This window comes from Hoplias malabaricus, chromosome 13, assembly GCF_029633855.1.
Source record: "Hoplias malabaricus isolate fHopMal1 chromosome 13, fHopMal1.hap1, whole genome shotgun sequence".
Classification (NCBI taxonomy): Eukaryota; Metazoa; Chordata; class Actinopteri; order Characiformes; family Erythrinidae; genus Hoplias; species Hoplias malabaricus.
In genome coordinates this window covers 33,685,156-33,803,368 of record NC_089812.1, presented here as the reverse complement: position 1 = coordinate 33,803,368, position 118,213 = coordinate 33,685,156, and the positions used below count along the sequence as shown (strand labels likewise).

The window sequence follows — 118,213 nt, the reverse complement described above, 5'->3', positions numbered from 1 at the left end:
ATTCAATTACTAAACCCGGTCCACAGAAACGTGGAAAGAACATCCCTGATGGAGACTATATGAGCATCACAGAGGAGAGTGAAGATGTAAAGGAAAGACATATCTGTTTTTGCAAAATGCTTATCCTACACTAAAGTAGGTCATCGTCACTACAGCAGCAGAGGTACGGCAAAAGAAATGTTTTTTTCAGTACAAAGACTTCAGTTTACATTTTATCTATTCATTTAGAAACAAGCTCTGATAACACTGCCATGGCAGAGTACACCGTATTAGCAGTCTCTTCTATCCCTACTTTCCACGTAGGTGCAAACAGTACTTATCTTAGTGAACTAGTGAGGAGGAGCAAGCTGTGAGGCATTGAATAACCTTAACCAGGCCTTCATTGTCTGTAATCACTTGTGGTTGCAGTGGGTCTGGAGCCTACCCGGAATTACAGGGTGCAAGACAGGCGCACACACTGGACAGGGCGCCACTCCAACTCATGCATTTGCTCACACACTCGACCACTGGAGGAAACCTGAGCTCCTGTAGGAAACCCATAGTGGCACAGGAACTACACCCCAAACCCTTCACAGACCCAAAGAGGGGCTCAAACCCACAACCCCAGGTCAATAAGGTGGCTGCAGCATGGTGCCACACCCTACTGGAACAGGACTTTGTTAATGCATATGAATTAGAGTACTAACATACACAATTATACTGTAACTGAAAAATAACTCATGAAAAATGCTTGTGCAAGGTCCCGGAAACTCAGAAAAAGCATATTCCATACTTCTAATGAATAGATACGACACAAAATGCAATTGCAAAGATCACATATGCCGGGAGGGCGGCATGGTGGCGCAGCAGGTAGGTGTCGCAGTCACACAGCTCCAGGGACCTGGAGGTTGTGGGTTCGATTCCCGCTCCAGGTGACTGTCTGTGTTCTCCCTGTGTCTGTGTGGGTTTCCTCCGGGTGACTGTCTGTGAGGAGTGTGGTGTCTTCTCCCTGTGTCTGCGTGGGTTTCCTCCGGGTGACTGTCTGTGAGGAGTGTGGTGTGTTCTCCCTGTGTCTGTGTGGGTTTCCTCCGGGTGACTGTCTGTGAGGAGTGTGGTGTGTTCTCTCTGTGTCTGTGTGGGGGTGCTCCGGTTTCCTCCCACAGTCCAAAAAGTAGGTGTGAGTGAATGTGTGAGTGTGTGTTGCCCTGTGAAGGACTGGCGCCCCCTTCCAGGTAGGCTCTGGATCCACCGCGACCCTGAACTGGATAAGGGTTACAGATAATGGATGGATATATGCCGGGTCCGTGCTAGATAGTTCTGAATCCTAATCCACTATGTGTTTCATATTGAGCATGAAGTGACAAAACAGGTTATACTTTACTCTTCTGAGGATGGCATGTCCTTGGTTACTATTATCCACTGATGAGCTTCAGATAACATTAGCACGATGTCTAGAGCTCCATTTAAATAAACCCCACATAAAATGGCACCTTCTTTTCACTGTTATTTATAGAAGGGTTTTGTCAGCACAAATGAGAAAATAAATGTGCGATCTTTCATTGCTATGTTTAAGGTACATGGTGTTATTTGTGATCCTCCATGGGCGTGGCCTTCCTAAGACAGCTCTCTAAGGACAAGAACGGCTAATTTCCACATGGAGCTGAGCACAGACATTCCGAACAGAAAGTGCACGCTGCTCAAATCAGGTAGCATGTGCAACAGACTCGTGATCTGCTCAACAAGCTCCCAGGGCCAACCCCACACCCCAAAGCTGTCATCTGCTATTAGACTACAGTGTATTCCAGCTTGAGACAACACAATGACAGCTTACTTGGACGACTTGAATAGGCTCCAGTGGAATGTGTGCTAACTGTGCACAATGCTATTCATCATCAGACAGTGATGCAGGCGATTTACACACGATAACATAAGGTTTTAAGTGATTCACTACCAGCACGTGTCAGATTGCTGATGGGTGGCCTCTGTAGAGCCTGCTCCAAAAAAGCTTTCCTCACTCATTTCTGTGTGCCTTGTTGCTCTGGTAACAACCAGTTTTTTGCCTGAGCACTATTTACAATGGGTTTTTAATAGGTGGATAGCTGGAAGATGGTGGGTAAGCCTGTAATTCCAGCATGATTTAAGGTTTACATTGTCTTCTAGAGTACATTTATATCGTATTAACAAGGCTATGCGCTGTCACATGTGAAGCATCATTCTGCAGAAAGTACCAGTTAAAATAAGAATGTTTCCACGTTCACAATCCATTTCCTTACCCTTCTGCTAATGTTCCCTGTATTTTTGAGCAACTTGGGACATCTTGTGCCATGAAGTTTATAAGAAAATGTAATCCAGATTTAGGTGATGCTACCAAGTGTATTTTTTTTAGGGCTGGACGACACGGCCAAAATTTATATTACGATATATTTCTTAATTTCAGCTGATACAATATATTTCCAATATCAATATGAACAATAAAAAAGCCAGAAAAAATGACCAAGAACCAATAAGAATCATGACATCACCGTCAAACATAAACATCTTAGGTTTGTCAATCTTAATAATTTTTAAAATATGAGGAGTGTGGTGTGTTCTCCCTGTGTCTGCGTGGGTTTCCTGTGGGTGACTGTCTGTGAGGAGTGTGGTGTGTTCTCCCTGTGTCTGTGTGGGTTTCCTGTGGGTGACTGTCTGTGAGGGGTGTGGTGTGTTCTCCCTGTGTCTGTGCGGGTTTCCTGTGGGTGACTGTGAGGAGTGTGGTGTGTTTTCTCTGTGTCTGCGCGGGTTTCCTCCGGGTGACTGTCTGTGAGGAGTGTGGTGTGTTCTCACTGTGTCTGTGTGGGTTTCCTCCGGGTGACTGTCTGTGAGGAGTGTGGTGTGTTCTCTCTGTATCTGTGTGGGTTTCCTCCACGTGACTGTCTGTGAGGAGTGTGGTGTGTTCTCTCTGTATCTGTGTGGGTTTCCTCCACGTGACTGTCTGTGAGGAGTGTGGTGTGTTCTCCCTGTGTCTGCGTGGGTTTCCTCTGGGTGACTGTCTGTGAGGAGTGTGGTGTGTTCTCCCTGTGTCTGCGTGGGTTTCCTCTGGGTGACTGTCTGTGAGGAGTGTGGTGTGTTCTCCCTGTGTCTGCGTGGGTTTGATACCAAGTATTAATCTCCAAACATCAGTACCAGACTGCACTAATGCTCTTAGGGCTAAAAATCAATTAAATACTGTAAGGTTTATAGTGAAAATCCCACTGGGTTGTGAGGTCAGAATGGGGCGGCAAAAAATAAATAAATAAAATAAAAATCGGACAATACTGAAGCAATGTAGGATGAGCAGGTATCAAACATCTGGACTAATGAGGACTATCCTGTTAACTGCAACAGCATACAGGGTACAGCTAACGATTTTTAATTGGAAAGTGTTACTGGCCTGTTTTTGTGTTGGGAGAGGTTTCAAAAACCTGTCTCTGCTCATTGAGCATCTAAAAGTGAGCGAGGTTCAAGAGGTGCATCGCATCTAAAAAGCTGCTGCAAGAATATTCTTGCTAATACAAAGAGAGAGAGAGAAAAGAAAAAAACACTCTTCGATGATTTGTAGAGAGATGGTGGAGCGGAGGCAAGATTGCACCTGAAATGGGGATCACATTAGCATTTCTTAGAGTTGAGTAGCATTAAGGCCTGGATCTAGAGAAGCTCACGTTGGCTGCCAGAGGCATCAGCATCATTATAAAGCAACCTTGTACACATGACAGAGGTATGTCTCGTATCTCTCCACTGTGTGTGGTGGAAAAAAGGAAAGATTATTTTAACCATGAGCGATTACTCAACACACCGTGGAAAAAGGCACTTAAAAGCAGGGCTTCAGTTGGGAAGCTATTATGTATACTGCTCAGTTGATGAGCTGCTGTGGAGCTGGTAAGGGCTGAGTCTCACTTACTGCAGCAAAAGCCAGTCTCCTGGGTCAAATAAGAACCCAGACACGGGCCTCCTTTTCCTAAAGCTCATTTCAGTTTGAATTCCTCTGAAACTGCTGCTCAGGGAGGTACTGCTGTTTTAAAACCAGTTGAGTGGAAGAATGATGTGCTTTTAAAAAATTGCTGTCTTCAAACCTGATGGTGGGGCAATGAATTAAATGCTAATACAGAGTGAAATTATTATTTTATGACACGTATTAGTTATGGGCAGCACAGTGGTGCAGCAGGAAGTGTCACAGTCACACAGCTCCAGGGACCTGGAGGTTGTGGTTTCGATTCCCGCTCCGGGTGACTGTCTGTGAGGAGTGTGGTGTGTTCTCCCTGTATCTGCCTGGGTTTCCTCCGGGTGACTGTTTGTGAGGAGTGTGGTGTGTTCTCCCTGTATCTGCGTGGGTTTCCTCAGGGTGACTGTCTGTGAGGAGTGTGGTGTGTTCTCTCTGTGTCTGCGTGGGTTTCCTCTGGGTGACTGTTTGTGAGGAGTGTGGTGTGTTCTCCCTGTGTCTGCGTGGGTTTCCTCCGGGTGACTGTTTGTGAGGAGTGTGGTGTGTTCTCCCTGTATCTGCGTGGGTTTCCTCAGGGTGACTGTCTGTGAGGAGTGTGGTGTGTTCTCTCTGTGTCTGCGTGGGTTTCCTCTGGGTGACTGTTTGTGAGGAGTGTGGTGTGTTCTCCCTGTGTCTGCGTGGGTTTCCTCCGGGTGACTGTCTGTGAGGAGTGTGGTGTGTTCTCCCTGTATCTGCCTGGGTTTCCTCCGGGTGACTGTTTGTGAGGAGTGTGGTGTGTTCTCCCTGTATCTGCGTGGGTTTCCTCAGGGTGACTGTCTGTGAGGAGTGTGGTGTGTTCTCTCTGTGTCTGCGTGGGTTTCCTCTGGGTGACTGTTTGTGAGGAGTGTGGTGTGTTCTCCCTGTGTCTGCGTGGGTTTCCTCAGGGTGACTGTCTGTGAGGAGTGTGGTGTGTTCTCTCTGTGTCTGCGTGGGTTTCCTCTGGGTGACTGTTTGTGAGGAGTGTGGTGTGTTCTCCCTGTGTCCGCGTGGGTTTCCTCCGGGTGACTGTCTGTGAGGAGTGTCGTGTGTTCTCCCTGTGTCCGCGTGGGTTTCCTCCAGGTGCCCCAGTTTCTTCCCACGCTCCAAAAACACACGTTGGTAGACAGACTGGTGACTCAAAAGTGTCCGTAGGTGTGAGTATGTGAGTGTGTGTTGCCCTGTGAAGGACTGGCGCCCCCTCCAGGGTGTATTTCCGCCTTGCGCCCAATGACTCCAGGTAGGCTCTGGACCCACCGCGACCCTGAACTGGATAAGCGCTTATATATAATGGATGGATGGAATATTTTCTAAGTAGAGAGTCCGTTATGTGCTTTTTACACAGGGTTGCTGTTGGAGATATTTTTATCCCTTATATTTCCTTCCTTTTTTTGTAGACCAGTAGACCATGTATTCAGTTTTTTGATGTCAAAAACCAACACAATATATAACTGGCCAGGCCTGACCCGTTTTGCACACAACTATATTTTCCTGGAACCCATGAACACATATCTGTTTTTTTCCAGAAAGGAACACAATGCACTGTCAAATTAACAGCGCCATCAACTCAGCAGTAACAACCAGCCTGACACATCTGGCTGCAAATGGCTGTTGTTACTATTTTTCCAACTCTAACAGCAGCTGATGTGGGCACATGGCATCTTTTGGTGGCACTGTAACAATTTGCAACCCCCCCCCCTTTTTTTCTGGCTTATCCATCAAAATTGATGCTCCTCCAGACAAGCCCACATACCACAACCCAACACAGCATCTCATCTCACAGCATCTCTTGGCATGTGACGTACAGTGGAGTCCAGCTGGTGATGCCATATCATCTAATATCATCTCACATGTTCACACTTCATGAGCGAAGCTGAGTGTATTCATCTGAGCAGGAAAAACACCAGCTGTTCACTCAGGCTGAGGCTGACCTGCTGAACTTCCGAACATCTTTGGTTCAAAAATTTACATGAGCTCACCCAGTAAACAAGGAACGTCCCTGGACATTCAAAATAGGTCTAAAAGTAGTCTGTCAGTCAAGGACATATTTCAAACGTCTCTGGACGTCCAAAATCCATCTTAATAAGTTAGTTAAGTGGTGACCAATCGATAACGTCAGTGGACGTCCAAAATACGTTTTATACAAGTAATTTATTTCGGGACCAATTAATAACGTCAATGGACGTCCAAAATACGTCTAATAGTCGTCTTTTCAATGTCTGTGTTTGGACGTCTTTTCAACTTTCATTTTCCACCTTAAGAGAACATTGATTAGACGGCAGTCGTTACGTTATTTCAACGTTGAACCAATGGCTAAATGTTTACTGGGAAGCCTTCAAAGGAGGCTGGATCCTACACCTCAAAACAGGAGAGATGTTCTATTCTGAGCTTGAAAACAGGACAAATAACCACAGGTCAAAATAACACCAGTGCTATTATGTGGAGCTGATCACAAACAGCAGAAATATAAGATTGTTTTGATTTCTCATATTACACTTGACCCTTCAAAGCACTGACTGAAACTTTGGCCTAAACAACCCACAACCGGATGAAAACTGATTGGAAGGTGGGTTTGGAAAAGAGGCTGAAGAGAAAGAGTAATATATTCTCATCCAAACGATATTATCTGAACACGACTCACCAAATATATACATATAAGCCCTTAAACTCCACAGGAAGCAGTTTGTGTATAAACCCCACTTCCTAAAACGTTGGGATGCTGTACAATATTAAAACTGACCATGACCTTGATCAGGATTAAGTGGTTACAGCAGAATAAATGAACGAAAGAAACATTTTGGCGCAATTCTGCAAACTGACTTAACTATGGAACTATAGCTCATGGAAATATAAACAGTTCTACAGCACCCTCTGCTGGATAAGATCAACACAACAACTCTTTCCGAATGAGAGCGTGTCCAGTGTGAGGCTCACTTTACCACTTATGAATCTTCATTGTTCTAAGATGGGCGACACGGTGTTGCTGTCACACAGCTCCAGGGTCCTGGAGGTTGTGGGTTTGATTCCCGCTCCGGGTGACTGTCTGTGGGGAGTGTGGTGTGTTCTCTCTGTGTCTGCGTGGGTTTCCTCCGGGTGACTGTCTGTGAGGAGTGTGGTGTGTTCTCCCTGTGTCTGCGTGGGTTTCCTCCGGGTGACTATCTGTGAGGAGTGTGGTGTGTTCTCCCCGTGGGTTTCCTCCGGGTGCTCCGGTTCCCTCCCATAGTCCCGAAACAAACAAACAAAAAAAAACAAAACAATCCCTGCTGAATAAAATTAAACATTGAAAAATTATATATTTCTTAATATATATCACTACTCAGGATACAACCCATTTCCCCTCCTAGGCTTTCTTCCTCAGATCTCTTCTTATGTAGTTTGAGTTCCTGAACGTTGTTCTATTGTGTTTTGGAGGATTTGAAGTCTGTACAACGCTGAAATGTATTGTGCAACACATTTAATGAAGGAGAACTTGGTTACAGATGGCAGCCTCATAAAACGATTAAGCAGGTGACTGTTGGCACTGTCTGTGTAACCTCAAATGCATGTTTAATAACCATGTATCTCCATTGTTTACAATTTTTAATGTATGTTTAATATTTTTAAACTGTGCTAAAATTTCATGCTGCACACGTGAGGCCTCCTGCACTGAACGGTGATGTGATTTCTGTTGCCAGATGTTTCTGAGCATGACTAATAAGCACCTATTGGCAACCAATGTACTGTTCAGCTGTGGAGGTTAATGTCTTCTATGACATACCACCAAGTAGCTGTTACACAGACCTACCTCCAGTCCAGTTGGGGCTGAGCGAAATAATAAACAGTAAATCTACAGGGGGTTAGACAATGAAACTGAAACGCCTGTCATTGTAGTGTGGGAGGTTTCCCTCTGACCACTGTGCAGGACTTGTGTATGTCATTCCCAAGACGAACTGACGCTGTATTGGACGCAAAAGGAGGCCCTACACCGTACTAATAAATTATTGTGGTGTAAAACTGCTGTTTTATGGTTAGCTAAAAATGGCTGTAATTTAGCTGTAGGCAGAAGGTCACAGGAAATGAGCGCAGTGCTGGTGTTAAGAACATGACTTTGAGTGCGATATTGATTTCTTCTCCATAGTTTTGAATTTTAATATTTGTATTTTTAAAGGGAATCTGAAAAAAAATAAATAAAAAGATTGCAATGGCATACAAATATTCTTAATGCATTTTATCTGACCAAATATTTGTGTGTGTCTACACACACACACACCTTGTATTGAAATGTCTTACCCACAGCAACAACATTCAGACTTCACTGTCTCAACAGGCAAAGCACCTGGAGGCTACAGTGAATATGTGCATTTTATTAATCTTAAAGATTAGTCTGTTTTTACTGAGGGAACATGAATAAGCACAAAAAAGCCCATCATAATTCTACTCATTTATTCCATTTTCTTAATTCGTACATATAACTGTAACAAAATCGGGTCTAATTCAGAAATATTATACAGACTGGACTCCACAAAACAATCCTGCATTCACTGAATTCTTGATTTATAAACAGCCTGGCGGACACTGCTAGGAAATTACAGCTCAGCAATAGGCTTGTGTGGCCAGTATGGATGCTTTTCCTTGTCCAGCTTGGTCTCAGGGAAAGCATGATTAAGATCTTCAATGGTCATCTGGTCAAAAGGAATCATGTTCTTGAACATCTCAAGCTGTGAAAACCAGGTAGAAGAGAGGTTACTTTTTTGATCTTGAATTTTAAGACGTTGGACTGAACTGCAGTGTTAATGCTGAATCACTGGACATTCTGGATCCGGGCAACTGACCCCAAACCACAAGTAACGCTATAAAATTGGTGTGTATGATATTTAACACACACTATACATTTATATAAAGACCTAGTTTTAAATCCTCTGTTAGTGAAATATTATTTACAGGGGTTGGACAATGAAAGTGAAACACTTGGTTTTAGACCACAATAATTTATTAGTACGGTGTAGAGCCTCCTTTTGCGGCCAATACAGCGTCAGTTGGTCTTGGGAATGACATACACAAGTCCTGCACAGTGGTCAGAGGGATTTGAAGCCATTCTTCTTGCAGGATAGTGGCCAGGTCTCTACGTGATGCTGGTGGAGGAAAACGTTTCCTGACTCGCTCCTCCAAAACACCCCAAAGTGGCTCAATAATATTTAGATCTGGTGACTGTGCAGGCCACGGGAGATGTTCAACTTCACTTTCATGTTCATCAGACCAGTCTTTCACCAGTCTCGCTGTGTGTATTGGTGCGTTGTCGTCCTGATACACGGCACCGCCTTCAGGACACAGTGTTTGAACCATTGGATGCACATGGTCTTACTGGTGCAGTATGGAGTTAATGAAGATTGTCCACCAGGCTCCTCCAATTTAGCCATGAAACCTCCCACACTACAATGACAGGTGTTTCACTTTCATTGTCCAACCCCTGTAGATAAAGGTGACTTTCACAAACATGCTCTTTCATTATCAAATGTTTCATGTTTGGACAAGCTGTGTGACATTAATATTCATGTGAAACAGTGTACTATGCAACATACCTCCTGCTCATACTGGGAAATGCGAGCTCTGGATGCCTGAATGTAGTCTGCAGCGTTTTTGCTCTACATCATTACAGGAAAAAGAAAACACAGTCAAGACGTTATATATGATGTCACAAAATACACATGCGTAATTTAATAATATTGAAGGCAGCTATCACTGTACTGGGGTCACATTTTTGTGGGCAATTTTAATCCAATAACCTTTTGTTCATTAGCTATCTGTTCTCTTTTTATGCGCTGGGTAAAAAAGTCAGGGGTAAGTCATTCTTATCCCTGTCTGTGTAAAATAGAAGGAAAATAAACAAGTGGCTCAGACTGAGAAACACCAATCATATCAGCCAATCAGCAACAGGATACAGGAAGGGAAAGGGCAGGGCAAACTGTATGTGGCACATGCTACATGTCGGACTACACCCTCTGTCGAGGAAAGACCAAGACACAGTGAAGACACTAAACATTGGTGAAGTGTTTGGACAGAGGAGACACCTCAGAATGTTGAAAGGCATGAAATTGTATGAGAATGTTGCTCTATTTCCTGCTCAATAAGTAGCTTACAGTAAGTTATTTTTGTTGTTTCACAGAATTAGCCACGTTTCTTTTCCTGTGCCGGTGCGCGCATGAACCTGGGGAAAACTGAAGTGAGGTGTGTGATTGTTTGCTGGTGATTTTAAATAACAAATAATTGTTCCCCAGAATCATATGCATTGCTTTTTAACCCAAGTAAATACTGCAGGATGATGGTAACTTTGTAACATCTAGGAAAAATCTAAATTATGGAACTGCAATCTGAGCAAGTGTCTTGTCTTAAAGCCCTGCTTTTTCACATCTCCACTTTCCAAGATTTCCTCTGGTGTAACTACAAGTTGGGGAAAAATCTCCCAACAAAACAATACTATGTAAGACATTCATTCTTAGAGCAGACTAATACTGTTAGCAGTGAAGAAACATGGGTTCATTAACTTTACAAATTGAAAGAGCATCACTCACAGACTCTTGTTCCTGTGCATCAATCTTAGCAGTCTGAGTGTCCACAGGCTCAGGAACAGTGAGAGCAGCAAACTGAAGGAGGGAGGGAGGGAGGGAGAGAGACACAGACGAGACACAAGAGAGAGAAAGAGAAAGAAAGAGAAAAGAGACGAGAGAGAAAGAGAAAGAAAGAGAGAGACCGAGAGAAAGAGAAAGAAAGAGAGAGACCGAGAGAAAGAGAAAGAAAGAGAGAGACCGAGAGAGAGAGAAAGAAAGAGAGAGACCGAGAGAGAGAAAGAAAGAGAGAGACAGAGAGAAAGAGAGAGATCAATACAGCAAACATACTTTGAGGTCAGAGATTCCAACTGTACGGAACCACAGGCCACTAGAACTAACCTTTTTCTCAAACTCATCCACCATGCCTGCTTTAACCACAGCTTTCCTGTAGTAACTCCAGTCAATGGGGGACGGCTTCTGTGGCAGTGAGGCGAGTCTGCAAATAAACAACAGATTAATGTCTGTCTGTGGAAAAAAAATGATAAAAATACATTATAATAATTTTTATTATTTTAATGGTTTTGTTCTCATTAGTCATTTAAACTTGAGAAAAAGTATATGGAACAAAATAAGTCATTTATTTGAATCATTGTTGTTAAAATGTGGACCATATTTCTGACAAAGCATCTTCAACTTTTCTGTAACGCTTATCCAGTTCAGGGTCGCGGTGGGTCCAGAGCCTACCTGAAATCACTGGGGGCAAGGTGGGAATACACCCTTCACAGGGTGACACACACTCACACATATGGACACTTATGAGTCACCAATCCACTGACCAATGTGTCTTCCCACGACCGTGGGAGGAAACCGGAACACCCAGGGGAAGACAGTCACCCGGAGGAAACCCACGCAGACACAGGGAGAACACACCACACTCCTCACAGACAGTCACCCGGAGGAAACCCACGCAGACACAGAGAGAACACACCACACTCCTCACAGACAGTCACCCGGAAGAAACCCACACAGACACAGAGAGAACACACCACACTCCTCACAGACAGTCACCCGGAGTGGGACTTGAACCCACAACCTCCAGGTCCCTGGAGCTATGTGACTGTAACACTACCTGCTGGCCGACTCTGTCACCTCTTCAATTTTTCACGAGGGTTAAAAACTCTGTTGAAATTTTCATTTCCATATCTTTTTTTAAACCGAACAAATCAGAAGACTGAATAGACTATGCAAGCATTCATCTATTATAGAAGTCAGTCATAAATTGTTTAGGCTGTATGTATGTGGTCACTGTTTTAGTACTGTCCCAGAGTACTTTACAAAACTCCTTCACTTGCACCTTGACTACAGCATGATTTGTTAAAGGGGACATATTATACATCTTTTTAAACAAGAATAGGAATAGGTTTACGGGCTATAAAAACATGTTCATGAAGTTCCTGGCCCCAAATCACTCACACAGAGATATCACCAGCTCTATTCTTGCCAGTTTCAGTCCCTTTTAGAATGACCTGTTTAAGAGCTGTCAATTTTATGCAAATAAGCTGTTGCTGGCCAATCCCTACCCATTCTATGTTTACACTGAGCCTTTACCACACGTGAAAATGACAGAAAACAGAGGTGCTCTCCAACCCTATAAGTTTGACCCTGAGTCAAACCCAGAGCAACGAGAAGAGGAGCTGTCTGCGCCGGTCCAGACTTTCCTGGGGCCCTAAACAAAATTTTGAACTTGTGAACATCTTTGACAACTGCACCTGACTCTCCACTAGTACTCTCCCTCCTTTTTTGGTTTAAGAATAAACAGCCAGCCATATACAGAAGAATATGAGGCATAACAAACAACTTACTCAAAATATACACACACATATACATACATTTTATATATATATATATATATAAACAGTTTTAACATAATTAACTTCGTGATCAGTCCTCCAGCATCCAAGTCATCATTTATCTGATTCCATTCTTAAGGTGGAGTAGAAGAAATAGAAGGAAACGCAGCTGTTAATTCTCCAGCTTGCAGCTTTGTGTCACATTAAATGAAGCAGTAGTTTTGTCCAGGCGCCTGTAACTGCTTCACTGTTTAAAGGTGTTTAATGAATATGCCGGTGTTACTGTGATTGTGTGAATATAGCGGCAACATTTAGGGTAGAACTCAACTTAGAACATCTGGAAATAACTACATTCTTTATTAAAGTGGAATGAAAGAGTAGGCAACTTTTACACTGTACTGGTGCATTCTGGGAAGTTTAAACGAGTACTAGACAGTATAAAAACATCAGTATAGACAGGGGGTCCTCGACTTACGACGTTGATCCGTTCCTACGTTGCGTCGTAAACCGATTTTCGGTGTAAGTCGGAACATTCGTACATACTGTACGTAAATAACATACTGTAAGCACTTATCCTATCCTCACACCTATCCTCCTCGGTCCCGAGCCGCGTAACCGTGTATTCTTCCGCCGCGCACACCACACACGAAGTTCACGTTACGACGTTTACGACGCAAAACCACGTAAGTCGAAACAAGGCTTTATGCAGTAAATGGGAGATGTGTCGTAACCACGAAACGTGTCGTAACTCGGGACTGACGTAACCCAAGGACCTCCTGTATATTTACTTTTCTGCTTCAAAGTTTGGTTCATGACACTGTGGCACTGCAAGGCGTTTAAAGCTGTGGAGAGCAGCTGAGCAGTGCACGCCACATCGAAATACTTCCCGCAGCTATGTACGTAGACTACTATTTATTAGCAATCCAACCTAATTGGATTTCCCTAGCGTGACATTACAATAAGGGAGCCATTCAAACGGCTCGTAGAAGCATATGATTTCTGACACCAAAATCTTTCAAATGACTCACACGGATGGACGGTTATTTTTTCGCACCTGGAGTGTTTACAGGGGCAGTAGAGACCCAAGTGGAAATGCAAAAGCACATAAAAAGTAAGTTTTGTATAATATGTCCCCTGTAAGCCTCCAAAACCAGTTTTCTTTTGCCGTGACCATTATTTGCACAAAACTATTTTTATATTTAAAGCTTTATAATAATCTGAAAAGTCTTTTGCTATCGGATTCATATTTTTAATACAGCTTTGTCATATTTAGAAATGCTTTCACACAAGTGAAATACGAGGTGGATACATGCATACAATTATATTTGATAAACAAGTAATGAATTAAAAAATGATGATTAGTAGTAGTAATATCTGAAGGACGTGATGGCACTCACTTGGCAGCGATGGCATCGCTGCGTGTCTTCAGGTTGTTGAACATTGTTCTCTGATTTGGGGGGACCCTCTCTGCAAACACCAGCCAGTCAATGGCTTTTACAGCAGCTCGTCTCCCTGCCATCTTTCAGCACCTGTCCAAACACGCAGTCGGTATTCAGCGAACATTTTGATCATAACAATACATAATGAACTGAGATTATGACCTCTGTTTACAAGCTGGGACACACACATGAAATTGATTCTTGAACATAAAATCGTATAATGGCCAGGGCTGATATTTGCAATTAAATTTGCACTCTAACTTTCACCAGCATTGTGACAAAAAAACAAGGACATTACTTCAGTCCATGCTGTGGCTGTTAGAGCAAAACCTTGAATGCCTATATCTGTCTCTGCATTTGTTCAGCTGCCCTTTATATTGTGATAATATGATGAACCAAACATGTCATATCAACAAATTATTTTAATTAACATTCACTGAATATGAATAGCAGCAGGTAGGTGTCGCAGTCACACAGCTCCAGGGGCCTGGAGGTTGTGGGTTCGATTCCCGCTCCGGGTGACTGTCTGTGAGGAGTGTGGTGTGTTCTCTGTGTCTGCGTGGGTTTCCTCCGGGTGACTGTCTGTGAGGAGTGTGGTGTGTTCTCCCTGTGTCTGCGTGGGTTTCCTCCGGGTGACTGTCTGTGAGGAGTGTGGTGTGTTCTCTCTGTGTCTGCGTGGGTTTCCTCCCATGGTCCAAAAACACATGTTGGTAGGTGGATTGGACTCAAAAGTGTCCGTAGGTGTGAGTGTGTGAGTGAATGTGTTGCCCTGTGAAGGACTGGTGCCCCCTCCAGGGTGTGTTCCTGCCTTGCGCCCAATGATTCCAGGTAGGCTCTGGACCCACCGTGACCCTGAACTAGATAAGGGTTACAGATAATGAATGAATGAATATTAATAATATTTGACTTATCTTGTAAATTTGTTTTTGAAGATGAACGGTTTTACACTCGACACTGATTATCTAAAGTGTACTATATATACCTTATGTAGTATGACGTGTTATGATACTGAAAAAATCCTGATCAGTCCAGGACTAGGCACAAACCCCTGTTGGAGAATCCAGGCTTTGAAATACGGTGTTATTATTGTTCTGCAATACGGCCCTCTGAAGTCTCTGTGGTCTCCAAATCATGTGAATTATGCTATACTAAATGCTAAAAAAAGGATTTGATTGTATTCAGCCACAATAACATTCATATAGTCATATAAAACACGTTTAATGATTTTATTCTTGTATCACAAACTCCACTGTAACTCAGTTGTGGATGGCTAAAACTAGGGTTTGTCTTTGGGCATTGGAGACCTTCAACTCATACACTCCTATCTGTGAAGATTATATACTTTAAAAGGGACAAAGAAACGCCCGTTTAAAACAATAATTCCACCTTAAATATAGCTGAGGTAACAAAATATGAGCCCTGTCAAACTGAATGTGCTCCAGTGGAGAAGGTCTCACACGGCGGCTTCAAAGGTCAGAACTGGCGCTCAGAGAGAGGTCTCCGGTGAGAGAGTGAACCCCGAGCGGTAAAGCGCTATAGTGCGGAGTGGTGGAGGCGGGAGGGTATTTAGTTTAGTTCAGAGAGAGAGAGAAAGAGAGTCCAGTTCTGCTCACCTGATCAACACCGAGCCGCCGGACACTCCGATGCGTGATGGCGGCGCTGAGCGGAAGTAGCGGCTATTTTTGTGCAGAGTTTATAAAAACCCATACAGCGTTACTGCCGCCTAGCGGCTCGGTCCTGGAACTACGACATAGTCCCAAACTTGAGGAAATCCAGGGTGTGTCAGATACTTTTGGGGATACAAATGCCTCACATAATTCTGAAATGAAAGAAATCATAAGTGTTTCGCCTTAGAGACAGACTTTAAAGTGTAGGGCACTGGTAACTCCACTGGCACCATGTGAGAGACCTGGGTTCAATTCCCAGTCTGTGCTGCACCAATAATAGTCTATGGGCAAGACTCCTAACTCCTACCTGTGATACTAGTAACTTTGTAAGTCGCTCTGGATAAGAGCGTTTACCATAAATGTAAACGTGCTCCTGCCTTGCGCCCAGTGATTCTGTTTAGGCTACGGACCCACCGCGACCCGGAACTGGATAAGCAGTTACAGACAATGAATTAATGTCATTATTATTATGTGGTGAAAATGTCATGATTATGACATCTTGTAATTATGATAAAGTATGTAATTAAGAGCTGTCGTATGACATTGTCATAATTATGACATACAGTATCTTATATTAACGACAATGTATCTTGGTTTATTTAATTATTGTTTTTACTATGGGCTAATGCACTAAAGAAACTATTTGACTCAACTCAATGTCAATTATAAAAAAAGGAGTATGCTCTGCTTAAAACACAGAGGAGTCCAGTGACCAGCAGAACACCTGTGAGCAGATGCATAATAGCTATTATATTAATATAATTTGTTCATGCCAATCTTATGCTCAAGCTGATACAAACCGGATTCCAGAAAAGTTGGGACACTAAACAAATTGTGAATAGAAACTGAATGCAATGATGTGGAGACGGCAAATGTCAATATTTTATTCGTAATAGAACATAGATGACAGATCAAAAGTTTAATCTGAGTAAATGTAACATTTTAAAGGAAAAATGTTGATTCAAAATTTCACAGTGTCAACAAATCCCAAAAAAGTTGGGACAAGTAGCAATAAGTGGCTGGCAAAAGGAAATTGAGCACATAACGAACAGCTGGAAGACCAATTAACACTAATTAGGTCAATTGACAACGTGATTGGGAATAAAAAGCTCTTCTCAGAGTGTCAGTGTCTCTCTGAAGCCAAGATGGTAAGAGGATCACCAATTCCACCATTGTTGTGCAGAAAGATAGTGCAGCAATACCAGAATGGTGTTACCCAGTGTAAAATAGCAAAGACTTTTAAGTTATCATCATCAACCGTGCATAACATCATCAAAAGATTCAGAGAATCTGGAACAATTGCTGTGTGTAAGGGTAAAGGCCGTAAAACTCTACTGGATGCTCGTGATCTCCGGGCCCTTAAACGTCACTGCACCTCAAACAGGAACGCCACTGTCAAGGAAATAACAGAATGGGCTCAGGAATACTTCCAGAAAGCATTGTCAGTGAACACAATCCACTGTGCCATCCGCCGTTGCCAGCTGAAACTCTACAGTGCAAAGAGGAAGCCATTTCTAAGCAAGCTCCACAAGCTCAGACGTTTGCACTGGGCCAGGGGTCTTTTAAAATGGAGTGTGGCAAAATGGAAGACTGTTCTGTGGTCAGATGAGTCACGATTTGAAGTTCTTTATGGAACACTGGGACGCCATGTCATCCGGACCAGAGAGGACAAGGATAACCCAAGTTGTTATCAACGCTCCGTTCAGAAGCCTGCATCACTGATGGTATGGGGTTGCCTCAGTGCTTGTGGCATGGGCAGCTTGCATGTCTGGAAAGGCCCCATTAATGCAGAGAGCTATGTTCAGGTTCTAGAACAACATATGCTCCCATCTAGACGTCATCTCTTTCAGGGAAGACCCTGCATTTTTCAACAAGATAATGCCAGACCACATTCTGCAGCAATCACAACATCATGGCTACGTAGGAGAAGGATCCGGGGACTGAAATTGCAGCCTGCAGTCCAGATCTTTCACCTATAAAGAACATGTGGCGCATCATAAAGAGGAAGGTGTGACAAAGAAGGCCCAAGATGATTGAACAGTTGGAGGCCTGTATTAGACATGAATGGGAGAGCATTCCAATTTTAAACTTGAGAAACTGGTCTCCTCTGTCCCCAGACGTCTGTTGAGTGTTGTAAGAAGAAGGGGGGATGCCACACAGTGGTAAAAATTGGCATTGTCCCAACTTTTTTGGGATTTGTTGATGCCATGAAATTTTGAAACAACATATTTTTCCCTTAAAATGATACATTCTCTCAGTTTAAACTTTTGATCTGTGATTTGTGTTCTATTCTGGATAAAATATTAGATGTTGTCGCCTCCACATCATTGCATTCAGTTTTTATTCACAATTTGTTTAGTGTCCCAACTTTTTTGGAATCCGGTATTTATAAGCACACAGTGTACATGAATCAGTGCAGTCCTCTGTGGTTTTTTTGATGTTGTTCCTGTGAGTGATCCTGAGCACAGGACGTTCCCCTCTGGAATGCAGATAAGTTTTTCCTTTTTTAAATGCACTTTATCCCTACCCCCAGCTCATATTTAGATGGTAAGATGTAGTTTATGGCTTTGAAAGTCATAAATAGGGCTCATATCTTTTTTTATTAATTTCATTTGCCATGTGTCAAGCAGAGAATTGCAAGTCATATCTGGTCATGTTACTAAATGACTGTGTTAAATTAATATGCATTATATTAGTTTTAACCCTGATGATTATGACCTCATTAGTGACCTCATTTTTCTGTCTGACAGTGATACACTGGTTTCCTGCAGGTCATTTCCTGTGATTAGCCATTTTACTTTTTAATAAACGAGTTTGTTTGGAGGAAAGAACATCCAATTTTCCCTACACTGCGTCCACAAGGTGGATCAAGGTGTGTCTAAGTGGACAGTGAGCAGGCACCATTTGTAAACACTCCAGCAGCCCTTGATATGATTCACTCACACCAGCACAGAACACAACAACCATGTGAAATGAATGGCCCTATGGTGATTGTAACCATAGTGTTGAAGTTTTTTTTTTTTTTTTTTGGCAGTCATTTTTAATCTATTAATGATTACACTCACATTTTAACATATTCACTGTGAATGAATGGCAGTACTGATTTAGATCATGTATTTACCTAGTTTACAGTTATTCTACACTTTTACTAAAAATATTTGATCAATTTTAGTAGTTAAATGTGATTGTTAATAGTAGAATAAGACACTGTTAACCAAGAAAACTAGATTTACTTGTAGTTATTCCACAGTATGGAAGTTGTGTTCGTATTTTTCCCATCTAGCGGCGACAGAATGCAACTACTGCAGCATATAACATGAAACTCATTCATTCATAATCTGTAACCCTCAGACACAGAGAGAACACACCACACTCCTCACAGACAGTCACCCGGAGGAGACCCACAAAGACACAGGGAGAACACACCACACTCCTCACAGACAGTCACCCGGAGGAAACCCACGCAGACACAGGGAGAACACACCACACTCCTCACAGACAGTCACCCGGAGGAAACCCACACAGACACAGGGAGAACACACCACACTCCTCACAGACAGTCACCCGGAGGAAACCCACGCAGACACGAGGAAAACACTAACGTGAAACAGAAAATCTTAATAAGAAACTGGCAAATAAGTAAACACCTTCAGGGTCGTGGTTGGATGTTGATGTTTGATTGGAGACAGAATCGATTGCTTATCCTTAGTGTCCCTGATGTGTATCTGAATTTTTAACTTGTATTTTGGCAACTGAAACTGGCCTATTGAGTTTAAGCAACTTCAATATTTTCAAAATTATATTAAGCTTGATTATTTGTACGATTATTATGATTATAATTAAGCTTAATTATTTTTTATATTTAATTATTAACCTTGAATAATAACAGTGAAAATGTGTTCTTGAAAATTCACAAGTTTAATACAAGAGCAATTACATTCAGGTGCATAATTGCGAAGCGAAATATTCAGAAGTGGAAATCTGAAGACTTAAATTCAAAAGCAAAAAAATTCAGATGCATAATTTCAGTGCAAAAAAATACTTGGACACAGAGTTCTGTGAACAGCCGGCCTCTTTAGCAATGACCTTTTGTGCCAGACCTACTCACAATCAACTATAGACAATACAACTACACAGAATACGGCACTATATCTATGAAATTAAATAACAGCAGCACGGAATGGCAGTGTGTACAAATAAATAGGTATACGCCTAGAATGTAATATACATATGAAGCAGAAAAATATTGCACATCAAGTAAATAAATGAATGTAAGTTGTGCCGTATAAAATATGAATATATTGCACGTCTACATTATTGTAGTATACATGGGTTTATATGAAGATAAGGGTGATGCGTTTTTTTGTGTACGGTGTCAATGGTGGTCTTTTAGACATCTGCCAAGTCAGCAGTCTTCCCCATGAGTGTGGAACCTACAGAGAGACCCTTTAAAGGCCTTTACAGGTGTTTTGAGTTAATTATCTGATTAGAGAGTGGCACCAGGTGTCTTCAACATTGAACCTTCTCACAATATTCTAATTTTCTGAGACACAGAATTTGAGGTTTTCATTAGTTGTCAGTTATAATCATCAAATTAAAAGAAATAAACACTTGAAATATATCAGTCTGTGTGTAATGAATGAGTATAATATACAAGCCTCACTTTCTGAATGGTATTACTGAAATAAATCTACTTTTTCATGACATTCTAACTGTATGACCAGCACCTGTATGTAGCTAATTACTATAGTTTCAAAGCGGAAATGCCCAGCCGTGGCGTTGGCTGTTGCTTTATGGAGTGACCTACAGTGTTTTTCACCGCTGTGTTTAACAGGTTCAGGTTGTCGTTAGTGAGTGAGGACTCCCCTCTGTGTTACGTAGCTGTGCTCTCAACGCCAAGCGCTCAGGGGTTGGTTTCCTCTGATCTATCACTCAGGGCTGCTCCATCTCAGAACGACCTGACCACTGCTGAGAGAGCAGTTCAGAGAGAGTCCAGTGTCCAGTACAGATGCCATCTTCATGAGAATGAGAAATGAGGAGAAACAAAACAAAGGTAGGACTGCTACAGCATGCGCTACGATTTTAAAGTTGATTCTGGAGGCAGTGTAAGATGGATGTATCTGTCCTTCAGACACAGGAAACATGTCTCACTGTGTAAGCTACTGCGGTTAAAGCCAGCCGCCGTTTGAGAAAACACGGTTAAAGTAGCCGCACGTCAGATTTTAGTGCGCGTGTACTAGTGACAGAGCGGTAATACTCAATGCGCGTGAAGACCTGACAGTAAGCCCTTAATTTTAACGGAAAATAACCGCCTTTAAGCGGTTTATATATTGGTCATTTCTAATAAGTGTGTCATACAACCAACAGATATAAGTTCAGTGTTTACTACACTATGTACCTATAAAATGAGGTTATTTTACTGTGTCGTTTTTGAGTAAATGATATTAAAAATCCCCTTGTCATTTTTTTAATGATGACTCAAGGTTGCTGCTTTATAAAATGGTTATTTTGAATAAGTAGTTCATACAACCAACAGATATAGGTTCAGTGTTTGCCACACTATGTACCTATGAAATATGAGGTGATTTTACTGTGTCGTTTTTGAGTAAATGATATTCAAAGTCGCTAACAAGTATCTTGGGCTGAGCTTGATGACAAACTGGAAGGGACAGAGCTGGCAGTATTTCCTGAGGAGACTGGGGTGAAAAATTACTTCATATTTTATAGGTACATAGTATGTTCATAGTTTGATAAACACTGTACTGATATCTGACAGTTGTGTGGACTACTTATTAAAAATAACCATTTTATAAAGCGTAAACTTGACTCATGATAATTAAAAACAATGGAATATTATGGGGAGTTTGAATGTTATTTACTCAGACTATACAGTAAAATCATTCATTCATTCATTATCTGTAACCCTTATCCAGTTCAGGGTCGCGGTGGGTCCAGAGCCTACCTGGAATCATTGGGCGCAAGGCAGGAATACACCCTGGAGAGTAATTTCCCCTGGAGACTAATACGCCGAAACACGACGCGTTTTAAACACGAGGTTCACACCTGTGAGGAGTCAGTGAGACAGCTGTCCAGAGGCTTTTGGCTTATAATTCAATATTATGGAGTTAGCATAAACGGGTGAAGTGCAAGAATACACGTGGCCAAAACCTCATTTATCCCTCACAGAGCCAGAAAGTAAAATGTGATGCGTCACCCCAGTGTTTCAGCCTAGCTGTATTGATTTCCATTCACCAATTCCTCTTACTTTCTGATCCATGCAGAAAGCAGCTGGACCAGGAGCTCCTCCGGCAAGCAGAATGACCGAGGGTGTGGAGGCTCCTCAGAGCCAGAGTGTCACTTTGAGTAACAACTTCAGCAGCCGCCAAGTGAAAACCTCTCCTGATGCCAGCCATGATCCAGGACAGAGCCAGAAAGACAGCTGTGAACCTGAAGAGCAGGATGGCCAGGAGGAGGAATCGGCCTGTCTGCCCGAGAACGTGCAGTACTCGGCTGTTGAAGCAGCGGAGAGGTGCAGTGGGCATTTGGCTCCAGACGGAGGGTGGGGTTGGGTGGTGCTGGCTGCCACTGTCCTTGTCCTGGCGCTAACACTAGCGTTCCCCTCCTGCATCGGGATCTTCTACACAGATCTGCAGAACCAGTTTCAGGCAAGCAACACGGAAACGTCCTGGGTGCCGGCCATCATGACGGCGGTGCTACACGCAGGAGGTAGGAATGGCATTGTGGTCAGAAATGGATCTGAAAACAGCAGTTCATCTCCAACTCTGTAAATGCCGTCACAAAGCACTCTGTACTGTACCACAGAGTAAACAGTGATAGTTCCCTTAAGAGCCACCATTTTAAACAGATTTGTGAGGGTAATAAATATATAAAAAGCTTACAGTTAAGGGCTTTTCCTGGAAACTCTACATTACAGTCATGTGGAAAGGGTTGGGTTCCTCTGCTTAATTATATTTTGATGATTTTGTCCGTTATGAAAATACGTTTTGAAAAAATAAGTGAGATATTTATAATAACGCGAACATGAATTCATGTATAACATACAATTTGGCACAGAGTGATGGACCAACAGTTGTTCTTCACTGGTACAGTTTCATGATGGAGAACATTGCTGGAGTGAGAAGGTCCGATGCTGTAATTTTATAATCATATCAGAGGAGTTGCTGATATGAGATCACAGGCAAGTTCTTTCTGCACCCTTTGGGAGATCATCAAGTTCCTGACAAAACCGAGCGAGGCAGGAGGGTGTTCTACCTGCCGTCACGGCCCATTGTTCTACTGTGAGAACGTAAGATCATCTTTCCACTGCTGTCTCTGCTGGAAAAGCCAAAGCATTGGCAAAACAAACGTGATCTTCCGAATCAATCTACGCACAGTGCTGCATCCTGCAAGTCTTTGTTTTTAACAGGGGTGGTGTTCACTTCTGGGTTGAGATTAAAGGAGATAAAGACACTGGTAATTTATTATTGGACCTTGTAAGTGCTTTGATGGCCACAGAAATGGCAAAGACAGCAGTGATTAGTCACGACAGTTTGAGCCTCATTTGCAGTCAGTACAGCGAATGAAAAGGTGATGATATACCGTGGAACTCTTAAATAAATAATTAATAAATATTAAAAAATAATCAACATTGGCGAATATTTTCAGGAAAACACTGGATATAAATAAGAGCTCACGGTTCCCGATATTAGTTCAGCTTTACTCTAAACAGCTTGATGAGATTAAGAATTAAACATGTGCCTTTATGATTTCTAAGAGAATATTTGGCGCTGTAGCAAGTGCGATGTTTAATATTCGCTTACGACGTACAGTGCCTTTTGAGCGAGGAAAGAAAATCATCGCTAAAAGAACGCTACACCGGTGTGACATCGTTCCTTAAGTATAAAGAGTAATTGGAGCTCATTTCACCCCACATCAAAGAGCCTTTGTAATACTGAAAGCCCAGTTCATTAATCTGATTGTTCACACTCAGCTTTGATTTGAGGGATAAGGATTATTTTGTTCATTTTAATCTGGCACTATGAACAGAGCAGGGCAGAGTGCCTGTGAAAGCTCAAGTTCCCTTTTATATTTATGACTGGGGATATTCATCATTGGTGCGAAGGACACCGAGTGCTGACCTTCCATTGCAACTGTCATCAATTGTCTTTACAGGGTTAATCTCCATATGTGTAATGATGCTAAAACGGATGATCTGTAATTCAAATACGTCCATTGTCATCTGTTAGTGTTTGGGTATTTGGCTGTGGTTTGGCAGGGTTTTTCTAACAATACCAGTTCTCTTCTCCAGGTCCTGTCTGCAGTGCCCTCGTGGAGAGCTACGGTTGCCGTGCGACTGTAATGGTGGGTGGGATCCTGAGTGGTATAGGAATGATAGCCAGCTCTTTTGCGCAGACCATGATGGAACTGTACATTGCTTCTGGTGTCATCACAGGTTTGTCTGACTCAGGAGTCAATGTTTCTCTTACCCACTCTTGTAGTAAAAGGTGCACATTGCCACGTATAACAGCAATTACTACACTGAACAACCACTGGATCATGAACACCTACCTTGTACCTCATTGGTCCACCTTGTAAGATGTAAAACCAGACACTGTAGTTCATCTGTTGCTGCGCAGATTGTTTGTCGTCCTTTAGTCCTTCATCAATGGACAGGATGCCGCTCACACGATGCTGTTGGTTGGTGGATAATTCTAAGTTCAGCAGTGACAAAGAGGGCTTTAAAAACTCTAGCAGCACCGCTGTGTCTGATCCACTCGCACCAGTACAACACACACACATCAGTGCCACTGCAGCGCTGAGAATGATCCACCACCACATCACACCTATTCTGTGGGGGTCCTGACCTTTTGAAGAGCAGAGTGAAGTAGGGATAAGAAAGTATGCAGAGAAACAGGTGGACTACAGTCTGTAATTGTAGAACTAGAAACGTAGACTTTGACTTGGACAAACCTTATTATCATTCTTTGTACACAAGTGTTTTCAGAATTTCATTGCAATGGGCTCACAAATGTACAGCAGCACAGGTTTTAAACAATAAAGTGTATAAGTGAGAGTTAAGATAATAAGATATCATATATAGGAAGTACAATGTAGGGTGTAAGATATATATTTATAAAAATAAAATAGTAAAAGGACTGGAGCCCCCTTCAGGGTGTATTCCTGCCTTGCACCCAATGATTCCAGGTAGGCTCCGGACCCACCGCGACCCTGAACTGGAGAAGGGTTACAGACAATGAATGAATGAATAAAATAGCAGCATTGGATAAATATGAAGATACAGGGGTTGGACAATGAGAGTGATGGCTTCAAATCCCAAAAGCCTGGTTTTAGACCACAGTAATTTATTAGTACGGTGTAGGGCCTCCTTTTGCGTCCAATACAGCGTCAGTTGGTCTTGGGAATGACATACACAAGTCCTGCACAGTGGTCAGAGGGATTTGAAGCCATTCTTCTTGCAGGATAGTGGCCAGGTCTCTACGTGATGCTGGTGGAGGAAAACGTTTCCTGACTCGCTCCTCCAAAACACCCCAAAGTGGCTCAATAATATTTAGATCTGGTGACTGTGCAGGCCATGGGAGATGTTCAACTTCACTTTCATGTTCATCAAACCAATCTTTCACCAGTCTCGCTGTGTGTATTGGTGCATTGTCGTCCTGATACACGGCACCGCCTTCAGGACACAGTGTTTGAACCATTGGATGCACATAGTCTTACTGGTGCAATGTGGAGTTAATGAAGATTGTCCACCAGACTGCTCCAATTTAGCCATGAAACCTCCCACACTACAATGACAGGTGTTTCAGCTTCACTGCTCCTGTACGGTCAGTGGAGCTGATAAAATGGACAATGGGTGCAGATACAAGGTAGGTGTTCCTAATCTAGTGATTGTTCAATGTATAACCAGCGGTGTAAAACATTCATGTCGGTATTCAAGTTAAAACAGAGTTCTAACAGGGTTCAATTGTGAAGCCTTCTCCAAAATGCTTGGTGAATGTCATCTAAGATTTCCCTCTCACTCCACAGGACTGGGATTTTGTTTGTGCTTCCAGCCCTCCGTCACCATGGTCGGTCACTACTTTGTGCGCCGCCGTGCCTTCGCAAATGCGCTCTCCTCCACGGGCACAGCGCTGGGCCTGAGCACGCTGCCTCTCCTGGCCAATTTCCTGCTGTCCCAGTTCGGCTGGCGGGGTAGCTTCCTGGTGTTAGGTGGGATCCTACTGAACTGTTGTGTGTGTGGGGCAGTGATGAGACCCCTGAGGGCCAAACCAAACACGAAGCAAATGCCAATTAAGCCTCCCCCCCAAACCAGCGGTCTGTATGACCAGAGGGAGGGGCTAAAGAGCCGTTTGCAGAGACGCATCTCTGGATTATTGCCTTTCTTGCGCAGGCACATTGCCTTGGACCTGATTCACACCCATCCCCGTTATCGTGCCTTTGCCCTGGGTGTGTCGTGGATGATGCTGGGCTTCGTGGTGCCGCTGGTCTACTTGGTGCCCCATGCTACCGCACATGGGATAGAACAAGATGATGCAGCCTTGCTGATGGCCATACTAGGACTGGTCAACATCTCAATCAGACCGACGGCAGCTTTGATCTTCGGACATCCACGTTTCCGGGGCAGCCGCTCCTTCGTGTACCTGTTTGCAGGTGCCCTCCTCCTCAATGGCCTGAGCAACTGTGTGTGTGGGGTAGCCACAAATTTCCATGTGCTGCTGGCTTATGTGCTAACATTTGGTGTCTCCATGAGTGTTGTGGGTTCATTGCTCTTCACTGTGTTGATGGAGACGGTAGAGATGAGCCGCTTCCCTGCCGCTCTGGGTCTGATCAGCATCATGGAGAGTGTCACAATACTGCTGGGCCCGCCTCTAGCAGGTGACTATGTCTATATCTATATCTATCTATATATATATATCTCCAAAATAGTAAGTTTATAGAAAGGTAAAAAACCCTTTAACTTTCAGTGGAAATCAATGTAAAATGATTTATTTGAAGAAATTTCAAAGCATTTTATTGCTATTATTTTGATTAACTTTGGACAGCAATAATATGTGATTTGTTTATTTCATTCATTCGTTGTCTATAAGTGCTTATCCAGTTCAGGGTCGCACAACCTGGGTGGGAACACACCCTGTAGGGGGCGCCAGTCTTTCACAGGATGATACACACTCACACCTACAGACACTTGAGTCTCCAATCCACCTACCAACTTGTGGTTTTGGAGCATGGGAGGAAATCGGAGCACCCAGAGGAAACCCACGCAGACACAGGAAGAACACACCACACTCCTCACAGACAGTCACCCAAAGGAAACCCACGCAGACACAGGGAGAACACACCACACTCTTCACAGACAGTCACCCGGAGGAAACCCACGCAGACACAGGGAGAACACACCACACTCTTCACAGACAGTCACCCGGAGGAAACCCACGCAGACACAGGGAGAACACACCACACTCCTCACAGACAGTCACCCAGAGGAAACCCACGCAGACACAAGGAGAACACACCAAACTCCTTACAGACCCCCTGGAGTGGGACGTGAACCCACAATCTCCAGGTCCCTGAAGCTGTGTCACTACCTGCTGTAGCCGCCCCATTTGTTTATTTGCTAGTAAATAAAACAGCTGGGTGTACGTCCTCTAAATGTGGTTATTCTATCATTTTAGGTTTAGTAAACATGTTGTATCTCAATGACTGAAAATGTAGAGGAGAGCATCCACTTGTAAAAGGAATTTTACATCTTTTATCAGTGCATGTGTGAGTGTGCACACGAGGGAAGGAAGCGAGGGTTAAATGCTGTGTGACTGGGTCCTGGCTCAGGGCCGATTTCATCGTAGGTTAATAGACATCCAGCAGACCACAGACTCAGCATGATCCTCTCAGGTTTCCACTGTCATGGCAACTCAAATGTCACTCTGATGGGGGAAGGCCGTGTCTCTGTGGCCCATCAGTGATCTCGCTGCTGATCTCCTAAACCACTATTAGATTATCTTCTCATCCTAAATCACCTCTTTCTGCTGTCCTACAGGGGTGCTGGTGGACTTCACTGGACAATACAGCTACGTGTTTTTCGCCTGCAGTGTCTCTGTCTCTACGGCTGCTCTCTTCATCATGGTGTCTTTCTACTGGTTGGACAGACACAGCTGCGTTGAAAAGAGGCCGTTCTCAACACAATACAATCATACCCAGACGCCTGACCTCAACCTCGGTATCGATGGCGGTAGCTGCCAAATGCCTTTAAATGTGATGATGGATGAAGGTGCTGAGACTGACGTGTGAAGCAGGGGTGCCCAGCTTTGATTGTGGAGCACCAGGTGTCCACCACAGTTTGCTGATTTCGCTGCTCATACACTGTTTTTAGTAACCAAATGTCATTTTAAAAAGAAATCAACATAATTGGAAAAATGAATATTGCAAAGCACAGAGGAACCTTTAAATACTGGTAGAAATAGAACGTCTCATTGTCTTGCGTAGAGGTCAGGCAGCCATCCACTTTGACTCATTCTTGAAGGCTATGGCTCTAGAAATGATGGATTGGAGGCTACTACTGTCCACATCGATGAAGTTCTCACTAAAGGCCACTCATAAGCACTCACTCTAAACACTAAAATAAGGAGCACTGGAAATGGTGGGATTAGGACATTATTTTTGAGTACAAATGCACCACTGAACAAATCCCTTTAAGGCTAATCACTCTGGTTCCATCAGGTGTTTGAGCAGATAAATCACTCAGTCGTGCTGCACTAAGGTTCTACAGGACACCACTTGTTTAATTGTATTTCTGCACATGCCATGAGCAATAATACACCCTTTTATCACGAGAGACCGTAGCTGTTAAAATGTATGCTGGTAACAGTTGGGATAATTTGTCTCAACACTATTGCTAACATTTCACTCTTATTCATTTTCACTCCTCATTGTATCATCTCCTCTCATCCCTCTGGTGCCCTCTTGTGGTCAGTTAAGGTCTTACACTGTGGAAAGTTGATTTGCACATGGACAAAACTGAGCTGAATATGAAGTAGCTTGTAACATATTCACTTACTCATGGTTAAACGCCTATTTCTCACATTCTCACTCAGTTTGTTACGTCGCCTCAAGGTGGTGCTATTGTACTTTGCATCAACGGCTTGTGCCCTTGTTTTACCAATCAACGCAGTGCAAGGAATGGATCATGTTTAATATATGGATCTTTCCATTTGTTTTTGTACACAAGTGCTTTACACAGTTCTGTCACCTAAGACGTTGCCCTTTACTTGAAGGAATGCTTTCTGATACAAGATAATCTGCCCGAGAGTACACCTGATATAACTGTACACCGTGTTCATTAAAGAATACTGTGAGGAATGTTAAGATACACTTGTGCAATAAGCTGTTTGCTAAATTCCGGATATATTTTTATTTAGATTTGATTTTTTAAAAAATTACATCAAGCTTTAAAGAATGTCGGAGATACTGCTTCTACAAATCAATGACTAATTTATACGTATTAATAAAAGTTAAAATTTAAAAGAGTTTGTTTGCATTCAAATGTATTTTTATAATTCTGGTGATTTTATTTAATAAATACTGCTGTTGATTCCAAAATGTGCTTCACACTGTAGATTCTCTGAGACTAACTCTGAGGTGTGAATTAACATCGCTGGAGACCCTTGTCTGTTATTAAAATTAAACATGTCTTTACCACTTTTTTAATATTAACCATTAGTAGCTCATTTTTTTTCATAATGTAGTTTAATGCTCATTCAGTGAGCACGGCAAGAACAGCTTGTTTTAAGGGTAATAAAGGTGGGTCTTTGGGTCTTTTCGACCTACATTTTCTAGTCTTTAAAGGCTAAGCAGCAGCGATATGAAAGTGTCAAACAAATAAATACAGTGGAGTTTGAGTTCCTAACTTGTGTTTATTGAGAGTCAGAAAACATGTTATTTCTTACTAATTGAAGGAATAAGGTTTAAAAGACCGTTGGTCACCGCCCCCCCAACGGTGTTGGGAAACTCTAATAGGCGTCTTGCCTGTGACGTAGATGGTGGACAACACTCCAGAAGCTGCACTTAATTTAATGCAAAATGACGAAAAGGTGTGTTGTTTTTGGCTGCAATCATTCAATGTACAGTGGGACATCTGTGAACAAATGGCCCAAAGATCCCAAAATATCCAGAAATTGGACTAAATTTGTCCACTTTAAACGGACACTTTGGAAAGGACCATCCGCTCACTCCGTTATCTGTAGCTCATTTCACTGGCGCTTTTCCAACAATATGGGCATGTAAGGACACCAACGAAAGGTGTTCAAGAGCCTCTGTAACATGGAGGTAAACAGGGTAAGGACACTCACTTCGCCTGTTTTAGTTGGTGTTAGTTAACGTTAGCTTGACTCGCTAAACTCGGTGGCTCAGATTATACTCGGCTACGTAGCTGCATTACGGAGGTTTATAGTGTCGGATGAATTCGAGTTCGACTTCGATCACATTTACAAGAATAACGGTACCTCTACATTTGAGTTTAGCTTATTGCTAGGCTATTGTCATGAATAATGTTGGTTATTTAGCTAGATACTGTCATAACAGTCAGCCATAACGGTGTTTTACCGCGGCGTTGTTCAGCTGTTGTCCACCAGTGACGTCACGGTCGCGTTCGAGAATTTCCGTAGCGAGCTCGGGTTTTTCCGTCAATTTAATAAAATTGTCAGTTGTAAAGCAAATTAAGCAGCTATTTTCATTTTTATTCATACTTATATCTGTCAGTAACTACAATAATGTGAAATATTCATGGAGGTTCATTAAGTGGTGCTTAGCGTTTAACAAGTATTGTGTGGCTCATGGAATAACAAAACAGATTCTAATAACATTTCTGCGGCTCCCTCTGAATGGGCAAGTGCTTTAGACTGAGATTGTTGGGTGCATTATTGGCTGTAACCAGGAATGTATTTTGTTTAACTGTTGCAGTGTTGTCAAAGCATCGCAGAACTCCCCTTCATCCAGACAAGGAAACGTCTGTCCAGAATGTGGAATATCATAAATAAAATGCTTACTATATTGAGTTGAACTATATTGAGTTTGTGCTAAACGAAAGTAGGGAGGTTGAAAACGACACTGGCAAATCTATGCTACCATTAGCTCAACTACGTGACACAAGTATGGAATCAGTCCTAACACAAAGCATTTGGTTTTTCAATGTGCGAGCTCTTGGTGTCATTGCTCCTTGAATGCAGCAGGGGGCAGCAGTGCTCCGGTAAACTGTACAGAGGGGCGCTCACTCGAATATAGCGTAATGTTATTCATAGTTTTGTCGTCAGTGTAAAACCTGCAGGAGGTTGTTTTGAAAGATGAGAGTCTGAGCGAGCAGTTTTTATCTGCAGAGGGAGAACACCGAACTGAGCAGGATATTAGAGACAGCTCTGACCACTAGAAACTCTCCTCAGAAAAGACCACAGTCCTGAGGATAAATCAACCAGTCTTTTTTTTGATAAACTCCACGCATAAGCTGAGTCTCACACATTTAACTTGAAGTCTATGTGTACGTCTTTCTCAATGACAAACTGAAATATTGATTTATTTAAACTGCTTAATATCAAACTGAGTTTGTAAGACATCTTAAAAGTTTCGTGTTCCTCCATTCTGCCTTCCTCAACGCAGATAAAGAGACCAGCAGTGTGCATACATTACCCACTTTCATATATCAGCATGTTCTGCTTGTATTTCTTCTGACACCACCCTTGTACATTTAGCCATAACATTAAAACTACATTCTTGTCTGTTTTATCAGAGAGGTGCACATTGTTGCACTACAGTTACAGACTAGAAATCATCTGTTGGTTTTTATGTTAGTTACCTTTAACCCTGTTCTTCTGTGGGCAGGACTCCCAGAAAGCAGCTGTTATTTGGGTTGTGGAAAAGGTCAGAGTGGGGCCACATTTCAGCCAGAGTCCCATACACAAGCCTGGCCCACTACTTCCGTGTTGGGGGGAGAGGTGATGAGGTCACGCCCCTCGCTGCCGTTGTATGCTTAGCTATGTGTGCTTTTAGGTCCTTTACACCTTTATTTGCTACACAAAACATGGGAATTTCTTTTTTACTTCTTCCGAGAACTTACATTTACGTTTCGACACAGCTGCTCGAGCTGAGGGTGGGTACATGAGCTTTGCCTCACGTTAACAAGGACTACTGACGTGCAGACTGACCAATTAAATGTTTACAGAGAAGGTTATCGACCAATAACGGTAGCTCTACAGTCAGACCGTCCAATCAGAAGATTGTAGGCTACTTCACCACGCCCCCTTCTCGCTCAAGCGAACCAAACGGAGTAGGGGAGGGCGGGACTAGTTTGTGAACGAAACTTCTCGAAGTTCTATGTAAGCTCTAGAAAAACAAAATGCCGGACGTTTGTGAAATTCCGCTCGGACATTTTTTTAAGTCTAAAAAAGAGGACATGTCCGGGTAAAAGAGGACGTCTGGTCACCCTAGTAAATAGAGGGACAATACAGCTCTTACGGCCCTATTTTAATAGTCGTAATATAACGTGTTAAACCATGTGTAGAAGATAACATTTCCATCAACATTGATTATGTTTTTTGTTTTAATATTGCAGATATGATTCTGACCCTGGAACAGAGTGAAAGTGCAAATAAAATGTGAACCTTTACATGTAGAACAAATGTGTGCTCCTGTGCAGTCAGTGGAGGAGAGAATGGACGATGTGAGTAAAAAAAAAGTGTTCACAGTATTTTGGCCGCTCAATGTACGTACAATTTCACATTCCAAAATGATCACCACGTTCTGCAGGTTTTGTTTATTTATTTGCACATACTGGACAACTGTTTTAAATCTTATGATGTTTAAACAATGTACAATATGTAAAACTCACTCCTCTTAAAACATGCCGTAAAGAATCTGAAATAAATTAAATTAATGAAATGTAAGGCCCGATGTTGGTATGTACAAATTTCCTGGGCAAATTCTTACAAACCTATATACACACGTGACAAAGCAAACAGTGCTCAATAACTTAAGATGTGCGAAAATCTAACACTAAAGGGGCAAGAAGATAAAGCTAACGAATGCTCCAGAAGTGTGTTTTCAAAGTGCTGGTATAGGTGAGCCTGAAGTTAGAAGAGTAAGGAGGAGCACTGTGAGAAATGTAAGCAGACGTTCTCCCTGTGAGTCAAATCTACAAATGGTGAATGTTCAAATCACCCGCAATAAACAAAAAAAAAAAAAAAAAAAGCACATGGGACAGAGATGAATTCTGAGCAGCCACTAACAATTCTTTAACCGATATACTTCAAGTGACAACGGTCACATTGCACCAAAACAATTTACATAACCATAGCATATAAACAAACAGTATATTTTTTTCCTTTCCACACAATAACCATTTTAAGGATGCTGGTTGGACAAACACGTACTACTGGAAATAGTTGTGTTGGTAGCATACTATACCCCAAGGTAATGGCCTGTGTGTAATATGCTAAAGTAGTGTTCTCTAAGCCAGTAACCATCAAACCACTGAGGTAAAGCAGTGTCCAGACAGAGACAACAGATGGTTAATAATTTATAGGGTCACTACTGAGAGCAGGTGTTCTTTCCGTGCCATTTTGTAAGACCCTGCCTATAACATTCTTAATCAACCACCCTCTGCTCTCTGTATAAAATACTCTAAGGATAATGTAACTCTGATTCCTGGATCACAAAATTCAGTCATTCCAGGCCTTGGAAAGGAGCTGCATCGCTTCCAAACCGTTTCAAGCTTTTTCCTCAAAATGTAATGCAGCTCAAAAAAAAAAAAAAAAAGAATCCCTTTTTTTTTCAAAGATTTTCTAAATCAGTCTTTTCATTGTGCAACTCATCAGACAGAACCAAAAAGAAGCAGTGGCCTGTTTGGGCCCTTTGTCGTTTTGCTGGCTTTCAGTAAGAAAAAAAAAAAAAAAAAAAAGGGGGGCAAAACGTGAAAAATGCTGAGACCTCTTTGGACCTGGGTTCAACTTCAACCAACACATAATAGCATGTGCTACTGTGTCCGACGCGTACTTGTCGAGACACAAACTCGCGAGGCACAACGTTACTGTAGCCCGGTCTCTCAGCCTCTTGCTCACTCACACGCACGTACACGCATACACACTCAGTCATGCACACAGAGCGGCAGGGTTTTCAGATGTCCTTTTCCGTTTGTTTCCATGGTGTCTGGCGGCTTGTGTGGAGGCAGCAGATGGATCTCTCACACGCTGAGGGGCAGCATGCCAGGAGGAGACACGGCTCGAGGGGATGCCATAGCGGTCAGGGCGCCAGGGTCCAACCCATTCACAGTACTGTACAGAACACAGGACAATCAATATCTGATGACATGGTTCAGAGAAAAGCATCACCGTTTTTTTACAGGAGATTTCAGCCATAATTTTTAACCGTAAGAAATCTTTAAATGTAGAGCTTGTGAATATGCTCACAGGTAAAGGTTGCACAGACATCTTTACTTTACATATACACCGTTGGTGAATGAATATTCAAACAGTGTGAAACTAGGTAATATACTCCTCACAGTCACCCGGAGGAAACCCACGCAGACACAGGGAGAACACACCACACTCCTCACAGACAGTCAACCAGAGGAAACCCACGCAGACACAGGGAGAACACACCACACTCCTCACAGACAGTCACCCGGAGGAAACCCACGCAGACACGGGGTGAACACACCACACTCCTCACAGACAGTCACCCGGAGGAAACCCACGCAGACACAGGGAGAACACGCCACACTCCTCACAGACAGTCACCCGGAGGAAACCCATGCAGACACAGGGAGAACACACCACACTCCTCACAGACAGTCACCCAGAGGAAACCCACGCAGACACAGGGAGAACACACCACACTCCTCACAGACAGTCAACCAGAGGAAACCCACGCAGACACAGGGAGAACACACCACACTCCTCACAGACAGTCAACCAGAGGAAACCCACGCAGACACAGGGAGAACACACCACACTCCTCACAGACAGTCACCCGGAGGAAACCCACGCAGACACGGCGAGAACACACCACACTCCTCACAGACAGTCACCCGGAGGAAACCCACGCAGACACAGGGAGAACACACCACACTCCTCACAGACAGTCACCCGGAGTAAACCCACGCAGACATAGGGAGAACACACCAAACTCCTCACAGACAATCACCTGGAGCAGGGCTTGAACCCACAACCTCCAGGTCCCTGGAGCTGTGCGACAGCTATATTCTCTGTTGCGCCACCGTGCCGCCCAAGCAAATTTCAGTCCTATTTAAATTAATACTTAAAGACTCACAAAGACACAGGTTTGAACTACTCACGCTTTGTCAAAATATGTCGTGTGGAGTGAATGAGAGAACTTGGTGGCGTTGCTGTTAATCAGGTTGCCGTTTCCTGTGCTGTAGGGTTTCCTCGCTGCCTGATCCTTGGCAAAATTCCTACATGCAGCCAGCTTGGACTCAAGAGCCTGTGAATGATGCAGAGATGTACATATGCGATTACACCTGCCCACTGAAGACACCTGGCTCTCACAAGCAAGAGGCATGAGGTGGAATGTAAACAATATGCAAGCTGAAGCTTGAAAGAACATGGCAGGAATTACCCCGACTTTCCGTAGCAGGTCACCAACAATGTTGAGGGCAGAGATTCTGGCCGATGGGGTAAGTGGAGAGCTCCCACAACCGTTGGTCAACACTAAAAATTAATATTTCGAAATATTAAATACAAAATACATCATTAAATCTTCTGGTTGAGTATAATTCAACAGGCAGGAAGGAGTGGAACCTCCACTAATGTATACCTTTCTGACTCATGAAAGGATGGTCTATGGTTTTTCCCACTGGTGTAGCTGGAAGAGAAAGGGAGGCCTGAACAGCTGTGTCCATTTTGTCCGTGTCCAGCGTTGGAGAACTGGGTGCTGACATTCTGGTGACATCTGTGGCCCTTTCTCGCACAGCTAACTCCTGTCTTAAGTCTGCGGAACACAGAGATATGACCAATTACAACCTGGTCATACAGATCTATCAACAATTAACAATATTTAACAGAGGGCTTCAGTGTACCTCTAGCCTCGTCCTTCAGTCTCTGAACAGAGACCAGTAGGGACTCCTTCTCATCAAGCTCACTTTCCAGGAAGGCATTCCTCTCTATGGCCTGATTCAGTCGCTGCTCAAAGTCTTCCAGTGATGTAATGGTTGCCCTGTGACAGTCAATGCCCGACATACAACGTACAATTAGGACGGCTTTAGTTGGAGTCGGCTATCGCCGCCCTTAATTAGGTTTATGTGGGATCTCACTAAATTAGAGACAGAACAGGACTACAGGAAGCATGCGTACCTCTTTGCTCTCTCCAGGTCGTCGTTGGCCTGTTCCAGCTCCCTGACATATTTATGTAGCTGCTCCTTGATACACCGTGTCTGGCCCAGGTCATCTTCCAGCATGGAGATCTGCTTATAGCTCTGTGCGTACTGCTGCTCCAGTTTTTCCTGCACAACACAGACAGGCACACAGAGAAAGAATTGTGTGTACAATTGGAAAACTGCTGTCCTGTACTACGGTGTAAGGACCTTGCAAACTACCCTCTAATTTATCACAGCACTTAAGGGTCAGATCAGATGTATCCTACTTCTAAGATGCCAAACCACCATTACTATCAGCAATTATCAGTGTGTTTTGTGTGAAAGTTTGCCAAGTTGTACGTTTTCTATTTTCTCCTACTTAATCCTAACATCCAATTACAGTGCTCTAAAAGATTACCTCTAGGGCGTTTTACAGCATGCACTGGGCTTCTAGCCAGAATATACTGTCAGCTGATTCTTTATGTCAAGTTGATTTCATTATGTATTTAAGAAATGTTCTTGTTGGAAGATAAAGGAGGTTTCAGGGGGTAAGAATACATTTCAGTACTGTTATATCACAATGCAATATGTGTCAATGTGCATTGTGGCCAGTCAGAGTCATGAGAATTGAAACAGCTTATCCTCAAACCCCTAAAATGGGGTTCACCCAGCAGGTGAACGTACGAAGATGTTCATACCTTTAGGCTGTCCACCTCACTCTTGAGCCGCTGATTCTCTACCTGCAGGTCTCGAATACGGTGCTCTGCCTGACCCAGCTGTGCTTCTAGCTCTGCCTCCAGTTCACGACTGCCTTCTTGGAACTCCTGCAGCTCCTCCTGAGCATCATGGTAACTGTAGCAACAAACACACCCAAAGCAGACAAGCTCAATACCCAAGAGGCACCACCGTGGCCCAGCCCATTCGGAGCTTTATGTATTCATCACTTTAACTACAGCATGCGCACTCGAACACAGACTGACACAAAGTAGGGGCGCATGATAATTTAGGGCCTGACAGCTGCTCCTACTGTGAATAATGAATTACAAATTATGCTCAGTCAGAGCCGTACACATTTTAGTGAAGAGGAGGGTGTGCTGCAGATAAGTGATGTCTAATACCCGGTCCCACATGAATTCAAATAAGTCAAACCCGCATTTAGCAATGGCTGGTCTTTGCTCTGAAAGAATACACAGCACTCATGTCATGTTAAGATGTCAAAAGAAGAGGTCAAAAGAAGTGGAGTTACGTAAAATTAATGGGTTAGCCAAATGTGCTCACACTGTATCCAGTTGGTTAACAAACCTGCGGTTCTCCATGACCCCTGAGAGGTCATTGACTGCAGAGGGGGAACCCTGTGCGTGGCAGGAAAAAACCCATCGAGCTGAAAGGCCTTTCCTGAGGAAAAGCTTCACTCTGTGGCACGGTGCATTACGATCCTGAAGAATGACTTGACCCCAACCAAATATATTTTCAACGGCTGGAATTAGCAACATGTTTAAAATCACTGTTGAGGTAATGGGTACCGTCTCCCCTGGTCAGTGACCTGACAAAAAAAATCCCTGTCATAAATAATTGTGGAAATTTCAGCTTACTTTTTACCCATGTTTTCTCTGTTTATAACCGTGCCACTCAATTTATACTTACACTGATATTTAGACACAGTTAACTGTATAAGCAACATTTTCAAAAGCCATGTGTCCTTTCAGTCAGCACAAAGGTCCTTTCCCTTTGCACATTTCTGCCACAGCAGCTACATGGTATAAGCCTCAGCATAAACTGACACAACAAGACTACAGGAAATAGCACTAAAACAAACCTCAAGACACTTTCCGGTTCTTCTAACACTTTGGCTCCTCACCCAACTTAAGTACAGTAGGTTACAGTGTAGTAAAGACAGAGTGAAAAACACAAAATAAACGTTGCTTAAGTGAATGGCACAACACCTTGTGCTGGCATTGGGGCAGTTAAAGTATTCACATTTAAAATATGTTTTTGTTACATTCTACAGCAGGGAGACCTACTTCTAGCTACAAATACAATTTAAAACTTACAATCTGCAGTAAAACTGTGTGTGTGGTTGCCACATGTTTGCCATGTTATTTTTGCACGGTGGTTGATGTTTTTCTCCTTCCTCTGTAGGACATTCCTGGGGTTTTAACACTTCCTTTGTTCCACCAAAGCTTAGCAGTGACAGACCAGTGGAGGAGCCCATGTTCAGAAGTGTTGTTGAAGTCATTTCCAAACTGAACAGAAGCTAAGAGCTGTGGATCAATCTGACAGCCTCATGCTAGCACTGAATGTGCCTGGGCCCAGAGCTGCTTCTGGTTTCATGACAAAGACAGACCCTACTGTGATCAACGATAAAGTTTAAATAGCAAAGCTGTAACCAATCCAAAAGTGTAGAATCAAAAACTGCATAATGTAGAATCTCCTTTCAAGATGACGTCTTGAAAGATGATGCGACAAAAATGGAGAGATCTGAAAGTAAAACTAAACCCTTTTAAAGCTGGTCATCACAGATAGCGATTATGCAACAACAGGTCTGAGCCGTGTTATGTTAAGTTCATGGTCAAGCTCAGTGCTGAGGGAAGATCTAGATAATCCCTTAGTCATGCCAACTTTTAAACTGGGGTTTTAAACAGGCTGCATCTGAACTAAAATCTACTGTCAAAAAAAAAACAGAGATCTCCTAAAGAATATGTAGAACTCCTGTCACCTTTAAAATGAACTAGGTCAGGAATAATATCCCCCAGGGGCTAAGGAAGCTCTCGCCAGAATACGAAAACAGGAGACAGGACATAAACACAATGACACTTCTACAATGACACAATTCCATTTGTGTTAACGTCAGAAAACAGTACAGAAACAAGTCATAAAGACTCCCCTTTATGTAACTGCAAGCTAAGTGACACTGTTCATGTGTGTGCCAGACTATGCAAATGTAGGTAAACTTACTGGGAGATACAGAATAACACTGTACAGAACAGCACCATGCTACATTGTGTCAGCCCAACGTACTGCCTAGGTTTTCATTCCTTTCAGCCCTACAGAAAGGTGCCATGGAACCATTTAAAGCTATTCTCCTTTTATGTCACCTGTACAGGAACAACAATAATAACAGGAACCTAAAGTGCAGCAGTGACCTGGTAAATGCCAATCACCTTCTGTTCACATGCATCAAAATGTCACATACAGGCTTAAAGTAGTAATTTAGCAAGATTATTATTGGCCCATTTATTGTTATATAACACAGTAGGAAGCATTATCCAGTGCGTGTGTTGATAAAGAAAGACTAAACGTTTAAAAACTCATCATTAAAAGCTTACCTTTTCTTGTATTTGAGAGATAAATTTTTCCAGTACTCAATTTCCTCATCTTTTGAGGAAAATTTTGGCATCATCTCGGTTTCCATCGTAGAAATCTGTAGGAAAAACAAACAGCAACAAAAGTCAAATGCAGTTTTTTTCTTCTAAATCCACATCTGAAAATGAAGTTGTTCGATACAAATTATAAATGCTCAAAGAAACAGTGGGAGCTTCATAAAATAATATTGTAAATTGTTTGTTTACAGACAAAGAAAACACCAATACCGCCAACTCCTCCCTCCACAGTCTCTCACAGCTACTTAACAGAACCACATTGTGAAGAATGAGCAAAGCAAATGTAATTGATTTGTATTGCGGTGCGTTGCTTGGGCTCTGAGTTAATAAAACATTCCTCTTGCTGACAACAAACCGCTCATTAACCGTCTTCATCGTGTTTGGAAGAGAGTATTTGAACATGCACAAAAGCATAGCATTCCTCTGAGCAGGGGCCTATGTTTACTCACAATTAGCCCAACTCCAAATAACGGTCACTTTGTGCGCACCCCAGAAGTCTTGAATAAACTGGAACATTAGTTACCATTTTCGTTCTTAAACATCTTCTATTATCTATTGACCATGATTAAAGATCTCTGTATTAACTGCCTATTACACAAATAATACCTGGTACTGGCTGCACACAGCTGTTCTGTCAGCCTGTCCAAACTGACCTTTGATACGTGGACATAGCTTTTAGCTTTAAATGTGTTTGCATCAGCAGGCCTTTCAGCCTGAACGCCATTAAATTACATTTTGGTGTTGCATCCAAGGGTATGACTACAGCTCTGGTTAACACAGGCTCTTTTACAGGCCCAGCAGTCTGAGAAGAAATATTTCACACTCATGTGTTCTGCCTTTACAAGCAGGCTTGAATGTTGTGGTATGCCCAGCTAAAACAAACCGCTTCCTCCAAATTATTTCTCGACCCCGTTCCTTCATGTGGCACATCTTCAAAAATTCTAGAAAGCTGCTAAAACTGATGAGAGGCATGAAAGATGTATTAGTGTATCAGAACTAAGCCCTAATCTGAAACACTGCTTTAGCTCATCGAAAGATCTGGTAAGATGCTATAATAATAAAAAAATACAGCTGTTAAACACACACTGCAGCCTGGTTCCCAAAATAAAAACCCACTTGACAGACCATTAAACCAGAAGCAAAACTCATCCAATGAACAACCACCAAAAGAAACATCACCAAAATAAAGAAAACAAATTATATACATATATTACTTTTCCCTTTTGGTATTTTACAAGCTTCATGTGCAGATTTTGCCACTTGTAAAGTTCATGTGGATTAATAAACATGTATGAAATATAGAAGTCACGGCTAGTTCCATATGGAGAGTAGTGGGAAGGTAATACGTTTCCTACAGAATTACATGGTGTCGCATTGTGAATAATAATACACAGATATTTAAGAATAGGGCTGGACAATAACTGAACAATATAAAATGTTTCAATAACAATGACATGGACCTTCTACACATTATCAATATATATTAATTACAGCATCTGTCACCGAGTGACGGTCATCACAGAGTGCTGCCATCAGTGGTTGTTGTTTGATGGTAATGTCATGTTGCTTCCAGTTCTTGGTAGTGTTTCTGTGGCCTGTTTAGTGTTCATATCCATATCGGAAATATATTGCATTGACAGTAATAAAGAAATATATTGGGTTAATAATTTTGTCCATATCTTCAAGCTCTATTTACGAATAATAACCTAGCGCCACCTAGACATTCTGCTCTTTGTTGGCTTTCAATCTTGGAGCCACTACATTTTACAAGAAAACAAATCAATCGCACTCACGTTTGTCAAAATATTAAAAGCAACAAAGAGCCCATGTCAGCCATTTTGTGTTTTCACTGTAGGAGTACAGTTCAGTACGGTCGTTTGGAAATAAGGGAAGAATGTACAAATGTATTTGGAAAACAAGACAGTGCCAATTACTACTACGGTTACATCTTTGTCTTCAGGGGTCACTGGCTTCTCTGTTTTCATTTTAACTTACAACTACCAATGTCAGTGTAAACTAACGTTCATGATCTCAAGTTAAATGGTGAGCTTCTGTACTCCAGCAAGTTCACTTTTTTCGGACTAAACACAGGAAACGAAAGTGGGATGTTGCTTTTGAATGTCTTCTAGTTTTTCTCATCCGCTCCTCGGGCTGTGACTGTAGTAGAGTGGGGACTCTCTGAGGAAGGGCCAGATTCTTTGGTCATTACATTATTTCCTGGAACTCCTCAGTGGAGGACAACACAGCAAACAGACCTGAGACCTGCTGAGAAAGCAGTCTGAAAAAGACCTCTGCCCCAAAATAGCTTTATAATAATAGGCTTAAAATAAACACAAACCCTAAACACTAAGCTATGGCGGGGTTTAAATCTAAAAACAGATTTCAACGGTTTGTGGCCGTTTAAGGCTAAGATGAGACATAAACAGCTCTGAGAAGCAACGTTAACAAGAGAGATACCACCCTAATAACATTTTCTGAGGCGGCAGGACAGATGTAATGTGTGTTTGTTGTTTAAAACGAACACATGCAGCGCTTTTAAACGTTTAAAGTTCGAGGAAGTGTCAATTTACTCATCGTCGGGTCTTCGTTGTCTTTTTAAATCAAGGGTTACACAGCGTTTATGTCCAACCTAACGTTTCCTATGAAGCTAAAGATGGCTAGCTGTCTCAATTAAATAACGTTAAGTTACCGTTAACCGTTAACGATTAACGTTAACATTACTGAGTGACAATTAGTCAAAAGCTAGTTCTTAACCACATAAACCTTAAGCACTATCCGTGCAGGAATGTCACTGAAATACGCTAAACACCCCAGTTACTCTGTGTTTTAAACGGTTGACAGCCACGAAACGTTAGGAGACATTCTCCTCAGGCCGAGGCTATGCCGCCGGATTTTACTCAGTTTCACAGCTCGCGAGATGAAACAAAACAAAACACACGCTTTACATGGCAAATAACCGTATAAATCACGCTTTACCTTATCATTTACCTGAACATGCCCAGTTCGCGCAGTCAGCTCCGGTTCAAACCCTGAGATCTCCGCCGGTCCACAGCCCGCTCTTCACCAACAGATCATCTGACTCCCAGAGAACCGGGCTTTTGAATCGGCTCTTCTAGACGATTCAGACAAACCGATTGAAAAAGATTCTTTTGAATCGAACTTTGGAATATATGAACTAAAATGTAATGTTAAAAACACAAACGGATATATTAATTAAAAATAGGCTGGATTTAAGCCGCGTTATTAAAATCAGAACATTAATTAGGTAATTAGAACATCAAAACTAAAACTTTAAACCAGTCTATTTTTGTTGAGATTCCAGAAACAATTTCAAAAGTAAAGTAAGCATAAGCTGTAGTATATATAACATTTCATAACCATTCATTCTTATATTGCATTATATTGTTCCAGTTGTGCAAATATAATGTCATTACGGGCCCACCCACCTAATGAGCGAAAATGAATCACAGTTAAAAGAATCGGCTCCCTGAATCAAATTCCCCATGACTACAGTCAAAACGCCAACGCGGCTCGTGAGTTTTTTCAGAGGAGGCAGTTTCCGGTAAAATGACACACGCAGTGACATCACCACGGACGAGACTGACGTCAATGACGTCTTAATGAAAAACGTGCTTCTCTTTTTTCATTTTTAAAGGGATATTCAAACTGAAAATGAATAACATATTCATACAGATACAAAACAGGCTACTGACCAATGGCAGCCAAATCAACTGTTACTTATATTGGCAGTTCTGGGCTTTTGCCAGTAAAAAATGTATATAACCATGCTTCATCAACCATAGATATTAGAAATATTGTGGTTGCTTGTACGTGAGTGGGCTGGGTCCTATGTAAAGCTCTAATAGACTTTCATAGGATAATTTATATTCTGTCCTGTGTACAATAACAATAACACTGGTATGCAATAAACAGATAAATACATAATTAAGTAAATAAATTAGCAAAGAACCCAGGTTTCTCACTTTACATCAATCAATCTAAGCATCTGATTTAATTGAATTAAAGCTGTACTAGCAGTAACTGTAAATACTGCATGTCTTCAAGAAAGATCCATAAATTATCAAATGGACAAATAAATCAGTATGCGTGGGTTTCCTCCGGGTGACTGTCTATGAGGAGTGTGGTGTGTTCTCCCTGTGTCTGCGTGGGTTTCCTCCGGGTGACTGTCTGTGAGGAGTGTGGTGTGTTCTCTGTGTCTGCGTGGGTTTCCTCCGGGTGACTGTCTGTGAGGAGTGTGTTGTGTTCTCCCTGTGTCTGCGTGGGTTTCCTCCGAGTGACTGTCTGTGAGGAGTGTGGTGTGTTCTCCCTGTGTCCGCGTGGGTTTCCTCCGGGTGCTCCGGTTTCCTCCCACAGTCCAAAAACACGTTGGTAGGTGGATTGGCGACTCAAAAGTGTCTGTAGATGTGAATGTGTGAGTGTGTGTGTGTTTCCCTGTGAAGGACTGGTGCCCCCTCCAGGGTGTGTTCCCGCCTTGTGCCCAATGATTCCAGGTAGGCTCTGGACCCACCGCAACCCTGAACTGGATAAGGGTTACAGATAATGAATGAATGAATTAATATTTATTGGCCAGACAAACTGTTTTAAATAATATTTTGTCTTTGTGAATATGCATGTGTATATCATATACTGACTAAGCTTATCTCAGGTCTGCAGAGTAGTTTCAAATAAAAAAATAATACATTCTTAAATATTATATATATTTATTGCTCAACATCGAATATAGTAGGTGAAATTACACAGGCTATGTACAAAACGCATCAGAAAGATATTTCACTGGATAAATATTTACAGATTATAGAGCACGTCTCTAACTGTACTAGACACCAATACATCCACAAGATATCGCATTACTGAAAGATTGCAGAAACAACCTCTCACATAAAACCTCTTGTGTCGTTCATATGAAAAATGTCTTTAGCTGGAATGAGGTTTGGTGTCTGAAGGGGCCCAGATTTATGGTTGTTCTTCAGGTTCAACAAATCATTCAGCAACCTCTTGGGTTACGAGGACGTTAATGTTGTTCTGAAAATGTATATCATTGCTGTATCATGAGATTTTATTACTAGGCAGAATGCTCATTGATTGCAATGAAACAGTGTTGTTAAAATCATTTATTCTGGGTAACTATGGGAATATGTGATTCATTATTCATCTGTGCAATTTTGATGTTATTATTGGTCATTGATTCATTTATAAATTCATGAATACCACATGCTTTTATGAGAGTGTTTTGCCTAAGTGCTTGCTCATTTGTCAACTATAGGCTAATTCACATATATACATTACTCTGTTTGAAACTAATTGAGGATTATTGTAACAAAAGGAGGATGACGTCAGTTTACATATATTCAGTTAAAATATAGTAAAAAAAACATAGAATTTTGCAGGGCTCTGTTTAAGGGCACTTGAATTCTCTTCCTTTATTTACAAGCCCTCAAATGATTGAACAATCTGCATCTATTTTTGAGTTTAAAATATTGGCTCTACACAGCAGTTTATCCTTTACAGTTTGTTTTCCACACTTACTTCTGCCATATTTAAACATGCAAAGCACTAAAGTGATTATCTGTATTCAATTCCTTATCAGGTTTTAAAACGACATTGCCTTAGACAAATATTAGAGGCTGTAAAAAAACATTCAGGTGTGAGGTTACATGCTCATTGGAGTGCTCAGCCGTTACTCGGACACAAGATGGCGCCTCAGACTACAGCGGTGACTCACGCCAACGTAACTGTCAGAAATAAGGAGGAATTACATCACAAAAAGTTAAACATTTGTAGTGAAAATGTCTTAGACTTCTGGTGAAGTAGACCCAGTGTCCTTCAGTGTTAAAGCTTTGACTTGAATCACTCCAGATGTCTTTGTTCATTGAATTATACAGAAGTTTGAAAATGGGCTCCCCAGAGTGTAGCGTTGCTATTTGATTTTTTTCCCGCCATTTTACTTCCACCTCAGCGAGAACGTAGGCATAATTTAGATTATATTTAACATACAAACATCTTATTTAACTTTCGAGATACAATAAATAGGCTTTTAAATACCTAACACAATAATGTAATGTTAAAAACATTGCAAAGCTGCTTCTTTCAGGTTGTATTTCTGACCTCCAAACACATATTTAGTGCCTAAAAGTCTAAAGGATTTAGGAAGTGTAGCTAAATGGAATAATTCTTGATTAATGACTGAGAATCTAGGCTGGACTAAAAAAAAATAGCCCTGTGTCATTTCGCCATGAGGTGTGCTCATACAGTTTTTAAAGACACAGACACCGATACCGGGAGTGTGTCCAGTCTAACCGCATTCCTTCCATTTGACGATGACACTCAGCCTGAATAGTCAGTTTACACAGGCTCAGTTCAGCTGCTGTTCCTGATGTGTTTAGAGCCCGGAGAAGAGCTGGAAGTTCACTCCTGCCTCCGGACCCTGTTTGACCAGTCATGGACGAGGAGTCTCGGGACAGCGAGTGTCCGGTGTGTTATGAGAGTCTCCTGGAGAGTGCGAGGTCTCTGAGCTGCGGACACACGTTCTGTCACGACTGTCTGGTCAGGACCCTGGTCAGGTTGAACCGGGAGGGAACCGCGACCAGGGACAGCATCGTTTGCCCGGTGTGCAGACACGTTACGTTCGTCACTAAACTGCAGGGGATCGTGGGCCGCAGAGGAGAGAAGATTCTGGAAGTTCCCTCGACGTCCGTCCCGACCCGAGGCGTCCGCTGGTTGAGCCGCTCTGTGAGATGGTTCTCGTCAAGACTGAGTCGCCAGAGGCTCGTGTGTCCTAAAGACTCCCTGCAGGTGTTCATCATTAGCGACATGGGTCGTCCCTTGTCCGAGGAGGACGTAATTGACGTCGAGACAAACGTAGTGATCCAGGAGAACACGAGCCGCAGCTGGACAATCTGCACTACCTCACACTGCCTCCTTGTCCTTCTCATAGTCTTCACTTTGCTGGCGCTGGTGGCCGCCACGCTGCCCTGGGTTCTGCTGGCGTGAGCCCTTTAACCCTTTACTGAACACGGTGTCAGAGTACAGACCCGTACTTAAATGGACATTTTAAAAAAAGGGTCTATGGTTGTAGGTGTATTTCAAGAGACAGATAATGCTTGTTTGAAATGTTTCTCAATCAAAGTAAAACGAATTAAATATTCTTTAATATACACAGGAAATATATGAGGAATATACAGGAAATATATGGGGGATATTGCCTTTGATTTATTTCCTATATTTGTGATGTAAACAAAGTCATTCAGTGTTTTTATTTTTATTTAATTTATTTTTGTCCAGACTGATGTTGTCCAGTGGTTGTGACAGGAGTCAGGTTTCAGGATTTCTCCAGTGCAAAATGTAGGAGAAATTTAACTTAAGGGAACACTAGGGAGTGTTTTCTATCTTAAAATTAAAGTTTCAATACAGCTGTGATGCTCCGCTGACCTGTATTTGAAAAGAGCTTCTGTCAGTGCTACTCTGGGCTCAGCACTGCAGAAACCATACTATGTAACTTTTGGAGGAGGGTAGGAAACCACTCCCAGGAGCCCAGGAGCAAAAACACTAAATCTTACCTAGTGTTCCTTTAATTGTTTTCAGAAAATACCTTTTAGGACAAAACCCTTTCTAAACACTTCATAAAACATATATATAAATATATCTTAGACATCAGACAATATACTCATCACTGTTTTATGTATCAGTGTTCTGTGATATTGACTACAAAGTCTACAGAAGTCTGGTTCCCATGACAACCACTGCAAACTATTCTGACTCAGTAAGTTTCTCAGTAATGTTGCATTTCACATCAAACCATGCTTTTCCAGTGTTTTATGGCGTAGTACACGGTGACAGTGCTGTATTCTACATTTCACCGTGACTTGTTATGGCCCTTGGTGGCCCCACCACACGAGGTGGAAGCGAAGAGCAGTCGTTTTGAAGCCGATTAAACAGCGTGAGCACAGTTCTGCCCGGGAGCGCCTCCACAACTAAATTATTAAAGTGAAGGAAGGATCATTTGAATGAGCTGGACCCGCAGGAGGAGACGAGCTTGGCAGGCGGCCTGGTGCTCGGAAAGGAGAGATGTTTACAGGATGAAGTTACAGCACTTCAGACATGGACGTTCTGAGAAAGTGACTTGGTTTCTGTGTGAGTGGGTCAGGGGAAGAGCTGTCGGTCTGGCTTTACGCTGCTTGAATACTTGTGCACGGCTCCTTTTTGTTTTTTTTTCTAAGGCACACCCTTGCTCTTCAAGCACTTCTTGTCCCACAGGTTAGAAAACTACACTCCTCTATCCTCTCATCCCATCTAGTGACCACATCTGGGTGGGACACTTCAGACACTAACTGAGCACGAATGGCGTAATATCAAGGTAGCTAAGAAGTTTACACGTTTTCTAAAGCTCTCACTGACTTCTGCTGGGATCAGTGTGGTTTATTTGTTTGAACGAAGTGGAAATAGATTTTACTTGGGTGCAGTTCTCTGGGAAAAACTTCATTGGTGTAGAACCTTTTCATTATGTGAAACCACTGAAATGTTCCTTAGAGACAGAGAGTGGCACCTTCATTAATAAGAGTGTAGTGTGACTGATGTTGTATAATAGCATTAGTTTACTATAGTGACAAAGCGCTATGTACAGTGCTGTGCAAAAATGTCAGAGGACACCTCACGTACTTAAAGTCAAAATGATCAGTGAAGATGTTGAACAGGAAGCTTAGTAAATAATTATAATATTTAATGTTTTTTAAAATAATATTTGTCAGTATTTGGTGTGTCCACCATTTAATTTAATTTCAGCTTCCATTTCTTTTGGAAATCTGCGAGGAAACCCACACAGACACAGGGAGAACACACCACACTCCTCACAGACAGTCACTCGGAGGAAACCCACGCAGACACAGGGAGAACACACCACACTCCTCACAGACAGTCACCCGGAGGAAACTCACGCAGACACAGGGAGAACACACCACACTCCTCACAGACAGTCACTCGGAGGAAACCCACGCAGACACAGGGAGAACACACCACACTCCTCACAGACAGTCACCCGGAGGAAACCCACGCAGACACAGAGAGAACACACCACACTCCTCACAGACAGTCACTCGGAGGAAACCCACGCAGACACAGGGAGAACACACCACACTCCTCACAGACAGTCACCCGGAGGAAACCCACGCAGACACAGGGAGAACACACCACACTCCTCACAAGTTAATTAATCTATGTAAAATATCTGATGGCCTGGTGATGGGCAACACAAGCTTATACATGGTTTCCCAGGTGCTATACACCTTTCAGACCTGAGTTGTCTTCCCATAGTGGAAGAACAAAAAGGAACGTGGAGTGCTCAATACATGAACTTTTAAGTACTCGAGGAGCTCCTCTGAGTGGAAGATAGTTTTGATTTATGCACAGTACTGTACCTAGTGAAATAGCAGTACATCACTGTACTAAAATATAAAAAAAAAAAAAACAGACGCAGGTCCCAGAATATTTTAAAGTCACGTGTTCCAACGCAATATCATCAGTTGTGCTCTTGCCATGGTTCATATAATTAAAACAAACCCCATACAACCAGAAGAGACCACTCACAACAGATGTATTAAAAATGTAGAGTTTAATATATATATATATATATGTATATCTATATATATATATATCTATTTCTGACATTCTGATCAGGATTGCGGTAGGCTTCACAGTACAGACTGTGTTGATCCACTGATATGCTAAGCTGAAGGGAGGGGCAAGGAAGGGAGGGAAGTGACTTACAGGCAAGTTTGTACATCAGTTATGAATACAGGGGAGAGGCTGTACATCAATGGATATTGTGCACTTTTTTTTTTTAAACCAGTTCTTCACACAAACGTAATATTTTTGGCCTCCTCCCCTTAATGTTTACCCTTAACATTTAGCAATCGTAAAAGAAAGTGACAAGGATCGTGAATAATCAGAAGAGACTAAGTGCATGCGTTGCATCGTCACGTCCACTCTCCGATCGTAAGACAAAACAAAACAATGGAAAATAAAATGAAAAACGTCAACAGACATCCTTCAGGGCTTCAAACGGGGGATGTCCATTTCTCTTGGGTCATTTTTGATTTCACTGGTCACAATACATTACTGAATTTTGCTGCATTTATTAAACATCTCTCCAAGGACTTGTGAAATGTGAGAGTTGCGAATGTGAAGCTATCATTAAACAACTTAAAGAAACTTAGAAATCATTTCCTGCTGGAATGTTTGTAACTGGAGCTTTGGTTTCCATGTTCCTAGAGCGATGGTACCAACGAGGTCTAAAGGTGTTGTAACTGTGCAAAACAGCACCGAATTTCAGTAGTGGGCTCTAAAAAGGAGCCCCATTGTTTCAAATGTTTTTATAATGGTGTTCTTTTATTTATTTATTTATTTATTGCCAAAATAAGAGTCCCACAAAAATGCCATGTTGCTTATGCACAGTAGAGTCTGACCTTTTCCTCATTTAAATATTTCCAATTTTCTAAAGTACAGTTAACTGTTAGCAGCATTTCAAAGTAAAGTGACTCTTGTTAATTAGCGATGGTGGTCAAAAACAGGTGCATGACCATTTTCAATCAGACAGTGTTACATAAACGTCTCCTATCACCCTGAACGGATTCAACTTACACAGGACATTTTCTGGCCTCAAAAACGGTTTGTCGCTGAGTGTATAACGGTAAACTGATGGTCAGACACGTGCATTCGCGTGTAAATCCCCTCCCTCTGTCCATCAACATTGACACAAGCATTGAAAGTGACTGGCAACAGGGACAAATGAACCGTAAACTGTCACCTAAATAAAGTAAACAAACCATGCTATGTCTATTGCAGCTCCTATAAAGTTCTGACAACAGCCTTTACCTCAGTGCAAGGTCAGGGTAAAAGTTCAATCACATTCAGTCACCACTCTATTTCAGATACACACCTGCCTCTTCACAGAACACTGAAAAAACCAGCACCGACAAGAAAAAAAACAAAACAAAAACCAAAATATAAACCTTAATTACACACACAAAACTCACCATTAGCGTCAGGACTTAAATATCTATTGTGAGGGCACTTGCAATTATCATTGTATAATCACTACAACTATTAAAATATTACTCAGTCACCAATAATCATCATCATAACAGAAGTAATCGAGAATGCACATTGAGGCATACCATACATTTCAGTCCTCTTGTCCCTGAAGTACACTAACGTTCAGTTAAAGAAAGAAAAACAATTAAAGAGAGTTATAATAATAATAATAAAAGTCATGACGTTTGGGAACCTTTTGCATTCCAGCTTTTGATGATGGGAAAGAAGCAGCATGCGTACGGCCACTCCCAAGTGAAGTTAAAAACGGAATAAAGTGTAATTGCACTTTTGCAGACACTATTTACGGCCTGCCTGCTTTTGTTCGGTCAAAACAAACGGCAGCAGAATCTTACCGACCGAACCGATGGCACGTCTACCCCAGTCACCAAGCCTTTTGGGCCACAGCTGGGCTGCACAATATGCACCTGTACATCACAACTGTTTGCCACATAGATATGACAGAAGGACGTAAGCATTTCTTACTGTGTGCGCCTAGAACAATTACAGTTCGTATACAATCAGCACATTCGTGTACTCCAAAATGGGTAACTTGGTCACACACAGCATTTAATCGCATTACTTTCTCCATATTGTGCAGCCCTCATCTTGTACCCTGACACACCAGAGTCTGCTATCATTCATAAAAGACCCCTGATGACTTACCGATTAATTAAATATATATTTAAAGGGACGTAAATACGTGAAAACAACAAAACCCTGCTCAAAGGTTGCAGTAATTATCCAGAAAGATGGCCAACAAATTGACCACATGCTCTGCATTCTCGTACTCATCAGCGTTTATCTAAACGTCTAACCGCTTTGGCCTTGACCCGAGCTGGTGAGTTGGTGACTGGTTTGTAGCCATTCATGAAGTAAATCATGTGCCAAACAGCTGTTGTTCATTGAGCAGTAAAGCCGTTTTATTTGTGCTGGTCACCTAGGGAAACACACTGCGTTTGCAGGAGCAAAGGAGAAATGTGCTCATCTGCAGCTGTTTTGCTGGACATTGTTCTACGCATCTGTTCTAATGACAACATTTCAGGGCTATTGTTTTCAATTAAGGCTGTATGAGACCTGCGGAAGGTTCCGGTTTCTCTGGGGTTAAACTCTGCTGAGACTCTTCACATATCCCGCGCTCCTATGACATTATTACAGTTAGTGTTCATGGCTTTACAAAAGTGCAAAATCTCACTCGATCTCTCTGTGAATCAGACAACAAGTATTCAGGGACAAAATAATACTCAGTTATCATAGAACATTATCTCTATACAAGATAAATATGGCATGTCACACATATGAATATATAATTCATATTTGCCTTTACATTTGTCCTCTCATTAACACGTATCTACAGATCTCTATGTACAGTCTTCGTATTTACACGAGAGTGGAACCTGTCATTACTCTTTAAGTCCTGATAGATGAAGTCTGAAAGGGAGGCACACGTATGTCTTTAATAGTCTTGACCTGTTTACCAGGGGATCCGCAGCTGGCACTGGAGGAAGGAACAGGAAAGGGGTGCGTACCGCTGACCTTCTTTGTTAAACTGGATTACGTTTTAGGAGAGTGAGACAAAAATATTCACCATGAGCTCTCGTCTGTGTTATTGGTGCGTTACATTTTTTTATGTTCATGTGCTAGACTGATCGAGTGCACATTTCACCAGAAACTGAGCGGTACTGTATATGCCAAAGCAGTGGTGTGTATAGGTCTGCGTGCATGTAAGAAAGACAGAGAGATTGATAGATCGATAGATAGATAGATAGAGATAGACACAGAGAGAGTAAAAGAGCCAGATGAGGCCTCAGCATTGTAAAACTAGACTTAAACAAAGTTTGCATGCTTTATGTCTTCAGTTCATCAACAAGAAATGAAACCATGTCTACCTCCTTGGACCCTGTAAAGAATACGAGCAAGTACTACCCTCTCACTCCACGAGGGGGCAGTATGATCTCGTGCTTTCCAGCACAAAGTATAATATGAGGTTCCCTTTGAGTCAGCAAACACCCCTCTGTGTCCCGCTGTATTGCAATAAAAATTTCAGGCTCTGATTATAAGGCAGAAAGAAAAAAAGCAGAATCGATCAGAGAGAAAACAAGCGTGGCACAATGTCCACAATACACAATAAAACTCATTCTGCGACATTCCAGTAGTATCCGTCCGTTGTTTCTGCTATGGCACAAGTTGTGAGTTGTGTAGATGGTTTCACATATTATATCTACTTATCAGTGAGTGAGAGAGTTGGAGCAGGTATGAGGGTTCGGTAGGGAAGAGGGCAGGGTCCAGTTCCAATGAAGGGGTGAGAAAGCAGGGAAGGGAGGCTGGTGGAGGCCGTGTGATTGGCAGGGCCTCAGCAGAAGGTGGGCAGGGCTTGGCTGCTGCTGGCTGGGCTCAGGGGTTATAGCGTGGTGCTCTGGGACTCCTCCTCGGTCAAGGGCTCCCCCTCTGGAGAGTGGTCAGCCACGGCCATGGAGCTCCGGCAGGGCGCGCCCACCCTGAACTCGTCCAGCAGGCTGTCCAGATTGACATTGATGGAGGGGATTTCCAAACTGAAGAGATCTGCTGATGTAATGGAAGGCGATGGCGGTGAAGGGGAAAGCATGAGATGGTGACAAAGCAGGACGGACACGGTGAGAGAAAAGGAAGTGGTCATGAGGTCGATGATGAGTGAAGAAGAAAGACAAGGAGAGAAGAAGGGAGAGTAAGTTCAGTTCGTAGCCCACCTTTGAAGGAAAAGGAACGGTCTAGTTGTGTGATTCGCTGGAAGGAGAAGGCTGGAAAGAGGGTTTGTTCCCTAACATTCTACACAGGGATTCCGTCACACTGAGCCATTGGACTCGCTCACTAGAGTCATCCTCTGGATTCAACTTTCAATTGATGGAAATAGATCGATCTTTGTGGATTCCACAAATGACGCCGTGTTATAAAATCATCACGAGTCGACATTCAATTGATATTCACCACAGTGACCACTGTACTTTTGACACATAGACAATGGGATGGGTGTAAAAGTGAGTCAGAGGGGACAGCGTGAATCTCTTTGCTCGTTTAGGATGCAGCTCTCTGAGGAGCCGCTGCATGGCCTGGGTTCTGATTGTGATGACCTCCCCTGTGTAAGAATGAGATGGACACGCACAGTGGAGTCACAGCGAGTGGAGAGGGTGGTGTGATTACAATCGCCCCTCAAATGGCCTGGCTCATAGAGAGGGGGCGGGGTTTACCTGGGCCCACCCGTGCAGCATGGAGCTGCCCCAAGGCCTTTAAGGGAGAAGTTTGAAGTGGGAACGGGAGTGGGGGAGTCGAGGGGACGAGTTTGTTACGATGGACTTCAGAAAGCGACGATGTTGGCAATGTGTGGGGCCCCCTGGGAGGTCCGTTAAGCCATGCACAGGCCAATCCCAACACCATGCACAGACTGAACACGGACAGAATGAGGCAGCGGCAGACAGCTCCACGAAGAGAGAGAATGATTGAGAGAGAGTGTGTGTGTTTGAGAGAGAGAGAGAGAGAGAGAGAGAGAGAGAGAGAACGAACAGCAAGGTTGACCATTCCCGTCCTGGAGGGCCAGAGTCAAGCATAGTTTGGCGATTTTCTAGCTCTAACACATCTATAACACTTGGTTACCAGGGTTGGAATGATATTAAACCCAATGATAGTCCTACAGTTTACAAGAAAACGTATTCCAATAATTGTGTTCATGGTACAAGTAAACGACCTACTGCTACAGATTTTCAGCAAAGCACACATATATTGTACTGTTGTATTGTCATATACGTTATGTACATCTCTCTATTAATACTCATGTTTCTATGTTAATGAAAAAGGCCAGTAATAAAAAAATCCAGTGTAATCCTTGTGACGATTTTCCACTTAAATGCACAGTGGAGTGGAGACATGCTAATTTACTGTTAGCTCGTTAAACGTGTTATCACATCTCGTACCAACCCATCTTTACTGCTAACAAATCTGTGAGTCAAGAACAGACAAAATCTCCAGGCCATGCCGGACTAACGCCCTCCGGGACCGGAGCTGGCCACCTCTGGTTTAGAGTGTGAGTATGAGAGAGCTGGCATAAATGTACAGAAGGAACAGGCTGCAGGAGGCCCCAGACTCAGCCACAGCACCAGGCCCGACGGTGTGAGATGAGGCTACGGCGTGGGGCGCAGCAGTGCAGTAAAGTTTCTGGCTTACCCTAAACGTCCCCCTCACACTTAGCCCACACTCAGTGCCTGGCCTCACACAGCTGCAAAGGTGCACGACGATGGCAGGGGACAAAAAAGTCATACATCAATCAGAGTGATCAGGAGAATGACCGACAGACACACCTCAGAGGCTCACATGAGAGAACATACAGTCAGTGCCCACACAGCTGCCCACTAGAATGATAACACAGACCACAAGCCTTAACTTAGAAAACAAAGTCTGACAACTGTGGACAGGTTACCCACACTTAACATTACAGGTAAGATACATACTGTAGAGCCCTAACGTCTGAGATACACTCCCTCTGTTCAAGTGCTTTTTTACGTTATCATACAGATGATTAATAAATCATTAGCTTAACTGAGTTTGAAGGCAAGTGAATCTAAAGGCACCTCATACTCAGGAGAAATGAACATAAATATACAACAAAAATGGTTCAGATTTCACAGGGGACCAGGCTCCTCACAGTCCGTCGCCTGCGTAGGACGGTGAGACAGACAGTTTGAGAGAGGTATGCTGTCCTCCCGTTCGCGCTGTTGCCACAGTGACATGTTTACCTGTGGACATGCTCTCCCCGGGGGACAATCCGTCCAGCAGGCCCTGCTCCATGGGTTGGGGGGCGGTGGGGGGGACAGTGGGCGGCTGCGGAGGGGGCAGGCTGGGTCTCTGCCGGGGCTTGGGGGTGGGCCGCGACTTGGTGAGCGTACCGGTCAAAGACGGGGGAGAGGACAGGGACAGAGAGTGGGGCGCCCCGAGTGGGACCTGCCCAGGGGAGGAGGCGGGCACGTGCCCCGTGGGGCAGCCCAGGCCGTACGGGGAGGGGGTACTCGGGGGAGTGGGGGACAGGCTGACCGGCGACGGCTGACCTGTGGACTGGTCTGACATCCCCCCTGATTGGCCGTACGGAACCTTGGGTGGCACGGGGGCCAGCTTCTTCGAGGCTGTTGAGAAAAAAAAGAGGAATTAATGAGATTAGCAGCTTGCTGTTGTTGGCAGTTTATATCTTTAGTTTTGCACGGGAGCTACAAGGTTATTTTGCAGTCCTTTGTAAACGTATTCACAACCCAGATCATATAATAATAACAACCCTGATATATATGTAAGTTTGTAAATAATAACAGTAAGTGTCCGTTTTCTTAGGCAAGTGTGGGATGATGCTAACTTGCTAACTTGTGGTGTATACGTTTCCACTGTTTCTTAGCTACATTAGACTCTTAGCTCTGGTGCAAATATAGAGAAGAGGCCACATACATTGGCTCATTAAGCACATATGTCATTTTCATTTGTGTTGGACTGTTTCTTTAAAAAAAGAAAAGCACAGACCTTTGCGCAAGGTGTGGGGGCTGTGCTCAGCTGAGTGGGGTGACTGGCTGTTGCTCTGCTGGCCACCAGCAGAGGGCACTGTTGGTCCAGCCACCTGCACAGCCTTATGGCCAATCACAGGCGAGAGCTCCTTGCTCTTCAGAGTGCTGAGGAGAGACAGAAACGTGATGGCCTGCCAACGACCCACACCCACCAGTGCCCCTAATGAGCAAGGATGCACAAGGACTCTTCCTCACACCGAACTTCTTCCACCTCCTCAGAAACTGTCCAGAAACTACTCTTTTAAAACGGCAGCATAGATACGGATAAAGGTTATGGCCAATTAAGGATAGGTCTTTAATATTTATAATGTAAAAGGCATGGATTGTGTTAATTCTTTACATGGGGCTAATTCTTTATAAACATGCAATAAGGCGTTATAAACTAATCTTCGCCCACAAAGACAAAGATGTATGAAGGTGGATTCGGACTGCGTCAGCAGGAGGGAAATAGTGTCCTTGTGCAGACCTGCCGCCCACCAACCCACCCACAACTGCATGCACACACACAAACACACACACACGCACACACACACGCACACACACGTGCACACACACAGAGATAAAGACTGGTTTATCTATAATACATCTGAGTATGTGGAGGCTCTTCTTCACAATGACAGGCCTATTTAACTGCCCCGCTACAGCTGTGAGAATGACTTAATCTCTGCGATTCTTTGAGCCCTACATGAGAGAACATCTGAATGAAGACTCATGGAAGGAGATGGGGGGGAGGGAGACTCTATCAGGCAAGCTTGTTCTCAGACACAGAGAATACAACCAGGATAATGGCTCATGCTGCCTTGCTGCTAATAACTCTTAATAAGGCATCTTACAGCGCCGTCCATGGGAGCTTGATGCTAGCAAAAAATAACATAATGCATCCTTCTGTCATTGGCATAACCTCTAAAACAACATGTGAGGGGAGGGGGGGGGTGCTCCAAAGCCAGTGTAGTCTCCTGCTGTTTTGCCTGTTATTGTAGTAATCAAGTGATTATTTTGCTGATGAATGGAGTAAACAACCTTTATGACATGCATTTCCTTTTAAATATTTTACTGATGAAGAAAAAACACATGATGTAAACTGAAAAATATATTCATATATTTAATAATGCATGTAAATGAGTATAAACTGTCACAAGTAGGGCTTCTGTCATTAAGGCGTACTCGACTGGTCCGGATTATTTGCCGAGCTGCAATTACGTTTGTTGACCGCAGTTATTTTCACAATGACGGAACACAACGAGAAACTGAGGAACAAATATAGTATGTGAGGGGTCTGGGGTCATTTGAATAACGTTCGGTTTCTAATGCTGATGAAACAATGTTCATTCCAGTCATTTCCAGTCTTTACAACAAAATACAATGTGTCCTTATAATGCGACATATACATGAATGAACCATGCAGGTCCTGCCCCCTCGTATATAACAGTTACGTGTATTTGTACGAAATTGTAACGATATGGGGTCACGGTTTGTTGCACACAATCACATGATGAATATATGGTATTTTCGGTGTGAGTATTAAGCTATTAGCATAAATGCTGTCATTTTACAAGTGCAGGTGCTAGCCGAACGGTAGGATTCGCACAGTATTGTAGCTACTGTAGCGGTTAGCGTGTTTTGCTATGGGAACCGTGTTCTTGTTTGTCTCCCACCCCTCCTCCTCCTCCCGTTCACTGCAGCATATGGAGAGTGACTCGTACACTCTTTTTCTCTAAATCTCACTTTAAAGTTTATTCGATGTTACTTATATACTCTTATTTCAGCTCATAAAATCATAGTGGCTTGGACAAGGACAAGGTTCCTGCATTTGTGATTGTGTGTGTGTGTTGTTGTGTGGGAACACCCTGAGCTAACATTTACAATTTACTGCTTAATTATTACACCACAGGCTGTTTTAACTACCTCAGGGTAGACGACATGACAGTAGATGGAACAAACTGTTCAAATTCCATAATAATAAACTCTTATCTTTTTTTAACGTTGTATTGTGCTTGAACTGAACTATGAGATCCTATATATATATGTTTTTCCCCAGTGTTTTCACTGACCAACTTGACTGTGTCTTGTCAACATAAACTGCAAGACAACCCAAAAAGTTGGAACGGGCAAAATATTAGTGAAAACTTTACAGAAAACCAGCCTTACAGTATAAGCAGCATTCGGCAAGGCTCCGTTTTTGCAAGTCTCTTTACTCCAAAGTTCATGAGAAAATAGACAAATAATTCAAACGGCTTTTATTTTTTCAGTGCAGGACTCCAAAGATCATATGTCTTTCATCATCGGTTTAACTTAATTTGGTGAAATGATTCAGGAGATCCGGAGAAGCCCTGAAATTGAACTCATGATAAGAAACTCATGCTACAGTCTGCAAACACTGTTGTCACTTAAAGGCTAAGCAGCAGTGATATGAAAGTGTCAAACAAATAAATACAGTGGAGTTTGAGTTCCTAACTTGTGTTTATTGATAGTCAGAAAACATGTTATTTCTTACTAATTGAAGGAATAAGGTTTAAAAGACCTTTGGTCCCCCCACAGCGGTGTTGGGAAACTCTAATAGGCGTCTTGCTTGTGACGTAGATGGTGGACAACAACTCTAGAAGCTGCACTAAATTTAATGCAAAATGACGAAAAGGTGTGTTGTTTTTGGCTGCAATCATTCAATGTACAGTGGGACATCTGTGCACAAATGGCCCAAAGATCCCAAAATATCCAGAAAATGGACTAAATTTGTCAACTTTAAACGGACACTTTGGAAAGGACCATCCACTCACTCCGTTATCTGTAGCTCATTTCACTGGCGCTTTTCCAACAATATGGGCATGTAAGGACACCAACGAAAGGTGTTCAAGAGCCTCTGTAACATGGAGGTAAACAGGGTAAGGACACTCACTTCGCCTGTTTTAGTTGGTGTTAGTTAACGTTAGCTTGACTTGCTAAACTCGGTGGCTCAGATTATACTCGGCTACGTAGCTGCATTACGGAGGTTTATAGTGTCGGATGAATTCGAGTTCGACTTCGATCACATTTACAAGAATAACAGTACCTCTAAATTTGAGTTTAGCTTATTGCTAGGCTATTGTCATGAATAATGTTGGTTATTTAGCTAGATACTGTCATGACAGTCAGTCATAACGGTGTTTTACCGCGGCGTTGTTCAGCTGTTGTCCACCAGTGACGTCACGGTCGCGTTTTTTTCCGTCACGGACGGGTTTTTCCGTCAATTTAATAAAATTGTCAGTTTTAAAGCAAATTAAGCTGCTATTTTCATTTTAATTCATACTTATATATGTCAGTAACTACAATAATGTGAAATATTCATGGAGGTCCATGGTGCTTAGCCTTTAACAAAGTCCACCTCTGCATCAAGAAATGCAACCTGGAACTGCAAGGAGAAAGCATTACATCAATCCTATGCAGAACTGCTAAAGAGTGCTCTGGGACCAAGCTCAAATGAGATGGTCCAGAAGAAATAATGGTGGCCAGAGGTGTCCATGTTTCAGCTTGTTTTAATGGAAAATGGACATGATTTCCGTGCTAAGCATGAAAGGGACCGTTCAGACTGATATCAAGGATAAGTGCAAAAAACATCTCTCATCTCTCACAAGAGGTCCATCAGTAACCACAGCATGGGAAGTTTCAGCCACAGATGCTCCACCCACAAGTTGACTTTCAATGGGTTGGCCACATTTTCAGTATTTTGCCAGTTGCATTCTGATAGGCTACCTGCCTCCTTCTTAATCACATGCCAAAATAAGAGACCTGTAATTGGACCTTTTTGCATGTCAGTCATATTCCTTTCCTGGGCAGGTTAAGTGCCGAAAGGTACCAGACCCTCTCTAGAGAGTATGGCCATACGAGACTATAGCATGGGTGACTTACATATGTGATACGTTTCCACTGATGTGGAGGCAAATATTGGGTTTTTAAAGACATATGCTGCCATCAAGACAATGCCGTTTCCTGGGAAGTCCCTTATTATTTCAACAAGACAATGCCAGCCTCATCCTGCATGTGATATAAAATCATTGTATTGTAGACACAGAGTGTGTGTGCTTTACTGACCACCTGAAGTCCAGATGTTTCCTATGGGCACATGAACAGAATGGACAAAAATTTCACTTGCAAACTATTAGTATCCTCAGTTCCCAAATGATTAAGAATTTAACTCAGTGGTAAATATGCCTCTGTCCCAAACTTTTTGGATTGTGTTGTAGGCAACAAGTTCTAACTGTGTTTATATTTACAGTGAAAACATTCTATTCTGTGTGCTTTTGGCATTTAAATAAAGCTTTAAAAGAAATAAGAAATCACACATTCATGTTTTTATTGCATTTAACAAAATGTTCCAACATAATTCAGGGTAAAAATACTGACCTTAAGCTCTAGTCAGGACACTTCTATTTCATCATTTTACCATGCATCTTTCTAACTGCAAACAGCCAGAAAGGCAGCCATGACAGGCAAATGCAACTCACGATGCACCAATAAATACATTCATATGCGGCTATATAACCATATGCAGGGTTATCCATGTATTTATTTCTAATCTATGGCAGGATCCACTTTCTCGAAAAGCCAGTAACATCCTCTGTTGCTAGGCAACCCCCATGAGAGGCTTCCCTGGGCAACGAGAATGTTACAGAATCTGAGGTATGGCATTGAAAAGAGCACTATGAGCGCAATAGAAATAGAATAATAGAAAAAAGGAGGTGAAGGAAAAGAAAGGTTGAAGGAGATAGCCAGCGTGGAAGCTCCAGCAGCACAGGGAGTCCGGCTGGTCATTCCAGTATGTAGCTAAGGCCGGGTAAGTGCTCCAAATATAAAGAGTATTTCTCAGTATTCAGTATTCATTATGGATCTGCAGACAGTTGCTACATGGACCCACTTGGGCCCACAATGAGTGCTGGTTCTAATACAGCCCCAGGCCCTAATGGGAATCCTCTAGTGCAGTAGTCCGCATTATATTTAGAGGCTAAACCTCATCTGGCAGACAAAGGGCTTTTTTCCTCACTAGCCTAATGATGTTTTTATTAAGCATTATTAAGTTAAGGGCACTTACTTAAGACATTTAAATTCTTTTTTTATTTCCTTTTTAAAACTTTATTTAAATGCTGCCTATTTAAAATGACTTTTTTTGGATAAGGGAAAAATAAGCAGTGTCTAAATATGTGCTTGGCATTTATTATATTAATGTTAATAATATGCACACATCTTACATGCATGAGCATTAGAGGCATAACGATGCACCCCCCCCTCCTATCAATTGTAAAACATCCTTGGGTATGTGAAAGGTACTACAATGGAACCTCTACTAACGAACGCCTCTACTATCGAACTTTCCCAGATACGAATCGAGCATTTGAATATTTTTTTTGCCTCCACCAACGAACCATGACTCTAGAAACTAACCCGAGTCGGCGGCTGAAATGGCCACTGACCCCAATAGGCGAGTCTCCCAGCGCCCAGACTTGAGTGAGCTTTTAAGATTAGCAAATTGTAGCTTTAGCAATTTAGCATTAGTGTAAATAGCAGACATCGAAATTCGTGCTAAGTTAAGCCATATCTACGCTTCGTCTCCCCACATTCACCCACCTACTCTCCGTTATTCCACCCACCCCCCACCTCCCGTCATACAGCCAGTGCCTGTGTTACTCCTCCAGCCAGTCGTCACGTCTCCAAGGTAGCGATGTGTAACCACTTACAACTTTCTTATTTCTTTTTTATTACTGTTACCACTGTATTTCTCTTTTATTTTTAGTAACGCTACATGTATTTTTTTACTAATTTGAGAGTGTTGTAAACATATATCAGTGCAAAAAGGGTGACTTTCGGGGTGGGGGCTGGAACGCATTAATTGCATTTCCATTATTTTAAATGGTGAAAATTGACTCGAGAAACTAACTTTTCCACTTACGAACCGGGTCACGGAACGGATCAAGTTCGTAGGTAGAGGTTCCACTGTATATTAATGTTATTATATTATTAAATTCTTATAAATTCTCAGGTGTGTTTGTTAGTCATTCTCTAGATAACATCAGCCCCTCCCCCTCTCCATTCTGCCTCGTTTTAAACGCTAAACATTTCAATAAATTGTTCCTAATTAAATTTTTGACAGTTACATCTTTAAAATAAACTTCAGTCATCTTTTACCTCTTACTGTCACTAACAGATCAAATGTATTCTTCATTCCAAATAAACACTAATTTGATTCCGATTACTAATACTATTTGAATTCTGGTGTTTGATTAAATTGCTTATTCACAAACTGGTCCTGTCCGTCTAACAGCAGTAAAGGCTGAGGCAGCATTATGGATCTGCAACTCTGGCAGTATTATCACTGACACGTCTGATGTGTCACTTGAACCAAAACAAGGTTCATCACAAAGATCTGCTAGAGTGTGTGTATGTGTGTGTTTTAGTAAGATGGTCTGAAATTAAAATGCAGTGTACGTACAGAAAAAGCATGATGCATCCTGAGCAAAATCTTGTTTTCCTCCCTTTGAAATGTAATGACTCTGTGTAAAAATGATATGTTTTTTATTACGTGACCCTGCATCAGCCAGAGGGGTATTATGACACAATAGAGCAAAGAAATGTCTTAAATTGACTTTTAAGCACAGGTTCTGACCTTTACACCACGAGGGTGCCTGCAGGAAGTGGAATAAATATTCAGTTCATTTTTAACATTAATCAGTTAAATGAGCATTCCCTGAGTGCTACACTCTGCTAATAACAAATCCTAATGTGCACACACTTGCGGACCACTGCTCTAGTGGTAAGGTATTTACGTTTATTTTAGACGTAACCATCAGCTACTATTATTCGGTAAGTTTTATTCTGGACTTTATTTTCCCAGCTCAGTAGTTTCAATCTTAGTGTTGGATTTTAGGTCTGAATGGGCACAGGCATGTGGGTATTTACCTAGTCAGTCTGGGGGGTCCTCGCTCACGGGCGCATGGACAGGCGGCCCACGGAGGGGGGCCAGTAGAAGGGAGGCTAGGGGGGTTTCCTAGTGCCATTTCGTGGCGGGTCAGCACAAGGGGTGTTTTAACGTAGAGTGGGGAAACATTCGCATCAGGCGGGGGGGCATGCGGGAGGTCGCACGTGGGGCCGTGTTTGGGGAAGTGCAGGCAGCTGGGCTTGGGGTTGGAGTTGATGTCGAGGGAGGAAGAGGAGGAGGAGGAAGAGGAGGAAGGTGGGGGTAGTTGGGGTTGAGGCTGGGGCTGGGGCTGGGGCTGAGCAGGAGGGCCAAAGCCAGACCAGCATAAGGGTGGGGAGTCAGGGGGCTGGGACTCAGGGCCCGGGGCCACAGGGCGTGCGCAGGGAGGGGGCTTGGGATAGAAGTGGTGAGGGCCATGGGAGGCAGTGGAAGAGGAGGAGGAAGGGTAAGGAGGGGGCGGCCGCTCCTCCCCGTGGGGCGCATAGGCATGAGAGGGGTCCGGCCGGTGGGGCGACACCTCGTCCAAGCTGCAGATGTTGGGAAACAATAAAAGAGCAGACACAGAGAGAGAGAGAAAGAGAGAAAGAGAGAGCTCTAGTAACTGCACACGGATGACAGCACTAAGAAAAAAGTGGATTCGTTGGCTCCAGGTTTGATTACCGTGCTTTCTAAATGTTACAGGACAATTCTACTCGCATCAAGTGGTAGTTATATGCAAAAGTTTGAACATCCCTAGCCAAAGTAAATACTCTATGTGAAAACATTATTAACACATCCTCTAGAGGGAGCTAATTGTCTGCAACTTTTAGTGCATTTAATTGCTGAGTTCAACATATTGGATAAAAGTAAAACATAAAAAATATATGAATTTCCAAAGCGATTTCCCTCAATATGCTGTACACAGCAACTGAAATGTGCAGAAGCAGGGTCTCTGTAGAGAAAGAACAAAATGCTTATTTCACCTGGGGCACCCAAACTTTTACATACAACTGTATTAAACTTGTAAAAAGAGAAAAGAATAAATAAATAAAAATCTGTGGCAGTGTTTCTGTTTATGTTTTTGTCAAGCTGTGATATGATTCAAGTTCAGTTGCGGGACAATGGTAAGTAAAGAAGCGCAGTGCATAAGAAGCTAAGAAGCCAAAGCAAAGAACAAAGAAAAGGGGCGGGGCTCAGCATGAGCATTCAGATTCCAATAAGAAAGAAAAACAGCACAGAAAAAACTGCATTAAAAAAAAAAAATAATAAAAAGTACTCTCTGATGAGCTGAGTATGACCTTGTGTCTGCGCACTGCACCAAGTCCAGAACCCTTCTTTGCCCCATTCAAACAGCCAAAGCTCGGCTTTGAATATCACAGGTAGTTGTGTTTGGTGAATAATTCAGAAAGCTTTTTCGGTCCCCATATTCTCTCTTCCTCGCTCTCGCTCTCTACCCAGTGGAAGGAGCTAGCACTGAACGCACTAGCACAAGGACATTGGCCTGGTCCAGCTCCTAAACCCAGAGCAGGTAAACACAGACACAAAACCCTTTCATAGCCTGAAAGAGTCACGGAGAAGGGAGGAACAAATCAGCCAGACCTACAGCCATCACAAACCCAAGACTGCAAGGCATTAGCCACAGGATGAGAGGGACGACCAATGGGACAGCACGGATGAAGAAGCAAATGCGTTATAATAAGTTAATCACAGCTCTTATCCAATCAAAGCTCGTGAAATGAAATGATTGTTAAGCCACAGCATGAATTCTTTAGTCCTTGGAAACTATTCAATCACCTAGACATGACATGTTTAATGAAAACTAACACTGCTATCAATCTGTAAGTGTTTACCATACAATTATGAGCACTGTGAGACTGGGTTTAAATGGGTAGCCTGCGTGAGAAGAGCTATATCAAATATATATATAAAAAGAGAACAGGAGTGTCCAGTTCCGGTTCTGGAGGGCCATATTACAGCATACACTGGTGATTTCTTTGCCCAGACTCATGCCACTGGATAACTAAGTGTGGAGTTGAATCAGATGTGTTTGAGCAAACCTTTCCAGGGTTTCAATTCTAATGTTTTAGAAACTGGAACTCCACTTGTGCACAAATCCCAAAAGGTAAGACCACACATGGGTCTGTGTCAACATGTGGGAATATTTTATCACCTATCATTATTTGGTAGCCCTTTATGAAGTGTATATATCTGAAGCCCAACTGGCTTAGAGATCGTGTGCAGAGCAGTTATTGACCCTGACAATGGAACTTCCCAATGGAAGCTCCCAATTTGCTGTCGCCCTCTGGAACATCAGTGGTGAGGTGGAGTCCTACAGAAGCATTGAAGATTACCATCAGCCATTATCTTTAATATCAGATGGAGAAACACGTGCCTTGTGTTCATTTTATGTCACCAAATAAGACAATCCCAAAATTCGCATTAAATGGAATGGATGGTGGATGGAAAACCCTCTAATGCAGGTCAAAAACTCTCCAGCAGAGCGCTATATGACACTTCCCCTCCCCACACAGCCTCAGATGAATCTCTACCACCAACGTGAAGGGTGTTCTGATTCTCAAAACATGCAAATTCCCAAGTCCGTCTTGAACTCTCAGTTTGACACAAGGGACAGACTTTTCTGCAAGACTCTAAACAGGTAGCGCTACTTTCCATAAAAACGTTTCAGTCCTTCATCACATCTTTAGGGACAAGAGCTATCCCAGAGCCCAAATCTATTATTGAAACTGTCTGCAGCAGATGAAAACCTTTAAGTAAATGTAGATGACCTGTAATCATTTCACTGGTGCTTGTACAAGCTGAATGTAAACATACTCAGTAACCTGGTAAGCAGACGTTTCTCAACATTAAAGAAAGTGCTGACCAAATGCAACGGATGTTAGCAAAGTTTACCCTTAAAGCAAAGCAATTGTTTACCAAGTGGTACACATCTCATAATGGCAACACTGTGTGTGATGCAGATACAAAGTTTTGGAGGGTGGAGCAGAGGTCAAATAAGGGTCAATAAAGAAAGAAAAATAAAATACCGGAAATGGACACCCCTGAGCTAGACACCAGTATCAGAATAAACACTGCTAATTCAATAAGTAACGCGATAGCTGAGATTACACGGAGAACGTCTAAGAAAATGAAACAAAGATTGCTTACCCGACCCTATCTGTTGGAGGAGGGGTAGGGATAGGGGAGGTGGCCAGTTCTCCGCACTGTTCAGAGACAAGTATGTCAGCGGGAGATCCAGGCGGCTGTGCGCTCGGTGGAGTGGATGATGCTTTCCGGGCCAAAGTGGATGCACCTTTTCCTTTCACCCAGGACGTATCCATCACTCTGACCCCCATACTGCACCCACACAGAAAGCACATATATAATCAGTCGATCTAACCAAAACATATTAAGAAAAGTGTTTAGAAAAATAATAAATCAAATTTACACCACACTGAAGTGAAGGAAAAATGCTGTTCTTTTCGTTCTGTATCATCTCAGGGCAGTTTGATCAGATTTGACTGATATTAATAGGCAGCTATGACCCTGGCTAAAGCTCAAATTGAGTTATGACTCTGGCATAAAGGAATCAAAATAAGAGTCAAAAATTACAAATTAAAGAGTAGTATATTTAAGGTTTTATTGTAAAGAAACGTGTGATTGCCAGAAGCCCTGCCGCAGCAAAAGAAAATGGGAGAGCACCCTAACAGAGGGGTGTGGCCAACAGATGCCAGTTATCAGGAGGCCATTGTGATGTCAGCTACTGATCGAAAAGAGAAAAACAATGCAAAACACTCTTGTACCTATTTACTCCAAATGCACTAAAAATGTAAAATAAATATATTATTTTGTCCACTTTCCCAAGACTGAGGCATTGAAGAAAATAATATTTCACACCTTAAAGATGCTTCACTTTAAATCAACTGAATCTTCTATATTGTATTTTTTTAACAAATCATTATTAACAAGAAATATGAATGTGATAAATATTAATAAATTGCATAAAACCTGAACTAAAGAGAAAACATTCCCCTGCTATTATCTTAATAGCTATTTTGATTTGCTAACATCAACATAGCTTTGAGGTTTATGTCTTAATGAATTCTGTTAAATCTTGCATTCTTATATTGAGGACACAATTTATAATAGTTGAGGTGGTTTTGCTAGTCGTTAACTCTAATGCCCACATTATTTCATTTGGGATAAGAAGTGTGTAAATTTGATTTCCAGCCAAACTCTTGCTTTAAGGATCCGGCAGAGATACATTCACAGAGAACATGTGTTTACTATAGGAGACATTTTAGGAGAGGAGTCAAACAGTACCTTTGTATTTTCCTAATGCTGCATTGGTAAGGACAGAGGAATGAAGGTTAGATGTCAGAATAAAAGGGCTTGAGTCACAGTGCATTCATAGTCCAACAGGGCTGCCACAGAGTGAGTTAGAGAGCCACGATGCAGGCACAGAAGTGGACTGTAGGGAGAATGGATGAATGATTGATTGGTGGGGTGAGAATGTGATGTGGAACACATTGTAAAGGAGAATTCAAACCAATTAAAAAAATATTCTGTGTAATTTTATCATTATTCAGAGGTAAATACTACACTAGAGAAAAGGGCCACATGGAAAGCTATAGCAAGGAATGACACAAATATGCTGATGCCTAGAACAATATTTAATGGTTTTTAAAAGTAGCAGTCTGTAGGATATTTACTGTACTTAGTCATAAAATGTCCAGGGTGTGTGATCATAGATTAAGGAAACAGTCAAAGCTAAAGCACTGCTGCCTCTGACAGCATTGCTGAAGCAGTATATTCTCCTTGAGAAGTGCCCAGTCCAGAGCGGAGGCCCAAAAAGCCCCACTGCCCTTCTAAAAATCTCCATGACCAGAGACGTTTTAAAATGAGAGGAAATATTGGCTCTGTGTTTGAAAATGGGAGGCAGTTTACAAGCAGCAAACACTACAGATCAGATCAAGAGTTGGCTAATTTCCTCCTGAACAATTAACAGCAAGTCATTTCTAAAGAAATACAGAAGTACAGATGCCTATGAATAGATTAAAAGGAGTAAACACCATAGGTTGTGTGTTTCATATAAACAAAGTGAGGCATAGCGACGTTTGAAAAGTGTTAGGGCTGTTTTTTGTGTTTTATACCTAGAAGGTGAATAACAATCATTATAAATAAGTGTAAATACTATTGTTTCTTTAAAAGAAATTGATGCAGATTCATGGGTTTCTTTGTAGTATGTCTGTGTTTTAAACAAATTAAAGAATAACAATGGTGTTCGAAAAGCCTTGCATATTCACCTATATTTAAGGTGGAACGGAGAAATCAAGCTTGGCAGTACACAGCAAATATAAACCTTTGACTAGTAGGTAGATGTTTTGTGACATGATGTACACTTGGCTGTGTGTTTTAAGTGGATAAATTGGGAAATAAGAAGTTTTTCAAATGAGTTTTGTTTATAAAACCAAGCGTTAGCTTTAGCTTCATATAGCTCTTTTAGGTGGAAAAGGGTATTCAATTAGAAGCTAGAGAACAAATCAAATAAGGCTCTTAAACAGACACATTTAAGGTTGAACTAAATACTTGAATACAAAAATTGGGAATAATTGGTTGAATAATACAAATGGTTTGTGCGATTTAAACAACAATTCAAAATGTTTCAAAAGCTATAGCGCTACCTTCAGCAGAGAGTTCAAGAACCTGACGAATAATGCCAATAAGACTCGTAAATGGATGAGTGGAACGAAATGTTTAACTACAAAAATTGTGGATAAGATCTGCTTCCTAAATTATATTTATGGTAGAAGGGAAAATCGATAAATAACATCAGCCTTGTCTAGTCTAAATATTTCAGGTGGATTTGGACAGTAAAGGCTTGTAAATGCAGGAAAATGGTAGTGGCATGTTCACTTTTTGCGTAGATAGATGTTTTAGTGAAATGATGAACACTTTTCTGTGTAAATATGTTGATCACGGCACACTTTTCTTAGCGATTATGGCCCAAGATCTTAAACTCGTCTCTTGCTTGTTCGTCCACTTTTCCTCAACCTGGCAACCTGCTCGAGCTTCACGTCCCTCCACTGTTTTGAAACTGTAATATAGTTCCACATTTAAATGCTTGGTGTCAATTTTACAGATTGCTCCTTTAAGGTATGGTATATTAAAATTTCATTAATGCCAAAAAGGGACGCACAAGGTGGAATTCCCCTTTAAAACTTAGATATCTATAAATAATATTGTGTTAATGCTAAAATACTGATTTATGCTACATATTAAATATTACGTAATACATATTAAATATTAAATTTGTAATTAGCAACATTGATTCCTGCTTGTGTTAATGCACTACAGGGCTTTCGATTCCTGTGATCACAGTATCCTGTTCAGGGTCGTAATGGTATCGAAGTCTATTCGGCATCACAGGGCGCAAAACAGGACCACACCCTGAATGGGGTGCCAATCCATCACAGGGCATCACACAGTCACATTTATGGACATTTTTATGAACACTACCTTTTGTGTAACAGTGCCACCCCTCATACAGAACATGCCTTTTTTTATTATAAGTGGAAATACATCAAGACTTCTAAGGGTTAAAGTGTTGAGTAGGGAACTGATGGGGATGAGACAGACATATTTTGACACAGTTAGGAAGAAGCAAGCATCTGGAGGTGAGAGAAAGTAGCCCAAATGAGCAGCTGGCACATGCCCCTGCTGTGAGGCTATTAAGCCTCATTAACTCTAATTACCACCCAAACCCTAGTCCTGTGGACAGAGACATACACAAACAGAGTGATGCGCCCCTCCTTTAAGTAACACAAACAGCTTCCACTAAAATTATATATATATATCAGATGTCACTACAAATCTACAAAAAAGTGCAAAAAGTTAATATGGACATGAAAGTAATGCTACAAAGTGGTGAAAAGGCATAAATGTGACACATATCCAGTGATTGCATGTAAATCTTGATTGTGTGAAAGTGGAGGACTGAAACTGACTTTTGTTTCTTTTTAAACATCCCATGTCCCTGTGTAGGTGTCAGCATCCAGTGTTATCAGCATGACAGCAACACTTAACCTGAAGAATCTGTGCAGGAAAAGCTTGCTCTACGAAATAGCCGATAGGCGGGGAGTATACTGGCACGGATTGGCTGCTGTCACACCATCCAGATGGATGGTGCACATTGGTGGCTGTTGAAGCAACTCTAACGTTCCACATAATGTAAAACACTTGGGATAAAGTGCTATACGTATGATTTTAATTAATTTGTTTCTTCATTCATTCACTCATGTGTTCTTTTAGGACAGAAATATTTTTTACAATGACAGTTTGTGTCTGAAAAGAGGTAGGGAATGAGAGGATATTTATCTTTATTGTGATAAAAGATAAAACATTGGATCTGCCCCAAACCAAACGAGCTGTCCACATAGTGAGCATTTTACGTCACCTTAAATACGCTGCCTACTTAGATACCTTAATCTGGCCAAATTATAAGACACCATTGAACAGTTCCTCAACCGCTAAGGCAATTCTATGATGCAAAAACAACGCCAGTCTAGGCGACGCTAGCAGCTGAGGTAAGTACACGCTGGCTGTGTGCAGTGGAACAGGCCATGACACAATTGCTTTCTAACTACAGCGGCTTAATAATATTCCTCATGAGGACAGATGTCCATTAGAACGCTGCCTACTTAAACCGCTGTCTATGAAGTCAGTGCCTACTTAGGGAGCTCACTAGGTTTTGGGACAGACCCGATGCTTCACATCTTGAAGAACTGTGATAGAATTGTTTGCCATATTTCCCACCCTCACAAACGAAAACAGAAGATCAGACATGAGCACAAAACCTATAAAAAAAGATGACATATCTGAAGTGAAAAAGCTTAGCTAAGGGTGTTGACTCCCAAGTCGGCAGGGACTATGAGAGTGTTTCAGCTGCCGCCCCCACACACGGTAGTTTTCCACCTGTCGACGCATTGCAGGTGGCAGGAGGCTCAGATGGCCATATCTTCTGCATGTCTACCAGCTTTCAGCAGCACAGCTCCAGCCCCCTCACTGAATGATAACCCAGGTCTCGCCTTCCATCACACACCGGGTAGGTTGCCATAGAGACTGTGCTGGTCCGGTAGCCTGGGACGAGCTCCGCTCAAACGATTGCAAGACGAGGGAGTTTCAGCCAACACGTAATCTCTAGATCAGAACTGATAACACGGCAAGGCCGTTCGATAAGGATAGCCGAGTCCAAGCAAGTCATTACAACATGCAGTACCTTTTAGATTGCATCTTTTTCCGTCACCTCTAATCTCTTGGGGAACTGCCACAGGGCTTGGACAGTAATTAGCTCTTTAGCATGATTGTACTTGAAGACGATGCTGGGTTTGCAAGAGGAAAGGTTGCATGGAGAACTAAAAGGCTCATATCATTTGTGTTGTGTGATATACAACTTTCATGTGCTATGTACATAATACTATAACTTTAATGTGGGTTTCCTGCCCCTCTTTCAATACTGATAATATATGGAAATGAAGTCAGAAAATCTACCTGTGTGGATTTCCTCATGGTTGTAATTTCACAGGCATAAAGATTTACATATGACTTCCTGTTTAGCCGACTGCAGTATATCCCACCTACTCTTACTGGAGTGTCGTATTACAGCAAAGATGTTTCAAGGCAATGCCATAATGGGCAAACATCCAACAGAATGTAGGCTAATGCAGGCAGGTAAGATGGCCTCCTGGGTGAGGTGGGCTTGGCTAGTCATATTATTGCCTGGTTAAATGCAATAAAATAGATCTACATAAATGGCAACAAATAATTTCAGAACTGAAACGGCATTCTGAGAACCAGTTAGCTACCTTTTGCCACAACTGACAAGTATCAAAGTCTTTCAAGGTGATGCCACATGATCTGATACTTGTTTCGTTGTGCCATGAGCAATTTCATGAGCAATTATTTTGGGTCTGTAGGATTGCACTGCCCTTTTTATGGAGAGTACGTGGGCATGTTTTACACTAGAGTCCTGCAGATTAAAAAGGCCAGACATGGATGTGTGTGGACAGGGAACAGTGGGTGGGCAAAATGTGGTTGATACGACATGTGGTTAAAATCAACTAGAGCAGCGTTTAACAATCAAACCCATGCAGACCTCTAATGGCAGCAGGGGCTAGTTTATATTGATATTTTTCTGCTGTTTCTGAGAATTTCACGCGATCATTTACATATTAGCACTGGCTTTTTGAATGTGGTGTACTTCATTGCATGTGTGAGTCAGCCAGAACATTTACATACACTGATTTACATACCAATTATATTCTTTCATATTCACCTTTTGTAACCACCCCTCTTACTGGATCACTGGGCACAAAGAAGGAACGAACCCTGGAATCATCAGACACTCACCCAGTCACTCACATCTGTGGACAATTTGGTACAACCGATCCACCTACCAAACATGTGTTTGTGAATTGTGGGAGGAAACCAGAGCAACTGGAGTAAATCCACGCAAGGGAGTACACACCAAACTCCTCAAAGACCAGAGTCAAAGACTGATACCAGGATCCTGTAAGTGTGTCCCAATGATACTACCCCATTTAGATCCAATAGCTACAACAGGTACACCCCATTTTACAGTAAGTACACTTTGAAAGTCTAGAGATTCAGTTATCCCTTTTTGCGGTGTACAATTTGCCAGCTGACCAGTGCCTCAGTGAACCATTCTGAACACAGCAGTAATATCTATAGACCTAATACCTACAAAGTGCTCCTACACGTATAAGCAATAAACCTAAAATGTTACTCAATTTATATTAAATTCAAAGGTAGCAATCTTTAATTCTAAGGGATTACAAGATCTAAGGGAAAGGTCATGTAGTAATGAACTGGTACCTACAAACACACAAATGCTATGCACTGACCCCAGGGAAAAAGAATGGGAACATGGGCCCTTTAAGGTTGAAGAAGGAAGGGAGAGTGTGTGGGAGTCACACAGAAGGAGAGAAGCAGAGGAACAGCTTGTGAAGGGGAAAAAAAAAAATAAATAAATAAATAAATAAAAAAAAGCAAATAAATAAATATATAAAACCGTACCCGTCCTTTTTGTAAAACTCCAACATCATGTTGTCTGTGGCGACACTGAGGGGGCGTCGGCTCTGGTCATGCGGCTGCTTGCGATCTGATTGGTCCATGTCTGGAGAGGGCATGGAGCTGTAGTTGGAGTTGTGGTTGGTGTGCATGGGGCTACCGTAGCTGCCCGTCAGGTTGAACTCGATGTCTAAGAATAGCAGAGGAAACCAGTTCAGATATCTCAGGGGGGGGATACACTTGTGTGGGTATGTAGTATGGATGTGAGGGAGGAGAGAGAGACTGTTTTTCTCACCTCCTGGGAAAAACCAGTCAGCGTGCTGGATGATTGGCTCTATGATTCCAACTATTTGCAGGGACACCGTGGTCATCATTTCTGTCATGTTCCTAAGCACACCAATGACCCGTATTAAATGGGTCTCATTATGTAACCACACATTTCTCTTTAATACAAAAAAAAAACACCAATTTTTATTTATCTCAGAAAAGGCACAAAGTTATTGCCTCGAATTTAATAACTTTCACCCCCCACACAAATGCAATAAAAGAGAGCAGAAAAGCTGTAAACAGATATTGATAATGAGTATAAAAGAAACCAGGACACACTCACGCCTCAGAATGTGACCATAACAGATTGGGTCCCAGTACTATTGCAATGTTGCCAGGAGTCATTTTGTTGGAGTCCTGGTACTCGGTCAGCTTGGCTAGGAATTTAATTAAGTATCTGTGGAACACACAAGCGGGATGAAAAATGACAAAGGCAGTGTTTTAATCTACTGTATTTACACAGAACGGCCATCTTGCAGACTCCTCTCACGTTGGCTATTTCCGTCCCTGAGTCATATCAATATTTCAGTGGACTCAGCTCTCTGGGCTACAGCAGGTAGGGCAGAGCGGCCAAGGCATGTTCAGACCAACAATTAACTTCCAAACACAGCTTGTATCCCAGAGCACTGCCAGATAATACACGCACAAGTCAAGGTTTAATATTTATGTCTATCAGTGAAATCAAGGAGAGTAAGAAACAAACAAGAACATTTACAGCACTGTCCAAGAGCCCAGTTAGAATTGTTTTTATTTTATTACCAGATTTACAATTGTTACTATCAAGCATCCAAAAAAAAACATATACTAAACTGAAAATAGAGCTGTAGCTTAAGTATATTCAATCAGTATTTAATTGCTAAACTCTTTACTTCTGAGCACCTTATTGCCCAAAATGTCCCCCACTCAACAGCTGCCCCTCCATCTTCCACTTTATCTCCAGACAGACACCAGAACACCAAGGACGACCATTCAAGGCACTACAAAATCTTAACGTGTGGCTTCTGGCTTAAGAAAGCTTGCATACTGATGTATTGGCTGTTTTTGGGACGACATTGAATACATATATATATAACATCATGTTGGAATACCTTCTGAGACAAAAACCATGCAATCAAAACAATAAAATCTCAATGTATCTCCTCAATGGAGGATGTATAAGCAGTTGAGGAAAGGGAGGACAGCGCTCATGCACTGAAGTTAAGAGTGAATAGGTTTTGTTTGTAAATGAGAGCTGCATAGGCAGAGCTAATGAGCCTCTCTGAAAACCCAGCCCACACAATTAATCAAACCAGATGAAAATTTCCCCCTGACTGGCACCGAGGATCGAAGCAGACTCCTCAACTATCCATTAGAGATGCGCAATCTGACACATTTTTCTAGTAATGAGCTTTCATCTTCCTGGCTGATCCGCAGGTTCACAACTAATGATGGCAGGGGGTAAACAGGAAGCAGTACTGACCTGAAATTGTTCAAATTGTCTGCTGGAAGTTTCTCACATGCAGTAAGCAGGGCTTGGAGCCTCTTGTCCATATCTTGAACACTAGAGAGGGACAGAACTTAATAACTGTTTGTATACTGTATACAGATGATTGTATTCTGGAAAAGCTAATTATTTTGATGCCACTGGGATACTGAACTAACCGAAATACAATGTTGGTGTTTTATACGTTTGTGATGCATTTGCCACACTCATCAAACATTTGGTACATTTCTCCATATATATATATTCCCAATCAATGTTAAAGAAAGCTTTTTTACCATTTACATAATAATAGAAAACATGAGAGAACAGAGTTCCAGTTCTATACTCTTGTACATTCAAATATGTCAATTACATTCAAGAAAATGCTAAACTCTACAATGCTCTGGTCCAACTGGAGCTGGGGAGACCTCAGTGTAAGGTGTGCTTTCCATCACTGCTGTGAGCTACATCTACTTACTTTGAAGCCTGAATCCATTCATCATAGAGTTCAGAGGTCATCAGAGGTTCAGGGAGTTCACGGAGATAAGACTTCAGAGCCCCTGCAACACGGAGAGGGAATGAGAGTGGGAAAGGGAGAAGGATGGAGGACAGAGAACAGATACTATCAGGCTGGAGCATGTCTGATAGGGCCTGAAGGGAGGTGTGGTTTGTTTAGCTCTGACTACTGTTAGAGAGGGATCACAGAACAAGAGAGAAATGCAGAGAGGAAGAGAAAGAGAGAAAGTGATGTGTGCCTCTGAGCCATGCAAGATGCCAACGATATTTGCGAGTGCTGCTGGCTTCTTTTTGCTTCACTGGCCAGTGGTGAGTCATACCAAAGGGCAAAGCATGATGGGATTAGAGCAAAGGGAACCTAGGGCTGAGTTAAATGGAAATGCATTGTGGGTCAAACTCAGTTTCATGATGCTAGTGCAAACAGCAAATCATTAAACAGCAAATCATCTGCTTAAACAAGACTGTGTTATGGTACCGGTCACAGGGAAAGTTTGGGGTCACGGGGGTTATCAACTCACCTGCAATAGCGTGTGGATCTGCAGAGTACTCCTGCACGTCCACCACCCCACAGTCTAACGATGCCTTCAGCTTCTTCAGCTTGGAGGCTGACGGGGCCACTCGGAACAAACCCTGAGGGTAGAGTTAACCCCGAGTGAGAAAAACTCACTTCATCTGCTGTCATAGCAACAATGGCTCACACGCAAACAGCTCTCAGCAAGCTGTAAGCAACTGAAAATGGAAGCGTCAGATAAATTTTGGGGCTGTGAAAGCTGGTGTTGTTTTCACTGTTAATTCCACCATGAACTCATCCCAGTGTGAATTCTTTGCCTCAAAGTCTTGCTCAGAGGAAAGGGTGTGGGCAAAGTGACTCAGTGGCTTACTGGGATCCAGGGAACTAATAAACCTCTACTTCAGCAGGCACAAGGCTGCAAACATTTATTTATAACAAGCCAAAAGTAGGGACACAAATAGGGATTTATTTCAAACATATTGTGCTTTAGTGGTTGTTGGTTAACTGACTGTCAGTTTGCCTTTAACCTGTACAACATATTTACAGGTATAAATGAATCCTACATTAATCCCAGAGAAAATTTCTATTCTTTTTTTAGAATTGTTTTAGCTATAATAGTTTTTTGTGAATATCCCACACTGAAAATATTAAAAGCATTAAATAAATATAAAAAAACAACATAGGCACGGCTGTGTTTATTGCCCTGTACTTTATTACATTATCATTAGGTTTATTCAAACTATACCAAGTTTTAGATTTAGCAAATTAGAGATGCTAGTTCACACCTATGACACAGAAGGTAATTCTGTATGTAATTCTAATATAAACATTACTAAAGTAAAACTAAACCAGCTTAATATGACTTTGCTTTAATTATGTAGGAAATTCTATGCTTTACTGATTTGCCAATTTGTTAATTATTTACAAACTCCTAACTTAACACATTTGATTCAGTGAATCAGGGATTCAGAAACACGTAAATAGGGGAATCAAGTAAATCAGTTTATAATTATGAAGAGCAATATAATTAGGAACCCATCCAATGTACACTGTTGATGAGGTATTACCGAATAGTATTCATCTGTCATACGATGGCGCGGGTAACCTGCTGCGGTCGCGTCTGTTGCACTCCCCTAACCCCTGTTTATGTGAGTGTACAGACGGAAGCTAATTTCGCTGCAATGTTGTACTTGTATAACTTTGTATGTGACAATAAAGATCTATCTATCTATCTATCTATCTAATCTGTCCACAGTTTAAAAACAGCTGCTTGAATGTAAGTCAATTATAACAAGCAAAATTATTATTTCAAAATTCTATTTAAATTGAGAATCCCTGCATCACTTCAGCAGAGATCATGTATTCTTTTAATTTCAAATTTCAGTAAATCATTCTTTTTCTGTAACCACTTCATCTAGTTCTAGTGTCAAGATACATGGAGCATATCCAAATTTATTGGGTACAAGGAAAGAACACACCCTGGACAGGGAGTCAGTCCATCGAAGTGCATCAAACGCTCACACATTCCCTCATACATATGGACAATTTTTGCATAGGCAGTCCACATACCAGCATGTGTTTATGGACAGTGGGAACACCGAGGAAACCCACAGAGACACAGGGAGAACTAAACACTTCTCAAACTGTCACCCAAGGCAGAGTTTCAAACCACACTCTGTATAGTCATTATTGGAGAAAAACTGAGCACATTGGAATTTGAAGTTGCAGAAACAGTCACACTTTGACAATAAATTAGAAGACCCAGAGAAAAATGCTTTAGGAGAATTTTCCTCTCCCACAAACAGCACAATATTTCAGCTTCACAAAATCTTCATTGTATGGGCACTAATCTAATTATAAGCACACAAATTGTGCACTCACTGTCAGAGCCAGTCCGCCCAATACGCTCTATGTGAAAGGGGTGGGCGCTGTTCAGAGATCCAAACACAGGCCTGAATGGGAAATTTTTTTTTACTCGCTCTGGTGCCAAAGGCCTGGCACCCAAATGATCTCCACTGATTGGTCAAAAGGGTTTTATGAGCTAAATGTTTTTTCTCTGGTACTTCACATTTACTGATACACTTGTGACAATTACAAATTCCACTCTCACAGTTTTTTTGCTCTGATAATACCTTCATATATCCCCAGGGTGAAGATGACAATAAGCAGTGTGAAGATGACAATATATGTTGCGCCACCAAAATAGGGAGACTTTCTGTGAGCAGTGTGGTGTGTTCTCCCTGTGTCTGTGTGGGTTTCCTCCGGGTGACTGTCTGTGAGGAGTGTGGTGTGTTCTCCCTGTGTCTGTGTGGGTTTCCTCCGGGTGACTGTCTGTAAGGAGTGTGGTGTGTTCTCTCTGTGTCTGCGTGGGTTTCCTCCGGGTGACTGTCTGTGAGGAGTGTGGTGTGTTCTCCCTGTGTCTGTGTGGGTTTCCTCCGGGTGACTGTCTGTGAGGAGTGTGGTGTGTTCTCTCTGTGTCTACGTGGGTTTCCTCTGGGTGATCTGCTTTCCTCCCATAGTCCAAAAACACACATTGGTAAGTAGATTAGCGACTCAAAAATGTCTGTAGGTGTGAGTCTGTGAGTGAATGTGTGTCACCCTTCCTGGTGTGCTCCTGCCTTGCGCCCAGTGATTCCAGGTAGGCTTCCGACCCACCGTCACCCTGAACTAGATAAATGATTACTGACTGTTCAAAAATGATTGAATGATTTTTGTAGTTAGTTTGCCAAAGTGCTAAAAAATCCTTTTCACATTTTTGTCATTCTTTGACAAGATTTTTAAACTGAGTTTATTATGAATTGTAAAATGTAAATTGATTGCAAATATGTAATTGTGTAATTGTGTTTGCATTTATCGGAGGGGTAACTCATGGTCTTCGGCAAATAATCCTCACCTCCTCTTGCATGCCACACTCCAGAAGCATAGTGACACATGCCTCGATAGGGAAGGCTATCTCTCTGCCGCTAAGGGCCAGGTGCTCCTCTAAAGGTTTGCCATATGATGGCTTCTCTATCCAGGCCTCTAAAACACACAAACACCTACATCCCTTAAACAGCTTATACCATCAAAGTAGCAAAATAGATATAAACACCCAGTGCTCTGTATAGAATATGGAAGTCAGCATCTTAATCAAACTGGCATTAAAAGCCAGATGGAGAGACTCACCCTGCTGTGCTTTGATCTGAGGCAACACATTTTGCAGAATCTCCAGAGACTTTCTGTGATACTCCGCCTGAACCTCTATAAGCTACATAAAGATACAAAAAGTATAATTTTTACTTACAGTTCTTACGGGGCAGTCATTCTGTACGTAGATCTTAATATGCATCTGAAGGGTTGTGTTTGAACTGCTTCCACTTTGCAATGTTAGAATCAATTATAGTTAGTAATATTATAACTGTTTTAGTCATGGCTAACACCACTGTTCACTAGGTTTCACTCAATACATGATATTGCCAAGTCGGGCGGGTTAAAGTTAGCAAATGTTTTTAATAAGAAATGTAATTTGACCGAAGAACACTAAGTGCCAACTTTGATACATCAGCTAACAGACACTTGTATTGGTTAGCATCCTGCTAATTGATAAACAGGAAGAGCCACTCAGAGCATGAGACCAATTAATCTGTCATAGATCCATAATAATATATATATATCGTGGCTGTCCAATTAAAAACCCGTATTTCCCAAAATAGTAACTTTACAGGAGAAGGAAAAATAACTTCTTAACTTTAAATGGAAGTGAATGTAAAAATATTTTATTCCAAGTAATTTTGGAGCAATTCTGTTGGTCGATTCATCATGAAATTTTCACACGATGTGAAGGACAGGTGCTCTGTTCAAATTATTTTGTAAACTAAGAATCAACAAAGATTTACATGTTATTAAATAAACAGCGACAATACGTATTTTGTTCTCTGAAGTCAAAGATTTGAAATCAATCAAAGCAAATTATTGGGCAGTCAGATTTATGACACTAAAACTTACCGTCTGAAAGTAGTTTGCATAGTCTATTTCTTTGGCCACAAAGTTGTACATGTCTGCTGATAACTGGTCCTAGGTAAGCGAAACATTTAGGTTGTAAACATTAAATCAATTGCAGGACATCAGTCACAACTGAACAGACACTGAATAAAGTACATCAGCTGTAAACTTTGATGCTTTTATTGTTAGATCAATGTTTTGAAGGTGGTTTGTAGTTTTATACAAAGAGAGAAATGGTAGCATTTGCAATGAAAAATATCATTTACAGACAATTAAGAAATGATGTGTATAGAGTGAGAGATAGAGAGAGAGAGATAGAGAGAAAGAGAGAGACAGAGAGAGACAGAGAGAAAGAGAGAGAGAGAGAGAGAGAGAAAGACAGAAAGAAAGAGAGAGAGAGAGAGAGAGCGCAATGGAGAGACATACCCTGCAGATTTCCATCCGATTGGCTGTTTCTTCCATCTCCTCTCTGAGGGAGTCTGCTTTGGCCCCACTTGGCTGCAGGTTGCTGGGGTGACTGGAGGACTTGGACGACTGCTGCCACCTACAGGAAGGGAGAGAATGGTCAAATTAAGGAAAAGACCCAGTGAAAGAAAAAGCTAGCTGAACCTTCAGAGTGGCAGGCAGCACCTTGTCCGTGCTGAATCCATGTCCAGTACCAGCTTTGCTAGATGTTTCCTCTGTTTTTGTATGTTGGGAATGTCCACCTAAAATGACAGTAAAACATGTAAAACTATGAATCATAGAGAAGTAATTATTATCTCACAAGATGTAAAGCAGCCAATGATTCAATAGAGGATATATTTATAACATGATCTGTATGTCAAGATTAAGAGTTATAACACACCCAAAGCTGGCCAGGGTGTGGATTAATGTGGTTTTAAATAGTGCTGGGAAAATGAGGGAAGTTTACCTCAGCCAGGACATAGAGAGGCTCCACCACATCTCTCTCGATCTGAAACTCAAACAGAATCAGCTCCTGGGCCAGTTTCTCTTCTGTTTCCCCACACAGCTTCAGCATTTTGCTGTGGGGGAAGACCAGGGAAAGAAAACACATAGTGAGAAAAAAACTATTTCATTTTACTTTACAATAAAGTTTTATAAATAATCTAATGTACACAGGAGCTAGCTGATGTTATTCAGTGAAATCTTACCCAAGCAGAGAGTCGTCTCCTAGTACTGCAGCACCCTCTAACATACACTGGGCCAGTGTGGTCAGGGGCAACTTTTTCTGTTCAGGGGAGAACAGAGGAATGGAAAGCAAGAGTGAACATGACTCTCATAAAAAGATATTCTACTAAAGCTGTACATGAACAGGATACGAATAAATTAGCAACCCATTTTTACAAAATACGGCAACCATATAGAATATATCTATAAACCTACATTTGGCCCTCACTGTGTAATTCAGTTAAAACCTCTGAGCAATGAAACCTAATTAAAGTACTGGTTTTTTCCTGATAAACCAAAAGCTAATATAAATTCATTTATTGACATTACTAATAATATATAATAATGTCTAATAATGACTGTCTGTGAGAAGTGTGGCATGTTCTCCCTGTGTCTGCGTGGGTTTCCTCCGGGTGACTGTCTGTGAGGAGTGTGGTGTGTTCTCCCTGTGTCTACGTGGGTTTCCTCCAGGTGACTGTCTGTGAGGAGTGTGGTGTGTTCTCCCTGTGTCTGCGTGGGTTTCCTCCGGGTGACTGTCTGTGAGGAGTGTGGTGTGTTCTCCCTGTGTCCGCGTGGGTTTCCTCCGGGTGACTGTCTGTGAGGAGTGTGGTGTGTTCTCCCTGTGTCCGCGTGGGTTTCGTCCGGGTGACTGTCTGTGAGGAGTGTGGTGTGTTCTCCCTGTGTCCACGTGGGTTTCCTCCGGGTGACTGTCTGTGAGGAGTGTGGTGTGTTCTCCCTGTGTCCGCGTGGGTTTCCTCCGGGTGACTGTCTGTGAGGAGTGTGGTGTGTTCTCCCTGTGTCCGCGTGGGTTTCCTCCGGGTGACTGTCTGTGAGGAGTGTGGTGTGTTCTCCCTGTGTCCGCGTGGGTTTCGTCCGGGTGAATGTCTGTGAGGAGTGTGTGTTCTCCCTGTGTCTATGTGGGTTGATATTTTTATTTTAGCAAAATTTTAAACCTGCTAAATGTTTATACATTCACAAATATACAACATTCAAAATAGAACAAATACTTTCATTATGATCCTGTGAGGCCCACTGCCTATTTTATTGAACACAGAACTCAGATTTTGCTGAAATTAAACGTTTGTCATTTTATACCACATGATGTTAGCTAAGTAATGTTTTTGAAAATGTAACTGCCTGCAATGATAGACAGTTTACTAAAACATGGCTTAATGTTCAGTGGCTGTGCCCCCAATAAAAATAATTCATGGTTTTTGACAAGGCTTATTAGAATGATTAAAATCTTCAATTTGCCTTGCTCTACTGGCAATGAACAACATGGGAGTATTAGAAATATAAAATATATATGATATGATAAAAACATTTCTGGCAAAAGCAAACAAAAAAATAGTTTCGAACAAAACAAAAATGTCTACATAAATAAAAGAATGAATGAATAAGTGGGACGAACTGAAGGTGACTTGACCGATCTCTTGTCCACGTCTGCCCCTTGTTGTCCCTGCAGGCAGGCGGTGAGCTTCTTATGTGTGCTGTGAGAGACCTGCTTGACCAAATCCAGGCGCTTCTCCACCTTAAATCACAAGCAAACACAGCAATGAAGAAGTGCACAGACACATCACACACCCACACAAACCTCCTAATGATTCAAGCAATACACATATGCAAAAATACATATTTATAACGATAAAAATACATGAAACAGTAGAGGAAAATCGTAACACCATGTAGCAAAATGAGTACAGCACAAGCACTACAGGGTAGTAGCATTAAAATAGTGTTCCATAGATTCTTACCTGTAGTAGGTCCTCGCTTAGAACTTCTGTTTTTTCTGCCCTGTAATGTGAAAAGGAGTGGTGCAATTAGCATGATAGGCTAGTGTGGGCCTGAATAATTTATCCAGAATAAACTGAACAGGCCACCAGGGGAACGGCTCTATGTCCTTACAGCAATTAATTACACACATACCAGCTAGACTACCAATATACAGAATGTGTGAATCCTTTTTTTCCCTTCAACGCCAAACAGCTATAAAATTTCCACTGCCCTCGACATAGATAAGTCTTGCTCATTTGCAGTCAGGCGTTCAGTAATAAGGTTGTCTGTCAGGCTTCAACACTCAGAGTGGTGTGGACAGTGCCTCTACCCTCATGCTTCCACTGCTTGGGTTAAAGATGCATCATGACAAACAACACGGATCACTTTCGCCATTTCTCATCCAGTGCAATGACCAATCCACAGGGAAAGAGACCGGCACTAACCCCAATGAGGCGGCCTGCTCCACATACATTGACCCGCCACAGGATTTAACCACAGACCTGTGAAATGAAGAGTACTGATTTTCTCATTATTACAATGGCACCTGTCAATAGATGGGATATATTTGGCAACAAGTGAACAGTCAAAGAAGTTGATGTGTTGGAAGCTGGGTATCTGAGCAACTCTGACAAGGAACTAATTTTGATTTGGGCTGTGGAGCAGTACATCTGCATTCTCTGATGGAGCCTAATTGAGATGAAGTGTGGAGGTTCTTGTGATACAAAAACTATTATCCTTTATTAGCACCTGACTTCACTAATGCTTCTGGCTCATCAAATCTTCACGATAAACGCTCGAAAATGTGGTCTAAGGCCTTCCCAGGAGCAGATTTAATTTCTAGAGAAATGATCGAGAAACAGGTGTCCACTAACATTTGTCCATAACTTATCTGCCTTTTCAGCAAGTCATCTCCACCCGTGTAAACTGACGATAGGAGTGTTTTTGTCTAGTCTTGGATATAAATGCAAAGCACCTTAAAAAACGGCTTTGTTCAGTCCCATAAATACAGAACATACTCACTCATTTTTAGTAAACTTTTCAATATTCAGAGATTCTCAGGATTAACATCATGTCTTGGTTGAATGCGGTATAATGCAGAGCAGACAATTACACAGAGCAGGCTTAAAATACATAAATATCAGCCTGTTTAATTATAACTCATTTTGTGATGAGTTTGTGATGACTTATAACTCAGTTTTAGATTTAAAACCAGCCAAAAAAATGCAAGAAAATATAGGCTATAGCATTTTAAAATAAAGTCATGTAGCCACAGAAAGGAAGGAAGGACTGAGGGAACCCCGTGAACATAAACAGAAAACCAAGATTGACCCTCGGTGTCAGCTCAAGCACTAGGGAATCAATCTGCACATTCCAATCAAATTCTCAGTCACAGAAGCCCATACTGGAGGCAGCGTCAAAGCACATGCACCAAGGCTGTGTTAGAATGGACATAACTGGCAAGCTCTCCCTTTCTATCTTACCCCTGCATGCTCACTCTTACTCACTCTCACTCTCTCTCTCTCTCTCTGCTCCAGTTCGGTTTCCGCAGCCAGCATGACCCACATGCCTCCCACATACACACAGCAGAACAAGTTGCCATGGCAGCAAATGTCTGAGAATGAAAATAGATACTAACACATCTGGACTAGGAGAGCAAATACATGTTATGGTTAGTGAGAAGCTGTCAGCGCAAGGAACATTGATTTTAAATAAATGTAGACAGCGTTCAAGATATCTTCATGGAATGGACGACTGTGGAAAGCTTATGGTGGGCAGACAGCAGGGCTCTGAACCTTTGGTAAAGCAAAAATTCAGACCTGCTAAAAATGGCACATTCGAAATCTTAAAAATCTTCAGACTTGGTTTTGAATTTGGTTTCTTTAGAAGGTGGCCCAACAGATAGTGTCGCTGTCACACAGCTCCAGGCATCTGGGGTTGGGGGTTCGAGTCCTGCTCCGGGTGACTGTCTGTGAGGAGTGTGGTGTGTTCTCCCTGTGTCTGCGTGGGTTTCTTCCGGGTGACTGTCTGTGAGGAGTGTGGTGTGTTCTCCCTGTGTCTGCGTGGGTTTCCTCCGGGTGACTGTCTGTGAGGAGTGTGGTGTGTTCTCCCTGTGTCTGCGTGGGTTTCCTCCAGGTGACTGTCTGTGAGGAGTGTGGTGTGTTCTCCCTGTGTCTGCGTGGGTTTCCTCCAGGTGACTGTCTGTGAGGAGTGTGGTGTGTTCTCCCTGTGTCTGCGTGGGTTTCCTCCGGGTGACTGTCTGTGAGGAGTGTGGTGTGTTCTCCCTGTGTCTGCGTGGGTTTCCTCCAGGTGACTGTCTGTGAGGAGTGTGGTGTGTTCTCCCTGTGTCTGCGTGGGTTTCCTCCGGGTGACTGTCTGTGAGGAGTGTGGTGTGTTCTCCCTGTGTCTGCGTGGGTTTCCTCCAGGTGACTGTCTGTGAGGAGTGTGGTGTGTTCTCCCTGTGTCTGCGTGGGTTTCCTCCAGGTGACTGTCTGTGAGGAGTGTGGTGTGTTCTCCCTGTGTCTGCGTGGGTTTCCTCCAGGTGACTGTCTGTGAGGAGTGTGGTGTGTTCTCCCTGTGTCTGCGTGGGTTTCCTCCGGGTGACTGTCTGTGAGGAGTGTGGTGTGTTCTCCCTGTGTCTGCGTGGGTTTCCTCCAGGTGACTGTCTGTGAGGAGTGTGGTGTGTTCTCCCTGTGTCTGTGTGGGTTTCCTCCAGGTGACTGTCTGTGAGGAGTGTGGTGTGTTCTCCCTGTGTCTGCGTGGGTTTCCTCCGGGTGACTGTCTGTGAGGAGTGTGGTGTGGTGAAAATGTAAGCCAATTCTGTCCATCTCCAATCTCCAATATTTTAAGTCCTGGAAGTAGATTATGATCACCTTATTCCACTTTGATGAGCTAACATCTTTTCTAGGAATGGTTAATCAATTGGCCTTAATGGCTAATGACATTTATGATATACCAGCACAGCATTTATGGAGGGATGACATTTGCTACTTCAAATAGTATTTGATTCAGTCATACAACATTTAAATAGTAATTGGTGGATTTTGATTTTTTCCGGTTTCTTGGATTGGAAATAATGCTTTGCACTGTTTGAAATTGTGTGTGTCTTTGCAATCTATATTACAAATTACTGATTTCTTCCAGGGATGTTATGGATCAATAAACAATATGCATCCATCCTCCCCTCTGCTTGTCTATCCATTGATCTATCTAGGAATATAGATACAGTGATCCCTCGTTCCAAGGGGGATGCGTTCCAAGACCACCCACAAAAAACGAATTTCCGCGAAGTAGAGGAAAGATATTTTTATGTATTTAACGAGTATTTGGACTTTTAAACCCCTCCCTGTTACTGTTAACAACCCGCCCTTTGCATTAAACAGTCGTTCTCTAATGTTTTTCAGCTGGAACTACATGTGATATCCTACCAGTTTCTTTAATAGAGTCATTCCTATGCTGTGATTTATTTATGAACAATACATGAACAGTACATGTACTGTACATAAGAAATACTTGTAAATGATATACTGTGTCACCTACAGGTCTAGTCTAATACATGTAATGGATTTAATGAAATATTTTGGCTATTCATCTTTCACGGATTTCCTAGGTTTTCCCTCAATATCTGCGATATAGCGGGCCATAAGCCCCCTTGAAAAAACCTGCGATGTAGCAAATCCACGAAAGGTGAACTGCGAAGTAGCGAGGGATTACTGTACTAAAGAATGTGTGTAATATATATTCTAGATTGATGCAGCTTCGTGACTCAAAATTGCCCATGTGGCCTAAGGATTCGAGACAAAAAATACAAAAAAAGGAACTAATATGCAAGCTTTTGGCAACAGATGTTGAAAGTCAGAATGCGACAAAATCCCATGGCATAGATAAACAAACAAACAAGCTGGCAGCTGAGAGCAGACGATGCACACGACTGAACCAGTGCTCCTGCTGACAGAGCAGCCTGCTGGGGTTGGGCCCATTTCTGGCCGGGATCAGAAGTGTAAATATAGGATGCAGAAAGAGAGCAGAACAGCATTCCCTCGGCATGTGCCAAAATATACTTTAAATAATAATTACTAATCCTAACTAACCTATTATTGCAGCTTACTGAACGTCATGTTTCTAAATCTACACATGTAAGGTATTTACATTGATGCATAATAGATAAAATTGTGCTTAATGTGTATCAACTGATTGACTCAACTTTAAACTGGTGTCACAGAGCATGGATGCCTTTTCTAAAAGCTGCAAATACAAATTGCTGTATCACCAGATGTGGGGCAACGAAACTGAGCCTTTACAAGGGCACAAGGCAGAAAGGAGCAAGTGAACAAGCAGCAAATTGGTTTTGGGCTCTATGCAAAGAGACACACTTCCCCGTTGCTGTTAGCCCCCAGAACTCAAACATCCCGCTACCCACCAAGTCCAAACACACAAGTGTAACATACACAACACACAAACACTCCCAAATAACACTAAGCCCCTAAATAACCAACTTAACCACTGAAAGGAGAGTCGCAGAGCATGCTGGGAGCTCCCCATGACCTACCGAACCACTCTATCAGTGCAACCTGAATAGAATCAAAGATAAACACATCCATGATAATTATGAACATGCAAGAAATGTGTTTCTTTACTTTATTATTTTCAAATAATGCTCACAACTATAGTTTTTGCTAGTGAGTATATGAGGTTTAGGTTATATGTCAACATCAAGCTAACAAGGTCAAGTTTCCCCATCACGGTGTCTACACCAGGCTCTAGGTAACTGAAACATGTCACAAGAATCCTGGCATAAAGTACAGGAGGTCCTCGGGTTACGTCAGTCCCGAGTTACGATGTTTCGAGGTTACGACACATTTCCCATTTACCGTATAAAGCCTTGTTTCGACTTAAGTGGTTTTGCGCCGTAAACGTCGTAACGTGAACTTCGTGTTTGGTGTTTGCGGCGGAAGAATACACGGTTACGCGGCTCGGGACCGAGGAGGATAGGTGTGAGGATAGGATAAGTGCTTACAGTATGTTATTTACGTACAGTATGTACATATGTTCCGACTTACACCGAAAATCGGTTTACGACGCGACGTAGGAACGGATCAACGTCGTAAGTCGAGGACCCCCTGTATATACACCGCAGATATACCATTAACATTTTACTGAATACTGAAGGATTTGCCTAAACAAAAGGTGTTTAAGGTTTATTTATGTATAGTTTTATGTGTTTTATTTCATATACAAACATTTTGAGACTGCAAAAATGAATGTATTTTCTTTCTCTAATCCTCAGTAGAATTTTCACCTTCTTGATTGATTTCTTGAGCTTCGATCGACTCAGGTGGCGGCCCATAACATGATAAGGAAGAAACTGTGATTCTGTGATCATATATTGAATAGTACAACAGCTTGCTTGACTAAAATGTAGTGACAGGATTTTAGAGGGTCCAGAATAACATTTGACAGTGTAAATAATATCGCAGTGTATCCAATGACCAAATTCTGGCATATTCCTATAACACACACACACACACACACTTACACTTACACTTCCTGTAATCATATAAAGCCTGGTTTCTAATTATATGGTGTTCTCTGGTTCATTTTAATAATGTAAAAATATATAAAATAAAATAAAACTTGGCCACCAAACTCTACCAAACTTCCACCCAATTATGAGCACACTTCCTCATGCGGCCAAAGAATTCCAAGGCTGGAGCCAATCAGAGTGCAGGCTGTCAGGTCAGTTCCTGCAGGTGAGGCCTTTTGCCTGATGCTGAGTGGAGCATAATAACAACGTGGAAATGGTCGGCCTGCCTCATCCAGCCACTCCGACTCATACTCTTCACTCCACTTCCTCCCTGTCCCGACAGCCCTTTCCTTGCATTGTGACCCGAGTGGGGCCACGCCAGTGCCCAGCCATTCCACATAATAGCAATTCTGTTCTATCGTTTTTTTTTGGAAAGTCCGAATTAAGACTTTTGTCACTAGGGAGAAGAATGGGCTCACTTTTAGCATCCTTACAACAGGGCTGCCATCAGGACTCTTATCTGATGCCAACAAGCCTGTAGTGTCAGGAATATTTTTGCCATCTGTTCCTTTGCCCTATTTCTTCTGCCTTGTTTGAGTCACTCTTTAGGCCTAGGGATGCTATTCGGAGCCCATGAGCTGCACTAAGCCCCTTAAGGACCGAAAAAAGACAATATTTTAAGTAGACATTATCAAACTTTCCATGAATGTCACAAACTTAACGATGAATATGTCCCGCATCAGTCATGCCTTATTGTTATTCGGATTAAACAAATCTTCAAAGCAAAAAAAATATATATATTACTGACTTTCAATGAGCTCTGGTGCTTGCTGCAGGGATAAACAGGGTGGTAAATAGTCCTATTTTTGATGAAATCATGTACATCGATCAATAAAAGTGGCAATCTAGCTGCTATCTGAGGCCAAATAGATGCAGTAACACTTGCTTATTACCGAAACATCTACAACTATGAATAAATGTCAACTATGCTCTCATGTATGCCCATATACTCTCAGGGAGGAAGGAAACAAGCTTTAATGATGTTGGTGATTTGTGTCCCAGATAGTGTGCCAAGACGTGAGGATATAGCCATGGGAACTAGGGCATTTCATGAAGAAGTGACCTAATAAAAGCCAGCCTTTTGGAGAGCTGCTCCACATGCAGAGACACTGAGACCGACTACAAGAAAAAGAGGTAGTGACTGACATGTTGTATTTAATGCTATAGATTATGAAATTATGAAGACTGAACAGCACTAGGCTGTTATCTACATTGCCAAGGAATGCAGTGCACAAACAAAAGGATAGTAGAAGTTAGGTAGAGCCATGCAACTTCCAACTGTTAATTGGTAATCTCTGGTTTGCTGCCATGTCAACAACTGTATTCCTGTAATCTCAGCTGCAGTAGCATGCAAAGAGCGCAGTTCCAAGATTGCTCATGTTCCACATGCATTGTTTCGCATGTCATAGTCTCGGCAGGCTCAAATGTGACATGAAGCTTGGTATGTTGAGCAGCTGGCAGCCTGCCTCTCCACATGTGCATAAACAGCCAGCAGCAGGAGGCAGCTTGCGCAGTCCAGCGAGCAGCCAGCGGTCAGGCCTACGATTGTGCACACATTGGCTGTACTGCAAGCCTCTCGCTGCAAAAAGGGCATTGGAGACAGACAGGTAGCTAGTCACCCTTTGGCTACCGAGCGATAAGGCCCTGAGGACGCTAGAGATGACAGGAGCAGATGTTCCTGTGGAGGGCAAGTGATAAACACACACTGGCAAAGTGAGGATCGTTTCCCAGGACGGGGTGGGATTAAAGTAGCGGGGGCTATTATCGGCGTGGATCTTTAACGTGACCCACAGGGGGTCCGCTTCCTCAGGGCTGTTTGTTTCTGAAGGGAGGAATTTCCTCTTAGGGCAGCAGCCATGCTTCTAATCTGCCAATCAAGTTGAGAGATGGAAAAGCAAAAAAAAAAAGGCTTTTGCAACATGGCTGGCAGACAGACAGGGAATAACAACAGAGGATAAACATAGGAAGAGGATAGAGAAATGAGGGTGCAGGATATAAAAATGCAGAGGTGTTCCTGAGGTGTGCATGAAAATGAACTCCTTGAGAGGTAAATAAAGAGATCTGTCTTAGCGGGCCTGGAGGTGGGATCCCAAGAAGCCTTGAAACACCACCAGGACTGAGAGAACCATCTGTCACATCTCTCTCTCTCTCTCTCTCTCTCTCTCTCTCTCTCTCTCTCTCTATCACACACATGCCACTGCCATTATCATGGAACATGGAAATACAGACAATATTTTTACACTACATATATTAATAACTCATTTGCAGGCCGATGTCTGTTGCGCATATATTTTCTGTCCAAAGAAAAACATGCATCTCCAAAATAGTAATATTATAGGAGAAGGAAAGACCTTCTTAATTTTCAGTGGAAGTCAATGTAAAAAAATTTAATTTCAAGTAACTTAGGAGCATTTCTATTGATCCATTCATCAGACAATGTGAAGGAAAGCTGCTGTGACGTAGTAAATAAAAACAGACACACACACACACACTCACATCTATGGACATTTTTAAGTCACCAATCCACCTACGAACATGTGTTTTTGGACTGTGGGAGGAAACCGGAGCACCCGGAGGAAACCCACACGGACACAGGGAGAACACACCACACTCCTCACAGACAGTCACCTGGAGGAAACCCACGCAGACACAGGGAGAACACACCACACTACTCAAAGTCACCCGGAGGAAACCCACACAGACACAGGGAGAACACACCACACTACTCACAGTCACCTGGAGGAAACCCACGCAGACACAGGGAGAACGCACCACACTCCTCACAGACAGTCACCGGGAGGAAACCCACGCAGACACAGGGAGAACACATCACACTCCTCACAGACAGTCACCCGGAGGAAACCCACGCAGACACAGGGAGAACACACCAACTCCTCACAGACCAGTTGAACCTACAACCTCCAGGCCCCTGGAGCTGTGTGACTGCGACACCTACCTGCTGCGCCACCGTGATGCCCACTACTTAGCATTATGCAAATTAAATGATATTCTTGGGCTAATAACTAATATTATCAAATTCCACAATTCATTTGTGAAAATTATACGGAGAAAAAAGCCAGCACTCACCTGCAATCACATTTAATTTGCTAATCTGCAAATGATAACAGCTTACCCAAAATCTACAGTTTACATCATCCAGGATTTGGGCCTTTCATGTTTTATTAATTAACATTTTAAGAAAGCGTATAACTTTAAACAAAATTGTTATTACATTCTTTACAATACAATGTCATGTTACATGTCTATGTGAGTGTTTGCACCATATATGATACCCAAATGAATATGAAGCTTATATTCAAAATATATATATTAATCTCAGCTCCACTGACCATAATGGAGCACTTGGTAGTTCTACAATTACAGAATGTAGTCCTCACTTGTTATAGAACTGGATCTATTCCTCTCTGTTTTCCATCTTATATCGCATCCAGTATATTGTCATCTATTCCCGACCCACAAATCTCACTTTAATATCCTATACATTTTGAGGATGTTGTTTGTCTTTTAAACAAGGTGTGGTAATGAATGCAAGCATAAAGGCCAAGCACATAATGAAAAATGAATAAAACAGAAGCTGGAGTGGGAAATGTTGCGGAGCTAACAGACTGGTCAACCTGCTCCTCCTCCTCCACACAGCAGACCCCAGCAGAGCTCATCTGACCTGAAGAGACTGCAGCCCATCCCACTGAGCCAATACACCCAACCACCCACCCACTCACTACTGCTGAAACACAGAGAGCTGCTACATCCTGATCACATGGTGTGAACGAGAGAGAGAGAGAGAGAGAGAGAGAGAGAGAGAGAGAGAGAGAGAGAGAGAGAGAGAGAGAGAGAGAGAAGAAGGCCTGGAGCATAGCCGTCGAACTGGGAGGCATTTTCATGCTAGACCTGCTTTTTAAAATATTTCTCTACAGAGCACATTTCTTTTCATCTGCCATGAAGCCCAGTGCACGACTCAGAACTGTGCTCCATCACGACAGGCCTGAAGTAAGGACATGCAGCACTGATATAAGGCCACAAAAACAGTAAAACCCACTTAGTCGTCCAGTGAACTAGGTCACCACTCTGTTAAGTATGCAAGTGTAATGGCAAGCACCACACACACACACACACACTCTCTCTCTCTCTAAAAGAGCTTTAACTATCCCCACTCCTTTGCTCCCTACAATGATTGCCTACTTTTTTACACACTTCTCTTAACCCTAAACCTAAGACGGTTCTACCTCTTGAGTACATTAAAGACGTGTAGCCTTCGCATCAGCTGTCTCTGTCAGCTGAAAACCCTAGCCAACATTAATTTGCACAGTCCCTAACAATGCTGGCAAGTTCTCTCTTTTTTTGGCAGCCAGACTTTGAAAATGAATGCCAAGCATTTCAAGAGCAGCACAGAAATGTTGGTGTATGGTTGCCTACTTAGTTTACTTAACTGCTTAAACTGCAAGAACGTGTGGGTCCACATTTTTATTTTTCAACCATACAGCTACACGGCTTACGCAACAGCTTCTTAGTAATTTGCAGGTAATTCAGTTAGCAAATAAAGTCTAAATATTCGTAACTGTATAACAAACTACTGAGTTCAACGGGCCGATGTCGTTCCTTCATAGTTCGATATTATCATCTTCTCAAACTATGATCAGTTCTACAGGAACTTCATTACATCAGACAGAGGGGTCGCTGAAGCGCTGTGTTGAATGTGGGCCATGATGTAATATAATAATAACTTCAAAACGCTGTGAAAATAACTGTGAATCCAGCATCATAAATCAAATCATGTGGTGAGTGTATTGCTACTGAAAGTACTTTATTTTTGGTATACTTGACATTCCGAGAGCAGCTCTTCAGGCGTAGCTCTATGTGACGCCAGATCCCTTCCTAAACCCCACAGCATCAGTCACAACTGTCATTCATTCAATTCCCCCAACAACATCTTGAAAAATCTAATTCGGCTGCATGATGGCTAAGGCCTGTATTGGAAAAGTATCCAGGTGTTTCATGTGCACTAAGAACCCATTAAGAGCCATTATTCTGTGTTACGCATCAGGAACTGTGGTTGAGACCGAAAGCCTGCATTTCATAACTTCTCTTTTCACCTCTTCGGTAGAACAGCCTGTAATTATCAATAACTGTAGGCGGCAGGCGGGAGAGGAGCAGAATATTACTTTTAAAATCAGGCAGCATGGTAACTAGGCAACCAGATCAGACATTCCTATGTCCATAACAGCCCAAGGAAAAGGATTAGACGATGTGATTCATGACAGTGAGGGAAAAAAATAATGAAATCATAGAAACCGATGAGAGGTAGCATTGACAAAGTATGTTGGCTCCTGGTCCAGGGTCAGATACTGTCATGGTGACGCACTCCGACTCGGTGATGCCTTCTGAATGCAGAGTTGTGGAGGAAAGAATGTGAAAACAAACCCCACCTACAAAATAAGTGGGGGTTTTCTTCTCTATCCACAGTCACTTGCCATTACTCAGATGAAACAGTGTAATTATAAAGATTCTGCTACTCATTTGTATGCCATCGTATTCTTTTAATTTCAAAGTCATTACTTATTTATAATTACAAATGCTGCCACCAGGTTAGGCAAACTACTTTAAACCCCAGTAAACATGTTGTATCAGCTATAAAAGAATAGTCTGAATCACAGTGGTGGGTAAATTTTCAAACAAACATGAAGAAAAACGGCAAAAATAACAAATTTGCCGGGAGGAAGTCATAAAATATACACGTCCATATCTGGAGATGTTGATACCGATGTATATTCATAAAATACAGAAAGATAAAATACCTTGGATTCACATTATAGACAAATGTAACATTAATTTGCACATTTTAGCTTTCAAACAACTGTATTTAAAAAAATAAATAAAATGAAAGGTGTCTCCTGAGATAATTGTTAGCCACATGTATTTAACTAACTGGTCCTTACAGAAACTGGTCACAGATTTTATTTCTTTTTTATTGTAACTATTTAAATAAATTAATAGATCTGCTCAAAAAAATGAAATGTAATAATAATAAACAAATGTTAACTTAAAGCAAAGGATTAAACACAAATATCAGTAGACCTTTAACAATTAAACTATTCAACAATATAGAAATACAGTAAATATAGAAATCTCAGTGGTGGAAGAGTGGGTGGAATTTTTTTTTTTTTACACATTCATCAGTGTTTTGTTCTTTAAAAAATAATATAAAATGAAAATAATACAAGAGTGTTGGCCAGTCTTCTTCCAATATAAAACAAATATGTCAGCAAATATTGTTTTGAAATATTGGCAAAATGTGGTTGGCACTGTGGCGCAGTAGGTAGGTGTTGCAGTCACACAGCTCCAGGGGCCTGTAGGTTGTGGGATGGATTCCCGCTCCGGGTGACTGTCTGTGAGGAGTGTGGTGTGTTCTCCCTGTGTCTGCGTGGGTTTCCTCCGAGTGACTGTCTGTGAGGAGTGTGGTGTGTTCTCCCTGTGTCTGCGTGGGTTTCCTCCGGGTGACTGTCTGTGAGGAGTGTGGTGTGTTCTCTCTGTGTCTGCGTGGGTTTCCTCCGGGAGACTGTCTGTGAGGAGTGTGGTGTGTTCTCCCTGTGTCTGCATGGGTTTCCTCCGGGTGACTGTCTGTGAGGAGTGTGGTGTGTTCTCCCTGTGTCCGCGTGGGTTTCCTCCGGGTGCTCCAGTTTCCTCCCACAGTTCAAAAACACATGTTGGTAGGTGGATTGGCGACTCAAAAGTGTCCATAGGTGTGAGTGAATGTATGAGTGTGTGTGTTGCCCTGTGAAGGACCCAATGATTCCAGGTAGGCTCTGGACCCACCGCCACCCTGAACTGGATAAGGGTTACAGATAATGAATGAATGATTCATATGACTGCTGATAATCTGCTGATACAGATATAATTTCCGATATTATCGTGCATCACTGATTCCTAGCCCAACCAACAGAATGGGATCGAGGGCCACTTAACAGGATACTGTGTAAAAACCACAATCAAAAAGCTTTAAAGTTACCACAGAGTTGAATCAACACCATTGTGATCCACTTTCAACAAAAGCAGCATACTGACAGCGACAACAATAGAATACAGTGGCATTTGAAAGTCACTTTTATCCAAGGCCTACCAAGACATTCACTCTAACGAAAGAAGCACACGATCTGAGCCAGAAATTCACTTTCTCAAAAGAGTCAGTCTGTGCTCTACTGACAACAGCCAGAAAATACAATGTCTAGAGTGATTGTAGAATGGGTAGCTGTGTCATAATAGCCACTACATTCAAACATTTTTCTGCATGGCCATTTAATGAGGCAATATATGGTCATATACAGGACTAGATTTGAAAACTGTTCTTCATGATGGTTCAGCATAAAAAAATATGTTGAACAAATTCCGCACACATTGCTAAATACATCCTACACAAGATGAAGACATATACATATTACGGCCACTCAAATGATCAGCTGTAAACATCAGCCATTATTGGGAGTTTTTGGAATGCAAACATGGCATAGATTCCCACCACTTCCTTCATTGAAAACAACTGATAAATGTCTTCACACTTTTCCTTGTTTGGAGGGTTTCTGACAGCATACGTAAGCTACTGTTTCTTCAGAATCTGATGTAAAAATGCTACTAATTCATTGGATATCGAACCATGTTGCTGTTATATTACTGTAGACCAGATTATATCAAAATCAAAATAACTAATCAGATGCTGTATCATCCGAGTATTGTGATATACGTTGTGGTACATGTCGACAATTTATTTTTGCTATATCACCCCCTATAGCCTAGTATGTGATACAACAAGAAGACTTTCAAGAGGACCTATAAATGCACAATGGAATGGAGGGATGGAGAAAAGCAGGAGCAAGACTGAAAATGACTGTGATTATGACTTGAAAATGTATATAAAATTGGAAGCGATAATCAGTGTAGGTGTTAAAGCATGGGAGCGATATGTGCCGACCAGCTGGTGTGTGATAGTAAGCTTGCAGAATTTGATATGTATTGAAATCTGTTCAGAAGTTAGATCCACAATACAAGAGAATGGTCTTGTGTTTTGGCTTCATTAATATTCCGTGCAGAAAGGCATTATTGTGGAGGTGAAAAAAGGCAGAGATAGTTTCAGACATGATATGGGGCTCAGGCAAAAATGACTCATGCAGTCCTCAGTCCGTCCCATAAGCACATGTGTGTCATCCCCAGGCCTCTTCATTCTCCTCTATAGTTTCACCAGCCTTTTATTTCTTTTTGATTTATACTACACTTGTAACAGTGCCTTCCTAAGGTGGTCTTACAGATTAGGAAACCTAAAGGGACAAAGGATCATGGTCTGGTTTGGAGTCTGATCAACGATTACATCATTCTATGGTCAGGAACAATAGGGCTATTGAGTGCCCTTTGTGAACTTGAGGCCGCCAAGAGTAGCAGCTAACTGTGCTGAGAGCAGCGTGAAGCACTTCTCCATTCAGAGCTCCAGAAGTGTGCTATGAAAGGGATGAGTCAGCCAAGCAGCTCTATCTAGCAATAGGTTTGTGTGCTGGTGTGTATGGTGGAGGCCTGCTGATTGATGCAGGCGAACTGGATCTCAAGGTCATTCTGATTCACATCTATGCTCGGCTGTCCTAGAAACAGAGCGTGTGACTGAGGCTGATCACACTGGAGTTAACAGCAGCATAAAAAAATCCTCAGGATTCCCCACCGTTAAATGAGCTGCCTGCTGGGTAAGAGATGATAGCAAACATGTTCAACTTGCCACAAGTGTACTAATGAATCTGATAAATGAATGTGATAAATCAATGAACTGTCCAGCCAGTCAAAAAAATGCAATACGACATGCTATACGTTCTGTGTTATTTTACAGATTCAGGCATAATTATGGTATCGTTGTGCACTCCTAGAAATGATAGCTGTCATTAAGAAATTTAAACTCAAGAGAAAAACCTACTGTGTTACTGTTTAATATTATAAAAATATTGTGTAATGTGCTAAAATAACTTTCAAATTCTGTCAGATCATGGTGAAATTTCTAAATGTTCTGAATCTAAAGATGGGTCAGATCCAACACTCACTATCAATATCAAACCAGTATCTACAGAAAAACTAGACTGACATACAATTGCTGTAACGTGCTGTTTTGTGTTCTGTTCTGTTTTTGTTCATTGTTTGTGCTCCCCCTGTCTTGTGTCTGCTTCCTGCTTGTTCCCTGGTCATGTGATACCATTCCCTTGTGTTTCAAGTGTCATGTGTCTTAATTAGTAACCAGGTGTTTATTGTTGGTGTTGTCTTTATATAGTCCTTGTCAGTATTTCTTCTTTGTGGGTCATTGTATGTATGTTTGGTTGTTGTTCGTGGTCCTTAGCCTTGGTCTATGTTTAATGATCTGTGTTTAGCCTTGTTTTGTGTTTAACCTTCTTATTTAACTCTTGTGTTTTATGTTTAGATTCCTTGTTTAGTGTTTTACTTTGTTAGTGCTTAGCTGTCACAATTAGCGGGGCGGACTGACGGAGGCGGACGGACTTGCTAAAACACATACTTTAATATAACAAAACGAAAGGACTAGGAAACAAAACGACTTGACTTGGAGTAGGAAAGAAACAACACGACATGACTTGGAAACTAAACGAAACGAATGACCGATACAAGGAAGTGACACAAGGGAGCTTAAATACATGAATAGACGAGACTCACCTGAAACAGATAACGAGGACGGCGGACAAGGAGAGCACATGGCGGGGAAAACAGACATGACAGGACGAGGGCGTGACATTAGCATTTTGCCCCTTAGTTCTGTATAGGCCTTGTTTAGAGTTTAGCCCTTGTGTTTAGTGTCCCTGTGTCTAGTTTCCTTTAAGTTATTGTAATAAGGCCTCCCGCACTTACCTCAATCCCTTACTCCTACACCCCATCACTATTACAATTGCCTGGCAAAAAAAGATCAAAGCTAATTGAAATATGTCACATGCAAATGATAATGTGAATAAGTCACTTCATAAGAGCAAGTATGGCATAGTGAAGAGTTTAAGTGTAGTATTAATACAGTAAACATTGTCATACTGCTCAATCTAATCTAAAACCTAGCTGATGAACATAGAGTAAGTGTGATAATTACGCTATTCACAATCAAAATAATTACATAACTGATTTATCGAACAATATATGGGCATTTGCTCATTATTTTTGTTGACGATTGTATTTACAGGAACGATTATTTAAATAAGAATGAACGTCGCCAATATTTTTGCCACAAGTTCTGTTCCCTGGTTTTTCGTATTCTGAAGCAGTTATGTCAATTTGCATGAAAACAGTATTTTTATTGTATTTATATATATAATTAATTTAGAAAATGTATAACATTTTATATTTCAATTTTTATGTCTGAATATTCATAACTATAATTTTGCTAAACGTTGACTGCTTAAATGAGTTTAATTGAATTATTATGCTATATATAGTTTATCGCAGTTATTTCAGGGACAATATATTTACCATATATAATACTATTACAGTACAAATTAAATTGTATGAATTAATGACTAGGCCTTTGTTTTGTTTCTGTTTGTTTTGAAATCAGCAAACGTGTGATTGCACCCAATCCAGCTCTAAATCACCTAAAGGCAGTTTATGAGACATTTCATGGTGTTATTGGGTCACGGTTTCCAAACTGAAACTTGTTAAGACAACATTGTTGGGGATGTAGGCAATTCACACACAAACACACACACACACAGATCCTTGCCTAATGCAAAAGGACATAATTCATACTGAAGGCATTTATAGTGTGGATGTTGTGGTAATTTTACATCACAGTGTTTTTCTATTTTTGCAGACCACAATAACTAGGGAGTTTGAATTCTTTATGACGTGGTTAGCAATCAGTGACATAACTTAAAAAAAAAAAAAAGATTTAGAAACTTGGAAACTGCCTGTCAGCAGAAGCATCTATCAGCGTAATGCTGCTTAGACAGTTATTAGCACCAAGGGACACTGCTCACCACATCCATGTATTCAACACAGCTTCACTGCACCTCCCTCTGCTCCTCTTCCCACCCATATGCTCCCAGAGGAGGAGTGTTAGTGGTCCCTGAAGACCACTGCCTTCTCAGTGAGAGAACAGCAGCCAGCTCAGCTGTAAACTCCTCCAACAGTGGTATAAATTTTATAATCATTCAACTTAATGGGCACTGTTTGGAACACGATTATGACTGCACCAATATAGGAAATCTGGACCAGTGCTGACATCAGATATTTTTCACAAACATACAGTAATGCGAAAGTTTGGACAGCTCATATTATATGTTTTCTGTTTTTTTTAATTGATAGTAAAACTACACATACACTACAGAGTACAAAGTAAAATATGCAAATTGTAGTGCTGGGATTTAAGTTTGTTTGTTGAGTTTGACATCTCAGAAACATATAAAAATACATTTTAAATAAAAATCAAAATATGTCATTACCATATACCATTTTGCACAGTACACATCTGCATATTTTAATGGGTCTTTTGTGTGTGTTTCTACTTATTAAACCTAAACATTTTTGCCAGAGTGCCTACCGGGCTGGCCTTACTGACTGACACCTAATGTTGAAAAGCACATGCGCGAGTAGGAACTGTTAATTCAGCTGTATTTCACAGAGAGAACTTAAGGTGGCACCACTACACCCTCTGTTTTTAATTCAGCCATATTTCACATTCCAGTTCGTGAACTAAATCTGGAACCATTCAACAGTGAACAGAGGTCCTCTTTTCCCTGGTCAAGTGCTCTTTTTGGGTCCTAAAATATGTGTTCAAGGGGTCTGAGAATTGAGAGCTGAACTAGGACACACTTGCGCCGCTTCAGCGCTGTAGCTCCACCATCCACCGCGGTGCAGCTCAGTGTTTTACTGGAGCCTCCAACAGAAATGTGTTGAACGTTGTTGAGGTAATATTTATCATAGTCTCTTCTTTATGTTTGGAGAATGTTTCTGTGACACAGACTTTTGTTTTCTACTGTATATTTAACAAACAGAAAGTCATGTCTGTCCCTATAACGACAGGAATACAAAGACAGATCTCACCGTTACTGACTTTCTGACGAGTAAATTACATCTGCACAGCTTTTTGTTTACATTTACACGAAAACGGACAAAATCTTCAGATTATTAAAGCCAGAGCGAGGTGTTACTCAAATAAACGAGGCTGTGGATTAGTAACAGCACGGTTTTATCAGTCGGACCCTTATAGAAATGTAAGTCAGTAATAAATATCTAGTTCCCAGCGATGCCCTGTTCCTTTAACAAGTGTAAATCAATTGGTTGATGAAATGTTAAGGTGCTTGGCTTAAGAAATGTTCAAAAACTTAAAAGTTTAAATGTTATCTTGTTGGTTTCTGGTAAACGAGTTGCTTTAAAGTCGTCTCAACAGTGCTTCAGTTTTGTAGCTTTGTATGAACAGAAAATAACAGGCTTTCCCTGATCACACACACTATCAGCAACTGACAAGATAATTTATTTTTATAGTTTGTTATTATTGTAAACAAAGACATTGATATAAAGTACCAAAGCTTCTGCAGACCTTCCAATGACAAGGGTGTGTATTTTAAGCTTTCCTGTTTTTGAAAAGCCCGAATAACCTCTGTGACAGTGGCTATATGGCTAATGGCGATCCAGCTAAACTAGGCTTGCCCAGTTTCCCTTTGCTCTTGTTTTTATTAATTAAATAAGTAAATATCACCCTATGTATGGTGCATTAGAAATGTGTTCCATTTATGTAATAATACCAGTCTGTAATATTTGCAAACTTATGCACAAACCCTTGCCTATGATCTGAGACAGATCACAAAGTAGAAAGACAGACAAGAGATCCAACAGCCTCCAAGTCCTTCCCCTCTCACAGCCAGACTCTGCCTCAGTGGACCAGTTCTAATTGCTTCAAAAAACTCCATTACAGCACAACAACGCGTATCAATTCAGAAGGCCAAGGCTCTGCAAATATGTGTGTGTGTGTGAGGGTGAGACAGAGAGTGAGTAGCAAGCAAAAGGGAGGGGAGTAGGAGGTATTCCTCCTGGACCCGCTAGAAGGTTCTACAGCTAAGTCCTTCAGGTTCTTCACCTCGCACTATAATTCTGTGTATCGGCTGCAGAAGCATGTGATTGTGCAGCATTTAATAGAAGTGGCTATGACACTAGTCTGATGTCATTTCTGGACTCGTTTATATGACAAAGCTGTACAACAATGTTCCGATTGCTCAAATCAAGAATCTGAAACAAAATAAAGGTTATGGGAATATTCATCAAGTACACACTATTAAAAATGGGTGTAATGTGATCTGAAGCACAAAAGCATCCCAGCACTGTCAGCACTGAGATGCAATGGGTTATGAAACACTTACACATTGGTTTAATTCCTGGAATCCAGAAGGGGCAGTGGTTCAGAATCTTTTAGGGCAGTGACTCTTAAGTCAAATAATCAGCTACAGTGTTCTTCTTCACAACCCAACACAATGTGTGATGCCTAATTTCACCAGACAAAGTACACTGTGAACATCACAAAACACAAAAAAATTAAATTAACACGTCCCTTTTCAGGAGCAAAGAAACATTTGTACATAATTTCCAGTTATAATAGTGTTATACATTTATTAACCATGCACATATTTGTGTAATAAGAGTTTTTTAATTAACATCAAGAGAATCCTTAGCCAGGTACATCCCTAGATTACATACAGTCGACCAGGGCAGTTTTATGTTGAGACTTCTACTGGATTTTGAGTAGGACTGGAAATTAATTCATTGTTTCATTCGTTCATTCATTCATTCACCAATGGTTATTCAGCAAGCTCCCTGTCTTCTTAGTTAGCTACAGTAATCTGTCAGTGATTTGTCGAATAAACAAAAAAGCAACTCTGCTCAATATAATGTATTCTATTACAGCACTTTGGTGGAGTAGATACATTTTGAGAATCTATAAAATCAGAGATGCTAATTCTCTATGAAAAAACAGATTTGCAGTTGTTTTTTTTATTACTATTATTTTTACCTTCATGACCTTATTTTTAACACTTAACAAAAGCCCAAAGCTGAAGAATTCCAAGCAGCTCAACCTGGAGCTAATTTATTGAACACCAAGTGTTTTCCATAACCTTGTGACGTTTCAGATCATTTGCACCCTCTACTGAGGTGAGCTGGGTGTGTTCTGGGTAAACATAGCAGGGGCTGAATGTATCTTACCACTAATGACATACAGAGCCGCCTACCAGTGTGTATAAGAGACTGTACGGTGCTGACACAGCACACCTGAGAGTCAGTGTAGGAGGAGAGACGACAAGAGAGGAGAAAGGACCAAAATAAAATGAAGACAAACTAGAAGAAGAAGAAGAAGTGAAGAAGAGAGGAGAAGTGTAGAAAGAAGAAGAGAAGTGTAGAGAAGAGAAGTGTAGAGAAGAGAAGTGTAGAAAGGAGAACAGAAGTGTAGAGAAGAGAAGAGAAGTGTAGAAAGGAGAAGAGAAGAGAAGAGTAATGAAAGACAAATCAGGATGAGTGGAGAAGGAATGGGGAGGAGAGGAAAAAAGAACAGATTAGAAGAGAGAAGAAGATAGGAGGTGCTTTTTATACAGAAACAATACCCAGCTAATCAAAAACTGGGCCACTGCAGAGCGAGAGGTGGCGTAATGGCTGAAAAAAGATACTGTCCCCGTGACTTACATCAAATATAGCTGAACCATACTGTTACTGAGCCTCAGTTTCTCCTGGTTCAGTATCTGCGCAGGGGCAGATAGCGCGCTCTATGTTGCAGTAATAGGGAAGTCACATCTGTAAGCCAGGCTATAATTAGACATAATCATGCATAATATGGAATTAATTTGACACAATGACCATAACTATTGCACTCCTCTGCACTGTTATGTTACTAGTATGTCTCATGTGTTTGCCGCGTGTTTATGCGTACGTTCAGCTACGCACTCCAAAGTCTGAATGACAGTAAAGTTCACTTTGACTTTGATTTGACTTTGAATAATCTTTTTAAAAATCTAAAACCAAAGCTCAAGCATAATTCTATTCTAAAGCAAAACAAAATGTAAATGTTCTGGAAACTCAGTTGATCCAAACGTGGATAGAGAGGAAATGTTGAAAAATTGTTTGCTGCTGTAAAGAACACAGCCTATTAGTATCAATTATGCACAATTCATTTAATACATTAATTGTCCCTAATCAATCACACAAAGCTAGATACTGTATGTGAAGGACCACTCAAAATCAAGTGGCACTAACCTGTTGCAATGGCGCTGTTCTTGAAAACATCACTGTTACTAAATAATAAATAAATAAAATAATACAATTAAAATAAATCTCAATTATTTAATGCCTCAAAAATCAAGAATGCACTGCAATAAAAGCAACAGCACTTGTCTTTTAAAAAAATTATTTAGCAGGGCAATGAACAGGGAGGTTATGAAAGTTGAATGAATGAATGAATGAATGAATGAAAAAGCTGTTTATAAGGATATGGATTTGCTACGGTCAGTGACAGTTACACAGCTTCAGTCTCCTAGAGGTCCAGATAATGTATAGAATTTTAAAAATGGAAGCCAGTGTTATATTTCCAAATATTTAAAAGCTAAAATGCAGGTGACAGACTAAATCTTTATTGTAATATTTAAATTACATGGAGGTTTGGCAGGGTGGGGTTTCTCCAGCTGGGGGCAAACAAATCATAAGCCCACACCAGATGATTTCTTATGTTTGCAACTTTCAAACCAAGATTTATACACTCTGACCCTCATATCTGCAGGGGATTAGTTCTGTGAGCATCCGTGGATATTAAAATCTTGGAATGCTCAGGTTTCTTATATAAAATATCGTATTATAGGCATATAACCTAAGCACATCCTTCTGAATACTTTAAATCATCTGTCTTATAAAATGTAATATTCGTTCATTCATTCATTCATTGTCTGTAACTGCTTATCCAATTCAAGGTTGTGGTAGGTCCGGAATCATTGGCCGGAAGGTAGGAACACACCCTGGAGGGGGCACCAGTCCTTCACAGGGCGACACACACTCACACATTCACTCACACCTACGGACGCTTTTGAGTCGCCAATCCACCTACCAACGTGGACCCCAGAGTAAAATGTAATATATATATATAGTATTGTTTAAGGAATAATAGAAGCAAAATATCTGTTCATGTTCAGAACATACTCATCGAATGAGATGTGAGGTGAACAATGCTCAAACAACAGTGCTGGCAAGAAACTGAAGACTTGAGGAATGGTGGGAGGCAACACTATGCCTACACAACACTTCCATTTGCACTGATTTAGTGTAGTTCTCTGCACACAGAAATTCATGTTTTGCTTTATAGAACATTCTAGAATATAATTTTAATATTTTCAACAAGTTGTTGATTTAATTTGGAGATATGGATACAGAGGGCTGATTGTACTTCTGCATATAGGCATAATACTTGATTTTTATAAATGCCTTTCAAAGAATTGGATCAAATCTAAAATGGTGGTCTTAGCTCAGGCTGTGTGTTGTCAGGGGTAAGAGAAGTAATTTCTGTTCAAGTCCTATTTTCAGAAAAAGACCCATGATGAATGTTTACAATGTGGCTGACAAACTGTGCTTGACAACCGATGGGCTACAGTTTAAATGGAGCTCATATAGTGGCCAGTGAGATTTAGGACAGCTGTTTTGAACAAAGGTAAGTGCACTGTCCTGTTATTAATGATGAATACAAGTCTCAACATGAAATGACCTAATATGACATAGAGCACAACTTAAAAGCTCAGTGATCATAAAATAAGTGCCTGTAATATTTTTGTTATTAATTAATATCTTCATGGTAATTATAGGCTTATGATTTAACATAAAATTTACGCTTATCCAGTTCAGGGTCACGGTGGGTCCAGAGCCTACGTGGAATCATTGGGCGCAAGGCGGGAATACACCTTGGAGGGGGCGTCAGTCCTTCACAGGGCAACACACACCCATTCACACATAAGGACACATTTTTGAGTCGCCAATCCACCTACCAACATGTATTTTGGATTGTGGGAGGAAACTGGAGCACCCGAGTAAACCCACGCCGACACGGGGAGAACACACAAACAGCCACCCGGAGGAAACCTACCCAGACACAGGGAGAACACACCACACTCCTCACAGACAGCCACTCGGAGGAAACCCACACAGACACAGAGAGAATACACCACACTCCTCACAGACGGTCACCCGGAGGAAACCCACGCAGACACAGAGAGAATACACCACACTCCTTACAGACAGCCACCCGGAGGATTGGTCCAGAGCATACCTGGAATCATTGGGTGCAAGGCTGGAATACACCCTGGAGGGGGCGCCAGTCCTTCACAGGGCAACACACACACACACACACACACATTCACTCACACTTTTGAGTCACCAATCCATCTACCAACGTGTGTTTTTGGTTATAAACATATATTGCAAGTATTAACACTTCAAAAATAAACCCAATAAACCACCTCCCTAAATTCACATCATGAAAAGAGACATTAAATTGTTCAATTAATATTTTGCTCTCTGAATCAGTTGATTTCACTGAAATTGTAAACATATTAAAATGTAATCACTAAGCTTCCACTATCTGCTGAGCTGATGAATGTTCTTCTTTTACTGGCTCACTACTGAAACATCTGTGTGAAACTGGAGGGTATCCATTAACTTAAGCTAATTCATCAATCACTGCTTGTTATTATAGCTGTACCTATTGTAGAACAAAGGACAGTCAAATCAGCACTCATTTTCACGCAACATTAAATAAATAAGTACAAATTTACTCTTCCATCTGAGCCTCCACATCATGACTTGCATGTACAATAACATTTACAGCAAAGGCAAAGCACAGTCACTGAACAAACACACTATAAAAACTGCTTAAGGGTCTTCGAGAACACTATTGTTTATTACAAACATGAATTTCACCTATAACCGTAATCACTCTTTCAGTGTCTGTAGGCTATAGCATGCAGTGACTAAAGCTTATCATGGCCCTTATGTGAGAAGGTGCTGATTTGGTGAGCATGTTTGTTAAGTGGACTCATTAATCAACATACACACCTCCCAGCTTCTACTGCTGACGATGACATTGGACTGTGGAAAACACAGCGCATCCTCTAAAAGTGAATTTGTTCCTTTTCGCTCCATCTGAGGGGGACGCTGCCACCCTTTCCTTAGGGACTGAGTTTGGTACAGTTACACATGAATCTGAGAGGCCTCCAAATACAGATCCAATGAGGTCACAGTTAGCTTGTGCAAAAACACACTTTTCCTCTCAAACATAGGCTCTCTCTCTCTCTCTGCAGGAGATGTTAATTTTCTACACAGTGGGAGGAGGCATTCAGTACATTACAGATTATGAGGAATCAAAAATGGTCTGAGCATGTGTGTTTAAGAAACATTCTGAGCAAAATATTTACGACAAGCTCTCCAGCTATTGTTCAAATCCCATTCATAATATCAATAACTAGAGTTTGACCACTTGAGGACGTTTGTAGAGTTATATCCAAAGATTTGGACACCCCTAGTCATATTACACGATTTTCTAACTGGAAAAATGTTAACTTCCTCTGGTACCAATTTGCAATAGAGCAATGGCATGAAAAAGGGAGTAATTCCAATTACAATCATCTCAATTAAATGGTGGTGGTTCAAATTCATTTATTATAACTAACATTATATCCTTGGACTAAACAATTGCTAATGCATTTAAAGTCTCCAATCTGGCCACAGTAAATGTAGGATCCATCAGTTAGTATGATGTATGATGTCAGCTGCTTAATGCTGATATATTAGCATTAGCTTTGTTGGTTTAACAAGCGATTCTGCAGCTGAAGATCTGTTCCAAACATGCCATCTGTATCTAATGGGTTATGGAAACCAGCAACCACCAATAAGCATGATGCCATCCATGCAATGCAAAGTGATTACTAGGGTTGGGGGGGTATAACGACAATACCGTATGCCGCGGTATTAAAAAATGTGGATGGTATCTCAAAATGTGATGTATTTATGGCATGTGTGTGATGTTCTCTGTCTTTAAGAACAAAGCTAATATGTTCATGTGCATTTAAGAGAGCCACAGGGAGGGGTCTGAAAACGGGGTGGAGAAAAGCACAAGCCCATTAGCCCACCGCAGTTGTAAGTTTAGCGCTGAGTTTGGGTTAAAAGAAAGATGAAGAAAGCTGTAAACACACAAAATACTCAGACTCCACTCGACTTTATGCTCACAGGTTTATGGCTTTATCCTCTAAATATGTGTGTTCTGAGCCTCAGTTGGCTGAAAAATTTGCTGTAGTGTGCTAAACCACAAGTGCTTGTTAGCACCAACTTGCTACAAAACAGTGTAGAAATTTCGCTTGTTTTCAACACGTCAACACGTGTCGGTGTTGTATCGGGCTGAGTTTAGCTAAATTAACTCAACTTTGTGCTCATAGATATAAGGCTCAGCTCAGTCTGACAGAGTACTCCTCCTTACGGTAGTACTGTATACCGCTATAATATTTTGAGGTGGAAAAATGTGGATACCGCACATCCCTAGCCAGTTTATTATTCCTATAGGTGCAAAAATACACTATGACTTAATAAATTACAATGTGAAAAAATGGAGGTGCTTCTGTAAATTGTAAAATCTGATGCAAAAGGCTTTGCAAAACACTGCTGCTATTGATTATATAAGAAAAAATATTAATCTAACAACTTCAATAATAATTCAGTTGAACATAATAAGCCATGAAGAGCCCCACAAAAGTTTGGCAAAAAACGCATACATGGATATGCCCTTCACATTATTTCTTACAGTATGAATGACAAGCAGGATTTTTTTAAATATAAGAATATTTCCATTAGGGCTGTAACAGTAAATTGTGAGACTAGGGTAATGCAATGCAATCTGTGACAATTGGCATAGTCGAGATATGACAATGCAGCACACAGAATGGACATTGTAATAATTATACCATTGAATGCCAAACAACCAGCACCAATCAATAGCTCACTCCATCCCTCCTCATCCCTACCAGCTCTAAATCTACAACATGAGTCAAAAATAGTCATTTTGGCCAATTCTTTTGACATATTCATTGCAGTCTGGAAACAGTATAATATCAAGTAGATAATGCAGTAGATATTAAAAAATGTGTTAAATGTAAAACAGATGCTATAACACAGTCATAATTATATGAAAACATACTGACAAATCTGAATAAACGGTCACAACATGCAATATCAGACTATCAAATGTTAAATATTCAAAGGTGTAACTGCTCATTACCTGTCCATGTTGAAACAAACATAAATGTATGATAAAGGCTTGGATGTCAATGGCTCTAGACAGCCATCTCTTTCGACCACATTGTTCTATAAATATAACATTTTTAAAATGATGAGAATCACCAAGTTTATTGAACTCTTGAAATGTAAAATGAATGCTATTTAGTTGCATATCTTTGTTGTACTATGAGTATTCATCTAAATCAATTGCCTAATGCTGTCTCATGCATGAGGAGTTGGTGTGTTCTCCCCGTGTCTGCGTGGGTTTCCTCTGGGTGACTGTCTGTGAGGCGTGTGGTGTGTTCTCTCTGTGTCTGCGTGGGTTTCCTCCGGGTGACTGTCTGTGAGGAGTGTGGTGTGTTCTCTCTGTGTCTGCGTGGGTTTCCTCCGGGTGACTGTCTGTGAGGAGTGTGGTGTGTTCTCCCTGTGTCTTTGTGGGTTTCCTCCGGGTGCTCCGGTTTCCTCCCACAGTCCAAAAACACACGTTGGTAGGTGGACTGGCAACTCAAAAGTGTCCGTAGGTGTGAGTGAATGTGTGTGTGTGTGTGTGTTACACTGTAAAGGACCCCTCCAGGGTGTATTCCCGCCTTGCGACTAATGATTCCAGGTAGGCTCTGGACACACCGCGACCCTGAACTGGATAAGGGTTACAGATAATGAATGAATTAATGTCTCATGCATTAAGCAAAAAAAACAAAAACAAAACTTGGACGAAAACTCTGATGAACTAAGTAACTTTTACTCATAGCATTGGTCTAACTATGTCTTGGTATTATAACAGTATTATAGTATACTGCAGAGCTGAATAACTGATGATATTGGAAATTTATGACAGTACATGAAAATGATAATATAAAAATTTCCTGTTCAACCAATTTCTACTAAACTGCAGTGAATGATGATCCTGAAAATCAGTCACACGCACCCTCTCTTTATTATTGGTTCATACTAAGTCAGGAACGCCTCCTTCTTGGCTCACCATTATTAGCTAAGAACTCCCTCTTCACATTATTATTGGATCACAGAACGACAGGAACGCCCACAGCACAGACATTGTGTCTGCACATTTGGTGATGTCATACACAAGGGTTTTCAGAGGGGGAAAAAATAATGAAATAAATTACTTTCAACAGGCACATTAACACAAAACGAACATGTACACAATCGCCCCATTGTGAAAGTGTTATGTTGCAACCCAGACTGTGTAGTGAGCCCAGCTGCTGCTGCTCTAACTTTAAGGGGGAATCCCATTGCTTATGTTTACGCCTACCCCTTGTTTTCGTTCCTTCAGTCGAGTTAAACCGTGTAGAATCAAACAGGCCAACATCAGTTATATTTTATATTGTGGTAAACATTCAGAGTTTTTGTTGCTTGGACAAATCAGAAAACCGAAGTGGCTAACAAGGTATTGCTACAGGTCATTAAACATTGCTCTACTCTCTCTGGAAGCTACCATGGTGCAATTAAACCTCGCTCAGCCTGTTTATGATCTACCCCACTGAAATTAAGCCTTTGTATGCCCACTCTGTGAGATAAAACTGGGAAATTAAAACTCAGTCTACTTGCTCTTCAAGCTACCTCAGTATCCAAACACGTAACCCCCAACAGTACACCATATGAAGGTACAGTGGTATGTTAAAATGAAATATCACCCAACTATAGGTTCAACAGTTTTTCAGTGGTCGGTAAATGCTTATTTTTTGAGTTACTTGCATCCCACATGAAAATGAAGAACACTGCCAGTTCATCAAAAAGCTAAACCATGTCAGTCCTCAACTGAACAAACAGATTGTAATCAAATTAATTCACTCCAGCACGTTCCATATCATTTGTCATATTCTCAGTTTCTCAATCCAATATCAGGTAAGCTTTAGTTTCATTAGTTTCCTGGGCCAAGATTTGGATGCAATCATTTTCCCTCGTTTAAATCTAGATCAAATACTCCTGAGAATATTGAGTCGTGAACCCAGCACCATGACTTCAGTTCAGCTGTGTGCTGTGTGTATTTTTATTATTAAGAGACATGACTGTATGGGTGACATGCAGTGAAAGGATGGCGCTGCCCCCTATTCCCAAACTAATCGCAGGCTAGTGTAGCCTCCACGGCCTTGCCCTTTTTATTAATGAGTATGGCCATTGCTCTGTTTAGGGAACATGTTGTTTCTCATTACTGTGGTGCCGTGGACATAATGCCTCAGCGGGCCACTGCTACTGCTCCCTGGACACGGCAGAGAGAAGGGGAGAATACTAATGTGGGTACACAAGCTCAAGAGACAAAACACATGCACTCACATACAGGGTAATGCCTTGAGGAACGCTGAAGCTGGGTCACAGGAACCAGGGTTGCCATGTTTCCACAAACCCACCCACCATGCTAGCCAGAGGTAGACAGGAAAAAAACCTGATTTGCCATTTGACTGCCAGCTACATGAGTGTAGGGTACTGCATGCCATCATCTCTCAGTGTGCCAACACCTAGGGCACAACACACCTGGTCCCCTGCACCCCTCCTGCATAACAAGCTGTTTCCCATCCATGAGGTCCAGGGTGAGGGAGGGACTGGACAAACACTAACCAAGCATGTTAAAGGTCACACGCTGCATTCCCTTGAGAGAAAAGCACCAATGTGAAAGGCACTGAAATATATGATACATATCAAAACATGACATCTTTCAGCTTCACTACAATAACCACTTAGGGGTGCATGATACATTTATATCAAAATAAAGCTTTTTGTAATACTTATTTTACAAAATATGTTTACACATATATGCTTTAACAAATGACACTTCTTATCCTGAGCTTTCAGCATCTTTTATATTCCAGGGGTCAAGGATAGTCAATTGACCGGACTAATGCAATTATTTCAGTCATTTCAATCAAGATAACGCAGGATGTTCCATATTATGTCAAACCAAGCATTCAGTTATGTGTGTTTTATAGGGCACATATAATTAAAGCTTTAATACAGTATGTAAACATCAAAATATTCCATTTATTCTGCATTCTCTAGAGTCCATATTGGAGCTTTAATAGTACAGGAGGTCCTCGGGTTACGTCAGTCCCGAGTTACGATGTTTCGTGGTTACGACACATCTTCCATTTACTGTATAAAGCCTTGTTTCGACTTAAGTGGTTTTGCGTCGTAAACGTCGTAACGTGAACTTCGTGTTTGGTGTGCGCGGCGGAAGAATACACAGTTACGCAGCTCGCGGTCACCCCAGTCGCGTTGTAGGATAAGTGCTTACAGTATTATATTTACGTACGTATGTTCCGACCTACACCGATAATTGGTTTACGACGCGACGTAGGAACGGATCAACGCCGTAAGTCGAGGACCCCCTGTATCTCGTTTTAAGGGAATTGTTTTATGATGTCACAATAACCAACACATTTGCATATTTCCACCTACTCAGTTGGATTTAAGCCCCGCCCATTCATTTTAAAGTTATAAGGAGTGTTTCTGTCTGCTGTGGTATATTTAAAAAAAATAGCAACAACAGTTGAATCCAAGGACACAGCTGTCATGTGTGATGTCATAAATTGAGCTCAGTTAAAATAAAATAAATAAAACTGCTGAGAAATAAATAAGAGTATAGGCGTTTTAATGTACAAAACATAGAGCAAGTGCAAGATTAAAAACGTGATGGCAGCACGATCATTTTCCATAAGGTTCAGCACCGTGGGCGCAATTTAACCTGCATCTTTGAGCAACAGTCTTTCTATCACCTACATTTAAACGTCATATCGCAATAGCGAAACACTGATGGCCAACAGATACTGCTGCTGGACCTACTGCACCCAGCTCCCCCTCCCAGGATGAGTACGTGATGAAAACATTGCGCCTCTTCCATTTTTCCTCTCACGTCGCATTCATCCACTGCATCCGTCTGCATCAGATGGAGGATAATGACACATGCGCCGCTGCGGCTTTATTCAGCGCTGTAAGAAATACTAGGCGGGTGTCGAAGTGTGACAGCGTACTAAGGGATTTTGTAAAGCGTTCCCGTCTGTTCCTCATGCAGAGCCTTGGCTTAACCGAGCTGAAGTTGGCTTCTTATTCGTATTTTCCGCTCCACCTTAAATGGTGCAGCAGAAACAAGAACGAAGCCGCTGCACCATTTAAGGTGGAGCGGAAAATTCAAACAAGAACCCGGCAAATGATCAGTCAGCATGAACTTTTTTTTTTTAAGGTTTGCCATCTTAATTTGCAATTCTACTCCAGAGTATATTGCGCCATCACCAGCAGCAATCAGCTGAAATCACATCAGTTCACACACACACAGGCTGCGTCCAAAACCACACATTTCCCCACAGCGTATACTGCACTAACCAAAACACTTCCAGCTGTGGCGTACTGATTTTGATACGTTATGAAGTACGATAGCGTGCCGTTTGGGACACAGCCAGGGACGTTTTCCCATTCAAACTCAAGCGATTCCTACGTAAGAAAAGCAAACGACTCCACCGGGTTCTTACCTGCCAACGGTCTGGTTGGCGAGCTGTCGCATTCGATTGAATTGCTTCTTCATCTTCTATGTTTCTTTTTCTTCTTATTTTTTGTACTTATTTTCCTCCGTTAACAGCGGCGGCCCCGCATGTCTGTGAGAATAAAGGCCCATATGACGGCGTCCGCCCAGTCCCACAGCTTCTGCTTCATCGCAAGTGAGGAGAAAACGCAGAGGATACAAGAGACATTTTCAGCGCAGTTTCCTTTCTTTCCTCTGCCTCTGCTCCTCGGGAGGAGATGCTGGGCGAAGTGACAGCGCAGCGCCGAGGAGCTGCTGCACGCCAGGTGCACTATGGGAAACGTAGTTTTTCACATGGCGCCGTCATGACGGACATTGCAAGTTACAAACGATTTTTATTTGACAGGGTCATATTTATCAGTGGCGGTAGGTCAATATTGCGACATATTGTGCTCTTGAACTATTTAAAGAATGAGTTTTTAATTAGACAAAGTCGGATACTGAATGTTAGATCATTTCACAAGGTGAAGCCTACACCAAAAAACAGTGTAACGCTGCCCCCTAGTGTTCACACGTATCTAGGACAATTACATTAGAGGATCCTTGCTGCCAGAAATTGAGAAATTACTCACCGACCATGAGAATGGGGTCTACGCCCAAAAGCAAGAAACTTTCAGGGACTTCGATGGACTTCAAACCTGAGACAGGGGCAGATGAATAAATAGCACCGGAATATGTCATAATTTAATTGATGTATCCTAGCTATATATAGTCTGCCACATTCTCCAAACCTTAAAAATGTAACCATACGTATCTACTTTGCTCCTATGGCAAGGACACTATTTTTAATTGCAGCTATTTATAGTTTAACAAGGGAGTTTGAGTTTTCTGTTGCACCTATAATGGAAACTATATATAAGAGAACTTTTATTTTAGCACTATTACCTCTCACCTGCTAATTTTTCTGTCGAACGCCAAGCAAGATGTTCTTTCTGGTGCCTGTAGAGTTTTACAATGGATTAGAATGATGTAGAATATAATTTGTAATATCAGTAATGTATTTTAAAGCTAATTACCGACAGTTGAACCATCTGAAATGGGTTAGCTCCGTTCTGTAAAGTAACGGTAATCCTCTCATTTACATATTTTTTTAAAATAGCGGTCTGTGATTGGTCCAACATTTTGAATGGCCATTTACACCAAATACACTTCAATAATGTCTATTGTAATTATCGCGTTGTACTCAAATCAGTCAAAATGATTTATAAAATGTGTTTGATTGCCGGATGGTATTAAAACTACCGTCGTGTTGTGTTTAATGCAGTTCTCCGTAAGATGGCGCTGTTTCTGAATAAATCTGTTATGCCCTTGGTGTGCCTGCCGCAGAGATTTATGTCATCTTCAGCACATGACGTTGTTATTTCAACATATAATGCTGCTATATGTATTTCTAAAAGTTAAAAAGATGAGGAGAAATTTAAGGACTAAACCCAGATTCCATGGTCCCTGAAGCTGCATAAAAACAGCATACCTGCCCACAGTGCTATCATGCCACCCCACATAAGAAAGTGCTAGAATACTGAAGGAAGGAATGCTAAGTGCTAATGGCGTGTGACTGTTTCATTTGGACAGATTCAGAAACAAACTATACTGGTTACCATGACTCTTGAAATATGTTCCACTGCTTAATAGATAAATTGTCATGTTGTGTTTGGGAAAGACAATAAATGTCTCTGTATTATTATTATTTTAAATTTTAGTTTTCTTATAATATATGACTTGTGAAAAATAAACTCTTCTATTTTCACTGAGAATCTTTTTGCACGGTGGGTGTTCCTGGCAGGTGAAATCTTCTTTCAAACTCTGTATAATTATGGGCCTTTCACAATAACATAGCCTTGATATGTGGAAGTTAGAAACAGATGACGTTAAAAACATTTGAAAGGCAAGAATGAATATGGAATGTACCCTTTCAGACTGTAATACTTGGTCAGTAATTTCCAAAAATACTTAGGGCGTATACAGTGGAGTGTAGGTGATGAAACAAAGTGCTGACAGGCTCCAGTGTGAAAACTTGAGGATGGAACCATATGGAGTGACTCATTTACAAGAGCTAACAATGCTGTTATTTTCACACATCTGAGCTGACTGCTGAACATACAGTCTGCTTTCATCCACAAATACAAACATGCAAACATGTATACATATATAATATGTATATGCAACATCCATCCCACACCATCTACTACTACTACTACTAATAATAATAATAATCCGCAACTCTGAACAGAGGGCAGCACGGTTGCACAGCAGGTAGGTGTCGCAGTCACAAAGCTCCAGGGACCTGAAGGTTGTGGGTTTGAGTCCCACTCCGAGTGACTGTCTGTGAGGAGTGTGGTGTGTTCTCCCTGTGTCTGTGTGGGTTTCCTCCGGGTGACTGTCTGTGAGGAGTGTGGTGTGTTCTCTCTGTGTCCACATGGGGGTCCTCCGGTTTCCTCCCACAGTTAAAAAACACAGATTTTAGGTAGGTGGATTGGCGACTCAAAAGTGTCCTTAGGTGTGAGTGAATGTGTGAGTGTGTGTGTTGCCCTGTGAAGGACTGGCGCTCCCTCCATGGTGTATTCCCAACTTGCACCCAAAGGGTTACAGATAATGAATGAATGAATAATAATAATAATTATCCTTAATATTATAAAATATAAAACAGAAACCTTGCACCACTAAAGAACATGTAGACATTTTTGGAGCATGCTTTCAAATGATATATTCCATGCTCGGGGTGGCACGTAGTAGCAGGTAGTGTCGCAGTCACACAGCTCCAGGGACCTGGGGGTTCTGGTTTCAAATCCCACTCTGGGTGACTGTCTGTGAGGAGCTTGGTGTGCTTTCACCCTGTCCACGTAATGTGTCTCCCTGTGAAGGACTGGTGCCCCATCCATGGTGTATTCCCACCTTGCGAACAGTGATTCCGTGTAGGCTCCGGACCCACCTCGTCCCTGAATTGGATAAGGGTTACGGACAATGAATGAATGACTATTCCGTGTTCTCTTTCTCTAGACACCCCTAGTGAAAACGGAAATGGGTTCATTTTCATTTTAAACCCTCATTATTATACATACATACACATAGGGGGTGCTATTTCTCAGATCCTCAATCAAATTTGCAATTGCTTCACAATGAGATGCTAATACCCTTCTCATTAATGACGCCTCATAAACGTTTTTGTCTACATAAGCCAGTTTTGTAACATTTGCTGATGCAGTAGCCATTAAGTTGTCTCAACATATTCCTTTTCTTTGTCTCATTAACCCCCTCTACAGACGCTGAGGGTGATTAAAATTGTACTAAAGGAATGCCAGGTGTTCCTGATTAGGGGCAAACTGCTTTCCTAGTCTCAGCACTGGTTCAAATTTGTTTTGTATGGTGGTTTATTATTTCTCTTTTCCAACAAATTGTACAACATAAGTAATGAATGAAACATATCATAGCATCAGCCACAGATTGGAAAGAGGCTTGGACTTGGAACTTGGAGGCAGCTTCCAGCAGGCTTTGCAGCTCCCCTTGGGACTGTTGGGACAGTTTGGGGGTGTTATTTATGTGATGGGGCATATATCTAGGGTTTTTTTTTGGTTCATGGCAGGGAGTATGAGCAGAGCAGTATCCACTGTGAGTGAAGCTTGTGTGATGGACAATAAGGCTCTTCCAGGCTTTGCCATATTCCCAGCCCAAACTGCTCAATGCCCTTGTTCCCTATATCCTTGTTAGTTCCTTATAAAAAACTCTCTTGAGCACAATGGATGAGTTTCCTGACTCCTTCTTTGGTGCAAGCACCACAACAGGATTGCATGAATTCTTTTAAACAGCCACTGGAGTGATCTCAGGTAACTGGCATAATCATTCTTTCCTTGCACTGATAATTCAACAATAAAACATGCCCCTGTAGAACAGTTCCAAAGACATATTATGAGATACAGTTACAAAACCTCCTAAAGAATATACTCCTGCCCTTTGGCTGGATGTTGTGCAGCCTGTTAGGCTATAGTGGGGTAACAGGTGGGCAGCACGCTGTGGCCTCAGGGTTCAATGGCCCTCTTGAGTAAGAGATACTGAAAAATGGTCCCTCTCTGTTCCTATCATGGAGGCCTCATCAATCTGGGCTGCTGGAAATGGAGAGGAGATCCTCAGAGCCTTGATCTCGGCCCTGTGACCTGACTCTGTCATTAGTTTTCATTAGTTTGGTCTCGGACACTAAGCCCGGCCCAGCAGTAGCATGGCTTTTAGTGCCCGTGTGCTTTAAAGCTCCATGTGCAGACCTCTAACCCTCTAACCTGCAGCATCTGAGTCTCTCCAGGCTCCTCTAAATCAATATGGAAGGAAACTTCAGCATCTGTACTCTTCCAGAAGACCCCTGCTGCTGAACTTCCTGGAGATAGCCTCTCCATCATCCTCTTTTGGTTTTGCATGTAGGAAAGAATGCAAAGGGCACAGAGGTCAAAGGCCATGGAAAATACTGTATGTGCTTGCTACAAATGTGAACGCTATGTCTACTTAATCAGCACTGAAGACAAAGTATTATAATTCATTTAACCCTTAAAGTGCAGGTTATTGACAATAGTAAATGGTAGTGGCCAGTTATAACCATGTGTGTCCCTGCTGTTGTGGTCATATTATATTTGCGCTTCACATCTTCATTGTCCTTGCCCTTGTCCGGCTGAGGTCTAGCTGATCTTCAGTCGGACTAATGGAGCTGTTTCTCTGAAGGTCATGACCTCTGTAATCCCCTCAACCCACAGTCATTGATACTTGAGCTGCACTTTGGCAGTGACCTGCTTTGACAGATGTTTACATGGCTTCATTCATCTGACCACTGTGCTTTCATATATTAGCCATATTCATGAAAAAAAAAAAGATTAGCACCTCACGTCTAAACTTAAGTCTGTCCAGGAAATCACACACACGTTTGGCACACCAATACAGTGCTTGGGTTTCTCTGAGGTTGTTAGAGAATGCTGGGCTCTGACCTGTAGCAACTATTGCATCCACAGTTAATGAATTACAAGGCTATATTATTTTAAGTTAAATAATCTGTGTAAAGATGTCTTTCCCCTTTTTCTTTACAGACACAGCTCTACGGGTTTAAAGATAAGAGGCCATCCGTAGTGTGAAAGTATAGCCAAGATTTCCCCGCATGATTGCCTGCAGGGATTAAAAGGCTCTGTGGGGCTGAGAAGCAAGGTCAGACAGCTTGTT

At 41.8% G+C, this 118,213-nt stretch overlaps 5 protein-coding genes across 12 annotated transcripts; 2 read left to right on the top strand and 3 right to left on the bottom strand.

Moving 5' to 3' along the window:
* Nucleotides 1–8,343: 8,343 nt before the first annotated feature.
* On the bottom strand, nt 8,344–15,458 carry atp5pd (ATP synthase peripheral stalk subunit d). Its single transcript, XM_066642071.1, has 6 exons — nt 15,376–15,458; nt 13,721–13,852; nt 10,873–10,969; nt 10,498–10,569; nt 9,508–9,570; nt 8,344–8,646 (listed from the first exon to the last, which is right to left on the bottom strand). The coding sequence occupies exons 2-6, from the start codon at nt 13,840–13,842 to the stop codon at nt 8,515–8,517; spliced, it is 486 nt and encodes a 161-aa protein (XP_066498168.1). The 5' UTR covers nt 13,843–13,852; nt 15,376–15,458; the 3' UTR covers nt 8,344–8,514.
* Nucleotides 15,459–20,216: 4,758 nt separating this feature from the next.
* slc16a5b (solute carrier family 16 member 5b) lies at nt 20,217–29,068 on the top strand. The gene is made up of 5 exons (XM_066642070.1): nt 20,217–20,482; nt 21,711–22,155; nt 23,738–23,881; nt 25,474–26,322; nt 27,482–29,068. Exons 1-5 carry the CDS (start codon nt 20,462–20,464, stop codon nt 27,730–27,732), a joined length of 1,710 nt encoding a protein of 569 aa, XP_066498167.1. The 5' UTR covers nt 20,217–20,461; the 3' UTR covers nt 27,733–29,068.
* A 3,063-nt stretch (nt 29,069–32,131) lies between these two features.
* On the bottom strand, nt 32,132–42,285 carry ndel1b (nudE neurodevelopment protein 1-like 1b). Of its 2 annotated transcripts, none has more exons than XM_066643071.1 (9): nt 42,166–42,285; nt 39,124–39,218; nt 36,496–36,649; nt 35,796–35,944; nt 35,522–35,658; nt 35,260–35,433; nt 35,062–35,153; nt 34,781–34,926; nt 32,132–33,758 (listed from the first exon to the last, which is right to left on the bottom strand). In XM_066643071.1, exons 2-9 carry the CDS (start codon nt 39,207–39,209, stop codon nt 33,668–33,670), a joined length of 1,029 nt encoding a protein of 342 aa, XP_066499168.1. In that variant the 5' UTR covers nt 39,210–39,218; nt 42,166–42,285; the 3' UTR covers nt 32,132–33,667. The 2 variants fall into 2 exon arrangements, with proteins under 2 accessions (XP_066499168.1, XP_066499169.1); XM_066643072.1 differs by having other exon boundaries at nt 42,154–42,283.
* A 3,221-nt stretch (nt 42,286–45,506) lies between these two features.
* LOC136664361 (RING finger protein 222) lies at nt 45,507–48,140 on the top strand. Its single transcript, XM_066641513.1, has one exon. The coding sequence runs from the start codon at nt 45,637–45,639 to the stop codon at nt 46,186–46,188; it is 552 nt and encodes a 183-aa protein (XP_066497610.1). The 5' UTR covers nt 45,507–45,636; the 3' UTR covers nt 46,189–48,140.
* A 128-nt stretch (nt 48,141–48,268) lies between these two features.
* Nucleotides 48,269–113,346, bottom strand: arhgap44a (Rho GTPase activating protein 44a). Of its 7 annotated transcripts, none has more exons than XM_066641577.1 (22): nt 112,974–113,346; nt 82,580–82,619; nt 82,237–82,356; nt 80,810–80,886; nt 80,569–80,680; nt 80,286–80,362; nt 80,082–80,199; nt 79,659–79,727; nt 78,840–78,921; nt 78,568–78,695; nt 75,682–75,793; nt 75,126–75,207; nt 74,645–74,725; nt 73,469–73,582; nt 73,154–73,245; nt 72,865–73,048; nt 67,093–67,110; nt 65,938–66,126; nt 62,775–63,320; nt 55,810–55,955; nt 55,044–55,427; nt 48,269–52,845 (listed from the first exon to the last, which is right to left on the bottom strand). In XM_066641577.1, the coding sequence occupies exons 1-22, from the start codon at nt 113,024–113,026 to the stop codon at nt 52,682–52,684; spliced, it is 2,988 nt and encodes a 995-aa protein (XP_066497674.1). In that variant the 5' UTR covers nt 113,027–113,346; the 3' UTR covers nt 48,269–52,681. The 7 variants fall into 7 exon arrangements, with proteins under 7 accessions (XP_066497674.1, XP_066497670.1, XP_066497671.1 ...); XM_066641576.1 differs by lacking the exon at nt 62,775–63,320 and adding an exon at nt 54,475–54,526 and having other exon boundaries at nt 52,721–52,845; nt 55,353–55,427; XM_066641573.1 differs by lacking the exon at nt 62,775–63,320 and having other exon boundaries at nt 55,353–55,427.
* Between the last annotated feature and the right edge of the window lie 4,867 nt (nt 113,347–118,213).

Coding starts and splice junctions, on each gene's coding strand:
- LOC136664361 (XM_066641513.1), top strand. CDS start 45,637: ATGGACGAGGAGTCTCGGGACAGCGAGTGTCCGGTGTGTTATGAGAGT.
- slc16a5b (XM_066642070.1), top strand. CDS start 20,462: ATGAGGAGAAACAAAACAAAG. Junction 20,483..21,710: donor TGAGGAGAAACAAAACAAAG/GTAGGACTGCTA, acceptor TGATCCATGCAG/AAAGCAGCTGGACCAGGAGC. Junction 22,156..23,737: donor GGCGGTGCTACACGCAGGAG/GTAGGAATGGCA, acceptor TCTCTTCTCCAG/GTCCTGTCTGCAGTGCCCTC.
- ndel1b (XM_066643071.1), bottom strand. CDS start 39,209: ATGGAAACCGAGATGATGCCAAAATTTTCCTCAAAAGATGAGGAAATT. Junction 35,659..35,795: donor GACCTGGAGAGAGCAAAGAG/GTACGCATGCTT, acceptor TGACTGTCACAG/GGCAACCATTACATCACTGG. Junction 35,154..35,259: donor TCCTTTCATGAGTCAGAAAG/GTATACATTAGT, acceptor ATTAATTTTTAG/TGTTGACCAACGGTTGTGGG.
- arhgap44a (XM_066641577.1), bottom strand. CDS start 113,026: ATGAAGAAGCAATTCAATCGAATGCGACAGCTCGCCAACCAGACCGTT. Junction 80,887..82,236: donor GATCGGTCAAGTCACCTTCA/GTTCGTCCCACT, acceptor TCCCCTGAACAG/AAAAAGTTGCCCCTGACCAC. Junction 63,321..65,937: donor CCTCCAACAGATAGGGTCGG/GTAAGCAATCTT, acceptor CAACATCTGCAG/CTTGGACGAGGTGTCGCCCC.
- atp5pd (XM_066642071.1), bottom strand. CDS start 13,842: ATGGCAGGGAGACGAGCTGCTGTAAAAGCCATTGACTGGCTGGTGTTT. Junction 10,970..13,720: donor AGCGATGCCATCGCTGCCAA/GTGAGTGCCATC, acceptor GTTTATTTGCAG/ACTCGCCTCACTGCCACAGA. Junction 9,571..10,497: donor ATGCACAGGAACAAGAGTCT/GTGAGTGATGCT, acceptor GTAATGATGTAG/AGCAAAAACGCTGCAGACTA.